This window comes from Callithrix jacchus, chromosome X (genome assembly GCF_049354715.1).
Source record: "Callithrix jacchus isolate 240 chromosome X, calJac240_pri, whole genome shotgun sequence".
Classification (NCBI taxonomy): Eukaryota; Metazoa; Chordata; class Mammalia; order Primates; family Cebidae; genus Callithrix; species Callithrix jacchus.
The window spans coordinates 97997038-98141216 of NC_133524.1; positions in this window are offsets into that span (position 1 = coordinate 97997038).

Genomic DNA, 144179 nt, shown 5'->3' on the forward strand with positions numbered 1-144179 from the left:
CTGCTGGGGAGGCTGAAGCAGGAGAATTGCCTCAACCCATGAGGCGGAGGTTGCAGTGAGCCAAGATCGTGCCATTGCACTCCAGCCTGGGTAACAAGAGCGAAACTCTTGTCTCAAAAAAAAAAAGGAAAACTTCAGGCCAGTATCTCCGATGAATAGCAATGCCAAAAAATCCTCAACAAAATACTAGCAAACAAAATTTAGCAATGCATTAGAAATATCATTTGTCATAACCAAGTAGGCTCTACCCCTCAGATGCAAGGATGATTAAACATATGTGAATCAATTAATGTGATAGATCATATCCACAGGATGAAGGATTAAAAACCATATGATCATTTCTATTGATGATGAAAAAGCATTTGATAAATTTCAATATCCCTTCCTGAATGAAAAAAATCCAGAAAAACTGGGGCTAGAAGGAACATACCTCAACATAATAAAAGCCATATACAACAGACCCACAGCTAGTACCTTACTGAATGGGAAAAAATTGAAAGCCTTTTCTCTGAGATATGTAACAAGACGAGGATGCCCATTTTCTCCACTGTTATTCAATATAGTACAGAAAGTCCTTGCTAGAGCATCAGACAAGAGAAAGAAATAAAGGGCATCCAAACTGGAAAATAAATCAAATTATTCTTGTTTGCTGATGATATGGTCTTATATTTAGGAAAACCTAAAGATGCCACCAAAAAACTGTTAGAACTGATAAACAAATTCAGTGAAGTTGCAGGATACAAAAATCAACATATGAAAATAAGTAGCATTTCTATATGCCAATAGCAAATAACCTGCAAAAGAAATAAAATTAATCCCATTTACAATAGCCACACATACAATTAAATACCTAGGAATTAACATAACTAAAGAAGTGAAAAATCTCTACAAGAAAACCTATAAAACACTGGTGAAAGAAATTGAAGAAGACATAAAAAATGAAAGATATTCCATATTCATAGATTGGAAGAGTCAATATTGAAAAAAAAATCCTAAATTTTATATAGAACCACAAAAGAACCCACATAGCCAAAGCTTTCCTAAGCAAAAAGAACAAAGCTGGAGGAATCACATTACCTGCCTTCAAACTATACTGCAGAGCTACAATAACCAAAACAACATGGTACTGGCATTAAAAGATACACATAGACCAATGGAACAGAATAGAGAACACAGAAACGAATCCATATGCCTACACTGAACTCATTTTTGGCAAAAATGCTAAGGACATACACTGGGGGAAAAGACAGTCTCTTCAATAAATAGTACTGGGAAAACCGGATATTCATATGCGGAAGAAGGAAACTAGACATCTGTCTCTTGCTATATAAAAAATCAAATCAAAATGGATTGAAGACTTAAATTTAGACCTCAAAATATGAAACTACTACAAGAAAGCAGAGAAACTCTCCAGGACATTAGTCTGGGCAAAAAAATCTTGAGTAATACCCCACAAGCACTGGCAACCAAAGCAAAAATGAACAAATGGGATCACATCAAGTTAAGAAGCTTCTATACAGCAAAGGAACCAACCATCAAATTAATGAGACAACCCACAGGAGGGAAGAAAATATTTGCAAACTAACCATCTGACAAAGGATTAATAACCAGAATATGTAAGGAACTTAAACAACTCTATAAGAAAAAATCTAGTAATCTGATTAAAAAATGGGAAAAATACTTAAATAGACATTTCTCAAAAGAAGACATATAAATGGCAAACAGGCATATAAAAAGGTGGTGAACATCAGTGATCATCAGAAAAATGCAAATCAAAACTACAATGAGATAGCATCATACCCCAGTTAAATGGCTAAATGGCTTAGATCCAAAAAACAGGCAATAACAAATGCTGGCAAGTATGTGGAGGAAAGGGAATCCTCATACACTGTTGGTGGGGATATAAATTAGTATAACCAATATGGAGAATAGTTTGGAGGTTCCTCAAAAATCTAAAAATAGAGCTCCCATATGATCCAGTAATCCCATTGTGGGGTATATATCCCAAAGAAAGGAAATTAGTACATTGAAGAGATATCTGCACTCCTATGTTTGTTGCAGCACTCTTTACAATAACTAACATTTTGGAAGGAAACGAAGTGTCCAGCAACAGATGAATGGATAAAGAAAATGTGGTACATATACACAAAGGAGTACTACTCAGTGGTAAAAGTTAATGAGATCCTGTCATTTGCAACAATATGGTTGGAACTAGAAATCATTATGTTAAGCAAAATAAACCAGGGACAGAGAGACATGGCCGGGCTCAGTAACTAAACCAATCATATAAAAAAAAATCTAACTAAATGATGCTGGGCATGGTGGCTCATGCTTGTAATCCCAACACTTTGGGAGGCCAAGATGGGCAGATCACTTGAGGTCAGGAGTTTGAGACCAGCCTGGCCAAGATGGTGAAACCTTGTATCTACTAAAAATACAACAACAACAACAAAATTAGCCAGGCATGTTGGTGGGTACCTGTAATCTCAGCTACTTGGGAGGCTGAGACAGGAGAATCACTTGAACCCTAGGGGCAGAGGTTGCAGTGAGCTGAGACTGTGCCACTGCACTCCAGCCTGGGCAACAGAGCAAGATTCTGTTTCAAAAAATAAATCACATTTTCTCCCATTCTGTTCTCATTTATTTGTGGGATCTAAAAATCAAAAGAATTGAACTCATGGACATAGAGAGTAGAAGGATGGTTACCAGAGGCTGGGAAAGGTAGTTGGGAACTGACAAGGAAGTGCTGATGCTTAATGGGTACAAAACACATAGTTAGAAAGAATGAATAAGATCTACTATTTGATAGCATAACAGGGTGACTATACTCGATAATAACTTATTTTTACATTTTAAAATAACTGAAAGAGTATAATAAAATTGTACGTAACTCAAAGGATAAATGCTTGAGGGAATGGATACCCCATTCTCCATGATGTGCTTATTTCACATTGCATCCCTGTATCAAAACATCTCACATATCCTGTAAATATATATACCTACTATGAACTCACAAAAATTAAAACTAAAATTATATAAAAATAAAAGTCAGGCAATAACAAATACTGGCGAGAATGTGGAGAAAAGAAGACCCTTGTATGTTGTTGGTGGGAATGTAAATCAGTACAACCACTCTGGAGAACCATTTGAAGATTCCTCAAAAAACTAAAATAAGGGGGTGGATCCAAGATGGCTGAATAAGAAAAGCTCCGGAGTGCAGGTCCCAGTGAGAACAACACAGAGGGTGAGTGATCACCAGATTTCCAAATGAGTTAATACTATCCACAGATCAGGATTTTCCTGGGCTGAAAAGCACCATGAGTTTCCACATAGCTGTTTCTGCCAGCACAGCAGGTCTCCACACAAAAACTCACATAAATCTGGGTGTCCATTTCAACTGGCACCTGGAATACCTGGGAGACAGAGCTGCCCATTCAACTGAGAAAAGGGGGGCTGAAACAGGGAAACAGGTGATCTGGCTCAGTGGGTCCCAACTCCACGAAGGCCAGCAATCTGAAACACTCTGGATTGAGAGTTTCACAGCAAATGCAGCTGGACCTGGGATGATCCAGCTCTGTGGGGGGAAGGGTGTCTGCCATTACTGAGGCAGTCCGCCATTACAGAGGCAGTCCACCATTACTGCAGCAGACTGTCATTACAGAGGCAGTTCTAACTATACCTCTATAAACAAAACTATCAGGAAGCTCACACAGCAGCTGGGTAGAGCCCACAGCAGCTCAGCAATGCGTCTGCTGAAAGACTGTGACTAGGTAACCTCCTAGCTGGGCAGGGCATCTCTGAAAGAAAGGCAACAGCACGTCAGGAACTTATAAATAAAGCCCCACCTTCAGAGGACAGAGCACCTGGGAAAAAAAGGTGGTTATGAGTTCTGCTGCAGCAGACTTAAATGTACCTGCTCAGCAGCTTTGAACAGAACAGTGGAGCTCACAGCTCAGCACTTGAGCTCCTATAAGGGTCAGACAGTCTCCTCAAGCAGCTCCCTGATCCCCATATATCCAAAGAGACACCTCATAAAGGAGAGATCAGGCTCACATCTGGCGGATATCCTTCTGGGATAAAGATAGCAGAAGAAGAAACTGGCAGAAACCCTTACTGTTCTGCAGCCACTGCAGGTGATCCCCAGGCAAGGAGGGTCTGGAGTGGACCTCCAGCAGTCCTAAAGCAGAGGGGCCTGACTGTTAGAAGGAAAACTAAAAAACAGAAAGAACTTCATCATCACCAAAAAGGACATCCACTCAGAGTACCCATCCGAAAGTCACCAACTACAAAGACTGCGGGTAGATAAATCCACAAAGATGGGAAGAAACAAGCACAAAAAGGATGAAAACACTGAAAACCAGAACGACTCTCTTCCTCCAAGGGATCACAGCTCCTCACCAGCAAGGGAACAAAGCTGGATGGAAAATGAGTCTAATGAATTGACAGAAACAGGCTTCAGAAGGTGGGTGCTAACAAACTTCTCTGAGCTAAAAGAACATGCTCTAACCCAATGCAAAGAAACTAAGAACCTTGAAAAAAGGTTTGATGAAATGCTAATAGGAATAAATAGCTTAGAGAAGAATATAAATGACTGATAGAGTTGAAAAACACAACAGGAGAACTTTGAAAAGCATACACAAGTTTTAATAGCTGAATTGACCAAGCAGAAGAAAGCATATCAGAGTTTGAAGATCAACTCAATGAAATAAAATGAGAAGGCAAGATTAGAGAAAAAAGAGTGAAAAGAAATGAACAAAGCCTCCAGGAAATATGGGATTATGTGAAAAGACCTAATCTACGTTTGATAGGTGTACCTGAATGTGACAGAGAGAATCAATCTAAGCTGGAAAACACTCTTCAGGATATTATCCAGGAGAACTTCCCCAACCTAGCTAGGCAGGCCAACATTCAAGTCCAGGAAATACAGAGAACACCACAAAGATATTCCTCAAGAAGAGCAACCCCAAGGCACATAATCATCAGATCCACCAGCGTTGAAATGAAGGAGAAAATGCTAACGACAGCCAGAGAGAAAGGTCGGGTTACCCACAAATGGAAGCCCATCAGACTTACAGCAGATCTCTCAGCAGAAATCCTACAAGACAGAGAGAGTGGGGGCCAATATTCAACATCCTTAAAGAAAAGAATTTTCAAGCTAGAATTTTATATCCAGCCAAATTAAGCTTCATAAGCAAAGGAGAAATAAAATCCCTTATGAAAGAGCAATTGCTAAGAGATTTCGTCACCACCAGGCCTGCCTTACAAGAGCTCCTGAAGGAAGAACTAAACATAGAAAGGAAAAACCAGTGCCAGCCACTCCAAAAACATACCAAATGGTTAAGAGCATTGAAACAATGAAGAAACTACATCAACTAATGGGGAAAACAATCAGCTAGCATCAAAATGGCAGGATCAAATTCACACATAACAGTATTAACCTTAAATGTAAATGGGCTAAATGCCCCAACCAAAAGATACAGACTGGCAAATTGAATAAAAAGTCAAATCCCATTGGTGTGCTGTATCCAGGAAATGCATCTCACATGCAAGGACACACATAGGCTCAAAATAAAGGGATGGAGGAAGATTTACCAAGCAAATAGAGAGAGAGAGAAAAAAAGGAGGAGTTGCAATCATAGTCTCTGATAAAATAGACTTTAAACCAACAAAGATCAAAAGAGACAAAGAAGGGCATTACATAATGGTAAAAGAATCAATGCAACAAGAAGAGCTAATGATCCTAAATATGTATGCACCCATACAGGAGCACCCAGTTTCATAAAGCAAGTTCTCAATGACCTACAAAGAAACTTAGACTCCCACACAATAATAGTGGGAGACTTTAACACTCCACTGTCAATATTAGACAGATCGATAAGACAGAAAATTAACAAGGATATCCAGGACTTGAACTCAGATCTGGACCAAGCGGACCTAATAGACATCTACAGAACTCTCCACCACAAATCCACGGAATATACATTCTTCTCAGCACCTACACTAAAATTGACCACATAATAGGAAGCAAATCACTCCTCAGCAAATGCAAAAGAACGGAAATCATTAACAAACAGTCTCTCAGACTACAACACAATCAAATTAGAACTCAGAATTAAGAAACTAACTCAGAACCACACAACTTCATGGAAACTGAACAACTGGCTCTTGAGTGTTGGCTGCATAAACAATGAAGTGAAGGCAGAAATAAAGATGTTCTTTGAAAGCAAGGAGAAGGAAGACAAAAGGTACCAGAATCTCTGGGACACATTTAAGGCAGTGTCTAGAGGAAAATTTACAGCAATAAGTGCCCACATGAGAAGCAAGGAAAGATCTAAAATCAACACCCTATCATCAAAATTGAAAGAACTACAGGAGCAAGATCAAAAAAACTCAAAAGTTAGCAGAAGACAAGAAATAACTAAGATTAGAGCAAAACTGAAAGAGATAAAGACACAAAAAACTCTTCGAAAATCAATAAATCCAGAAGCTGGTTTTTTGAAGATATCAACAAGATAGACGGCTAGCCAGATTAATAAAAAAGAAAGAGAAAAGAATCAAATAGATGCAAGAAAAAACAATAAAGGGGACATTACCACTGATTCCACAGAAATACAAACTACCATCAGAGATTGCTACAAACAACTCTGCACATAAACCAGTAAATCTGGAAGAAATGGATAAATTCCTGGACACTTGCACCCTCCCAAGACTAAACCAGGAAGAAGCCGAAACCCTGAATAGACCAATAACAAGGGCTGAAGATGAGGAAGCAATTAATAGCCTACCAACCAAAAAAAGCCCAGGTCCACATGGGTTCACAGCCGAATTCTACCAGATATACAAATGGGAGCTGGTACTATTCCTTCTGAACCTATTCCAAACAATCCAAAAAGAGGGAATCCTTCCCAAATCATTTTATGAGACCAACATCATCCTGATACCAAAACCTGTCAGAGACTCGATAAAAAAGGAAAACTTCAGGCCAATCTCCATGATGAACATAGATGCAAAAATCTTCAATAAAATACTGGCAAACGGATTGCAGCAGCACATCAAAAAGCTTATCCATCACGATCAAGTAGGCTTCATCCTTGGGGACACAAGGCTCGTTCAACATATGCAAGTGTATAAACATAATCCACCACATAAACAGAACCAAAGACAAAAACCACATGATTATCTCAATAGATGCAGAGAAGGCCTTCAACAAAATTCAACAGCCTTTTATATTAAAAACTCTCAATAAACTAGGTATCGACAGAACATATCTCAAAATAACAAAAGCTATTTATGACAAACCCACAGCCAATATCATACTGAACTGGAAGCATTCCCGTTGAAATCTGGCACTAGACAAGGATATCCTCTCTCACCACTCCTATTCAATATAGTATTGGAAGTTCTAGCCAGAGGAATCAGGCAAGAAAAAGAAATTAAGGGTATACAATTAGGAAAGGAGGAAGTCAAATTGTCTCTATTTTCAGACGACATGATTGTACATTTAGAAGACCCCATTGTCTCAGCCCAAAAGCTCCTTAAACTGATAAGCAACTTCAGCAAAGTCTCAGGATATAAAATCAATGTGTAGAAATCACAAGCATTCATATACACCAATAACAGACTGAAAGAGAGCGAAATCAATATGAACTGCCATTCACAATTGCTACAAATAGAATAAAATACCTAGGAATACAACTAACAAAGGATGTAAAGGACCTCTTCAAAGAGAACTACAAACTACTGCTCAAGGAAATAAGAGAGAACACAAACAGATGGAAAAACATTCCATGCTCATGGTTACGAAGAATCAATATTGTGAAAATGGCCATACTGCCCAAAGTAATTTATAGATTCAATGCTTTCCCCACAAAGCTACCTATGACCATCTTCACAGAACTGGAAAAATCCAACTTAAACTTCATATTGAACCAAAGGGAGCCCACATAGCCAAGACAACCCTAAGAAAAAAGAACAAAGCTGGAGGCATCACACTACCTGACTTCCAACTCTACTACAAGGCTACAGTAATCAAAATAGCATGGCACTGGTACCAAAACAGATACAGACCAATGGAACAGAACAGAGGCCTCAGAGGCAACGCCACAGATCTACAACCTCTGAGCTTTGACAAACCTGACAAAAACATGCAACAGGGAAAGGACTCCCTGTTTAATAAATGGTGTTGGGAAAACTGGCTAGCCATGTGCAGAAAGCAGAAACTGGATCCCTTCCTGACACGTTATACTAAAATTAACTCCAGATGGATTAAAGACTTAAACATAAGACCTAACTCTGTAAAAACCGTAGAAGTAAACCTAGGCAAAACCATTCAAGACATAGGCATAGGCAAGGACTTTATGACTAAAACACCAAAAGCATTGGCAACAAAAGCCAAAGTAGACAAACGGGATCTGATTAAACTCCAGAGCTTCTGTACAGCAAAAGAGACAATCATTAGAGTGAACCAGCAACCATCAGAATGGGAAAAAATTTTTGCAATCAACCCATCAGACAAAGGGCTAATATCCAGAATCTACAAAGAACTAAAGCATATTTACAAGAAGAAACAAACAAACAAACCCATTCAAAAGTGGCAAAGGATATAAACAGACACCTTTCAAAAGAAGACATTTATGAGGCCAACAAACATATGAAAAAATGCTCATCCTCACTGGTCATTAGAGAAATGCAAATCAAAATCACATTGAGATACCATCTCATGCCAGTTAGAATGGCGATCATTAAAAAATCTGGAGACAACAGATGCTGGAGAGGATGTGGAGAAATAGGAACATTTTTACACTGTTGGCAGGAATGTAAATTAGTTCAACCATTGTGGAAGACAGTGTGGTGATTTCTCAAGTATCTAGAAATAGAAATTCCATTTGACCCAGCAATCCCATTACTGGGTATAAATTCAACGGTACACGTATGTTCATTGCAGCACTGTTTACGATAGCAAAGACCTGGAACCCACCCAAATGCCCATCGATGATAGACTGGAAAAGGAAAATGTGGCACATATACACCATGGAATACTATAAAGCCATAAAGGACGATGAGTTTCTGTCCTTTGTAGGGACATGGATGAATCTGGAAACCATCATTCCCAGCAAACTGACACAAGAACAGAAAATCAAACACCACATGTTCTCACTCATAGGCGGGTGTTGAACAATGAGAACACATGGACACAGGGAGGAGACCATCACACATTGGGGTCTTTTGGGGGAGAATAGGGGAGCGACAGCACAGCATAGGGAGGTTGGAGAGGGATAACAGGGGGAGAAATGCCAGATATAGGTGACAGGGGATGGAGGCAGCAAACCACATTGCCATATATGTACCTATGCAACAATCCTGCATGTTCTGCACATGTACCCCAGAACCTAAAGTGCAATAAAATATATATTTAAGAAAATTAAAATAAAGCTATTATATGGTGCAGCAATTCCACTCCTAGGTATATACCCAACAGAAAGAAAATCAGTATATCAAGAGATATCTGCACTCCTGGTTGTTACAGCACTGTTTACAATAGCTAAGATTTGGATGCAGCCTCAACAAATGAATGGATGCAAAAAATGTGGTACATGTAAACAATGGAATACTATTCAGCCATAAGAAAGAATGAAATCCTGTCATTTCCCAGAACATGGATGATTCTGGAGATGATTATGTTAAGTGAATTAAGTCCAGCACAGAAATGCAGACTCCACATGTTCTCACTTACTTTCAGAGCTAAAAACTGTAATAATTGAACTCATGGAGATAGAGAGTTTAGAAGGATAGTTACCAGAGGCTGGGAAGAGAAGTGAGAGGTTTAGGAGAGGAGAGTGGGGATCATTAAGAGGTACAAAAACTGTTTAGAAAGAATGAATAATAACTAGTATTTGCCAGCACAATAGGGTGATTATAGTAAAAAATAATTGAATTGTACACTTTTAATCAACTAAAAGGGTATAATTGGATTATTTGTAAGATAAAGGATAAGTGCTTAAGGTGATGGATATCTCCATTCATCCTGATGTAATTATTATTCATTGTATGCCTGTATCAAAATATCTCTTGTACTCCATAAATACATACACCTATTATGTAACCAGCAAAAAATTAAAAAAAAATTAACTAGGCAAAGATTAACTGCTTGGGGACAGACAAATACTTGCAGTTTTTTATTCATGGCCATGCTTGTCAAACTTTTCCCACTTGAAATTTTATTCTTTTAATGGCTCCCCTAATACTCTCCCCCTTCCTACATCTCATTGACCAGAAACATTCACCTGACCGACTCACAACTGGGGATGTGTGAAGGTGGACTGGCTTGAGAATAGGAAAGTAGTCAGGGAGTGGGAGACAAAACTGAGAAGTAAGACTTTCAGCTGGGCTTCATTCCCTAGATAGATAGACAAACAGAGATTAGGCATTAGGGATTGCAGAGGTACTTCAGAAGACATGATGGGATGAGTGGCACAGAAGAAGCAGTGGTTGTTCCAGTATCCCAGCTGGTTTCAGCCATCCCCATTCCACATACACATTGGGTACTAAATAAGTACCCAAGTACTCAACCAGCCCCAGGACACAAGTGTTAATATCAATATTTTCTGATTTAGGACCGGGCTTGCCAAATATTTCCCGCATTAGGATTCACCCAATGTACCCCCTACACTCACTCCAGATTCGTCTGCTACAAGCCACTTCCAGAGAACGTTTTTTAAAAAAATTCTACTAAACTCTAGAAATTATTTAAAATATTTCAATTCAAAAGTTTTTGGAAGGTAATCAGGGTATTGACTAGGAACTGAGAAGGCACAGATCCAAATTTTAGGATAAAGAAAGTATATAGCATGAACTTAACTATATACTATGTTTTTCTCTTCCCCCTCCCCAATCTATGTCTATCTGTCCCTGTCATTCTTTTTCTCACTCTTTTTCTTTCCTCCTCTGAATCTCAAGAGTTTCTTCTTGATGAATATGGCCTTGAAACATCCCTAAACCTGAAAGAAGCAGTGTCATCGATTAATTAAGGTGGATTCTGAAACAAGGGCTTTCTGGTTTCCAGAGAACCCTGATACCTTGATGCACTGAGTCACAGGATAAGGGCAGTAGCTTAAATGTCCATGCTTCCAAATGTCTTTTCTGCAGCTCACCCTCATTCAGCTTCTCTGAGGGCTGGTTGCCCATAGAAGCTTCTTAATGATGTGATTATTCTAACTCAATTAGCAGAGAATGAAAGGAACAAAGGAAACTGATTTTGCAGTTGGCTGGTTATTGAAAGTCATCCTACCTTAAAATGTCAGCTAATTAGCAGATGGTGGGAGAGAGATTTTAATGAGTACTTAGACCATATTATCAGATGTTCTGTAATTACTAATATTATATTTTAACAAATAAACCCAAACATAGGATACAAAAAATTTATTTGAAAAGTAAATTTCTATCACTCTCATCCTAGCCAGACATTAGATTCATAATGTCCAAAATCATAGAAATAACTAATTCTGAAATTAGTATTTTTATAATTAAACACTGATCATTTCTCTTTAATTACTTTGTGGATGCTGAACCTGTAATAATCTTTGGATATACTTGATTCTCAATTTAGAAAGATGGGATGCTGAGAGAGTAAAGTACATTTGAGAAAATAGCATTGGAGGAGAGCCAATGGCTACACATTCTAAAATGCAGAGAAAGTAGCTGTTCTATTCTCTGGAAGAAAAGGCATAAGCAAAGAAAAGCAACATCTAGGTTGACAACTTTGGTTAAAATTTACCCAGCATTTATTATATGTTAGGCACTGCTCTAAGCATTTTACACTCATGATATCATATATACCTCATAACCACCCTATGGGAAAGGTTGTTTGTTATCCTCTTTATGTACATACAAAGGATAACAAACAACCTTTCGGCAGGGCAGTGAAAGGTATGTATGTATATATGTATCCTAACATACATAAAGAGTTTAAGTAGCTTGCTCAAAGTCATACAAATAGCAACAGTAGCAGGATTTGTACCTATATGGTCTGACTAGAAAGGCCAAATTCATAATTGTCATGCAGTTCTTCGAAGAAATATGAGATCACAAATATTCTTGAGTATCAAAAAAGACCAGTAATGAAAAAGCACAGTAGATCATTAAAGGAATGCATAGCTCAAGATAAAGGGCTTAACGCAGTCTCTGGAAAAAATTATTAAATTTTTCTATAACCAAGTTTTTTTTTCTTTTTGAGACAGAGTCTCACTCTGTCACCAAGGCTGGAGTGCAATGGTGCAATTTAGGCTCACTGCAACCTCTGCCTCCCAGGTTCAAGCAATTCTCCTGTCTCAGTCTCCTCAGTAGTTGGGACTACAGGCATGTGCCACCACACCTGGCTAATTTTTATGTTTTTCCTGGAAATGGGGTTTCACTATGTTGGCCAGGCTGGTCTCGAACTCGTGACCTTGTGATCTGCCTGCCTCAACCTCTCAAAGTGCTGGGATTACAGGTGTGAGCCACCACGCCCAGAATCAGGTTTTTTTTTTTTTAAAAAAAGAGGGAAATACACACATATTCACACGTATGTCCAAGTTTGATGGGACAGAGATCATGCACCTGTAGTCTTTTTTTAAGAACTGAAAGTAGATGTATAGCTTTGGTAAACAGGAGTTTTAGTGAGGTACACACACACGCACACACACACACGCACACACACTTAAAGAATGTAGAAATAAGATATTCCTCTAAAAGCTAAACCAGTAAAAAAAGCCAGCCACAATGGATAAGATGATTGGATTGTAGGACACAATCAAAGGACTGCCTGTTCAGGCATGACAGCAAAACATGCACACAAGCAGCACACCAGTCAAGATTGAGTTGGGACCAGTCCGATGAAAAAGAAGAAAGATCATGTCCAGGCAGAAGCACAACATGTGCAAAAACTAGGAAGAGAGAGAGAGTGAGAGTGAGAGTGAGAGCCAGAGAGAGAGCATGAGCAAGAGTGAGAGCCAGAGGCGGGGGGAAGAGAGAGAGAGAGAGCGAGAGAGAGAGCGAGAGAGCAGTATGCATTCAGAGATGTTAGAAAAGTTCAGTAGGGTCAAAGCGGTGAAGATAGAGAGGTAGGCAGAGGCAGGGCAGTGGAAGGTCTTGTCTGCCACATTAAGGTTGATTGGACTTTGTCCCCAGTACAGTGGGAAGCCAGACATTGAGATGTTCTCAGTCAGACACGGAAGCACTCAGATTTTAGGAAGGTCTCATTGATGGCAGTGTATCAGAGCTGTCCCCACTCCCACCCCACAGCAGAGGAGACTGCTGCAGATATCCAGAAGGGAGATGGTCTGGCCAAGGTAGGCAGGAGTGGCATCTGGTAGGAGTGCACTGATGAGACATCTCAGAGGTACATGGATGGTGTCTTCATTTGCTGGGGCTGCTATAACAAAATGCCTTAGACTGGGTAATTTATAAACAACAGAAATGTATTACTCACAGTTCTAGAGGCTGGGAAGTCCAAGACCAAGGCGTCAACAAATGTAGTATCCGGTGAGGGTTCCCCTACTTCATACATGGTGCCTTGTTACCATACCCTCACACGGCAGGAGCGGGTAGGGGAGCTTGCTCCAGCCTCTCTTCTAAGGGCACTCATCCCATTCATGAGGGCGGACCTTAACCACTTCTCAATGGCCTCATCTCTTAATACAGTCACGCTGGTTATTAGGTGACTCATCAGTCCACCAGCATATGAATTTGGGGGCAGCACCAACCTTGACCATAGCAGATAGAATGTGGGGGTGACACAGAGAAGAGAGTCTGGCTTAGGCAGTGAGGTGCACTGATGGTGTCTTTCATGGAGAGTGAGAACTCTTTGAGGAGGAGCAGGAAGAAGAATAGGAGGAGGAAGAGAAACATGTATTGAGAGAAAGTGGAGGAGTTCAGGTTGAGAAAAGTTGAGCTGTGGGAGGCTGTGAGCTACCCAAAGGGCGCTCTTCAGTGACCAGCTGCTCATATGGATCTGGAGTTTGGGTGTGAGTCCTGCACTGGGAGATGAAGAGGTGAGTGTCATCAGCCTTCAGAACCCCGAGGGAGGATCAGCTGGTTAGAGAAAACCCAATCATGAAAATGGAGAAGAGAAATGAGAAACAGGGAAAACCATGATACACAGACAGCAGAGGCTTAAAGTTTATCACATGGTGGGGAAAAGATGGAGGACTTTTGTTTTCCCCCAGAGGCAATATTATTTCTTTCCTTACTATGGTGCTTTCTTGCTAACTGTGTGTCTGTGTTTCTGCAGGTGGAGTAGGCTGGGGTTGTTATTCTTTTACTACGTTTGTATTTTTTAGGCCTTCCAGAGCTCTTGGTGTTTGTCTACTTTTGAGGAAGGTAGTTTCCTTTTCGTTTACTTCCTACCTCTTTCAGGCTGTCCGTGTAGTTCTGTCTGCCTGAGCTTGCCAGTGGGGACTTTTTAAACATGTACATTATGAGGCAGCATAATGCATTGCTGAAGAGCATTTGGCGTCATAGTCCTGATGGTTGTCATGGTTACTTAGCCATTAACACAGCTAAGTATGCATTAGAAGCAGGTCATTGCCTAAGTCTTGGGAATCCTTTTCACATGGATGGCTTTGTAGATGCAATTGATTTTCTGTAACTTTATGTATTTTTTCAGGCACCAAAAATATGTCTTTTAATTATAGGAAGAAATCTCAAAGAGAGCAGAGAGTAAAATGAATTATAGGAAACAATTTCAACAGGAGATAATTTTCACAGCAAGGTAGTAGTTACATTCCCAAGGGCTCAGGGACCTTCTAATATCACCTGGCTTTTATTCCCAACTTCTTGTCCATCAGAAAATCTGTGTGCTTTGTGGCCCTATAGTATTTTATTTATTTATCTATTTATTTATTTTTTACAAAAGGAAGAGATTTGTTGGACTTACAGTTCCACATGGCTGGGTAGACCTCACAATCATGGTGGAAGGTGAAAGGCACTTCTCACATGGTGGCAGACAAGAGAAGAGAGCTTGAGCAGGAAAACTCTCATTTTTCAAACCATCAGGTCTCCTGAGACTCACTATCACGAGAAGAGTGCAGGAAAGACCTACCTACATAATTCAACCACCTCCCACCTGTTTTCTTCCATGACACGTGGGAATTGTGAGAGTCACAATTTGAGTTGAGATTTGGGTGGGGACACAGCCAAACCATATCACCTGGCTTAGGATGAGTCAAAAACATTTCCTCTAATTCATAATATCCTCTTCAAACTTTACCAGGTTGGTCAAACACCCAAACTATTCTAATCATACTTATATATTGGCCCTATACTATTTTAATATTCTGGAAACCAAAGACAACACAGACACCTAGTTGATGTGTATCTCCTAAAAAGCACAGAAACTCACCCTGCTTCAACAGGAGAGGGATGAAGATTTTGCCCCAACATAACTTCATTAGACAACACACTGTAAATTATAGAAAAAGCACTGACTGTCATACAAAATATAGATGAGAAAGGTTCTTTTCCTTTTTGCTGTTACATTTTGAGTGCTCTTTATATCATGGTTTAGCTATTTGACAGGAAAAAAAATGGCTGTTTATAAATGGGAAGAGTTCGGGATAATAGTGAAGTGTACTGACATTAGCAAAGTGCCTACTATGTGTCTGACACCGAATTGGGTATTTTTCATTGGTTTTCTTTTCAACTTCTACCAATTAAATGACCAGTGTTTATCTTTCTAATGCTCTTCTAACTATATCTGTTTAAAGAAAATTTGAATATCTCTGTACATATTATTGCTTGCTTAGAAAATAACTTTCACTGCTTCGTTTTTTTTTCTTCTACTAATGACACATATGCACTGGGAAGCAATTAGAAAATACAGATGAGTGACACTTAGGAGTCCAGAGTCAGAAATGCAGCCTGAACATCACAGAGCAGGAATCTTAGGAGGGAAGGTAGGAAGGAGATGGTAAAGCAGTGGGGAAGGGCTGCTGCTGTAACCACCAGACAGAGCTTTCCAGAAGTTTGTCTGGCATAGTAAGCACATCAATGGCAGGCAGCCTCTGCTAAGATGTTTTTTTAAATCTGTTGAGATTTCCTCCAGACAAGTCAGCTAGGCCTCTAGTTTATGCTCTTCTTCTCCCTCCTCCCACTATATCCCCTACTCTCCCTTAGCTCCCTCCTACTACTTCTAGCCTACTCCTCCTACAACATACACAAATCAGGCTGGGAAATGCCATAGTCTGTCCAGAGTAGGCAGGGTGCTGTCTCAGTCCTAGGGAATCTCCCACCTTCAGCTAAAAAGAAGCTCTGGGTGTGCATGCACATGTGTGTGTATACATATGCATGGGTTTAAAATAAAAATAGGATTATGTCTTTTGCAGTTTTTTTCTGATTATAAAAGTTATGCTTGCTTATTGAGAAAAAAGATATTCAGAATCATGAGATTCAGAAAATCATGAGATTCAGAAAAGTGTAAAGAAAATAGAAATTACCTAGAATCTTATAATTCAGATGTTCAGTTATGTTTTTGTACTTTTGTTTGTAGAGCTTAGAATTTTTCTGTGCACAAATATATATGAACATACAATTTGTAGCAACCATTTTAAATTTAGCCATATGTTGTGGATGGCTAAATTTTGATGTCAGTCACAATTTGTATCTTATTTTCTGAATTACTTTAAAACAATATTTTTATGTTTAAAACTTTAATCTCTATTTTTCTGATTTTAAAGGTAAAAAATTCTTGTAAAAATAAAATAATATGCAAACATATGACATAGATAATGAAATTTTCCTTCATTTCTTTCACCTGTCAAGGCTGTAGAAATATCTTCTGTTAATAATGTCAGAGATGGCCGGGCGCGGTGGCTCACGCCTGTAATCCCAGCACTTTGGGAGACCGAGGCGGGTGGATCACGAGGTCAAGAGATCGAGACCATCCTGGTCAACATGGTGAAACCCCGTCTCTACTAAAAATACAAAAACTTAGCTGGGCATGGTGGCGCGTGCCTGTAATCCCAGCTACTCAGGAGGCTGAGGCAGGAGAATTGCCTGAACCCAGGAGGCGGAGGTTGTGGTGAGCCGAGATCGTGCCATTGCACTCCAGCCTGGGTAACAAGAGCGAAACTCCGTCTCAAAAAAAAAAAAAAATAAATAATAGTAACGTCAGAGACGTTTGAACCAGAGCAACTCCATCTTAAATAGGGCTGAGTAAAATAAGGCTGAGACCTACTGGGCTGCATTCCCAGAAGATTAGGCATTCTAAGTCACAGGTGAGATAGGAAGTCAGCACAAGATACAGGTCATATAGACCTTGCTGATAAAACAGGTTCCTGTAAAGAAGCCAGCCAAGACCCATGAAAACCAAGATGGCAATGAGAGTGACCTTTAATTGTTCTCACTGCTACACTCCCACCATGACAGTTTATAAATGCCTAGGCACCGTCAGGAAGTTACCATATATGGTCTACAAAGGAGAAGTATGAATAATCCACCTCTTGTTTAGCACATAATCAAGAAATAACCATAAAGCTGAGCAACCAGCACTCCTCCGGGCTGCTCTGCCTATGGAGTAGCCATTCTTTATTACTTTACTTTTCTGATAAACTTGCTTTCACTTTACTGTATGGATTTGCCTTGAATTCTTTATCGTAGTAGATCCAAGAATCCTCTCTTGGGGTCTAGATTGGGATCCTTTTCTGGTAACAATAATACATTGATTTTGAAACTTTTTTGAGATATCTATCTATCTATATGTAGATAGATATTCTTTCATAAAAATGGGATCATACTGAAAGCGTATTACTCTGCATATATCTTTCCAATCCATTCCTATATTTGCAGTGTTTGCAAGCTGCTTTTTTCCACTTAGCATAAGTGACAAGCATATTTCAGGTCAATAAATATGCTCCTACATAATTTTATGAATGACTCACTATTCAGTAAGATTTTTTCCAAGTTTTAAAATTTTAAGTAACCTATTTTTCTGATTATAAGTTATATATACTTGTTGTAAAATTTTAAATGATATAAAGTTATATAAATTAGGAAGTGGCATTTACCTGTTTCTCTCCATTCCCCTGTGAAGGTTGCTACTGGTGTCTATTCTTCCATTATTTTCTTTGCAAATTACCCGCCCCCCCTTGTCTCTGTCTCTGTCTCTGTCTCTCTCTCTCTCTCACATAAACACACACACACACACACCATTTATTTTGTACAAAAATTGGATCATACGGGGTATACTGTTTAGCAACTTGCTTTTTTTTAAAAAAAAAAAAACAACATAGATATATTTTTATGACAGTACATATAGATCAATTTCATTTCCTTTAAACCTTTCAGAGGGTTCTTTTGCATAAGTGTATACTTTAAAATGTAATCAAATGAGCTCTAAATGCTCTTTAGACTTTACAAAGTGTTCACTATTATAAATTATGCTAAAATGGACATTTTTGCATACATATTTAATTATGTGTGGTTATTTTTGTATGATACATTTTTGGAAGTGTAATTGCTGTCTCAAAGAACATGCATATTTTCTGTTTTCCTAAGGACCACCAAATTTGCCTCCAAAAGACTGAGACAATTTATGGCCCAATCCAGAGTGTAAGAAAACGCCAGCTTTCTGGAGCACCATGTACCTTCAACACATTAAAAAAAATGGTCCCCTGCTATAATGTGAAATACATATTTAGTCTTCATTTCCGTTTCCTGACATACAGCTAAAATCCTTGGAATCTCCCCATCGATGAATATCTTTTGTATGCTAATGAAATGTCTGGTGGCTGGGGGCCCCTAGGTAGCTTCAGAATGGGGGACTAAAAATGGGAAAGACCACAGCAGGATTAAAAGGTTCGGATTTTCAGCCCCATCTCTTAACCTGTAGGAAGTAGAAAAGGGTTGAATGTTGAGTTGATCACCAACGGCCAATTATGTAATCAATCATGCATACTTAATGAAGCCTCATAAAAACCCAAAAGTATAGGGTTTGGTTTCTGTAAGGCAGAATGTGTGGGAGTTCTTCAAGGACTGCATTCCCAGAGGGGGCCTGGAAGCTCTGAGTTGCTTCTCCCATATCTCACCCTATGCATTGCTTTCATCTGGCTGTTTGCTTTGTACTATCCTTTATTTTAAACCAGGAAGTGTAAGTAAGTGTTTCCCTGAGTTCTGGGAGCTTCTCTAGCAAATTAATTGAACCAGGGGAAGGGATCATGGGAACAACCAATTTGTAACCTGTCAGCCAGAAGCTCAGACCACAATCTGTGCTTGTGACTGGGATTTAAAGTGAGGAGCAGTCTTGGGGAATGAACTCTCAACGTGTGAGATCTGATCCTCTCTTTAGGTAGATAGTGTCAGAACTGAATTGCTAAATTTAAAGGACATTCAGCTGATGTCTGCTACAGAGGATTCTGTAGCACTGCTTGCTGATGGGGAGAAATCCCCACACATTTTGGGGACCAGAAGTCACAGAAGTATTCCTTGTCATATTATACTAAATGATTAAGAGTAGGAGAAAACACACTTTGGTTTTTCCTCTATATCACAGACCGCTTTATCAAAATTACCCCTGTAAATCCAAGGATTGCCAGAAATAACCCTTGACAATTATTGTGGTGTGTGGTATGTTTCTGTTCATGTTTGCAACTGCCTAGAAATCCTCCTTCTTTCCTTTTGCACCTTCCTGGCTGCTTTTCACATGTGATAATGATTCTTTCTCTAAATTCAGGTCCAGGCCAAAATTAGGGATTTACAGAGAAGAGCATTCTTGCAACTTTATCCTTATGCATGTACTGAACTGTATCTTAGGAAAAATTCCTAGAAGTGGGACTGCTGGGATGAAAGGATGCATATATTTTAAAGCCAAATGCTTTATAATACATGCTTTTAACTCCCAAGTTTATCTCCCGCTTAAACTCTCCTCTTAGTTTCAGACCTGATATTAAACAACTTACTTTCTTTATGTTAAGTGAAATAAGCCAGGCACAGAAAGTCAAACATCACAATATTCTCACTTATTTGTGGGATCTAAAAATAAAAAGAATTGAACTCATGGACATAGAGAATAGAACAATGGTTACCAGAGGATGGGAAGAGTAGTGGGGGGCTAAAGGGGGAGGTGGGGATGGTTAAAGGGCACAAAACTACTTAGAATGTATAAAACCTAGCGTTTGATAGCTCAGGAGGGTGACTATAGCCAATAATAACTTAATTATCTGTTTTAAAATAACTCAAGTGGTGGCTCACGCTTGTAATGCTAGCACTTTGGGAGGCTAAGGCAGGAGGAGTGCTTGTGCCCAGGAGTTTGAGACCTGCCTGGGCAAACATGGCAAAAGCCAGTCTCTGCAAAAGACAGAAAAATTATCTGGGCTTAGTGATGGATGCCTGTAGTTTCGGCTACTAGGGAGGCTGAGGTGGAAGGATCGCTTAAGTCTGGGAGGTCAAGGCTGCAGTGGGACGTGGTCCTGCCTCTACACCCCAGCCTGGAGGACAGAGTGAGACCCTATCTCAATTAAAAAAAAAAACCAACAAAGCTTAAAGAGTATAATTGGATTGTTTGCCACTCAAAGGATAGATTCTTGAGGGGATGGGTACCCCATTCTCCATGATGTGATTATTTCACATTATATGTATGTATCAAAATATCTTATGTAAACCATAAATATATATACCTACTATGTGCCCACAAAAATTAAAAATTAAAAAAATATTTTTATACAAATAAAAAAAGAAAAAAATAATTTCTAATTCAAAATGTAAATGTGCTATCTTATTTAAATTTCTATTTGGCTAGTTACTAGGGAAGGTGCATACTTTTTGTTTATTGGTTGTTTGGGTTTTTTATTTTGTGAACTATCTATGTTATGGCAAAGCATTCAGTGTTCTTTTTTAAAAAAACTAATATTTTCTTATCACAAAAACGTACATGTCATAAAATTTCAGGCAGTGTAGGAATGTGCAACATGGCAAGTACAGGTTCCCTAGATCAAGACTAACCTTGAGGAATCACCACTGCTGACAGTGTGAGAATTATAATTCCAGAATCTTCTAGAGATTTTTGAATGCCATCCATTTGGCTTTACAGGCTCCTGAAGTTTCATTCATGGTTTTATTATCTCAAGAGGTGTTTTGCCCACTAATGTCTTTGTCAAATAAAGGCAGTAGGTTTATTTTGACAAATCTACTTTTGCTTTCACATCTCAAACTCAAGATGTCAAAAAACTAAATTCATCATCTCTGCTCTCTCCCATCCTTCATAGCCCTCCTTCGTCCTCCTTATCTCAGTTAGTGGCAGGCAACATCACCTATTTTTTTTTTTTGCTTTCTAAGGTGTATATTTTGGACAAAAGTCCTTCCACATTTATTACATTTGTAGATGTTCTCTTCTATAGAGATGCTCTATTGAGCAAAATTTAAGCATCAGTAAAAGACTTTGCTACCTGTTTTACATTTGTACAGTTTCCCTCCAGGGTAAATACTGTGGTGTTCTCTGAGGTGTATATTTTGGACAAAAGTCTTTCCAAAATTATTACATTTGTAGGGTTTCTATTCAGTACTGATTCCTTAATTTTTGGTAAGATGTGAACACCTGTTAAAAGCTTTGCCGTATTCTTTCAATTTGAAAGGTTTCTTTCCAGTATGGGTTCCCTGATGTTGTGTAAGGATTGAGTAGTAGCAGTTAATGGGTTTGCCATTCCTTACATTTTAATGACTTCTCTCCAATATACATTTTCTTATGTCTATTTAGATGTGATGATTGACTAAAAACTTTTCTACCTTTATTACATCTGTGTGATTTTTTTTCCAGTAAGAATTATCTGATGCTGAGTAAGTGCTGAGAACTGGTTAAAATTTTCCCACATTTCTTAGCTTTGAAAGGCTTTTCTTGAATATAGATACTCTGATGTATAGTAAATTTTGAGGATTGCTGAAAGACTTTCCTGTATTTGTTACATTTGTAATGATTATCTGGAAAATAATTATTCTGATGTTTTCTGAAATTTGAGCAGTGGTTAAAGTTTTTCTGAGTTTCATTACATAAGGTTTATTTCAAAAATTGATTTTGATATTTATTTATAGAAACATGTTTCTATATAGATGTAGCTGATGTAAGTTGAGTTTTCTTCTGAGATGTTCTATGCTCTTGATCTCCTGTGGCAGTTAAATTTCTGTTATGAGTAGTTGTTGCCCATCGGTTATGCACATTATAACATTCTTTTTGCCCTTCACCTCCACTCACACCTTCACAGTTTTTATTAAGTGTAAATTCTCAAGGCCACAGCTTTCATATCTTCCCAATATTACTTTTTGAAATGAAACATTTATGCCCTGCTTTGGTGAAAGGCTTTGGTTGTAATGAGATGACAAATCTGAATGTGTGGTTGTCTTATGTCTCTTCACATCCCAGCACTCTTTCTTTTGCTCCAGACAGGTGATCAGGTCTAGCTTAGAGACAGTGAGATCATTTCCCAGCTTCCAGAGGGTCCTGGCATTCCCTCTACAAATCTTCCAGTACCTGCAGTTCACAGGGAGACTGAGGCTGAGGTAGGGATACCTGGAGGCTCTTGGAGAATGGGAAATGGAGCGCTAGAGACCAGTGTCGCCTATTTTTACCAGCTAGAAAGCGTGACTCCTATCTCTCTGTCACCTTCTCATCCAGTTTATCTCAAGTCCTATTGATTGTGTCTCCCAGGTGTATCTCGAATCTGTGTGCTTCTCTCCAACTTCATTTTTACCACACCAGAGCAAGCTAACATCTTTTCTTAACCAAGCTGCTACAAAGACCTCCTAACTGGCTTTCTTATTCATTTAATTTTTTTTAAAGTAGAAGGCATATATTACATGAACTTCCAGGAATATAAAAAGCCAGGCAAATTATATCACCATCCATATTTTCACATAGAAACACTGAATTTTTCCATTTCGCATTATTCATAACATTTAGCCTTGTTTTAACTTTTTGCATATCGAAATGTGTAAAAGACACTGACTGCTATGGACTAATGTTTGTGAACCCCTTAAAGTCATATGTTGAAACTCTACCTCTACATTTGATATTATTAGAAGACGGGACCTTTGGGAGATGATTGGGATTAAATGATGTCATGAAAATGGAGCCCTTGTTAATGGGATTAGTGCACTTTAAAGTGTCATGAGAGAGATTGCTTCCCTTTTCTGCCCTCTACCATGTGAGGATACAATGAGAAGCTGACAGTCTTCAACCCAGAAGAGGCCCCTCACCATAACATGACCATGCTAGCATCTTAATCTCAGACTTTCAGCCCCCATAACTCTGAGAAATGAGAACTCTGCTGTTTGAGCTACCCGGTCTATGGCATTTTGTTATAGCAGCTGGAGCTAAGACATTGACTTTCACTTTTTGAAACTAGATGCCACTAATAAGCAAAGTGTTAGAGTAAATGAGGGATATTGTAATATCTACATTTTTGAGAGAAAAATTTTGCATTTACAAAATAACTGATTAAACAATTTGAAATTATCTTTGGGTTTTAGAAATATTAGGAGACACTTGGTCCTGTGCAAACCGTAGCTATTCTGATAATACCATGGACATGGAGGGGAGTCTGGAATCCCGAATGCATACCTTCTAGTTTAGGAAACAAACAAGCAGTAGTTTCTCTTTTTAAAATGTGTAAGATGAATGAAAAAATTTACATAGATGAAATTTTTCTTTTAATTGAGATATTGCAGAGAGCAAATGCTCACTTTTCTCTACTCCTATGTGATATTGTGAAATATATATTTGGGTTCTCATTTCCATTTCCTGGCATACAATTCCTAAAACTCTTGGAATCTCCAAAGTGATGGTTTTTTGTATGCTAATGAGATGACTGGAGGCTTGTGGCTCCTAGGTGTTTCAGGATGGAGGCTGGTCATGGGAAAGATCAAGGCAGGATTAGAAGGTTGAAACTTTCAGCCCCAACCCCCAAACTCCACGGAAAGGAGAGGGGCTCAACGTTAAGTTGATCACCAATGGCCAATGATGCAATCAATTATGCCTATGTAAGGAAGCCAACATAAAAAACAAAAAGAACTGGGTTTGAAGAGCTTTCAGGTCGCTGAACTTGTGGAAGTTCCTGAAGGATGGTGTGCCCAGGGAGGGCACTGAAACTCCACGCTCCTTCTCATACCTCATCCTATGCATCTCCTAATCTTATATTTTGTCATATTTCCAAATAATAAGCTGGTAAATATGTTTCCTTAAGTTTTGTGAGCTGCTCTAGAAAATTAATTGAACCCAAGGAGGAGGTTGTGCGAACTCCAATTTATATTCAGTTGGTCAGAAGAAGAAAAACAACCTGGGGCTTGGGATTGGCATCAGATGTTGGGGGGCAGTCTTGGGGACTAAACCTTCAACTTGTGGGATCTGACCATGTGTTCAGGTAGATATTGTCAGAATTGAATTAGAGGATGTGTAGCTGGTGTCTCCTGCAAAATTGATTACTTGCTTTGATTACATGTTTGGTTACTGAAGTCTTCTGTATTGATTGTTCAGTGACAGTATAGGAGAAACTGAGCTTCTGTTTACCCTAGTTTTAATCGAATTCGTTATCTTGCTTTCTTTTCTCTTTCCATCCTTTCTCCTTTTTTCTTTCTGTCCTCCCTCCCTCTCACTTTCCCTTCCCTCTGTTCCTTTTCATCTTTTTTCTTTGTTCTAAAATATAATTCATACACCATAAATGCACCCTATTAAATTGCACAGTGGAGTGAGTTTTAAATATTTACAAAGTTTCGCAACCATCATCACTCTCTAATTTGAGAATAATTTCATAACCCCAAAATGAAACCCCATATCCATTAGCAGTCACTCCCCACTGTTCTCTCTCCCCATCTCCTGGCAACCATTAATCTATTTTTTGCCCCTCCGAAATTGCTTATTCTGAATATTTAATATTAATGGAATCATACAATATGAAATCTTGTTCTTCTGAGTCTGTTTTTTTTTCACATAACATACTGTTATTGAGGGTCATTCACACTGTAGTATGTATCAGCATGTACTTCATTCCTTTTTAAGGCTGATATTTCATTGTATGGATGTATGATACTATGCTTACTCGTACATCAATTCATAGGCATTTGTGTTGTTTCCACTTTTGAGCTAATATAAATAATGTTTTTATGAATATTCATGTACAAGTTTTTGAGTGGAAACATGTTTTCCATTTTCTAGTACATATATACCTAGGAATAGAAGTGATGGGTCCCATGCTAACTCTTGGTTTAACGTTTTGAAGGACTTCCAAACTGTTATCTAAAGTGGTTGCAGCATTTTATATTCCCACCAGCAATATGTGAGGCTTCCAATTTATCCACATCTTTGTTAATATTTGTTATTGTTTATATTTTTATTATAGCCATTCTACTGAGTGTTGAGTGGTATTGAATTGTGGTTTTGATATGCATTTTCCTAATGACTAATAATGTTGAGCATCTTTTCATGTACTTACAGACCATTTGCATATCTCTGGAGAAATATCTATTTCAGATACTTTACCTATTTTAGATTGCATTGTCTTTTATTATTGTTGAGTTGTTATAGGCCTTTGTAGATCCTAGATACTAAATTCTTATCAGATATGACTTGAAAATATTTTCAACCCATCCTATGGGTTGTCTTCATTTTCTTGATGAAATTTTTTTTCCTAAGTTTTGAAGCACAAAAAATTAAAAGTTTTCTGAAGTAAAATTTATTTATTTTCTCTTTCATTGCCTGTGTTTTTGGTGTCATATTTAAGAAACCATTGCCTAGGTCAAGTTCATCAAAATTTCTCTCTCTGTTTTCTTCTAAGAGTTTTACAGTTTTAGTTCTTATAAGTCGTTGATATACTTTGGGTTAACTTTTGAAAATGGTGTGAAGTACCAGTGCAAATTGATTCTTTTGCATAAGAATATCCATTTATCCCAGCACCATTTGTTGAAAAGACTATTCTTTCCCCATTGAATGGTCTTGAAACCTTTGCTGAAAGTTAATTGACCATTAACGTTAGGGTTTATTTCTGTATTCTCAATTCTGATCTGTTAATCTATATGTCTACTCTTTTGTATCATTACCACACAGTCTTGATTATAGTAGTTTTGTAGTAAGTTTGAAATTGGAATGTGTGAGTCCTCTGACTTTGTTTATTTCTTTTTCAAGATTTTTCAGCTATTCCATGTACCTTGCATTTCCACATTGATTTTAGGATCAGCTCATGCATTTCTGTAAAATGTCAGCTGAAATTTTGATAGGGATTGTATTGAAAGTATTGATCAATTTGAGGAGTATTGCTGTTATCTTAAGAATATTAAGCTTTCCAATCCATGAACATCAATGCCTTTCCATTTATTTGTCTTTTAAAAATTTCTTACAACAGTGCTTTGTTATTTTTCAGTGTGCAATTCTTGCCTTCCTTAGTTAAATTTATTCCTAAGTGTTTTTGTTTTGTTTTGTTTTGAGACATAGTCTCACTCTTTCACCCAGGCTGGAGTGAAATGGTCTGAACACGGCTCACTGTAGTCTCAACCTCCTAGGATCAAGTGATCCTTCCACTTCAGCCACCCAAGTACCTGGAACTACAGGTGCCACCGCCATGCCTGGATAATATTTTGTTTTAAATTTTTTATAGAGATGGGGTCTTGGTATGTTGCCAGGCTAGTCTCAATCTCCTGGGCTCAAGCGATCCCCCTGCCTCTACCTCCCAAAGTGCTGGGATTATAGGCATGAGCCACTGCAACTGGCTCTAAGTATTTTTTTGATGCCATTGTAAATAAAACTGTTTCCTGAATTTTACTTCTGAGTTGTTTATTGCTTGTGTATTAAAATATAAATGATTTTTACATACTGATCTTTCAGCCTGCAACTTTGCTAAACTTGTCTAGCTCTAATAGTTTATTTGTGGATTCCATAGGATTTCCTATATAAGAGACCATGTCATTTTTGAAATAGGGAGTTTTACTTCTTCCTTTCTAATTTGGATGCTTTTTATTTCCTCTCCTTTCCTAAGTTTCCTGGCTAGAATATCAATACAATATTGAATGGAAGTGGTGAAAGAAAGTATCCTTGTCTTGTTCCTGCTCATAGTGTCTTCATTTAATGAATCTTGCTTTTGATTCATTCTCCATCTAGAGAGATCATTGAAAACATCAACTACACCAAGTCACTACCCATCCTAAGCATGCCAGTGAATTTCTATCCTATTTAAAATCCAAATTGCTTCTCCCAGCTTATAAGGCCCTCCGTGCCCTTCTCTCCCAACCTTATCTCATATTGCTTTTCTTTTATAAAATTAATTTATTTCTAAATTGACAATAAAAGTTTATGTATTTATTACGTATGATTTGATGTTTGAAATATGTATACATTGTGGAATGGCTAAATTAAATTAACATATGTATTACCTCTCGTACTTATCCTTTTTTTAGTAGTGAGAACATTGAAATTTTCCTTTCTTAGCAATTTTTAGGAATATAATATAGTTGTCCCTTGGTATTGTTGGGGGCTTGGTCCTAGGTTCCTGTGGCTACTAAAATCTGGATGCTCAAGTCCCTGATCTAAAATGGTGTAGTGTTTACATATAACTTAGGTACATCTTCCTATATATTTTAAATGATCTCTGGATTACTCATAATACCTAATACAATGTAAATGCTATGTAATATTTGTTACACTGTATAGTTTTTTTGAAAAAAGATTATTTTTATTGTTGTATTGCCATTTAAAAATTTTTTTCTGAATATTTTCAGTCTGCAATTGGTTGAATCCACTGGTGCAGAACTCGTGGATATGGAGGGCTGACTGTACATTGCTATTTACTATAGTCACAGTGTATCTCTTGAACTTATTCCTCCTATCTTCATATTACTTTTCTTACTCTGCATGATAGCCACATGTACCATACTCTCTCCTGCCACAAGCTCTGTATCATGCTGTCCTTCTCCTTGGACAAACCAGTTTCTTCAAGAACTTTTCCCCTTTGTTCTAATTCAGAATCACATGTGAAAACCCTATCCATGAATATGAGGAGTCCAGTTTCCTCCCTTTTGTTCCTAATATTGTTTCTGTGTGCTGCTGAGAAAAATGAGATAGCCTCAAGATTTGGTCTCAAGGTCCAGGTGTGCCCAATGTTTCTTCAGTATTTCACTGCAATAATCTCTTAGACAATTTTAGCAGTGATCACATCACATTTTTTCCATTTTTTTAAAGCCTCTGAACCTTCACCATCTTGTTATTTTTCCTATTTAGTGTTAAGCTCTTAATCTTTGTTTTGGATCCCTTTCCCTTCTGCATCTTCTGTGACCTTATTCCATTAGTTATTCTCAATTTCTTCTGTAGTTTCAACCTCTCTTCCTGCTATGTTTCCAATAGGTTTAAAATGTACCCAAATTGCTCTCAAAAAAAGGCAAAACACAACCCAACAAACAAACCTTTCCTTACCTCTATACCTCTCTTCAGCTATTCCTCTATCTCTCTCCAGCACTTCCCATCCAAACTACTAGAAATAACTGGGTACATTCTTTATTTCCACGTTCTCATCCTCCACTTTACTGTTTGGTTTGTATCACTGCCTCTCCTATGAAATTACACTTGCCAAGGTCATAGGTAACACTGTTGTTGTTAAAGAGATAATTCTCAGTCTTTATATTTAAGTTATTTCTTACTAGCATTTAGTCACTTCCCCCATTAAAAACTTATTTTTCCTGTATATAAGGGAAATCCATGATCCTTGTTTTCTTTTTATGTTTTTATCTTTTGTATGACCCTCAATTAAAAGTCTAAACCTTTTAGAAATATATAATATAGAAATGAAAGAGCTCTGTAATCTCATCCCCCCAGTCACCAGGACTGTTAGCAGATCAGTGTTTATTCTTCCAGACTTTTTTTGTATGCCAAAACGAATGTACTATATATAATAATAATTTTTGGTTAAAAAGAACTTACATTATTTAAAGTTTTTTGCAGCCTCTTTTTTTTTTCTTTTTAGAGACAGAGTCTCGCTTTGTCACCCAGGTTGGGGTGCAGTGGCCTGATCTGAGCTCACTGAAACCTCCTGGGTATTAATAGCTGGAATTACAGGTATACACCACCACACCAGGCTAACTTTTTTTTGCTACTGTTTTACAGACCGAGTTTCGCCATGTTGCCCAAGCTGTCTCCAACTCCTGAACTCAAGAGATCTGCCCACTTTGTCCTCCTAAAGTGCTAGAATTACAGGTGTGATTCACCAAGCCCAACAACAGCCTCCTTTTTACTTAATATATCTTGGACTGCTTTCCATGGCAGTCCGTATAGTTCTACCTCATTTCTTTTAAGTGCTTCATCTTTCTTCCATGGCAAAGATTTGCTGTAATTCATGAAACTCTCCTGTATTGATAGATGTTTACCAATGTTTGCTCTTACAAACAATGCTACAGTAAAATTCTTGTGACTTGTGTAAATGTTTCCTTGGGACAAATTTGTAGAACAAGAATTAAGATATGTTAATACCGTAAGAGGAAACTTTTTATTTCAGTACAAATATGTGGTTATTTAGAAGTTTGGATAATACATCAAGGTGTAAAGAAAATAAAAGTCACCACCAACTTCTCAGTCATAGATTACCAATTGTATTTGTCATTTAGTGTATGTCTACAGTATTACTGTGCTGTCATTTTATATGCATTAACTCGCTTAACCCCTGTGACAGTCCTGAAGGGTCAACATTATTATACCCAATTTTATAGGTGAAGAAACTAAGTCTTGAAGGGAATGAAGAAATGTATTAATGATTGCATGACTAATAGGAAATGGAGTTAGCATTCTGGCCAAAGTGCTGTGCTAGCATCTCTACATGTGCAAAACATGGAACTATTATCTCTATTCTTTATGTCAGGAAATTGAGACTAAGAGAGACTTTAGACGTTTTGCTGTGGGTCGAGAGTGAGTAATTAGCAAAGTTAAGTTTCCAACCTGGGTATGACTTCAAAGCCTTTTCTTTTTCCTCTAGATCACATTTTCTACCTCTTCTTACTGTGAATATTTTTATAATTTTTTACAATTATGAAAGTAATGCACATATATAAAATGGTAGAAACCATGTTCAAATTCAGAGAAGAAAACGTACATACCAAATAGTCCCAGTCCCCTACTAATAATTACTTTTGTGGTGTATTTCCTCCCATTATGAATGTATTTATGAATTTTTATAATTATTAAAGTAATGCACATCTATGTAACTGTAGAAACCATGTTCTACATTTTTATGAATTTTTGCAATTATGAAATTGTAATGCACATCTATGAAACTGTGGAAACCATGTTCAAGTTTAGCGAAGAAAATGAACATACCAAATAGGCCCAGCCCCCTACTAATAACGACTTTTGTGGTGTATTTCCATCCATTATTTTCTATAGACCTTCAGGCCTTCTTTAATCTCCTGTCTTATACTTGATCCTTCTATTTGCCCTCTTCTTCCAGATATTCACCTGGCCGGTTCTTTGTCATTCAGGGTTTAGTTTAAATATTACCCTCTCAGAGAGTGCTTTGCTGATCATCTAACCTAAAGTAGCCCAAAGTTACTTCTAGCTCTTACTGTGTTTCATATTCTGCATAGTATTTTTTGTTTTTTATTTTGAAGTTTTTGTTTCACTTTATGTCTCTACCCCAGAAGCTACACAATGCCATATGGCAAGTTAAGAACCATGTATAAGTTGATCCCTTCTGTATATCTTCTGTGCCTAAAACATGGACATGATAGGCACTCAGTAAATGTTTTTGAGTCCCATCAATGGATGAATATTTCTAGAACAGCGCTAGAAGTAAGAGAAGTTTGCAGGTATTTCTTTAGTAAGTTTAGTTGTCCAGACACTGTTACCACACAACTCTCCATTTGCTTATTGAATCACGTTTTTTTTTTGGGGGGGGCAATGCTTATCCCTCTGAAAAGTTTGAACAATTAAACCATAATTTGCTTTCTTAATGGCTATGTTAATGTGCCTTGCTCTCTAACATATTATTAAATAGCTACTTGTTTACTGTATATTTTACTTGATTAGAATGTAGGCAGTAAAAGGACAGATCGCCTTCCTTTTTTTTTTTTTTCAGTGCTGTATCTCTAGCACTTGGGATGGTGCCTAGAACATAGAAGATGCTCCATAAGTATCTGTTAAATGAATAAATATCTCCTGATATCAATGTTGGATTTACAATTCTGCCTCTTGGGCTAATAAAACCGGATCTGTGGGCCACATGGATTACATGGTTTCCAGGTCAGTCTTCAGATATCTTAATTGCCTTACGAAGGAGAGAAGATGTCATGGAGGAAAAGAAGTTAATATTTATCAAGTTCCACACATGCATGAGACACCTAAATTTTATCTCTTCTACTTACAACTTGTTGAAGTAGGTATTATTCCCACTATGTAGATGAGGACACTCAAGCTTAGAAAAGTTGAGTAACTTGATCTAGGTAACCCAGCTAGGAGGTGACAGGGCAAGAAATTAATATCAAATAATATTCTGAAGTCCAATGGGCTGATATTCACCCACAGACTCAGAAAGTTACTGCAGTCTCCATTCTGGTCACTAGTGGCTTTGAATCCTGTTGCACTTTTATATAGGTTACTACAAAATCTCTAGATGGATAATATTGTTTTTGAATGCATCTCAGTGTATTGGTTAATATTGTTCAATGAGATCGATTTTTTTTAGCCAGAAAATAAATAAAAAATGCTTTCTGTAATGCCTAAACCACCATTTACATATGAAAAACAATAATAAAACATTTACATCACATGTTATAGACAGAGAGGTAATATATTCGCTATGTGAAGATCTTTTACATCTTCCACCAAAGAGAGGTCAGAGGATATGAACAAGAGATTTAGAAAAAAAAAACTAATATAAAGAGATGCTCAGTAGCATTAACATTTCAAAAACTGTAATAGAATAAAATTACTTTTCAGGCCTATTAGGCTGACAAAGATGAAAAATGTAATTGAGAGTCAGCACTATGCAAGATGTGACAAAGAGGTATTTTCATACTATGTAGAAAGCATGTAAATTGTTGCATTTTTCTAGAAGAGAATTTGGAATTATCTACTATAAGAAAATGTATTCATATCATTTGATTCCAAAATTCTACTTCTGAATATTCCTACAAAATTCTTCTTTTAAATATACAAACATGCCAACCAGGTTAGTGGCTCATTCTTGTAATCCCAGCACTTTGGCTGGGGTGGGAGGATCACTTGAGGCCAGGGGTTAGAGACCAGCCCGGGACCAAAGCAAGGCCTATCTTTACAAAAAATAAAAAAATAGCCCAGCTAGTGGTGTGTGCCTGTAGTCCTGGCTTCTTGGGAGGTTGAGGCAAGAGGATAGCTTGAGGCCAGAAACCTGAGATTACAATGAGCTATGATTACACCACTGCCCTCCATCCTGGGTGACAGAGTGAAATCCTGTCTCCAAACAAACAATAATATATGTACAAAAATTAATTGCAGTAGTATTTGTAACGTTGAAAATTATAAGTGAATCAACAGAAAAAACAGAGAAAAACCAAAAGTGACTAAATCTCTACGAATGGGAGAAATGAGAGCTATATTTCAGTATAGTACTTTCAAACAATAAAATATTCCACAGATCTAAAGAGAAATGAAGAAGCATTCTTCACTGGAAAGTTTCATTTAAAAGTTTTATTGACAGTAATATGTCTAAGATATATTAAATGGAGAAAATCTTGCAACAAAGTTATGATCATTTTGTAAAAAATATATTTTTAAATCAGTATATGCACTTTCAAATTAATGAAAGATATACACAAAATATTAATAAATAATATCATCAGTTTTTTTCAAAGAAGACCAATAATTGGGGAAGTGCAAATGAATGATTTTTCTCTTTTTGCTTTCATGTTTTCTAAGCATTTCATAATGAACACATTTGTGTAATAATAAAGAATAATGATGTACTTTCATCAGAAATTACCAGGGTATATTAATATTAGCCTAGGTGATGTAATATCTAATAAATTTAACATGGTGTAAATTCCTTTCTGGCCCCATGCAATATAGATGAAGATATAATTTCAGAGAAATTTTATGTAAGATGTTAAAAGAGTGAGGACACATATTGATGACAATGAAAGATGTACCTATAGCCATTTTCATGAATTGGTATTACTTCAAAAAAGAAAACAAAAAATGGGAAAGTATAAAACCCTAGACTATGTAAATCAAACGCAGGAACTATGCCAGTGGTCTCATCAAGATGCGAATAATGGGGGAAATATCACATAAGACTTTCCACTGAGAAGCTGACTGGATAGAGTGTTGGAAAGATAGCCCCAGATCCCAAAGAGTCTTACCATAGACACTGAAAGTGGAAAGCGTTAAGAGAAAAACCAGTCTGTTCTCTGGAAAAAAGTGTCACGGGTAGGGTGAGGGTCAGTGATGGCTGTTGCATGCATAGCTTGGTAATAAAAAACAACCTTTTACATTCAACACTGACATTCTGAAGTAGCCTTTGCATAACAGCTGCATTAAATCAGCCTGGTCAAAATGTCCTGCTTTTCTCTGAGAGAAAGAGCCTCTGCAAGAGAAAATAGCATACAGGATGACAACAAGCATGCTATGAGGGACTTGGGGTTAACAGAGACTTGCAATAAGAATACCTACCAGGTAAACAGAGAAATACTTTCCCAAATTCTGCCTCTAGTGATTAGAATACAATTGTTTTCTAAACCACTTTGATAGAACTGGTCATATTGTTGTAATCAATTGTTTTTTAAAGAAGACCAACAATAAGGGAAATAATATAAATACCTAGGCGCTACAGCGAGGTGAGTTTCCAAACCCTTAAAATAATTTGGAAGTAAGCATACAACTTGAGAATCAAAGAATAACAATCTACTGGCAATGTTTATTGTTATCCAACTCTGGGTCTAAAGATGAAGATAAACACTACATATATTACTGAAGAATTTGAGTACCATTCCTCCAACCAAGGTAATTCTACAGTGTCAGGGATGAAAGGCACTTGCATTTATTGAGCAAAGTCTAAACTGTGTCCAGGAGACACATTAGGAGGCCTGGGATAAAAGCAGATGTCAGAAGTCCTAGGAAAAATGGGGAAATATATTTTTGGAAGAAAACTGAGGAATAGATGGCGTAAGTGTGACTCATGAGGTGGCAGAATTTAGGAAAGGCACAAGAAGAATGAAATGAGTTGTAAAATGACCCGAAAACATCTAGACAAACTGGATCTCTGACCTCTAGGAAAGGGTATCTTCTGTAAGGGGTAATGGCTACCGTGAAGCACCAGATTGCACAGCATTCTTGTAGATAAGTATGGGCTGGTAATGAGAAAGAAGACTAGGTAATCAAAAAGAGCCTGGCACAAAGACTGTAGGTCCAACTTTGTTGCAAAGGACTGTGTATTACTGATGATTAATTCTAGTACCTATGGAATACTATGCAATGGTATAAACAGATGATCAAGCAACATATGGGATGTCTCAGCAGATTCCTTCTTGGACAAGAGAATTAGATACCAGAATGCTCCCTCTAACAACATTCTCATATTATATAAGACACTGCACTGCAGACCTTATGTCCAACTCCAGAAAATGAGGGCAAAATATCTAAGAGAACTGTGTATCCATCTGTCCCACCACAGGCAATGTATCAGGCTGAAAATTAATCAGTGGATACTCGAGACCAAAACAAGATCTGGATAAGCAGAAAATGTAAGCTGATAACATTCCTGTCGTGATTGTTAAAGCAAACCCTCTCCCTTTAATTTTGAAGTAAAAAGGCAAACAAATAAAATCTACACAATATGTATGTAAGTAGTGGCCAGTGTGTTTATAAGTCAAAGGTAGGATTCCTTAAGAGCAAAAATTATCGTATTATGTTTAGGTAAATTTAGAATTAATTTAGGAAGAAAACAAAATAAAATTTTATTATTATTATATCTTAGTTTTACTTCATTCTTTATATGACATTCAAAATTTGAGGTTTTATTCTAATACTAACATAATATTAGCCACTTTTAAAATTATTTCTAAAAAATTCTTAACCTTTATAGGTTAAAAATGTCAACTAGAAAATGAATCCTAGGGTTATTTTTGTCTGTATTTTGAAGTAGCGGTAAAAATAGGTGGCTGGTCTGTACTAATACTTTTGAATGTTGTTTACTATGCTAGTTATTTGTAATAGTGGTGCCAAGAGATAATAAATAAAAACTTTTTTCTCTGTTACCTTTTAGGGTCCTGAACCCTTTCCCCTTGTGAAGAGATAATCAGTCCAACTTCCAGGAGATGTTGCAGTGATTTAGAGGTACCCATGGAACCTCAGCATCAAATCCAATAAAAAATGCTGAGCCCTAACTAATGGTAAAGGTCCATGTCTAACATGAATTGATGAGTGAGAGGTGCTGAATTAAGGAATAAAATCTCATATTTCAACCAACACTTAGGGTTTGAATATTGATTGCTTGGATATACAGGTACATGTGCTTTCAAGTCCTTCCCTTAATCATGGTTCAATCTTTTGTATGGACCATACCATCTACTAGATCAAGGATTTGTAATATGGCCTGTGAGCCAAATCCAATCTATCCTCTGATTTTGTACATAAAGCTTTATTGCAATATACCCATACTCACTCACTTATATATGGTCTCTGGCTGTTTTTGAACTACAACAACAGAGTTGAGTAGTTGAGGCAAAGACTGTGTGATCCCAAAAGACCAAAATATTTATAGTATGGTCCTTTACTAAGAAAATTTTGACAACTTCTGGGCTAGATGGTCAAAACGGATATGGAACAACCAATATAATTATTTCAGAAGGCCCACTCCCTGGTTAGCCTGACAAATTCTATGTTGGGTCTTCTGTTCTTTCTGTCCACTGTATATTTTCCTAGAACTATTAACACAAAGCTGAGGAATGGGTGGAATGTTCATTTTCAATGAGTTACAGTTTTCTTAGGGACAATGGTATAAGAGATTCATATAATCCTTCTTTCTTTCTTTTTGAGATGGAGTTGCCCAGGCTGGAGTGCAGTGGCATGATCTCTGCTCACTGCAACCTCCACCTCCCAGGTTTAAGTGATTCTCCTGCCTCAGCCTCTCGAGTAGCTGGGATTACAGGCATACACCACCACACCTGGCTTGTTTTTTGTATTTTTAGTAGAGACTGGGTTTCATCATGTTGGCCAGGCTGGTCTTGAACTCCTGACCTCAGGTGATCCACCCGTCTTGGCCTCCCAAACTGCTGGGATTACAGATGTGAGCCACTGTGCCTGGGCTTTTTCTAAAAAATATTTTAAAAGCCAGAAAACAGAAATACACAGTACCAAATCTGGGAAAGAGGCCACTGAATCTGAACATTTTGTGATTTTTGTCAAGCAGCACTTAATTCACAGATGTGGATGGCTGAGGTTGGAGAACTACTCAACAGAATCCAGATGTCTAGGAGACAGAAAAGCTTGACCAGATGAGGGTTAGGAGAAGAGGTGGGATCTCTGTGGAAGAAACGAAATAGATGATGGGGTAAGTGACTCTGTAGTGATCCAGGAAAGATGGTGCTTCAGATTGTACTAATACATTTGGAGAAAGATAAGTTTATGAAGGCTCTCAAGATTAAAAACCATGCAAAGCTCTGCTAGACCATGGGCTCTTTGGCCTACCTCATGAAAGAGCCTCTCAGAAGGGAAGACACCAGCTGTGGATTATGTTTTCAAATTCTAGGAAACAAGCTGCACAGAGGGCCAATGTTTATATTATGAGTCACAGCAGGGACAGGTGGTGGGTCTAGACTTGAACGTCTGCGTACGATGTCTCTGACTGCCAGGATTGTTCTGAGGAGTTGTTTGTGGGAGTGAGTTTGAAAAAGAAACAAGGGAATGAAAAGGACTCTTTCTTTCAGTGATCATTTTATACTTTGGACTTTTTTCTTCCATTTGTCAAGGACAAATGATAGCAATGTACGAGGGATGTTGTAGCAACTTAAACTAATCAGCAAAATTTCAGCAGGACCTTTGATAAAAAGTACTGCACCACTAGATACTACTAGGACTAGGAATACTATGAGAATGAACAAAGAGAGAAATGAATGCATGACAGGGAATATCCTGGATAACGGATAATGAACAAGTAATAAAAAATAACCACCCCCTTTTTAAATGGAGAGTCAGAATTCAAAAATATTGACTGCTTGGAAACTCCAGTATCTTAGGTTTAAAGCTCTCCCTTTTATTCCTGAACTTTTATCTCTAGAATTTTATGTGCCATCTGCCAAATGTCCTAGCTTTTCACTATAACAGCTGCTAACGTTCCATGGGTCCACTCCTTAGTTGGTAAAGATTGACATCATGACCATATTATTACAGGACTGCCAAGGAAGCCAGGCCAAGTATGATTTTTCATAACCACTTCAATTGTTGCCTTACTTTCTTTGACAAAGACCTGAATTAAAGAACAAGAGAGAAACCTGTAGAGCATGACAACGAGAAAGAAATAGACATGGAACTGCTTTAGGCAGAAACACACACACACACACACACACACACACACACATTCCCAAGTGCACACTTACAGACAAGCGGAAGGACTTGTTCTGGACAGCTGAAGCAATATGCACTCCTGCAAGAATGAGGCTTTCATTTCATAGCTCATTATTAATGCAGGGGAGCTCGAGGAGGAACAAGGATGTGTTCTACAATTCTATGAGAAAATTCAATCTGCAATTTGAGCTAGAGGACAGCAGCAAAGATAAGCACTCAGTGGAGCATCTGACCCATACCTAGTTATATTTCTACTAAAATGTCCTTTTTCAATTGGAACTAATTATGAGTGTGTAACTGATAGTGAGGAACAGCAAGCATCAAATAATTTTTCAACTCATTTGCCTTCTCGTTGTGCTATATTGTTTCATGTGATAGATAGATGGGTTTTTGAATGGTGGGATCACCTTGGACCAAAGTTATTTCTGCATTGTGTTCAGCCCCAGTAGCCCTGTTTCAGTTCTCAAGCAGGCGAAGCATCCCCTGGAATTCTATTTCTTTGCTCAAATTGTTCCCTCTGATCATGCTGTGTCATATACCTACAAGCACTAACTCAGTGTTTCTTGGTGGTGGTGATAACAGACATGCCATGCTTCTAGGACTGGACACTCCATGAACTTGATTAGGCACATGCCAAAGCCCTGAGAGCACAGATTGGGAAAATAACAAGGATGGATGTGAATTCTCTTCCACTTACATCCTGGGAGAGTCAACTAATAAAGTGTAAGAATTTTCATCTGAAACATTGAAATAATAAATGTGGCCTCATAGGCTTACTTTAAATATTAAAGGAGATAGCATGCAGAAAGCTCATCAACACTGGCAGGCACAATTCACATGAGTTTCCATAGTTCTGTAGAGGGCAAGACCCTTGTCTATCTGGGTGTCATTTGTGTTTCACAAGTGCTTTTTGACATTTCATAAATAATTGACATGTGTGTGCCTAATGTGTAGTGTTCTATTATTCCTGCAAATTAATTTCTGTCAAAATAATTCATTGGCTTTAACAGATGTCCCCAGCCGAGAACCCAGAATGTTTGCTCCGCTGGGTCTCATGGGTCTTTACAACATTCCAGGACGGGTGGAAAGGCTCCCTAATTTAATCCCGGTTATCAGTTGGCAAGCAAAAGGGAAATGACTTGTTCAAGGTCATGTCATCAATGATGTCTACATTCTTGGGACCCAGAAAGTAACCCTGACTTTCACTCCAGCATCCTGGAGTGATTTGCTTTGTAGCTTTGTGATTGTATAGACCTTCTGTGGCAAACAGGGTAGCATAGACACCCATATTATGTGCTTGCCTGATGCTTACTTTGAGATTCAAAAGGAGGAGAAGGGAAAAAAGTAAATAGAAAAAAGGTGAAGTCTGTCCTCCTCTTTGAACTCACCGGGCAAATCATTCTATTAGATTGAAACATACCAAATTCCTGTTTTTGTAAGTAAAAAAGAGCAAATATCAGCAATTTCATGTGGTTTGGCTAAATATAATAAAGAATGCACTGTATTTCTGGCATAATGTAAATGCATATTGTTTTTTCTTCTCTGTAGCAGTTCCAAATGCTTTTTATCACATAATTTCACAATTGCATTATAGTAATACCACCTCTGCTACAGAAGGGAAGGGACAGGATGGGAAGAAAACTTTTGCTGAGTGTCTAGTACAGGCTAGAAACTCTGTTAGGCATGTAACCAACTTTTTACTTTAAATGCCCCAAAATCCTGCAAGTAGGTATCAGGGTCTCTTTTATTCTCATATTTTCACTAAGTGTGCTCTGTGAGGCTCAGAGGAGTTAATTACATTTTCCAAGATTACAGTTAATAAGAGGCAGAGTAGGAGTTCTAAAATAGTTGTGTCTGACTTAAAAGTCCAAACTCTTGCCAATTGCCATGTGGTGCCCCTTTTACATGATAAGCTGTGAGGATTCAAGGCCATGTTGGTCTAAATGTGTTGGGTATAGTCTGAATGAGATCATAGACATTCAGCTGGTTAGTTATATTTATCTTCCTCAAATGAGCATGTGTAGGTAGGCAGTTTTCTATGTGAGTCTGGAATTTAAGAGAAATATGTTTTGGGATGAAGCCATGGAATTGGAATTCCAGTGTCTGGTACCTAATAAAGCATGATAAATATTTCTTGAAGTAATGAATTATTAGATGAATTAGTTTTTGAGAGTCACCAGCAAGTAAAATTGCGTGTATATCCTCCAAATCATTTTCTATATATATATATACGTTTTTCAGAGTATTTGAAATCATGCAGTACAAACTGTTTCATAATCTTTTAAAAGTAACTTTTATTGATTTTGTAGTGGGTATAAATTTTCAGGATATAAAATTCAGTGGGTAAACAAATGTATCTCTTTGTTTTTATATAACTGATCTTAGTATACATTATGAGCCTCATTCTTTCTCTTGTGGAAAACTTAATCTTGCTAATCAAGGGTACATTCAGTTACCTTAGGGTTTGTTCAGTTAATCCAGTATGAGCTAAATCAATTTATGCTGGAATCTGAGCCTCAGGAGTGAGGGAGTTAGATTATATCATAGAATCCTAGGTGGGAGGAGTAAATAAGAATGATTTGTCTTGGCTGGGCGAGGTGGCTCACGCCTGAAATTCCAGCACTTTGGGAGGCAGACGTGGATCATGAGGTAGGGAGTTCAAGATCAGCCTGGCCAACATGGTGAAACCCTGTCTCTACTACAAATACAAAAAAATTACCCAGGTGTGGTGGCACACGTCTGTAGTCCCATCTACTCAGGAGGTTGAGGTAGGAGAATCGCTTGAACCAGGGAGGCAGAGGTTGCAGTGAGCCAAGATCATGCCACTGTACTCCGACCTGGGTGACAGAGCAAGACTCTGTTAAAAAAAAAAAAAAGAATGGTTTGTCTTATAGCAGTTAGGCCTGGAAGAACAAGTAACTACACTTAAATGAGAGAAGTGAAAAATCTACCCAGTAACTAGCCTTTTCACCTGACAAAAGCAAATCCTGGGGAAGATAGCACCAATTTTCTAATTTGAGTATGGACAAATTTCTAGACAAATTTTGGAAAATAATTATAGTCTTACTTTCTTTGACAGGGTGACACCTAAGATGAGAAATATGTTTTCTTTGTGAAGGAATGAGGCTTTTTTAGGGGTAGGAAATGTGGCAAGATGAAATATTACTTGATATATTCCCTTCCCTCTCACATATGAGTTTTACCCTCTTTTTGTCTCCATACCTGGGACACCATAGCTTCACAAGAATTCTTTCTTTCTTTCTTTTTTTTGGAAGAAAAGGGTGATTTATTTGGCTGGGAATGAGTTGGCATAGTTGCCTAGCCAAGCTCCTCTAACAAAGAAAACCTCTTCCTTTATATAGGCTTACACCTCTAGATATTACATGGCTTCACAAGGATTCTATGTGTCATCATAATGTGGGTAGAGTATAACAGAGATGGCTTCATTTCATATGATGGCAGGAGAAGGCCTATGGTAGTCCGACTGAGTTTTCCAAATTATTCTGAGGTGTCAGAAAACAGTCCAGTTTTTCTCTGTTTCCAAGAGGACACAAAAGTTAGCTCAGCAAGACTGTCTACAGTCCTGAATCAGTTTTATGGTCAGGATAGTAGGTTGCAGCATGACAACATGAACAGCATGTTTGAGGTTTAAATGGGAATTAAAATATTTTGGAGGATATCACCAAATACAGGTAAAGATCAAGACACTATATAAGCCCTGACAATCTAGATGTCATATGGGGAGAAAAAGAGGGTGAAAGAGAAACACAAACTGATTGAATTTATCATAAATTGACCAAGCGATCCAAGAAGGTACTGAATTTACCCTGAATTGGAGACATTATACCTCCTATTTACAGCTGACCAGGGCTCAAAATGGAAATTAGGTTCAGATACAATATAGAACACTTGAGCACAGGGAAGGGAACAACACCCACTGGGGCAGGTGGAGTAGTGGAGGGGAGGGGAGGGACAGTAGGGGGCTGGGAGGTTGGGGAGGGGTAACAACAGGAAAATGCCTGATGTAGGCGACTGGGGGGGATAGAGACAGCAAACCATCATGGCATGTATGTACCTATGCAGCAATCCTGCAGGATGCAGGATGTGCACATTTGCCCCAGAGCCCAAAGTAAAGTAGCACTGAGTGCTTGACTCTGGCTTGAAAATTTATGCCTACAATATTTCTCCTTCTTTGTAAATATTGTATTTATCTATTTGGGAAATTTTATAAAACATAGCAGAATTCAGGCTTTTGATCAGAAATGGAACTTAAACATCTTAGATAAAAGACAGAAAAGGCAGTGAGGTAAAGATTATCAACTTAATCTAGTAGAGAGCTATCTGGAAGTCTGTTTAGTAAAGAAAGTATTCCCAGAACTCCCAGTTATTTTCAGAACTCTTTAAGACATATGACAGAAACACATGCTTATTGTAGATACATGTAAATAGTATAGAGATGTATAATCTGGAAGATGAATCTGTATATATTTCCTCCTTCCTCCAAAAAAATTCTTTAATTTAAAAATCCTTTGATAATTTCCTTGCACTTATTATACTAACACCTATGTATATATATACAGTCACATAAAGTGTTCAGACCCTTTGCCTATTCCACTGTTGATTTGTAAGGGCTCTTTATATATTATGAATACTGACCATTTTTATAATACATCTTGCAAATATTTTCTCATGGATGAGGGTGAGGAGAAGAGTTAGAATCTTTGTGGCAGAAGCTTGAAGTAGGGTAGGGACTTGGTAGGGATCTGGGAGAGATGGTGCTTCTGATTGGTGCCTATAGTAGATCATGTTCCCCAATATGGCTGCATAAATAGCTCTCATTTCATATGCTCTTTTGGACTGTGACTTTGCCTCTATCCCATCAAGGAGATAAGTCTGTTTCCCCTTTCCTGGAATCTCGGTTGGCCTTGTGTTTGTTTTTGACCAATAAAACACAGCAGAAATAATGTCTGGCATTTTCTTGGCTATGCCTTAAGGAGTCTTCAGCTTTTACTTTTGTCTCGTGGAGTGTTCTTGCTTGGAATCTAGCCACCATGCTGTAAGGAGCCCAAGAAGTCATGTGGAGAAGCCGTGTGGAGAAACGAATCTTTCTGCTGCCAGATCCAGCTGAGCTCCTGTCAGTAGCCTGCATCAACCTTCAGTCATGTGATTGAGGCTGTTTTCGACTTTTTGACCATCCCAGCACCCTAGCTGACACCGCTTGAGCAAAAGAACCACTCAGTAAGCCAATAGAATTATGACAAGTCAGGACCGGGCGCGGTGGCTCACGCCTGTAATCCTAGCACTTTGGGAGGCCAAGATGGGTGGATCACCTGAGTTCAGGAGTTCAAGAATTATGACAAGTAGTAATAAAAAAAATTCATGTTTTAAGTATCTATGTTTGGGGTGGTTTGTTATGCAGCAGAAGATAACCAAACACTGTCTATGTTTGGGTTGGTAGAATATGGGAAAGATTGTGAAGACTCTCAAGATCTGATGAAACATGACTCTCTGGCCCATCTCTCCTATACAGGGGTCTCTGAGAAAACAGAGTCACCAGCTGTGGATTATATTTCAAAATTCTAAAAAAAAGAGAGAGGTTTGCCTGGAGATGTTTCTATGTAATGAGTTTAGAGCCTAAAGTCTGCATATGATGCCTCTGAGTTTTCTTTTTGTTGTTTTTTGTTTTTTAAGGAGGAGAACGGTCCCTTAAGTTTTGAAACAGAAAGCAAGTAATGAAACGGCCTCTTTCTCTCTGCATATTTTATAGTCTGGACTGACTTCTTTCATTTCAGAGGGGAAAATTTGATCAACATCCAAGAGGTGCTGCAGTATTTCACAATCACCAATAGACCCCACTACCAAATGCAATGAAAAAGGTTATACATGAGCTACTTCCACAATTCAATTTGTTACAGACAGGAGGAAGGAAAGAGGGAAGGAAAAAAATCTTAGAATAAGAAAAATATGCCATATCATTTTAATAAAGGGTAAGGATTCTGAATATCGGTTGTCTGGGCACCTTGTTGACATGATTACATTTCTGGAATGGAATGTACAGTTGTTCCAGACGGTCACAATAACATCCATTAACATTCAGCAGATCTACTCCTCTGTTAGCAAAGACCTTGGCATCAGGGTCAGCACAGCCAGAACTGCCAGAAAAACCCAGTCAGGTATGATTTTTTACATTTACCTAAAAGCCCATCTTAAATCCTTGGATAAGGGCCTGAATTCATAGATCAAAAGAGAATCCCCAGTAAGAGAACAGCAATAAAACAACAGACATACAGAAACTTTTAGTAGACAGAAGCAGAGATACAAACAATACTTGTATGATTGTGTCTATGTATTTATAGAGCACTACTATCTTAGAGCAATCTCTCTTTCAGAACGATATCTCAGAGGCTTGCTGACATAATTAAATTAGTTGACAACGTAAAGAAGTTGTCACACTGAGAGTTCCCTTAGCTTGTCCCTTATTGCGCAGGTGCCATGTGTTTTTGAATGGTCTCCGAATTCTACCAGACACCTTGCCCAACTGCACCATAAGCGGTTAAAATAGAAAATTAATAGCAGACATTTATTGGGTAATTACTTTCTAGAAGCCTAATTTTCTTACAGATAATTCACACTAAATTTGTTTCCCTGCACACAACAGCTTCTTCCTTTCCTTCTGAGAACTCAGAATGCTTACAGAAGTGGAGGTGTCATTTATCTTTCAAATATTTTGAATGTTTGGGATTGCTTTATCCTATCACCAGGGATTACTTAGAAACTGGGACCCAGACAGAGCTCCTGACTCTTGCTCTTGTGTCCCTCCTGCAGACTCATCATTACGTGCTAGGTTTCTATTATGTATTTTAACACTCTGAGACTTGAAGAACACTAGAATCTTCCAAGTCATACACATGCATCATGTTAAACTAGAAGGTCAAAATGAATGAGAAAAAGTACAATGACTAAATTGTTCTATTATACAGAAATTGTATTGGATTATATTCATAATGTAAATAAACATGTATTTAATTTTCTTTTTGCTCTTATATTTCTAGGTGTTCTTGATGATAAAGTTGTGCTATTGAGTTTATGGCTGAGTCATTTCTGCTAAGGAAGGGAAGAGATGGAGTGGGAAAAAGTGAATATGTGTTGAATTTTCTGACTGAATGGTTGAGTGCACTACATTTCATATCCTTTCTTTTCAAACACAGATAACAGTCTCCCTGTACAGATCAGGAAATTAAGTCTTAGAGAATTTAAGCAAACTTTCCAAGTTTAAACACCTTAAATAAATGGCAGAACATGAATTTTAACCCATATTTGTTTGATTCCAAACTCAATGTTCTCTCTCTGCCCTATCACACTACCTTCTATTTGTATGATAAGCTTTTAGAGCTCAAGGACTGTATAATTTGAATTGGCTTGATAAAGTGTCCATGCCTGGTCATAAATAATATTCATTATGCTGTAGTTGTATAACAGGGTCTGGAGCTCAGATAAAAAGGCCTGGGGTGGAGTAGCCAGGTGTCGTGGCTCACGCCTCTAAACCCAGCACTATGGAAGGCTGACGTGGGTAGATCACCTGAGGTCAGGAGTTCAAGACCAGCCTGGCCAACATGGTGAGACTCCGTCTCTACTAAAAACACAAAATTAGCCGGGCATAGTGGCACATGCCTGTAATCCCAGTTGCTCAAGAGGCTGAGGCTGGAGAATTGCTTGAACTCAGGAGGTGGAGGTTACAGTGAGCCAAGATTGTGTCCTTGCATTCCAGCCTGGGCGACGAGAGCAAAACTTTGTCAAAAAAAAAAAAGAAAAAAAAAAAAAAAAAGAAAGAAAGAAAAAGAAAAGGCCTGTGGTGAAGATATAATTTGGTCTGAGAGTTCTTTGCACTTATTTGGTATACCATAAGTATTTGTTGAATGAATAAAATAAAGAGAGAAAGAAAAAAATGAGTATCTGTTAGTTATCATTAAATCAACAAATAAAACTGGATAAATATATCCCCTAGAATGGGGATAATTCTGTACACGCTGTTTCATAAAATGCATTTTGTAAATAAAGCAAAGTATATTTCTTTTATCTTGTTAAATCATATTTTTAGCAGCTATGATAGAATGTACATTATAGATCTATTATAGGGTGAAAATGGTAACATTTTTAGTATTATCTAGCACATAGTAGACTAAACAAGTATTACTCTTGCCTCCCTGCCTTCTCTCACCCATAAAATATATGATTTTAATGTAATTTAAATAGCAAAATTATTATAGAAAACATTAGAAATGTAGCAGCAACAAGTAAAATGTAAATATATTTTATTAATCTGTGAGCTTCAGTATCATTTCTGTGTTGTAGGATGAATTACTTGGTGAATATAGGAAAAGGGGAAAATAATCATTATGCCATTTTATTTATGTGCATGTGCTTTCCTGTCTCTGACCTTTTAGTGGATCATCAGAGAAGTAGTTTTTCTTTTGAGTCCTAGAAATAAATGACAGTATGATCCTGCTTGTTCGAAGAGTGAAGATAGAAGATCTAGAATCCAGATACCAGACCCATTACCAATTACTGGACCATGGGTGCCTGTCTTTCTCTGAGATTGCCTCATTTCTAAAATACAAAGTACTGTACAATAGACTGAAGAGTAAGAAATTGACATTTTTCTTGGTCAAAATGCTCCAATAGTGACTATTTTATACAGTTAATTTTAATATAACAGTGGTTAAGAGTATGAGCTTATTATGGTAAGACTTGGGTTTGAAATTAGATTCCACATGAAACCAGTTATGCTTTTTATGCTTTCTTTACCTGTAGTTTCTCATCTTTTCAATGTAGAACAGAATAGTACCTGCACCATCATATGTAATTGAAGATTAAATGTGATACTACAAGTAAAGTGTTATTGATAGATGCATACCAAATGCTCTTTAAATGTTAGCTACCTTTATTGTTGTTGTTAATTACTATTCTTGACTTTTTAAGAGCAAATAATAGAAGAAAATGTCATATTTTTAGTTATTAAGATGTTTTATGAAGGAATGATATTAAAACAAGATAAGACTGGTAGAAAATCTGAGATATAGTTTAATGGAACAGAATAAAATCTCCGTCCCAAGGTTTTAAATGTGATAAACTTGATATTTCTAATCAGCAAATAATACGGATTATTCTGGAAATGGCATTGGGTCAGCTGGTATATTTTTTCATTTAAAAACATAAATTTTAATCCTTCTCTTACTTTATGAAATATGAAGGAAAAAAATCCACCATGGCATTGGTATAAAAATGAATACACAGTTTAGTGGTAAATAACAAAAAGACTAGAAATATTACCGAATTACACAACATGCATTTTAAGTATTTACTACTCAAGGTTATTAGTAGTTTCCAATTAAACAACAGTGAAACACCACTTACCTTATTAGCAGACAAAAGTTAAAATGGTAGATGATGGATGCCAAGAGTTGTTGGGGATTATGGGGCCCTCCATACACTGCTGGTAGAAGTACATCCTGGAAAGCAACACAGAAGTGTTTAGTCATGGCTGTGTGTGGTGGCTCATGCCTATAATCACAGCACTTTGGGAGGCCGAGGCAAGTGGATCACCTGAGGTCAGGAGTTCAAGACCAGCCTGGCCAACATGGCGAAACCCCATCTCTAGTGAGCCAAGATGGAGCCACTGCACTCCAGCCTGGGAGACAAGAGTGAGACTCCATGTCAAAAAAAAAAAAAAGGCATTTAGTTGTATAGAAGGTACACATTCTCAGTGACCCAACAGGTCTGCTCCAGGATGAATATCTCAGAGCCATTTTAATATAGCTAAATAAAATAATATGTATAAAGATATATTTGTGGTAGCAAGAAGTTGAAGGCAACTTGGATATCTACCACAAGGACAGTGAAAAATGCCTGTTTGTTTTTGAGAATCATTAGACATACTATTGTGCATTTCTGATACCTAGTCCTTTCTTATCCACAAATCAACTCTATTATCAGCCAGTTAGTGAATTTCTCCTAGCTCCGGTTTCCTCAACCACAAAAATAAGGGAACTGCATGAATCCTCACGGTGACTTTATTCTTTTTTATACCCTCTGATGTACAGTTCAGTGAACTCTCATATACCTTTATGCTTTTTGTCTCTACCTTTTTCATGTTAGAATAATGGGCAATGACTTTGAAGTAGTTTAAATATTAGGTGTTTGACTCTCTTTAAAAGGAAACTTTGTTGTTATGATCTTTAAGTAATAAGGATAACCAGGCCGTAATTCATGTATCCAGAATGCTGTAAGTGAAGCTATCTGGAAAAAACAGAAAATGAGAGCTTAGAAAATAACATTTTCTTAAGCACTGAAATTTTACTTGAGAAAAGATTAGAAAGATGTGATATGATATAAAAAGGCTAGAGAGACCTGATCATGGTGCTTTTTCTTATTTTCTCTCTTGATCATTTTAAAACTTTATCTTAAATTCCAAATTACAAAAAATAATACATAGTAAGGTATAATAAAATGTTGATTGTAATAGTAAAAAATTTCAATTACTCAAGGAGTATCTGAAGTAAAATGGAAAGTCTAGCCATCAAGACCAAACAACATTATGTAATGCCTGTGTCTATCTCTTGCAAATTCTCATGTAATTTAATGGAACAAACCTGCTTTTTCAGGCCTCTTTCTGTGGCATCTGGCTGAGTCATACTGTTTTCAGAGGGACTCTGCTGTGTCAAACTACATCTGCTGAAACAAAGAAAGAAGAGCTTACCTTTAAGTAGGAAAATAAATGGCTTTCTTTTTCCAGGGTCTAAGGCAGACAGAATGTTTGGAATCATTTAATTACTTTCTGCATTAGTCACCCAGCCCTGATATAAAACTTTTGCTGCTAAGAAGTTTCTCTCAGGGAGCAAGCCAGGCCAAAGTCTAGCATCAAAACCAGCAATTTTTGCCTAGTCATTTGTTTGAAACTTCCTTTCTCTTGGACACCAAAACCTGAGAGTAACAACCTTAAGGGGTCCAGAAAGGTGCAAAGAATTCATAATAATGAAGGTACCTGTAACATTTTGCAAAGTCTAAGCATCTTTCTGTGTATCAAAAAATCTTTGAATGTTCCAATAATGAGAGTAGAGACCCTTCATTCCGAAGACACTTGTGATCAGTGGACAGAATAGCCATCTACTCAGGAGATGGGAAAGAGAGAAGCTGGTATCTCTCAGGATAAGATCCACTTATAGGTTAGATTTTGGCTAAATGTAGTGCTGGTTGGGAGGTATGGGTTGTGTCATAATAATGATTATACAAGATTTCTAAAACAATGTTAGATATTCTTTCTCCAGGGATACTGACTCCAAGTCCTATGTGCTTGCCATTAATTGTCCACACACTGCTTCACTATGTGCTTATGTTTAACATTGCCATTTACTACTGGCCACTCTGAGGTATATTTACTGTTATTATGGCTTCAAAGCTTCTTTCTGCTCGGTGGAATCTAAGGTCTGCACTTTCTAACAGGACATCACTACATCCACACTCCTCACTTCCCTGAGGCTTTTTTCACTTAATTCCAGTTTATGGACTTTAAATTGGTACAACTTTTCTTGTTGGCAGGTAGGGAATTAAATTAAGCATGTGTATACCATTTGAGGCAGCAATTCCATGCCTTGAAATATACCCTACAGAAATAGTTAAGGATGTGCACAAGTGTACGGAAACAATAAAATTCATTGACCTAAATTCCTGGTTTTGGTCTTTTCCACAAACATAAATTTGTCTAAGGGAAAAGAGAACACAAAGACTATCTATCAGGGAATGTGGGATATGAAAACAGGTAAGTGTTTAAGGACACACAAGCACACACATTCATAAGCCCTCATGTGCACACATCAAACTGGTCATCAAGTCTATTTATAAAAGCCTAGAAAGTATGCAAATGTGACTCAGAGGTACAAAGAAGACAAACTATTATTAAACATTATTAAAAGTAATGGCAAAAACTGCAGTTACTTTTGCATCAACTTAATAGTAGATGAGCTATTAAAATAAATCTATTTTAAATGCAAATGTAAAATACATCCTTTAGCAACAGAAAGTGATTAAATATCATTTGTCTCATCACTGTTTATTACAGAAAAAAATTGTTACTTCCAAGGTAGGATTATGAATGTTTTATTTGTTTAATTTTTTTGTATTAATTTTTTCTTTCACAAATAGATGTTACTTATGAGATACATAAAATTAAAGAAGAATGCAGATCTGTCAATCAAAAATTGTGAGGTTATCATTCATATAAGAATGTAAGTCCCTGTAATTTTAATAGCATGTGGAAACTCATTTGGTTTTACCTAAATCAAGTTAAGTGGTAATGAAATTGTAAAAGGGCAAAACCACTCTTTGGTATACCAAAAATTATTCTTAAGAATTGACAACACTTTTCAACTTCAATAAAAACATAGATGAGAAGCCTTAGAGGTGTAACACATCACAGCAGTAAACAAAATACAGACGTGGTCCCTGTCTTTCTGGAGCTTGCAAACTAAAGGGAAAGATAGTGAAGCCAGCAATAATAAAGTTTTGTAGTTGCTATAATAGGAGAAGTCAGTGTGCTATGAAGCAGAGCAGATAGCCCAAGTACCCACTTGGTCTTGGGTGTTTTGGGGAGGCTTCCAATAGGAAGTGATGTTTAAACTGAGACCTGAGGGCTAAGGAGGCATTACCCAAGTAAAGAGCAGAGAGTGGAGCTAGTGTGGGACCCTAGCCAAATATAACAGGCAGGAAATACTCTATAACCTGGTTCATCCCTGGGGATATCCTGTGTGGAAATCCACTACCTGGCAGTTGGGCATGTGCAGAAACCGCATGAAACATAACAGGTCAATTGTGGAAAGTGTCTGAACTCTGTAGTTCATGTCCATGACAGAACCCAAGGTTGAGAGCTCCTAAGAGGTTGTCTTATCCTTAACTCTTTCTATGCCATCTTGACAGTGAGCTTCAATCAGGAGAATAAAACAAATCATTAATATGCAAAAAAAAAACAGTTTAAGTGATATGGCAGAAATGCTGATACTTTGAGTATCAGGATGTCTCTACTCTCCACCCCTTTTCCCTTCCTTTTAGAGGGTGGCCCTCCAGGACTCCTAAACTTCTCCAGTTTATGTTAGTGGTCTACGATTTCTGAGCCTGGTTATGTTTGTACAGGTGAACACTAACACTAGGCATGTCTAGTAGAGCATAAACCATGTAGTTTTAGAACTCAGGAAAGAGGAGGCCAGGTGGTAGTGATAGATTCAGGCTGGCAGTGGCTAGCACACAGAAGATACTCAAACACTATATGGTCAATGGAAGGATGAATGAGTGAATGAATGAATGGTGTATTAGTCTGTTCTCATGCTGCTAATAAAGACATACTTGAGACTGGGTAAATTGTAAAGGAAAGAAGTTTAAATGACTTAAATGACTCACAGTTCCACAGGGCTGGGGAGGCCTCATAATCACAGTGGAAAGCAAATGAGGAGCAAAGTCACGACTTACATGGCAGCAGGCAAGAGAGCTTGTGCAGGGTAACTCTCATTTCTAAAATCATCAGATCTTGTGAGACTTATTATCTCCACCTGGCCCTGCCCTTGACACGTGGGAATTATAATTCAAGGTGAGATTTAAGTGGGGACACAGCCAAACCATATCAAAGGAAGTGAATGGATGAAAGAATGGCAAATTTTTGAAGACAGCAGAAAATAAAACTGTGTGTTTACCTCTTCAGGCTGTTTCTATCCATATTTGTCTTTTGAAAATAGTTTTGACAAATGGGACCTAATTAAACTAAAGAGCTTCTACATAGGAAAATAAACTATCAACAGAGCAAATAGGCAATCTACAGAAATGGAGAAAATTTTTCCAAACTGTGCATCTCACAAAGGTCTAATATTCAGCATCTATAAGGAACCTAAACCAATTTACAAGAAAAAAACCAAACAACCTCATTAAAAAGTGGGCAAAGGACGTGAACAGACATTTCTCAAAACAAGACATACATGTAGCCAACAATCATATCAAAAAAGCTCAACATCACTGATCATTAGAGAAATGCACAACAAAACCACAATGAGATACCATCTAACACCAGTCAGAATGGCTGTTATTTAAGTCAAAACATAACAGATGCTGGAGAGGTTGTGGAAAAAAAGGAACATTTATACCCGGTTGATAGGAGTGTAAATTAGTTTAGCCATTGTGGAAGGCAGTATGGTGAATCCTGAAAGACCCGAAGACAGAAATACCTGCAATCCCATGACTGTATATATATCCAAAGGAATATAAATCATTCTGTTATAAAGACACATGCACCCGTATGTTTACTGCAGCACTATTCACAATAACAAAGACATGGAATCAACCTAAATGCCCATCAATGGTAGACTGGATAAAGAAAATGTGGTACCTATACATCATGGAATACCATGCAGCCATAATAAAGAATGAGACCATGTCCTTTAGAGGACATAGATGGAGCTGGAGGCTATTATCCTTAGTAAATTAAGGCAGGAACAGAAAACCAAATACCCCATGTTCTCACTTATAAGTGGGAGTTAAATGATGAGAACACATGGACACATAGAGGGGAACAACACACACTGGGACCTTTTGGCAGGTGGAGGGTAGGAAGAGGGAGAGGATTCAGAAAAATAACTAATGGGTACTAGGCTTAATACCTGGTTGATGAAATAATCTGTACAACAAACCCCCATGACCCAAATTTGCTTGTGTAACAAACCTGCGCTAGTACCCCGCACTCAAAAGTTAAAGAATGAAAATAATTGAGATTGTATTATATATCTGCTTTCTAATCTGATATTTAAAATATTGTGGATCTTCATCGTTGATGTTTTTCCTTTCAATATAACTTAAAAAATGCCCATTGATATTAATGAGAGTTGCAGTTTAAAAATTATAGAGCAAGAAGCTTAGGAATGAGAGGGCTCTTCATGTTGCATCTTGCCAATCAGCTTTATGGAGGTCTCCTGTAACAAAAATATTGCTAGAAAATACAGTAACTGCCTCAAACTTTAGAGAAGAGAAACACACATTCCTCAGCCTGATTGCAGGAGGAGGAAGTGTGTGTGTGTGTGTGTGTGTGTTTGAATTTGTGTGTAAATATTTTGGGTTATATATTTTAACATACTTTACAGATACATTGATTTATTCTGAAATAATAAGAACTTACTGTATATTTTCTAATTAGATTTTTCTCCATTTAAGAGTGTACTTTGGGTTGGGCATGATGGCTCACGCCTGTAATCCCAGCAGTTTTGGAGGCTGAGGCAGGTGGATCACGAGGTCAAGAGTTCAAGACCAGCCTGGTCAAGATGGTGAAACCCCGTCTCTATTAAAAATACAAAAATTAGCTGGACATGGTGGCAGGTGCCTGTAATCCCAACTACTCAGGAGTCTGAGGCAGAGAATTCCTTGAACCCGGGAGGCATAGGTTGCAGTGAGCCGAGATCGCACCAGTGCACTCCAGCGTGGGCTACAGAGCGAGACTCCATCACAAAACAAAACAAAACAAAACAAAACAAAACAAAACAAAACAAAACAAAACAAAACAAAATGTACTTTGAAGACCTTTTCACGTCCATACGTATACATGATTTGTTTTATAATTCAGTTTAAAACCAGCTATTTTCTGTGTGTTGAAAGTGTCAGTAATTTTTTATGACTATAAAATAGATACATACTTATTTAAACAAAGTGAAACAATATAGTAGTACATTACTAGAAGGTAAAATTTAGCCTCCTTTATCTCACAACTCCTTTTTTTTTAACAGACTTTTTTTCTTCCCATAATATATGCAGAAAATAATTCTCTCTCATCAGTCTCACAAAACCTGCTCATTGTGCTTTCAGCTCTATGATGACCTTTTCTTATTGCTTGAGTAATGCCTGCCTAACCAATTTTTTGTTTTATTATTATTATTTTTTTAATTTAAGGCCACGGATGAATCTGGAAACCATCATTCTCAGCAAACTGACACAAGAACAGAAAACCAAACACTGCATGTTCTCACTCATAGGCGGGTGTCGAACAATGAGAACATGTGGGTACAGGGAGGGGAACAACACACACTGGGGTAGGTTCGGGGTTGGGGCTAGGGGAAGGACAGTGGGGGCGGGTGGGGAGGCTGGGGAGGAAAAACACTGGGAGAAATGCCTGATGTAGGTGACGAGGAGACAGAGACTGCAAAGCACCACGGCGTGTTTGTATCTATGCAACAACCCTGTGGGATGTGCACATGTATCACAGAGCTTAAAGTACAATTAAAAAATTTTTTAGATATTTGGAAAAAAAAAGAAAAGAATGAGATATTCTCTGCCCATTCTAAATTTTACAGAAATAACTCAGGGTGTCTTGTTCTTATAGATAATTTTTTAAAAATCTCACAACTCTTTACTCCAATGATACCACTGGTGCTAGTAGGCTATGTGCTCTTTCAAATGTTTTCTCTTGCCAATTAGATATTAACTTAGATATACCAATAGACTATACAAATACACATATAATTTTATATTCTTTTGCAGAAATGAGATCATATATTCATAATACTCTGAATTTTTGAAAATTTATTTATTATACGCTAAATTTTTAGGTACATGTGCAGATCGTGCAGGTTTGTTGCATAGGTATACACGTACCATGGTGGTGGTTTGCTGCAACCAATGCCCCGTCATCTACGTTAGATATTTCTTCTAATGTTATCCCTCCCCAATCATCCCATCCCCTGCTATCCCTCCCCTAGTCCCCCACCCCCGACAAGCCTCAGTGTGTGATGTTTCCCTCTCTGTGTCCGTGTGTTCTCATTGTTCAACACTCATTTATGAGTGAGAACATGTGGTGTTTGGTAATCTGTTCTTGTGTCAGTTTTCTGAGAATGATAGTTTTCATTTTTAACTTAATATTTTATCTCTTTGTTTTATTTTCATTTCTATAATTATTACCTGTGGTTGAATTTTTTTCATTTTTTATTGCCAGGGCATTACTCTGACGTTTCTGCCTTTTAAGAAGTATTTATAAATCTCCATTTATATTTCCTGATTTAGAAGACAATACAGAAGATATTTTAAAATGCCACTGGAATGCATTCTTCACTGTCCTGACCATCTCTAGGGAAATTCCTGCCTTCTGAACAATTAGATTCAAAGCCCAGGAGACTGCAGGTCAACTGGGAGAGAACTAGGACCTTAGAGACAGTGCAGATTTTGAATCCTCTCTCCACCACTTTCAAGCCGTTGTTAGACTTGAGGCAAGTTACTTATGAGTCTTATATTGTTCATCTGTTTAATGGAGATAATACTAGTTGCTTTGAATGGTGGTTACTAAGAATAAAGGAGGTAAAGTGTAATGTTTACCCTACATCGGATAAATTATAGAAATGTTATGTTCATTCTCCCCATCTTACCTTCCCAAACTGCAACACCAACTTTTCTGCCTGGACCCTACACCATCTCAGGTACCAGTCAATCCGTGTCTTAGCACAAGGGGCATATTTCAGTACTACAGTTGTCAGTACAAACGAATGAAATTATCATTGCATTAGTTACCATACATGCATGATACAGGTGACACAATAAGAAAATTATCAGACTATTTCCCTTTGTTTCACTTTCTCGGTTAATTCTAGTGAAGTTTCCTATTGAATCTAGAAAGACAAGATGCCACAAAAGAACAAAGCATAACAATGAATTTGTTTGAGGGATAGTTTTTGCATTGAGATTCAGATGATTCAGGATCCGACAACTGGCTAATTGTTGAGCTTATCTTGGGTAAGTCACTTCTGTTCTTTCAACCTCATTTCTATAACAGAATGATGCTGTCTGTAAGTGTTTAATAACATGGATTTTGGAGACACACAGTCCATTATTACAACTTTCCCAATAACTGTGTGATCTTGCACGTTACTTAATCTTCTAAGCTTCTGTTGTTACTTAATCTTCTAAACTTCTGTTGTTCTTTCTCTTTCTTTCTTTCTTTCTTTCTATCTTTCTTTCTTTCTTTCTTTCATCTTTCTTCCTTTCTTTCTTTCTTTCTTCCTTTCTTTCTTTTCTTTCTATCTTTCCTTCTTTCTTCTTTTACATCTAACCAAGGGATAATAATACTACCTATTCTACATGGTGGTAGGGAAGAACTAAAGAGCTAACATATGAAACATTCTTAGCAGGATGACTAGCACATAGTGAGTGTTCAGTAAATTTTAGCCATTATTGGAATTATTAGTCCTCTCAACCAGGGCCAAAAACAGAGTGAAACGAATGAAGTACATAGAACTAACAATTTAAGGAGGCATCCCCCTTTGGAGTTATGCAAATGCTAATGCTGCACCTGTACAATCCTGAGTACCTCCATGAGAGAAAGTACCCCTTTTAGACTTGCCTCATCTTAGTCTATAATAGGATTTCAGCTTGGTATTTTGGTTTTGCTCGCTAGAGAACTCAAGGAACTCTGAACATCTGCAGTGTGCTTGGCACTGTAATTCCTTTTTTATATATTTTACCACATCTATTAATCACTTGTGACTCTGGTGTGGGGAATTGTCACCTCTTTTTCACAGATTAGGAGACTAAGGCACAGAGAGATGAAGTAACTTGTTTTGGGCCACATGTTCACTAAATGGATAAGAGGTAGGAACAAGTGTCCTTTTGGTTGCCAGTTTAATGTTTCTCCCAGGATATCACAAAATCTCAACTGTAAATCCTGTATTTCTAAATCAGGTAATGTTTTCTTACTGTGTTGATGTGTGAAAAAAAGGGAAAAGCATGCATTTATTTCTAGAAAGATCCTAGTCCTTCTTCTCTTATTCATTACCTGTCTGATCTTGAGTAAGTAATTGAATATTTCTGGACTCAATTTTGTCTCCAGAAAAAAAAGAGAGGTGATTGTCATTGTTAAGAGCTCTCTAAATATTTTGCACCTGTAATTCATAATTTAATTCTGCCCTTTTCTGTTTTGTCTCTTCTCTCTTGTTAAGTGAATAGAAATGTACAAAGATGCCCTTAAACACTTTGAGGTTGAACTCTTTTTGAAAGTAATGTCTAAAAATAAAAGAATTCATTAAAAGTAAGATGATAAACCATCTATTCTATATAACAGAATGTTACCTATGGAGATAGTATAATAATACAGGGAATATTTATCAAGAAATGTTCAAGAAATAGGAAATATTGTTTGAGGTTACGCCTGATACAAAGTTAAGGAGGTAATCAAACAAAACCTGAGTTTATTAGCTGTAACTATACAATAATAACTTTGGTGTTCTTGTGAGGGTTCATAAACTGGTTGCGAAGCCAGTTACTACTGTCTTGATCAATGACAATCTCTTTGCACAGGGATGTGGCTTTATAAGAATGGGCATCTCTTTTGAAAAGCAATCCTGGTCTTTGTTTAAAAGTCTGATGTTGGTGAGGAAGGATAGAAGTATACCCTATAGCCAGGTGCAGTGGTGGGTGCCTATTGTCCCAGCTCCTCAAGAGGCTGTGATGGGAGGATCACTTGAGCCCAGAGTTTGAGGCCAGTCTGGGCAACACAGCAAGACTCCATGTCTTTTATAAAATAAAGTATATCTTATGATTCCATTGTCATTTGAGTATAGAAAAGTGGCCTTTGGTTGACAGTGGGAGGACATTATAGATAAGATTGGGAGGGCAGCTTGATAGTGTCTCTTAAGGGAATGGATATACTTTGTTTTTATTGGGACTTGAGTGAACTCTGGTTGAATACGATGCTTCTGTGGATTTATTTTGTGGCAAAATAATAACTAAAAACTTTAATTCATGGAGCTTTAAAGTACTTTACATCTTTCTCATAAAACTGACATTGGTACCCTGGGGCTAATTAGTTTGAGGCTGTGCCATTGGCAGTAATTAGCTCTAAGTTGCCTTGTGATTTCACCATACATTGATTTGCTACAGTCTTAAACACTTGATTATAATATATAGCTCGTTTCTTCTCTTGCACAGTCCTGAGTGGTTGAGGGCAGGACAGGTGAAATTTAGATTGGTGAGATCAGAAAGATGTGAAGGTATTTACCTGAAGTTGTTATAGAATTACTGAGTTAGGACTTTCAGTGGGATGCAGACAAACCTCCTGATGTAAGTGGCCTCTCCAGAAACCAAAGTACTTGCATTGTTCCTATGAGTACCTTGCTTTTTAAGAAAACAAAGGAACAAGGATTCTCTGACATTGACATATAGAAGTAAAATAAGAAGACAAGAAAGCACATTGTACATAAGAAGTGCATGCATAATATTATTATTTTAAAAAATCTCCCTCCACCTGCCTAGAAGTTCCTGTGCTCTTAGGAAAACTCTGACTTGAGGCATAAAAATGGTTCCCTTTTCAGAGAGGGCGTTGATCATAAAGGGCCACAGGGATTCTCTTGTAAGCTCGAAACTGTCCCAGAAATCTATCACTCTGTTCTGGCAGAAAGTTTTCAATGGAAAACTTATTTTTTAATGAGCATTCATTATGCATGGATCATAATTAGATCTCAATAAATATTGGTCAAATTTATTTGCATTGAACAGAATCTTCAGTAAGGTCTTGAGGGTCCTGATCAGCTATATCCAACGACAGTTATTTTAATAAAGGTGACCACAGAGATTAGCAAAACCATGAATCAGAAAAAAACGTGAATCAGAAAACAGCTTGACAAGAGGAGACAGACAAAAAGCAGAGGGAGGAGCTCAACATACAGATTAGCCAGATACTTCACCATGTCACTACTTCATCCCTGAGGAAGCCTTGTGGAGAAAAGTAACATAGCTCAGAGGGAAGTGTCTGTTCCTCAGAATAAGTATTATTGAATGAATGAATTAATGCATGAACAAGGGAGATGCAGACTTGTGAGTCATCACCAGCAAATAAAAGCAAATGTACCCTTTCTATATTTTCTCAGACACAGACATTTTCAAATACGTTTTGGATCATATTATACATATTGTTTCATAATCTGTTATTAATAAGTCACAATGATTGCTAGTGTTTCTTCTTGCAGAAATTGATACTTTTCTATTGCAGCAAAGGTAGAATATTGAGATAATTGCCACCTGTTGGTCAAATGCAGAACTACATCTCTGACTATTTCGGAGGAGGCACTGTAAGGATTTGAGGAGGGAGGGGCCTCTGGCCTGACCCACCAAACAGGGCTTGCTGGAGGCTTGAATGGCACAGGCAGCCCTTCCTGCAGAATCGGTTGCTGCCTGGCTCTCTGAGCTTCTGGCAGGAAGTTCCACCCTTGTCTCAGATGAAGAAAAAGCTGCCAGTGTGAGTGTCTCTGAGGGAGTGTGTATCAGTTGTGTGTATGTGTTTGTGCAGATATTTTGTATTTGCATCATAACATTTTAGACACATTTGCTTTATACATGTACATATAACAGTATTAACAACAACAAATGGGACTGATTATATTACATATATAGTATGCAATCTGTTTTTTATGCTTAATAGGGAATACCTTTCGAAGTGAGCGTTTCTGTAACATCAGTTGTGTGAATCAGATCGTAACAAAATTTTTCCTGTGCTTTAAAAATTTTATCTTGATTACTTTTCTGAATTACAAAACTAACACATATTTGTCTTTTAATGATATCAAACCATGCAGAAATGTGTAAATGTAAAATGAAATTGTGCTTTATTTATCCTCCCAAGACAAACATTTTTAATGGTGTGCTAATATATTCTACAAATGTTTCTATCCCAGTATAATGCACCAGCATATGTAAGTACTTTTATACAAAAGCCCTAAATACATATATACACAATATAGATGTACACCACTGTATACCTATTCAATAAAGACCATGAGACAACATGTTGATCTGTCCCTCTTCTTTTTCCACTTTTGAAATCTTAAACTTTTTATTTGTATTTATTTGTTATTGTGTTTGGATTGTTTTCCAAAGGTTTGTTGGGGATTTACTTTGCTCAGTACCTGTCACCCAGGTACTGAGTATAGTACCCAACAGTTAGTATTTCAACCCTTGTGTCCTTCCCTAACTTCTGCCTTTAGCAGTCTCCAGCATCTATTGTTGCCATCTTTATGTCAATGAGTACTCACTGTTTAGTTCCTGCTTGTAAGTGAGAACGTGGTATTTGGTTTTCTGTTTCTGCATTAATTCGTAGAAAATGGCCTCCACCTTCATCCATGTTGCTGCAAAGGACATGATTTCATTCTTTTTTATGACCATGTAGTAATCCATGGTGTATATGTACCACATTTTCTTTATCCAATACACTGTTGATGGACACTTAGGTTGATTCCATGTCTTTGCTATTGTGAACAGTGCTGTGATCAACATATGAGTGCATGTGTCGTTTTGGTAGAATGATTTATTTTCCTTTGGATGTATACCAAGTAATGGAATTGCTGGGTTGAATGGCAGCTCTGTTTTAAGTTTGTGGAGAAACCTCCAAACTGCTTTTTACTGTGGCTGACCTAACTTACATTCCCACCAGCAGTGTATAAGCATTCCCCTTTCTTTTTTTTTTTTTAATTTTTTATTGGATTATAGGTTTTGGGGTACATGAGCAGAGCATGCAAGACAGTTGCGTAGGTACACACATGGCAGTGTGCTTTGCTTTTCTTCTCCCCTTCACCCACATTTGGCATTTCTCCCCAGGCTATCCCTCCCCACCTCCCCCTCCCACTGGCCCTCCCCTTTTCCCCCCAATAGACCCCAGTGTTTAGTACTCCCCTTTCTGTGTCCATGTGTTCTCATTTTTCATCACCCACCTATGAGTGAGAATAAGCATTCCCCTTTCTTCACAACCTCACCAGCATCTGCTATTTTTTGACTTTTTAATAATAGCCATTCTGATTGGTCTCATTGTGCTTTTGATTTGCATTTCTCTAATGTTGGGCATGTTTTTCATATGCTTGTTGGCCACGTGCATATCTTCTTTTTAGAATGTCTATTCATGTCTTTTGCTTTTTGCTTCTTGATTTAAGTTCTTTATTGTTACTGGATATTAGGCCTTGTTGAATTCATAGTTTGCAAATATTTTCTCCCATTCTGTAGGTTTTCTCTTTACTCTGTTGACAGCTTCCGTTGCTGTGTAGAAACTCTTTAGCTTAATCAGGTTCCATTTGACAATTTTTGTTTTTGTTGCAATTGGTTTTGAGGACTCAATCATAAACACTTTCACAAGGCTGATGTCCAGAATGGTATTTCCTAGGTTGTCTTCCTAGGATTCTTTTATTTGAGGTCTTACATTTAAACCTTTAATCTATTTTGAGTCAATGTTTGTATTAATATATAGTGAGAGGTAGGTGGTCCAGTTTCTTCTGCATGTGGCTAGCCAGCTATCTCAGCACAATTTATTAAATAGGAAGCCTCTCTCCATTGCAACTTTGTCAAAGATCAGATAACTGTGGGTATGTGGTCTTATTTCTGGGTTCTCTATTCAGTTCCATTGATCTATGCGTCTGTTTTTGTACCAGTACCATGCTGTTTTGGTTATTGTAGCCTTATAGTATAGTTTAAAGTCAGGTAATATGATGCCTCCAGCTTTGTTCCTTTTGCTTAAGATTACTTTGGCTATTTGGGCACTTCGTTGCTTCCATATGACTTTCAGAATTTTTTTTTTAGCTCTGTGAAAAATGACATTGGTATGTTGGTAGGAATAGTGTTAAATCTGTAGATTGCTTTGGGCATTATGGCCATTTTAATGATATTGATTCTTTTTATCTGTGAACAAGGGATGTTTTTCTATTTGTTTGCAAACTGACACTTTTGGGAGTGAAAGATGGTCTGTGAAACAACAGACTTAAATTGGAACCACATCAAGCCATATGCTCATGAACATTAACTCAATGTTTGTAATATACATGTATATTTTTTCACATTTCATATTTCTTTTTATCAGTTTTTGTAATGTGTTTTAAATTTTCATTCATTTTTATATTAAAAGACAATGTGGTTAATTATAAATGTTTGAAGAATACACTAGAGTGTAGTAATTGCCAGTCTACTGGGAGATTAGACATAGAGACCATTCAAAGCCCATAAGGCCACAAGATGCAGTGAGAAAAGCTTGGGTTTTAGAAAAATTCCAGGTCTGTAATTTAGGATATTAATGACCTGGGTATACTGGTTTGAACTCTAGGTAAAAGTAAAGATAGTAATCTCTACTTTGAATGTTTGGTTTTGAGATTAAAGGAGATGAAATATAAAGTTACTATGATGTAGGATGATTTTCTTGTTCATTTCCATCCAGCAGATCACCTCTCCAGTCTTTTAAAGCCTGAGCTTCTGCCTGAGTCCACACACCACTTCAGGGATCTGCCAAATCATGTGGCCCTACACCCAGGTCTCTTTGCACAAAGGGCAGGATTTCATTTCCTCTATCTTCTTCATCACCCAAAGGGGTTGTTGAGTGGGGATCTGTGGGTCCACAATAGCAGGGGAGTGGAATCTGACCACTTCTCAAGCTCTGGAAGCCCATCTTCTAGAAGGGAGGCTACTCTGGGTTTTCTAGGGAGGGTGAAGGATGGAACAATATTCCTGCCTCTTACCAGATGTATGACTCCGAAAAATTGATTTATATTCTGTGAGCCTGAATTTGTCCACTGCAAAATGGGCAAAAATGGGAACTTTTCCCACAGAACTGTGTAGGGAAAATAAGAGAGCTTAATGAAATGTTTGGTGCATAATATAACTTCAGCAAATGTTTGTTCTGCTCACTGTGACTCCTCACCACCATAAAAGAGACTTCAACATAAAAGAAAGAGCAGAACTGTCAGAGCATTTGGAAATGTAACAACAAGAAAGAAAATGTGTAGGTATTTACATAATGTATGAATTTGGGTGCCATCTCAGTTGTAGGATGTTATCAGAGGAATTTGGAAAAAGTGAAGACAATATTGTACTATTCCCTTTTACGCTGTGTGAGTTTCTGTTCCTGTTACTTCACCTTCTACTTGAACATCTGAAGAAATAGTTTTCCAGAAAGTCCTGGAAAAAGGAGACAGTACAGGGGAACTAAATATAATAAAGGCCATAGGATTTTGGATGAGTCACTACCTCTGTGCTGGCCTCACCTCTAATACCAAGTCACATGCAATATAACTGGTTAGGGGGTTTGGGCTTTGGGTACTACTATTTTCTGGTTGCATGACTTTTGGCAAATTTTTTAGCCACTCTGAGACTCATTAAAAAGTATTTCAAATGGTTGTTATAATGGCAAAACCTCATTAGGCTGTACTGAAAATTAAGTGAGAACATGCATATAAGCATTTAGTAAAATGTCTGGCACTAAGTAATCAATAAATGATCTCTTCATGTTCCTTTATCAATGACAGCCTTTTCAAGATAATCAGAAGAATAATAAAGGGATTGGGGCTGGGAAGAATGTAGTGTATCACCTTAGATGATAGGTTCTATTAAGCTGCAGTATGAAAAGAGTTCAATGGTGTAGGAAGAACTGACATACATGTTAATGGCACAGAATAGAAACCTAACAAGCAGAACCAAGTGTACACAGACCTGGAGAATTTCATAAATGTGGCATTTCCTATTACTTAAGAATTCATAGACACTAAGAAATCGGTGGTGGGTCATTGGTAAACTGTTTACTAACAAAAGAATGGGAAATCTTATTCTCATGCCATATGATATAATGTGAAACATTAGTATACAACACCATATATTTATCCAGTATGGTTGCAGTTCTGTAAAATGGGTATGCAGCCGTAAACATACTTGCATATATGTGGATATTTCTAGTTTCAATGAGATGCAAGAAACCATGAATACTGTTTATCAATGACAGTGTGATTGGAAGTTACTTGTATCTTTTTATACATGTCTGTACTTTTGATAATATCCTAAATGGAGATGAATTATCTTTACAAACAGAAACAAAGTCCATAAAAGCTTTTAGGGAACACAAGGCAGTGAGATAGGTTGCAAAGAGAAAAAGTTTTGGAACTATACATACCTTGTATTCTGCTCTGGCTTTGCTTATTGCTAGGGAGTGACCCAAGGCTAAGGTACTTACCCTTTCTGATTTCCCATTTTCTTGTTCTAAAGAGGAGGAAAGTAATTCTTTCAGTGCAGTGTTCTTGAAGTTATTTGATGGAATTATCAAAATATAGATAAATATGCTGTGCTTTATATTCAAGTATACCGGATACTCCACTCCAGCTCTTAACCCTATAAGATTCTTCACCCTCTGAACTTCAGTTTCCTTATCTTTAAGTTTGTGATAATATTGATCTTGAAATATTATGTATATTAGCTGTCCAACACAGTGTCATAATAGGCACAACTTCCCCCCATTCCAGGTAACTATTTCCGAGAATATTATATATACTAGTAATATAAAAAAGAGGTGATTTTTTTTTTCTGACTGGTGGCCAAATAATTGTTGGCAATTCTTATGTTCTTCAAATAATCTTATTTTTTTTCCATTTAATTAAATATTTTATATCACGAGGAAACTTGATCCAGCCATTCTGTTTTGAGGAATTTGTCTTACAACAAAACATGTTTCAAGAATTTCCTATTTGAAACAATGGTACAACCATGATGATTGTGCATACATTTTTGGAATTTTTGTAAAATTTTCCATAGGATGAATTCCTGAAAGTAAAAAAATTTAACCAAAGCATATGGCATTGCCAAATGAAGTTTTAAAATGTTCAATGCCAATTTCTAGTCCCCTAAACGATAGTGGGAGTTCCTCTTTCCCTGAATGCATCTCATCAGTTGAAAAGTTGCTTAGGTACTTTGATACTGCAATTTCTGTTGCAGGAGTTTGTCCTGCAGGACAATCTGTACAGAGCAATATATTGCAAGGATTGGAGTTTACCCTGTGGTTGAAGCACAGGGACCAAGTAAAAAAAGTGTTGAGGATCACCAAAGTGAAACAGTTCAAGTGACTAGTCATATACTCTAGGCTGGATTGGGAAGGAGAGTGCAGATTTTAGGGGACTGACGCACTGAAAGGCTCAGGGGTTGGGTTCCATGGTACTTTCCTCCCTTGCTCTCCCCTCCTCCCACCAGACTCTGCAGACTCCTCTGTGCCAGGCCCTGGGATTGCTGCTATATACAGTTAGTTGTACCTCCCTTAATCCTCACAACATTTTCAGCTCCATTCTCTCGAGGAGAAAACTGGGATTCTGACAGGTATTCATCAAATCCTTTCCCCATTGCTTGTTTTTGTCAGGTTTGTCAAAGATCAGATGGTTGTAGATGTGTGGCATTGCCTCTGAGGCCTCTGTTCAGTTCCATTGGTCTATATCTCTGTTCTGGTATCAGTACCATACTGTTTTGATTACTGTAGCCTTGTAGTATAGTTTGAAGTCAGGTAGCATGATGCCTCCAGCTTTGTTCTTTTTGCTTAGAATTCACTTGGCTGTGCAGGCTCTCTTTTGATTCCATATGAATTTTAAGGTGTTTTTTTCCAGTTTTGTGAAGAAGGTCATTAGTAGCTTGATGGGGATAGAGTTGAATCTATAAATTACTTTGGGCAGTATGGCCATTTTAACAATATTGATTCTTCCTAACCATGAGTATGGAATGTTTCTCCATCTGTTTGTGTCTTCTCCTATTTCCTTGATCAGTGGTTTGTAGTTCTCCTTGAAGAGGTCCTTTACATCCTTTGTTAGTTGTATTCCTAGCATTTTATTTTCTTTGTAGCAATTGTGAATGGCAGTTTGTTCTTGGTTTGGCTCTCTTTAAGTCTGTTATTGGTGTATATGAATGCTTGTGATTTTTGCACACTGATTTTATATACTGAGACTTTGCTGAAGTTGCTTATCAGTTTCAGGAGATTTGGGCTGAGACAGTAGGGTCTTCCAAATATACAATCATGTCATTTGCAAATAGGGACAATTTGACTTCCTCCTTTCCTAATTGAATACCCTTGGTTTCTTTTTCTTGCCTGATTGCTCTGGCTAGAACTTCCAATACTACATTGGATAGGAGTGGTGAGAGAGGATATCCTTGTTTAGTGCAAGATTTCAAAGGGGGTGCTTCCAGTTTTTGCCCATTGCATATGACATTGGCTGTGGGTTTGTCATAAATAGCTTTTATTATTTTGGGATACGTTCCTAGTTTATTGAGAGTTTTTAGCATAAAGGGCTGTTGAATTTTGTCAAAGGCCTTCTCTGCATTTATTGAGATAATCATGTGTTTTTTGTCTTTGGTTCTGTTTATGTGGTGGATTACGTTTACAGACTTGCATATGTTAAGCCAGCCTTGCATCCCCAGGATGAAGCCTACTTGATTGTGATGGATAAGCCTTTTGATGTGCTGTTGCAATCAGTTTGCCAGTATTTTATTGAAGATTTTTGCATCTATGTTCATCATGGAGATTGGCCTGAAGTTTTTTTGTTGTTGTTGTGTCTCTGCCGGGTTTTGGTATCAGGATGATTTTGGTCTCATAAAGCGATTTGGGAAGGAGTCCCTCTTGGATTGTTTGGAATAGTTTCAGAAGGAGTGGTGTCAGCTCCTCTTTGTATGTCTGGTAGAATTCAGCTCTGAACTCGTGTGGACCTGGGCTTTTTTTGGTTGGTAGGCTATTAATTGCTGCCTCAACTTCAGCCCTTTTTATTGGTCTATTCAGAGTTTAGACTTCTTCCTGGTTTAGGCTTGGGAGGGTGCAAGCGTCCAGGAATTTATCCATTTCTTCCAGGTTTACTGGTTTGTGTGCATAGAGTTGTTCGTAGTAATCTCTGATGGTAGTTTGTATTTCTGTAGAATAGGTGGTGATATCACCTTTATCATTTTTCTTGCGTCTATCTGATTCTTCTCTCTTTTTTTTTTTATTCATCTGGCTAGTGGTGAGACCAAATTTTGATAGGTCTGAGGTACAGATGCAATTTTATTTTATTTACACACACACAAGATTACAGTTATCCCAATACCACATATTGAATAGCCTGTTTATTTCCCACTGACCTGATCTTTCCTCTCTCACATGTTGAGGTTTCACATGTTTGTGGTTCTGTTTCTAGGCTCTCTCTTAGGTTCTATTGATTTATTTGTAAGGTTGCCAGACTTGGCGCATAAAATACATGCCCATTGTTTATCTGAAATTCTAATTTAACTGTGCTGCCTGTATTTTGCCTGGTAAATCTATTTGTTCCTGGGCATATTTCACACTGTCTTGATTACTACAGCTTTGAATAAGTCTTTATGTCCAATAAAGCATATCTCCCTACTCAGTTTTGGACTTCAGAATTATCTTGGCTATTCCTGGCGTTTTTGCTGTTCCTAATACACTTTAATATCAGCTTGTAAATTTTTAAGGACTCTTTTATGGACCAGCATAATACCAATTTTTATAAATGAGCCATTTACAGAATGCTTGAGAATAATTTGATTTTTCTAATTTTTTATTTTTAAGATTTTATTTTTATTTTTAATTTTGGTGAGTACATAGTAGGTGTATATATTTATGTTATACATGAGATATTTTGACACAGGCATATAATATGAAATAAGCACATCATGGAGAATGGGGTATCCATTCCCTCAAGCATTTCTCCTTTGTGTTACAAACAATACAGTTAGATGCTTTTAATTAGTTTAAAATGGACAGTTAAATTATTTACTATAGTCACCCTGCTGTGCTATCAAATAGTGGGTCTTATTCGCTCTTTCTATTTTGTTGTACCCATTAATCATCCCTATTCCCCTCCAGCCCCCACTACCCTTCCCAGACTCTGGTATCCATCCTTCTATTCTCTATGTCCATGAGTTCACTTGAACAGATTTTTAGATTCCACAAATAAGTGAGAACATGCGATGTTTGTCTTTCTGTGCCTGGCTTACTTCACTTAACATAATGATCTCCAGTTCCATCCATGTTTTTGAAAATGACTGACTCTCATTTATTTTATGGTTGAATAGTACTTCATTGTATATGTACCACTTTATTTATTTATTTTTAGATAGAGTCTTGCTCTATCACCCAGGCTGGAGTGCAGTGGTGCAATCTTGGCTCACTGCAACCACTGCTTCCTCAGTTCAAGCAATTCTCTGTACCTCAGCCTCCTGAATACCTGGGATTACAGGCACCTGCCACCATGTCTGGCTAATTTTTGTATTTTTTTAAAAGTAGAGACAGGGTTTTACCCTCTTAGCCAGGCTGGTCTCCAACTCCTGACCTCAGGTGATCTGCCCACCTGGGCCTCCCTAAGTGCTGGAATTGCAGGTGTGAGCCACCGCTCCCAGCCACCACTTTTTTTTTTAATCCATTCATCTGTTGATGGATATTAAGTTGCTTCCAAATCTTAGCTATTGTAAACAGTGCTGCAACAAACAGGAGTGCAAATATCTCTTTAATATACTGATTTCTTTCCTTTTGGATATATACCCAGCAGTGGGATTGCTGAATCATATGGTAGCTCAATTTTTAGTTTTTTGAGGAACTTCCAGACTGTTCTCCATTATAGTTGTGCTAATTTACATTCCCAAGAACAGTGTATGAGGATTCCTTTTGCTCCACTTCCTCGTCAGCATTTGTCACTGCCTGTCCTTTGGATTTAAGTCATTTTAACTGTGATGAAATGTTATCTCATTATAGTTTTGATTTGCATTTCTCTGATGATCAATGATGTTCAGCACATTTTCATATGCATGTCTGCCATTGTATATCTTCTGTTGTGTACTGTCTATTCAAATCTTTTGCTTATTTTTTATAGGATTGTTAGATTTTTTCCTATAGAGTTTGAGTTCCTTATATATTCTGGTAATTAATCCTTTGTCAGATGGGTAACTTTCACGCATTTTTCTCCCATTCTGTGGGCTGTTTCTTAACTTCGCTGATTGTATCTCTTGCTGTGCAGAAGCTTTTTAACATTTGTCCATTTTTGCTTTAGTTATCTGTGCTTGTGGGGTATTGCTCAAGAAAGTTTTGCCCAGAACAATGTCCTGAAGGTTTTCCCCATTTTTGTAGTAGTTTCGCAGTGTGATTAAAGACTTAGATTTAAGTTTTTAATCCATTTTGATTTGATTTTTGCATATGGCAAGAGATAAAGATCTAGTTTCATTTTTCTGCACATGGATATCTAGTTTCCTCAGCACTATTTATTGAAGAGATGGTCTTTTCTACAGTGTAAGTTCTTGGCACTTTTTGTTGAAAATGAATTCACTGTAAGTGTATGGATTTGTTTCTGGATTCTCTATTCTGGTCCCTTGGTCTATGTGTCTGTTTTTATGGCTGTACCATGCTGTTTTGGTTACCATAGCTCTGTAGTATAATGTAAAGTCTAGTAATGTGATTTCCCCAGATTTGTTCTTTTTGCTTAGGATAGCTTTGGCTATTCTGGATCTTTTGTGGTTCTATATAAATTTGAGGATTTTTTAAGTTTTTGAGAAGAATGCCATTGGTATTTTGATAGAGATTGCATTGGATCATAGATTGCTTTGGCTAGTGACATGGTTTGGATCTTCGTTCCCACCCAAATCTCATGTTGAATTGTGATCCCTAATGTTGGAGGTGGTACCTGGTGGGAGATGACTGGATCATAGGGTGGTTTCTCATGAATGGTTTAGCACTATCCTCTTGATACTGTTCTGAGGTTCTCACGTGATCTGGTCATTTAAGAGTGTTTGGCACCTTCCCACTCTCTCTTCCTCCTGCTTTGGCCAAATAAAGTGCCTGCTCCCACTTCATCTTCTGCAATGATGGTATGTTTCCTGAGGTTTCCCTAAAAGTTGAGCAGATGTCATGCTTCCTGTACAGCCTGTGGAGTCATGAACCAATTAAGATTCTTTTCTTTATAAGTTACCAAGTCTCAGATATTTCTTTATAGCAAGGAGAGAACAGACTAACACAGGTAGTATGAACATTTTAACCTTATGAATTCTTTCAGTCCATAAATGTGGAATATATTCCCATTTTTTAGTGTCCTGTTCAATTTCTTTTATTAGTGTTTTAGAGTTTCATTATAGAGGTCTTTTACTTATTTGGTTAATTCCTAGGTATTTAATTTTACCTGTGGCTACTGTGAGTAGGATTACTTTTTAAATTTCTTTTTCAGATTGTTCATTGTTGGCATATAGAAATGGTACTTACTTTTGTATGCTGATTTTGTGTTCTGCAACTTTAGTGAGTTTATCAGTTCTGATAGTTTTCTTGTGTAATCTTTAGGTTTTTCCAAATATAAGACCATATCATCAGCAAACAAGCATAATTTGTTTTATTTCTTTCCAATTTGGATGCCCTTTATATCGTTCACTTGTATGATTGCTCTAACTAGGACTTCCAGCACTATGTTGAATAACAGTGGTGTCAGTCAGCATCCTTGTCATGTTCCAGATCTTAAAGGAATGGCTGTCACGTTTTCCCCATTCAGTATACCAGCTGTAAGTCTGTCATATATAATAATAAAAGCCTATTATGTTGAAGTATGTTCCTTCCATCCCCAGTTTTTTGAGTACTTTTTTTTATTATTATGAAGGGATGTTAAATTTTATCAAACGGTTTTCAGCATAAATTGAAATAATCATATGGCTTTTGTCCTTCCTTCTCTTAATATGATGTATCACATTGATTTATTTGTGTATCTTGAACCATGCCTACATCCCAGGGATAAATCCTACTTGGTTGTGATGAACGATCTTTCTAACATATTTTTGAATTTGGTTTGCTAGTATTTTGTTGAGGAGCATTTTTTTCATCCATTTCTATCAGAGATGTTGGCCTGTAGTTTTCTTTTTTTTGTTGTTGTGTCTTTGTCTGGTTTTGGTATCAGGATAATACTGGCCTCATAGAATGAATTTCAAAGTACTTCTTCCTCCTCTATTTCTTGGAATAGCTTGAGTCAGATTGGTATTAGTTCTTCTTTAAATGTTTTTAAAGTTCAGCAGTGAAGACATCAGACCCTACACTTTTCTTCACTGGGAGACCTTTTATTACTGCTTTGATCTCATTACTTGCTATTGGTATGTTCAGGGTTTGAATTTCTTCCTGTTTCAATTTTGGTAGATGGTATATCTAGGAATTTGTTGATTTCTTCTAGATTTTCAAATTTATTGGTATATTGTTGCTCATAGTAGCCACTAATGAGCCTTTGAATTTCTGTGGTATCAGTTGTAATGTCTCCTTTTTAATCTCTGTTTTTATTTATTTAGATTTTCTCTCTTTTTTTTCTGAGTTAATCTGGCTAAAATTTATCAATTTTAACTTTTCAAAAGCCTGACTTTTAATTTCACACTTATTTGTGTTTTCTTTATTTCAAACTCATTTATTTTTGCTCTGATTTTTATTATTTTCTTTTTCCCACTAATTTTGGGTTTGGTTTGTTATTGCTTCTCTAGTTCTTTAAGCTGTATCATTAGATTGTTTCTTTGAAGTTTTTCCTCTTTTTTTGATGTAAGCACTTAGAGCTATACATTTCCCTCTTAGTACTGCTTTTGCTATGTCCCATAGGATATGGTATGTTGTGTTTCCATTATCATTTGTCTCAAGAAGTTTTCCAATTTCCTTCTTTATTTCTTCCCTGACCCAATTACTATAATTCAGGAAAATATTGTTCAATTTCCATGTATTTGTATAGTTTTCCAAATTCCTTGTTATTAATTTCTAGTTTTATTCCACTGTGGTCAGAGAAGATGCTTGATACAATTTCAGGTTTTTGGAATGTTTTAAGACTTGTTTTGTGACCCAGATATGGTCCATCTTTGAGAATGATCCATGTGCTGAGTAAAAGAATGTGTATTCTGCAGCTACTGGATGAAAAGTTCTGTAAATATGTATTACATCTATTTGGTCAATAGTGCAGATTAAGTCTATGTTTCTTTGTTGATTTTATGTCTGGAAGATCTGTATAATGCTGAAAGTGGGGTGTTGAAGTCTCTAGCTATTATTGTATTAGGGCCTTTCTCTCTCTTCAGTTCTAATAATATTTGCTTTACATATCTGTGTGCTCTAGTATTGGGTGCATATACATTTAAAACTGTTATATCCTCTTGCTGAATTGAACATTTTATCATTATATAGTGACCTTCTTTGTCCATTCTTATAGTTTTTTCTGGAAATATATTTTGTCTGACATAAGTATAGCAACTCCTGTGTTTTTTTCTTTCCATTGGCATATATTTTTCCATCTCCTTATTTTCATTTTATGCGTGTCTTTTTAAGTGAAGTGTGTTTCATGTATGCAACAGATCAATGGGTCTTTTATTTTCATCCTTTCAGCCAATCTATGTCTTTTGATTGAAGAGTTTAGGCCATTTACATTCAATGTTATTATTGGTAAGTAAGAACTTACTCCTGCCATTTTGTTACTGGTTTTCTGGATTTTTATGGTCCTCTCTTCCTACTTTCTTTCCTTCATGTCTTCCTCTAGTGAAGGTAATTTTCTCTGGTGAAGTGATTTTGTTTCTTGCTTTTTATTTTTTGTGTATCCATTGTGTGTTTTTTGATTTGAGGTTCCAATAAAGCTTGCAAATACCTTCTTATAACCCATTATTTTAACCTGATAACTAACAACTTAATGCTATTTGCATAAACAAACAAACCAAAAGAAAACTAATAAAAATTCCACACTTTAACTTCCTCCTCCCTTTGCTTTTAATCTTTTTGTTATATTTATTTATATCTTATTTTACTGACTATGTCTTGAAAAGTTGTTGTAGTTATTATTTTTTGATTGGTTCATCATTCACTTTTTCTACTTAGGATAAAAGTAGTTTACACATCACAGTTACAGTGTTATAATATTCGGTGTTTTTTTGTGTCTACCTACTATTACCAGTGAGTTTTACACCTTCAGGTGATTATTACTCATTAATGTCATTTTCTTTCTGATTGAAGTACTTCCTTTAGCATTTTTTGTAGGACAAATCTGGTGCTAATGAAATCCCTCAATTTTAGTTTGTCTGGAAAAGTCTTTATTTCTCTTTCATATTTAAAGGATATTTTTGTCAGATATACTATTCTAGGGTAAAAGTCTTTGGTTTCTCTTTCAGCACTATAAATATGTCATGCCACTCTCTTGTTCTGTAAGATTTCCTCTGAAAAGTCTGTTGCTAGATGTATTGGAGCTCCCTTGTATGTTATTTGTTTCTTTTTTCTTGCTGCTTTTATAACCCTTTGTTTATCCTTGACCTTTGGGAACTTGATTATTAAATGCATTGGGTTAGTCTTCTTTGGGTTAAATCTGCTTGGTGCTCTACAAACTTCTTGTGGCTGAATGTTGATATTTTTATCTCGATTTGGGAAGTGGTCTGTTATTATTCCTTTTGAATAAATTTTCTACCTCTACCTCTTTCTCTGCCTCCTTTTTAAGGCCAATAACTCTGAGGTTTGCCCTTTTGAGGATATTTTCTAGATTGTGTAGGTGTGCTTCATTGTTTTTTATTCTTTTCTCTTTCATCTCCTCTGACTTTATATTTTCTAATAGGTTGTTTTTGAGTTTGCTTGTTCTTAATTCTGCTTGATCCATTTTGCTATTAAAGGATTCTGATGCATTCTTCGGTATGTCAATTGCATTTTTCAGCTTCAGAATTTTTGCTTGATTCCTTTTAATTATTTTAACCTCTTTGTTAAATTTATCTGATAGAATTTTGATTGATTCTCTGTGTTATCTTGAATTTCTTTGAGTTTCTTCAACATAGCTATTGTGAATTCTCTTAAAGGTCACATATCTGTGTTTCTCCAGGATTGGTTCCTGGTATACATTTAGTTTACTTGCTGAGGTCATGTTTTCCTGGATGGTACTGATGCTCATAGATGTTCTTCAGTGTCTGGGCATTGAAAAGTTAGGCATTCATTGTAGTCTTCACTGTCTGGGCTATTTGTAGCTGTCCTTCTTGGGAAGTCTTTCCAGATACTTTAAAACACTTGGGTGTTGTTATCTAAGTTGTATCTGCTTTAGGGGGCACCCCAAGCCCAGTAATGCTGTGGTTTTTGCAGACTCTTCAAGGTATCACCATGATGGTCTTGGACAAGATCCAGGAAAATTCTCTGGATTATCAGGCAGAGAGTAGTGTTTTTGTCCCTTATTTTTCCCAAGCCTATAGAATCTCTCTCTCTCTCTCTCTCTCTCTCTCTTTTTATTTTGAGCTGCCTAAAGCTTGGAGTGGAGTGACACAAACACCCCTGTGGCCACCACTGCTATGACTGTGCTGGATAAGACTTGAAACCAGTATAGTTCCTGCTATAAACCCTCCCTGACTAGTGCCCATGTTCATTCACTGCCCTGGGGCTCCACAATTAGCAGGTGACAATGCCAGCCAAGCCTAGGTTCTTCCATTCAGAGTAGCAAAGTTCCCCAGGCCCTGGGTGGGTCTGTAGGTACCATCTGAGAATCAGGGACTAGGGTGAAAAACCTTTGAAGTCTACCTGATGTTCTATTTTATTGTGCCTGAGATGGCACTCAAACCACAAGGTGCAGTTCTTCTCACTCTTTCCTTCCTTTTCCAAAGGCAGAGAAGCCTTACCCCATAGCTGCTGCCTTTTCTGGTCATGAGGAGTACTTCTAGACTATGAGTGTTATTCTCTTAAGACCCCAAAGCTCTTAAGTCTGCTTGTGGTGAATGCTGCCTAACCTAGGACTCATCCTTTAGGGCAGTGGGCTCCCCTATCTCCCAGAAAGGGTCCAAAAATACCTTCCCAGAGTCAATTCCTAGAATTGGATGCTTTACTCCCCTGTGGCCATGCTGGTACCTAAGGTACAAGACAAAGTTCCCTTGACTTTTTCCCCTGCTTTTCTCAAGCCAAAAGAGTTTTGCTCCATATGCACCACAGCTGATAATGTGCTCAGTCTCACCTGAAGCCAGCTAGTCTCAGAGGCTCACCCAGGGGCCTCAATTTAGTACCTGGGTATCACTGCTGGTTATTCAGGCCCCAAGGGCTCTTCAGTTAGCAGGTGATGAATGCTGTGAGGACTGGGTCCTTTCCTTCAAGGCAGTGGGTTCTCTTCTGGCCCACTGTGTGTCTAGAAACATCATCCAGGACCTAGGGCTTGGAATGGGGGCTTCATAACTCTGAGAGGTGCCCTATCCTATTACTATCCTAAGGTACTGAGATGGTACCTTAGATGGAAGACAGAGCCCTCTTCACTCTTCCCTCTCCTCTCCTCAAGCAGAAGGAAGGAGTCTCTTTTGAAGCCATGAGCTGTTAAGCCTGGGCTAGGGGAGAGGTGATGCCAGCACTCCCTTGGCTGCCTCAGCTGGTGTCTCCCCAGTCCACTGTCACTGGGCCTAGTTCAGCACTAGGCGTTGTCTAAGAGTTGCAGTCCTTATGACTTAGACTGCCTTTCAAGTCACTTGGAGACACAGTGCTGTAGCCCTTGGTGGTGAGGTTTGTGGGCACTCCAGTTTTGACTTCTGTGATGGGTGATTCCCACTCTAGCTAGTGTTGATTTAAATGTTCTCTTTGTCAGCTAAATTTGTTCTGGTTTTCCTTTCTGCTCCACTATGACAGCACTGAGTTGAATGCCTCATAATCAATTGCACATAATTGTGTTCTCCTTCCCCCAGCTCCCAGAGATGCTTTCTGCACCACACCACCACTGACCAGGATTGGGGAAGGGTGGAGTTGGTGATTCAGGACTGTTTTGTTTATCTCTTCAGTGCCTCTTTCAGTGATATGAATTTAAAACTATATATTGTGAGTGCTCATTTGATTTTCGGTTCTTGTGAAGGTATTTTTCCGTGTAGATTTTAACTTTGTTCCTTGCTCTGGGAATGGTCAGTGGAGCCTTGTATTCTGCCATCTTCTGTCTCATTTCTTCTGAGTTTTTAAATTGTTGGTGCAGAATCATGTGTCCATTAGATCAAGCTTGTTAATTTTGTTTTTCAAGTTTTTTGTATCCTTACTTATTTTTTTTACCTGCTTGATCTATCAATTACTGAGAGGGGAATGTTAAGAACTCTCACAAATGGTAGGTATGTCAATTTATCTTCATAATTCGTTGATTTTTGCTCTGCAATTTTGAAGCTATGTTAATAGGAGGCATAAAAGCATATAACTGTGATACTTTGCTGGAGAATTATACCTTTCGTCATTCTGTGCTGATCATCATTATCCTTAATAATGCTTTTTGCCTTAAAGACTGTTTTTTTTCCTGATAATAATACAGCTATGCTTTTTTTTTGCTCAATATTTTGCTGATGTCTATTTCTGTCCCTTTACTTTAAAAATTTCTATGCTGTCATATTTTAGCTATAAATCTTGTTAACTTACAGTGTCTAGAATTATTTTCCCCTTCCTGTGTCATTTCATTTTAGCTGTATCTCTGGTAAATTGCATATAACTGGACTTAAAAAAATCAATCAGATATTGTCTTTTTAAAAACTGGCTGAGTTAGTATGATTTCCTATACATTTAGATTTATTTGTATCACTTTATTTTTCTACCTTTTCTATGCCCTACTTTTTGTCTGTTTTCCTGGCAGTTTTTGAATTCTTTCAGGCTTTTTTCTTCTCTCAAATCCTTGGTTTAATTCTACTCTTCTGTAAATTATGCAATAAGTTATGATTATTTTAGTCATTATCATTAAGATTTTTTAGCAATATACTTATTTTATTTTAAAACTAGAAAGCTTGCACAGAGGGGAAGGGAAATAATCAAACGTGAACCGTTTCTCTCTTAGCTATTTTTAAATGTTTCCTGTTGTTTCTGACAAGTATTCTCTCAATGTTTCACCAACCTCTTCAACTCAGGACTAGTCTTAAATGTGATCCGTTTCCACCCCACTCCCCTTCTGCCCAACTTGGGTTACTGGGATCCACTTTACTTACTGTCAGTCTGACTGTTTTTAGGTATTCAGTTCTATAACTTTGAAAAATAAATGTAGTTGGCAACCATGACCATCACAGAGGCATAAACATTTCTATCACTGGTAAAGCTCAGTTGTGCTATTGTAATCAATCCCCTTCTCCCTCCCACCAGTCTCTGGAAACCTCTAATGATTTTTATCTCTACAGTTTTATGTTTTCCACAATGTTATAAAAGTAGAATTATACAGTAAATATTCATTTGTTTTTGTCTCGTTTCTTTCACTTAGCATAATATTTTTAGGTTAATCTGTATTATATCATATATCAGTCACTTAATTTCTTCTTAAGGCTGAATAATACTAATATTTCAATTGTATGAATTACAGTACCATATATTGTTTATCCAGTCATCAATTGATAGACATTTGGGTTTTTTCTACTTTCATCTATTATGAATAATGCTACTATGAACATTCATGTACACATTTTGGTGCAAACGTATGATGTTTTCAAGTCCCTTGGGTAAAATAACTTGGAGTGAGATTGTGGGTTAAGTAAAATCTTTGTCTTAAATTTATAAAAACTGCAAAATTGTTTTCCAAGGTTATTTTACCATTTGAATTCCTGCCAGTGCAATGTATGACAATTAAGTTGCTCTGAGTTTTTGTCAGCCTTTTTTTAAAAAATTTTTTATTGCATTTTAGGTTTTGGGGTACATGTGCAGAACATGCAAGACAGTTGCATAGGTACACACATGGCAGTGTGTTTTGCTTCCTTTCTCCCCTTCACCCACATTTGGCATTTCTCCCCAGGCTATCCCTCCCCACCTCCCCCTCCCGCTGGCCCTCCCCTTTTCCCCCCAATAGACCCCAGTGTTTAGTACTCCCCTCTCTGTGTCCGTGTGTTCTCATTTTTCATCACCCGCCTATGAGTAAGAATATGTGGTGTTTCATTTTCTGTTCTTGTGTCAGTTTGCTGAGGATGATGTTCTCCAGATTCATCCATGTCCCTGCAAACGACACAAACTCATCATTTCTGATTGCTGCATAATATTCCATGGTGTATATGTGCCACATTTTTCCAATCCAGTCTATCATCATTGGGCATTTGGGTTGATTCCAGGTCTTTGCTATTGTAAACAGTGCTGATATGAACATTCGTGTACATGTGTCCTTATAGTAGAACGATTTATAGTCCTTTGGATATATACCCAGTAATGGTATTGCTGGGTCAAATGGAATTTCTATTTCTAAGGCCTTGAGGAATCGCCACACTGTCTTCCACAATGGTTGAACTAATTTACACTCCCACCAACAGTGTAAAAGTGTTCCTTTTTCTCCACATCCTCTCCAGCATCTGTTGTCTCCAGATTTTTTTTTTTTTTTTGAGACGGAGTTTCGCTCTTGTTACCCAGGCTGGAGTGCAATGGCACGATCTCGGCTCACTGCAACCTCCGCCTCCTGGGTTCAGGCAATTCTCCTGCCTCAGCCTCCCGAGTAGCTGGGATTACAGGCACGCACCACCGTGCCCAGTTAATTTTTTTGTATTTTTAGTAGAGACAGGGTTTCACCATGTTGACCAGGATGGTCTTGATCTCTCGACCTCGTGATCCACCCATCTAGGCCTCCCAAAGTGCTGGGATTAGAGGCTTGAGCCACCGCGCCCGGCCGTCTCCAGATTTTTTAATGATCGCCATTCTAACTGGCGTGAGATGGTATCTCAATGTGGTTTTGATTTGCATCTCTCTGATGACCAGTGACGATGAGCATTTTTTCATATGATTGTTGGCCTCATATATGTCTTCTTTCGTAAAGTATCTGTTCATATCCTTTGCCCAATTTTGAATGGGCTTGTTTGTTTTTTTCCTGTAAATCTGTTTGAGTTCTTTGTAAATTCTGGATATCAGCCCTTTGTCAGATGGGTAAACTGCAAAAATTTTTTCCCATTCTGTTGGTTGCGGATTCACTCTAGTGATGGTTTCTTTTGCCATGCAGAAGCTGTGGAGTTTGATTAGGTCCCATTTGTCTATTTTGGCTTTTGTTGCCAATGCTTTTGGTGTTTTGTTCATGAAGTCCTTGCCTACTCCTATGTCCTGGATGGTTTTGCCTAGATTTCCTTCTAGGGTTTTTATGGTGCCAGGTCTTATGTTTAAGTCTTTAATCCATCTGGAGTTAATTTTGGTGTAAGGTGTCAGGAAGGGGTCCAGTTTCTGCTTTCTGCACATGGCTAGCCAGTTTTCCCAACACCATTTGTTAAACAGGGAATCCTTTCCTCATTGCTTGTTTTTGTCAGGTTTATCAAAGATTGTATGGTTGTAGATATGTTGTGTTGCCTCTGATGCCTCTGTTTTGTTCCATTGGTCTATATCTCTGTTTTGGTACCAGTATCATGCTGTTTTGATTACTGTAGCCTTGTAGTATAGTTTGAAATCCGGTAATGTGATGCCCCCCGCTGTGTTCTTTTTGCTTAGAATTGACTTGGCTATGTGGGCTCTCTTTTGGTTCCATATGAAGTTCATGGTGGTTTTTTCCAGTACTATGAAGAAAGTCAATGGTAGCTTGATGGGGATAGCATTGATTCTGTAAATTACTTTGGGCAGTATAGCCATTTTCACGATATTAATTCTTCCTAACCATGAACATGGAATGTTTCTCCATCTGTTTGTGTCCTCTCTGATTTCGTTGAGCAGTGGTTTGTGAAGAGGTCCCTTACATTCCTTGTGAGTTGTATTCCTAGGTATTTTATTCTTTTTGTAGCAATTGTGAATGGCAGTTCGTTCTTGATTTGGCTTTCTTTAAGTCTGTTATTGGTGTATAGGAATGCTTGTGATTTTTGCACATTGATTTTATATCCTGAGACTTTGCTGAAGTTGCTTATCAGTTTCAGGAGTTTTTGGGCTGAGGCGATGGGGTCTTCTAGGTATGCTATCATGTCGTCTGCAAATAGAGACAATTTGGCTTCCACCTTTCCTATTTGAATACCCTTTATTTCTTTTTCTTGCCTGATTGCTGTGGCTAGAACTTCCAGTACTATATTGAATAGGAGTGGTGAAAGAGGGCATCCTTGTCTAGTGCTGGATTTCAAAGGGAATGCTTCCAGTTTTTGCCCATTCAGTATGATATTGGCTGTTGGTTTGTCATAGATAGCTTTTATTACTCTGAGATACGTTCCATCGATACCGAGTTTATTGAGGGTTTTTAGCATAAAGGGCTGTTGAATTTTGTCAAATGCCTTCTCTGCGTCAATTGAGATAATCATGTGGTTTTTGTTTCTGGTTCTGTTTATGTGGTGAATTACGTTGATAGACTTGCATATGTTGAACCAGCCTTGCATCCCCAGGATGAATCCTACTTGATCATGATGAATAAGTTTTTTGATTTGCTGTTGCAATCGGCTTGCCAATATTTTATTGAAGATTTTTGCATCTATGTTCATCATGGATATTGGCCTGAAGTTTTATTTTCTCGTTGGGTCTCTGCCGGGTTTTGGCATCAGAATGATATTGGTCTCATAAAACGTTTTGGGAAGGATTCCCTCTTTTTGGATTATTTGGAATAGTTTCAGAAGGAATGGTACCAGCTCCTCTTTGTGTGTCTGGTAGGATTCGGCTGTGAACCCATGTGGACCTGGGATTTTTTTGTGTGGTAGGCTCTTAATTGCTGCCTCGACTTCTGACCTTGTTATTGGTCTATTCATAGTTTCAGCTTCCTCCTGGTTTAGGCTTGGGAGGACACAGGAGTCCAGGAATTTATCCATTTCTTCCAGGTTTACTAGTTTATGTGCATAGAGTTGTTTGTAATATTCTCTGATGATGGTTTGAATTTCTGTGGAATCTGTGGTGATTTCCCCTTTATCATTTTTTATTGCATCTATTTGGTTGTTCTCTCTTTTCTTTTTAATCAATCTGGCTAGTGGTCTGTCTATTTTGTTGATCTTTTCAAAAAACCAGCTCTTGGATTTATTGATTTTTTGAAGGGTTTTTCGTGTCTCAATCTCCTTCAGTTCAGCTCTGATCTTAGTTATTTCTTGTCTTCTGCTGGGTTTTGAGTTTTTTTGATCTTGCTCCTCTAGCTCTTTCAATTTTGACGTTAGGGTGTCAGATTTGGATCTCTCCATTCTCCTCATATGGGCACTTATTGCTATATACTTTCCTCTAGAGACTGCTTTAAATGTGTCCCAGAGATTCTGGTATGTTGTGTCTTCGTTCTCATTGGTTTTGAAGAACTTCTTTATTTCTGCCTTCATTTCATTGTTTATCCAGTCAACATTCAAGAGCCAGTTGTTCAGTTTCCATGAAGCTGTGCGGTTCTGGGTTGGTTTCTGAATTGTGAGTTCTAACTTGATTGCACTATGGTCTGAGAGGCTGTTTGTTATGACTTCAATTGTTTTGCATTTGCTGAGCAGTGCTTTACTTCCAATTATGTGGTCAATTTTAGAGTAGGCGTGATGTGGTACTGAGAAGAATGTATATTCTGTGGATTTGGGGTGGAGAGTTCTGTAAATGTCTATCAGGTTTGCTTGCTCCAGGTCTGAGTTCAAGCCCTGGATATCCTTGTTAATTTTCTGTCTGGTTGATCTGTCTAATATTGACATTGGAGTGTTAAAATCTCCCACTATTATTGTGTGGGAGTCTAAGTCTTTTTGTAGGTCATTAAGAACTTGTCTTATGTATCTGGGTGCTCCTGTATTGGGTCCATATATGTTTAGGATCGTTAGCTCTTCTTGTTGTATTGATCCTTTTACCATCATATAATGGCCTTCTTTGTCTCTTTTGATCTTTGTTGCTTTAAAGTCTATTTTATCACAGATGAGAATTGCAACTCCTGCTTTTTTTTGCTCTCCATTTGCTTGGTAAATCTTCCTCCATCCCTTTATTTTGAGCCTTTGTGTATCCTTGCATGTGAGATGGGTTTCCTGGATACAGCACACCGATGGGTTTTGGATTTTTATCCAATTTGCCAGTCTGTGTCTTTTGATTGGTGCATTTAGTCCATTTACATTTAGGGTTAATATTGTTATGTGTGAATTTGATACTGCCATTTTGATGCTAGCTGGCTGTTTTGCCCGTTAGTTGTTGTAGATTCTTCATTATGTTGATGCTCTTTAGCATTTAGTGTGATTTTGGAATGGCTGGTACTGGTTGTTCCTTTCTATGTGTAGTGCCTCTTTCAGGAGCTCTTGTAAAGCAGGCCTGGTGGTGACAAAATCTCTGAGTACTTGCTTGTTCGCAAAGGATTTTATTTTTCCTTCACTTCTGAAGCTCATTTTGGCTGGATATGAAATTCTGGGTTGAAAGTTCTTTTCTTTAAGAATGTTGAATATTGGCCCCACTCTCTTCTGGCTTGTAGGGTTTCTGCCGAGAGATCTGCTGTGAGTCTGATGGGCTTCCCTTTGTGGGTGACCCGACCTTTCTCCCTGCCTGCCCTTAGTATTTTCTCCTTTATTTCAACCGTGTTGAATCTGACGATTATGTGCCTTGGGGTTGCTCTTCTTGCGGAATATCTTTGTGGTGTTCTCTGTATTTCCTGCATTTGAGTGTTGGCCAGTCTTGCTAGGTGGGGGAAATTTTCCTGGATAATATCCTGAAGAGTATTTTCCAGCTTTGATTCATTCTCTTCCTCACATTCTGGTACACCTATCAAACGTAGGTTAGGTCTTTTCACATAGTCCTACATTTCTTGGAGGCTTTGTTCATTCCTTTTTGCGCTTTTTTCTCTGATCTTGGTTTCTCATTTTATTTCATTGAGTTGATCTTCGACTTCTGATATTCTTTCTTCTGCTTGGTCAATTCGGCTATTGAAACTTGTGCATGCTTCGGGAAGTTCTCGTATTGTGTTTTTCAGCTCCTTTAATTCATTCATATTCCTTTCTAAGTTATCCATTCTTGTTATCCTTTCCTCGAATCTTTTTTCATATCTTTTTTCAAGATTCTTAGTTTCTTTGCATTGATTTAAAACATGTTCTTTTAGCTCACAAAAGTTTCTCATTATCCACCTTTTGAAGTCTAATTCCGTCGTTTCGTCACAGTCATTCTCCGTCCAGCTTTGTTTCCTTGCTTGTGAGGAGTTTTGGTCCTTTCTAGGAGGCGAGATGTTCTGGTTTTGGGTGTTTTCCTCCTTTTTGCGCTGGTTTCTTCCCATCTTTGTGGATTTATCCACCTGTCGTCTGTGTAGTTGCTGACTTTTCGATTGGGTCTCTGAATGGACACCCATATTGTTGATGATGAAGTATTTCTGTTACTTGGTTTTCCTTCTACCAGTCTAGCCCCTTCACTGTATGACTGCTGAGGTCCAATCCAGGCACTGATTGTCTGGGGTGCACCTATAGCAGCTGTGGAACAGTGAGGGATGCTACCAGTTTCTTTTTCTGCTATCTTTGTCCCAGAATGATGCCTGCCAAATGTCAGTCTTTTGGATATAGAGGGGTCAGGGAGCTGCTTGAGGAGACAGTCTGTACTTTATAGGAGCTCAATTACTGAGCTGTGAGCTCTGTTGTTCATTCAGGGCTGTTAGGCTGCCATGTTTAATTCTGCTGCAACAGAACTCATTTAAAAAACCCTTTTTTTCTCAGATAGTCTGTCTGGGAGGGTTGGCGCTTTATTTTTGAGTGTCCATTGTGCTGTCCTGCCCAGTTAGGAGGCAGTGTAGTCACTATTTGCCTGCCGAGGCTCTGCCCTGCTGGAGTGAGGTTCGCCCTGTTGCTGCAGGCTCTGCCCTTCTGCTGCGGTCTCCGCCCTGCTGCCACGGGCTACGCCCTGAGGCGGAGTCTCTCTGTTTTAGCGGGTTGCCTTGGCAATGGCAGGCTGCGTCAGCAATGGGTGTGTACCTCAGTAGGGGCGGGTTGCCTCGGTAATGGCAGACGCCCCTCCCCCACAGAGCTGTGCTCTCAGGGAACCTCTCCACCAAGAGCGTTTGGAATCGCCGTTTTGTTTGTTGCACTGCGCTACCCCAAATGCTGTGTCCCTGGAATCTCCTGGGCTGGCTCACTGTCCAAGTCCCGTTCAGTCTCAAGTTCAGCCCTCTCAAGTCTCAGGTTGCCGGTTCTGCAGGGCACCCAGACCAGTGCGCTTTGTGCAGAGTGCTGTGTAGCTCTGCTGTGCTACGGCGCGGGCCGCTGCTACACCGGCCAAAACCTCTGCCTGGCATCCCGCGTCTCTTTTATACCTGCAATTTCCCCGTCTGTGGGCAACAAAGATCCATCTGGAAATGCGGCCCCGACTCACCCTCTCCGCGCATGCACCGAGAGCTTCAATCCTGGGTTGTTCTCACAGTGCCATCTTGAGTCCTCCCTTTGTCAGTCTTTTGAATTGCCTTTTTAAAAAAATAAGTTTAGTCTGTTTTTAGATTCTCCTTCCATCAAAACAAAGCTAGATAAAAATTTATTCTGTCTCATAATTTCCACTTCAGGGAATTTATCTTATCACTTATTGTTTTTCAGCTATACTTCCATTATTAAAGGAACTAGATCAAAACAATGGACTTTGAGAAATTATTTTTCACCTCAATTTTACAAATACTGTATCACAAATATTTTACAGTACAAACTTAGGAAAGCATCTTTTCACCTTCTTAAAAGATTCTTCACCTCCTAAATAGAAATAGAAGGGAAGCAATGCTATTAAGTATTATATAAGCTAGTTGTTGCAGCGAAATAATCTATTAACATTCTCATAACACTAGTCTAGTGACATTATTATTATTGTGAGAATTTAGTAAGAATAGTAGGAAGGGGCCTAGCAAATAGTAGAAACTGATTAAAATGTCACTAACTGGTCATGCACAGTGGTTCATGCCTATAATCCCAGGACTTTGGGAGGCTGAGGCATGGGGATCACCTGAGGTGAGGAGTTCGTGACCAGCCTGGCCAACATGGCAAAACCCTGTCTCTACCCAAAATACCAAAATTGGTTGGACATGGCAGCAGGTGCCTGCAATCCCAGCTACTCAGGAGTCTGAAGCAAGAGAATCACTTGAACCTAGGAGGCAGAGGTTAGAGTGAGCTTGTTATTTGTAATTTCCCCTACATTTATGAATGTGTTTTCTCCATTGTTTAGATTGAGGGTGAATTCCTGTTACATTCAAAAACAAACTCACAAAAGTACATACCGTAATCAAGGTGTTCTTCAGTGTCTGGGCATTGAGTAGTTAATTATTAATTGTAGTCTTCACTGTTATCTGACCTAAGTTGTTCATAGGTCCTTTGTGTGAAGCCACAGACATGAGAAATTTTGAGTGCACACTCATTGGACCCTTTCCAAATGAGAAAGTGTATCTGAAAATGGTGAAGCTGGTGGAGTTACTAGGTGAGTAAAGATAATAAAACCATTAGAGGCTGGGTGCGGTGGCTCACACCTGCAATTCCAGCACTTTGAGAGGTCAAGGCTGGTGGATCACCTGAGTTCAGGAGTTCGAGACCAGCCTGACCAACATGGTGAAACCCCATTTCTACTAAAAAAACAAAAATTTGCCAGGCGTGGTGGCGTGCGCCTGTAATCCCAGCTATTCGCAAGGCTGAGGCAGAAGAATCACTTGAACCTGGGAGGCAGAGGTTGCAATGAGCTGAGATCATTCCATTGCATTATAGCCTGGGCAACAAGAGAGAAACTCCATCTAAAAAAAAAATAGGATTATAGTATTAGGATGTGCTGGGGAAGCACGTCCTAAACAAGAAATGATATTTAAACTGAGATCTGAAGGGCAAGGAGGCATTATCCAGGGAAAGAGGATAAGTAGGAGATAATCTGAGATTCTAGCCAGATATAACAGACGGGAAATGCTGTACAACCTGGTTCATCCCTGGAGAAATCCACTGTGGAAATCCACTATTCAGCAGTTGGGCACGTCCAGAAAACTGTATGAAACTTAATGAAACATTATAGAAAGTGGCTGAACACATTTTCCTCTCTTTGCTCTGACCCCAGCTCTCACAGCAGTGTTACCACTATTACTATATACTGTATGGGATTTGGAGATCTTCTCAGGATAGTGTGAAATGGTGGATTTTAGAACCAAGTTTGGAAAGTAAAGATGCTTGTGAGAGTGATAAGAAGAAGAAATATTTATATTTGTGGAACCATAGGAAAGAAAACTTCTGAGTAAAGGGATTTGATCAATATTTTGATTTACACACTCTTGCACTATTTGCTATGCAAAATGACTTTTAGTAGATGATTGTTTCATTTTCCCAAATGATATTTTTCACTGGAAAAGCCAGAAATTAGAGATTAGTACCATCTAGTGACGAGTTCCACAATGGCTACTTGTACATCATTTAGCAGAAACCCTGGGAAGGAGAGGCCCCATCAGAAGGAACTTTCTAGAATTTACTCCACAAATAAAGTGGCCCAGTCAGAGCCTACAGAAATTGAATTATATTAAATCATGTGCCAGGAAGTTTTCTTCAGCCTCCTCCATGATAAAAAGAAAGCTCTCTGTGTATGTGTGTTTGTGTTTGTGTGTGTGTGTGTGTGTGAGAGAGATGATGTTTATATATATATATATATATACACATACGCAAATGCCTGCATACAGATGTATATTACAAAATGTTTTGTAACTTCTTTTTAAAAATTATGTGTGCATATATGTATGCATATTTTATATATATTTTTTCATGTCTAGAACTATATTTCGACAGAATTATTTTTGTGATCAAATTTCTAATGAGAAATATACAATATTATAAAATTTTATCTCATTTTAATTTTTGCTGACTTCAAAATTATGTATTTATTCCAAAAATAAATGCAGTGGGTAAATAAGTATTCATTGGAGAAAAATTTTTAATCTTTTGTCCTGTTATATAACAAGATGCCCATCCTTAGTAATGTAGTTTCTGTTCTCCAGATATATTTCCATGTTCATAGTAGTACATAGGTAGGTTCAGATGACATTACATATTGTTTTCGAAAATTGTAATCACTATATGTATAGTATGGTTACTAAATTCTATTGTTTAATATGTATTTTTCACATACATTATAATTTTGTTCTTCCTTAGTCTTTATATGTTTGTGATGCATAATTCTTGCTTGAATTATTTCACTTCAGACCTATGAATAAAAGACTTTTAGGTATTCAGACTTATTTATATATTAAGAATATTAAATACCTGCCTATAAAATATGCTGGAATTGCCCCGTAATTCATATTTCTTTAAAATTATTTTTATGTTTTTGGATAGCCAAAGTCTTCTTTATCTTTCCCATATCTTTTATAATTAAATTAGTAATATAAATTGCTGTAAAGAATTTGGAACCAGTTAAAATGTATTTATAACTTTATGATCATTGTTAAAAAGAAAATTTGCGAACCTACTGATAGTGTATGAGATTTGGGGATATTGTCAGGAGAGTGTGTGAAATGGTAGATTTTAGAATCAAGTTTGAAAAGTAAAGATGTTTTTGAGAGTAGTAAGAAGTTACTGACATTAACTTTCTTCTTCATAGTAAGAATGAAATATTAAAAACTTCTGAAGGGCCAGGTGCTGTGACTAACACCTGTAATCCCAGCACTTTGGGAGGCTGAGGCAGGAGGATTGCTTGAACCCAGCAGTTCGAGATTACCCTGAGTAAAGTAGTGAAACCCTGTCTCTACAAAAAAGTACAAAAATTAGCCTGGTGTGGTGGTGTGTGCCTGCCTAGTCACAGCTACGAGGGACGCTGAAGTGGGAAGATTTCTTGATCAAGGGAGGTCGAGGTGGCAGTGAGCCATGATTGCACCACTGCACTCCAGCCTGGGTGACAGAGCAAGATCCTGTTCCCCCTCCAAAACAATCCCAAAGAAAACAAAACTAAAACAAAACTTGGAGGAACAGAATTCATCATTGAAACCTTTTTATTCTATGTGTTTTTCCGTCTTTGTCATTTCACCTTTTAGTTGAATGTTAAAGAAGCAATTTTCCATTAAGTCTGAGAAAGAAATGACAGTCATGAATCCACTAGAGAATGGTATCAACCTACGCCTCAGATACCAGGTTCATCACTGATCATAGGACTTTCAGTGAGTCACCGCCCCTGTGCTGGTCTCTGTAACACACAATAATCCTTTATATAGAAATAGGTCATTGCTCAAGTGTCATTTCCATTAGTGAGAACTGCAATGATTATACTACTTTTAAAAGTTCACACCCCTTATGCACTCCCCATCTCCCTTCCCTGCATTAATTTTTCCACAATAAAAAGACAGCATAAACATTGTTAGTTCTCTTTCTTAGCCATGCACTGTTTTCAGTGCTTTGTATGTGCTAACACATTTATTTCTCAGATCAAGTTTAATAGGGAAGTACTATTATTATTATCCCTAAGGTCACACATTTTAAGTGGGCAGAACTGCCACTGAAATCCACCATCATGGTTCCTAAATACCTTCTCTTAACTGTCAGTCACATTGTGCCTGTCTAAATTAGCTAGGCCATATCATATATTCCATATTTTACTTACTTGTTTATTATCTTTTACCAACCCCATTAAAACATTAACTTTGAAAGTGCAAGAACTTTGTTCATTTTGTTCATGGTTATATCCTGAGGCAGAGGCATAAAATGTCCTGTAGCCACCAAGTACAAAGTCTGATATTAATATCACCACTACAGCTTTCTCTTATGCTTACTGTTTGTGTGGTACATCTTTTTCTTTCCTTTTACTTTCAGCCTATTTTGCCTTTATAGTTAAACTGTATTTCCTGTAGACAACATATATTTAGATCTTGTTTTTGCATATATTCTCATAATCTTTGCCTTTTACTTGTGGGTGTTTATTAGCATTTAAAGTAACTAATAATAAAATTTGATTTAATTTTAATATTTTTCTATTTTAATGCATCCCCTTAAAAATTCCTCTATCCTTTGTTTGCTTTCTTTTTTGCCTTTTCCAACTTTTAGGTTCAGAGGGTACATATGCCAATTTGTTACATGGATGAATTACATGTCGCTGGGGTTTGTTGTACAAATCATTTCAACACCAGATAGTGTATTAGGGTTCTCTAGAGAGACAAAGCTAGTAGGATATACATATATATGAAAGGGAGTTTATTAAGGACAGTTGACTCACACAGTCACAAGGTGAAGTCGCACGATAGGCCATCTGCAAGTTGAGGAGCAAGGAAGTCAGTAGTGGCTCAGTCTGTGTCCCAAAACCTCAAAAGTAGCAAAGCCAACAGTGCAGCCTTCAATCTGTGGCTGAAAGTCTGAGAGCTCCTAGCAAACTACTGGTATAAGTCCAAGAGTCCAAAAATTGAAGAATTTGGAATCTGGTGTTTGGGAGCAAGAAGTATCCAGCACCAAAGAAAGATGAAGGCTGAAAGACTCAGCAAGTCAGCTTCTTCCACCTTCTTCTGTCTGCTTTTTCTAGCCTCATTGGAAGTTGATTAGATGGCGAACACCCAGACTGTGGATGGATCATCCTGAGGGTCGGTCTTCCTGTCCCAGTCTACTGACTTAAATGTTATCTCTTCTGGCAACCCAGAAATCCCCAGATACATCCAGAAACAATATTTTGTATCCTTTGATCCAATCAAGTTGACAATATTAACCATCACAAGTCCAACTCTTGTCAACTTGAACCCATACACATTTCTTGAAATCATACTTAATCTCCAAATAAAGTCAATCATAAAGTCATAATTAAGCCTAACATAATACAGCTATCCTCTGTTCAGTTGGAAGTGCACTAATCCTTAACCTTACTACCTGATAGGTAGATTGTCAATCCTTACCCTTCTTATTTGTTATCCCCTCAAGTAGGCCTCAGTGTCCATTGTTCCTGTCTTTGTGTCCATGTGTATTCAATATTTAGCTCCCACTTACAAGTGAGAACATGCAGTATTTGGTTTTCTGATTCTGCATTATTTTGCATGTGATAATTGCCTCCAGCTGAATCAATGTTGCTGCGAAGAACATGATTTCATTCTTTTTCTATGGTGGCATAGTAGTCCATGGTGTATATGTATGACATTATTAAATCCAATCCACCTTGATGAGCACCTAGGTTGATTCCATGTCTTTGCTATCATGAATACTGCTGTGATGAGCATACGGATTGGCACCCATTTAAAAATGGGAAGTTGAGTAAGGGGCTGATTCCTTCTTAATGTCATCCCAGCAACCCCATGACTTTTGAACTTATGACTTTTCTTTTTCCACAAGAGGAGTGATCCTCAGCACACCCTAGGATACTCATCTTTCTTTCCGTGTAAGTCCTCTACTCCTTCGCAGCCACTCCCTCTGATTTCCAGTAGGGACAACTGTACAGAATAAGAATTATGTTTCTGGGGAATTTTTGCTCAAAGTCAACAATCTACTATCTGTGAGCGTATAATTGCCTGACTTTTAAACCCATTGTGCAGATCTCTCTTAATTAGTTTATGTATCCCAAAATAGGAATAATAGTTCATGCTTTGCATACATTGTAGGATTCTTTTGTTTAAAAACCTGTGAAATTGCATTTTAAAATGTAAAGCATAATTTAATGTAAGTTGCTCTAGGGTAGTGAATGTATTTCAAGATTGTAGGTATTTGCAGTGACTAAAAAGTGTGAACTAAGGAATCTTGCTGTCTATTGGCACAAAAAAAGTGAGAGGAAAGCAAAGCAATGTGTATATCTAATTTGAACCCATTTTTCTAAATAAAGGAAAGATCAATTTCACCATTAGCATCTCTGAGGCTCTCTAACTCTGAGAATGGTAAAGGGCCTCCCATATCACCGGTTTTCGAACTAAACTCTAAGTCCCTCGAAAGCAGGGGTTATTGTATATTAGGCTTCTCTTGACCATGTTTTACTTTCTTAATAAACATCAGCTGCTTGGCCTGGTGTGCTTCCTGCATTTGAGAAGTATAACAATCTATCTAGTCAGTGGCAATTATCCCTGAATCTGCTGGCTTTACCATACCTGAATAATGAAAATAAAAACCTACATTTTATTTTATTTTACAATTTCAACTTTTATTTTAGGTTCAGGGGGTACATGTGCAGGTTTCTTACACGGATATATTACGTGATGCTGAGGTTTGGGGTACAGTTGATCCCATCTCCCAGATAGTGAGCACAGTATGTAATAGTTTTTCATCCCTTCCCTTGCAACTACCTTGCCTGCTAGTAGTCCCCGTGTCTACTGTTGCAATCCTTATGTTCATGTGTACTCAGTGTTTAGCTACCACACATAAGGGAGAACATGAGGTATTTGGTTTTCTGTCCCTGTGCTAGTTTGCTAAGGATAATGGCCTCCAGCTCCATTCATGCCCCTGCAAAAGACATAATCTCATTCTTTTTATGACTGCATAGTATTCCATGATGTATATGTACCACATTTTCTTTATTCAATTCATCATTGATGGACATCTAGGTTGACTCCATGTCTTTTCTATTGCGAATAGTGCTGCAATGAACATGCACTTGCATGTGTCTTTATGGGAGAATGATTCACCTTCCTTTGGGTTTGTATCCAGTAATGGGATTTCTGGGTCAAATAGTAGTTCTGTTTTAGTTCTTTGAGAAATTGCCAAACTGTTTTCCACAGTGGCTGAACTAATTTACGTTCCCACTAGCAGTGTATGATTGTTAACTTTTCTCTACAACCTTGTCAGCATCTGCTATTTTTTGACTTTTTGATGATAGCCATTCTGACTGGTGTGAGATGCTATTTCATCGTGATTTTGATTTGCATTTCTCTAATGATTGGTGATGTTGAGCATTTTTTCATATGCTTGTTGGCTGCACGTATGCCTTTTTATGAAAAGTGTCTGTTCATGTCCTTTGCCTATTTTTTAATCAGGCTGTTTGTTCTTGCTTATTGATTTGTTTAAGTTTCTTATAGATTGTGGATATTAGACCTTTGTCAGATGCATAGTTTACAAATATTTTCTCCCTTCTTGTAGGTTGTCTGTTTACACTGTTGATAGTTTCTTTTGCTGTGCAGAAGCTGTTTTAGTTTAATTCAGTCCCACTTGTCAATTTTTGTTTTTGCTGCTATTGCTTTTGGAGTCAGTCATAAAATCTTTGTCAGGGCCAGTGTTCATAATGATATTTTCTAGATTTCCTCCTAGAGTTTTAACAGTTTTAGGTTTTACATTTAAGTCTTTAATCAGTCTAGAATTGATTTTTGTATACAGTGAAAGGAAGGGATCCAATTACAATCTTATGCATATGTGTTTGCCTTCTTTTAAGTTAAATAAGTATGTTTTAGAATTCCATTCTGCTTTCTCTATTTACTTATGGCTATACCTTATTGCATTTTAAAGTGATTGTTTTAGGGATTACATTATAAACCACTAATCTTACTGTGTTCTCAGAGTTCATATTGTACAACTTCACATAAAATAAAAGAACATGGCTGTTAATGCATTTGCTCTTACCACTGCTCCCTTTTATACTATAGCTATCATATATATTATACCCACATACATTAAATCATAATACATTATAATTTTTGCTTTAAAGAAACTTGTATTTAAAAGAAATTAAAAGGAAAATAAAATGCAGTGGTTTATATTTACACACATATTGGCCATTTTTTATGCTTTTCATTCCTCTTTATAGATTTTATTTTGCATCTGGTATCATTTCTCTTCAGCCTAAACAACTTCCTTTATTATGTCTTGTATTGCAGATATACTGACATTGTACTTTCTTAGTTTTGCTTATGTAGCACTGTCTTTATTCACCTTACACTATCTTTGTGAATGATACCTTGTAGATTCCAAATTTTGTTCCTCTACAGCAGGTGTCCCCAGTCCCCAGGTCATGGACCAGTACTGATCACTGGCCTGTTAGGAATCAGGCCGCACCTCAGAAGGTGAGCCATGGGCCAGCAAGCATTACCACCTGACCTCCACCTCCTGTCAGATCAGTGGAGGCATTAGATTCTCATAGGAGTGTGAACCCTATTGTGAACTGAACAAGTGAGGGATCTAGGTTGCATGGTCCTTATGAAAATCTAATGCCTGATGGTCTCAGGTATAACAGTTTTATCCTGAAATCTACCCCATACCCCATCGGTGGAAAAATTGTCTTCCACAAAACCAGTCTTTGTCCCCTAGTGCCAAAAAGGTTGGGCTCCACTGCTGTACAGAGTATGAACTTGTTTGTTGGTTGGAGCAACAAACTAATCCAATCTCTTTCTCCTGCAGTTAACACCAGATGAAATATTTTAGCTAAGTCTAAAAGAACTGAAACTTACTGTTTTCCCATGTATAGTTCAGGGGTCAGCCAGATGTTGGAGCCACAGTTTTATACAGATTTTTGTGGCACTCTCTTTGTGACTTTCACCTTTCACTGTATTATTTACTTATTTTTCGGCTGCTATGGTTGTCCCAAAATGTGGCTATTGATTCCTAAACTAGTAAGACTACAGATTTATCCAAGTTTTAGCCACTGCACACGTAACCAGGCAAAAAGCCATAAAAGCTGGCATCCAGAAATATTTCTTCTTCCAAATTCTACTTTCCTCTGATCTCTGCTTGCTTTCAATATTTCTCAAGTGCTTTAAAGTAATGAACAAAAAATGTTAATTTTTCTGTTACACAGTTACATAATATAAGCACTACTAAATCTTAGCATGAAGCAACTAGAATGCAGAAGTATCATTATCAAGGTACCAAAATGTATACATCATACAGTACTCTAAGAAAAGAAAATCATGATGTGAAAATATGTACTATGATAATCTCATAAATATTCTAAGGAGACAAATAGGTACTAAAGGGAAAGTTCTTTTTTTAGGTTTTATTGACACATAATGATTATACATATTTATGGGGTACATGTGATATTTTGGTACACACATATAATGTGTAATGATCTAATTAGGGTATTTGAAATATTCATTGCCTTGAAAATTTATAATTTCTTTGTGTTGGGAATATTTCAAATCTTCTCTTCTAATTATTTTGAAATATACAATAAATTGTTAGCCATAGTCAGCCTACTGTGCTGTCAAAACAGTATGGAGGTTTCTCAAAAAATGAAACATAGAACCGCCATATGATCCAGCAATCACACTACTGGGCATTTATCCAAAGGAAAGGAAATTGATATATCGAAGGGATACCTGCACCTCTTTATGTTTATTGCAGCACTATTCACAATAGCCAAGATAGGGAATCAACTTAAGTGCCCATCAACGGATGGATGGATAAAGAAAATGTGGTATATATACAGAAAAGAATACCATTCAGCCATACAAAATAATGAAATCCTGTCATTTTCAGCAACATGGATGGAACTGGAAGTCATTATATTGAATGAAATAAGCCAGGCACGGAAAGACAAATGCCACGTGTTCTCATTTGTAGGACTTACAAAATTTGATTTCGTGGAGAGAGACAGTAGAATGTTAGTTAGCCAAGGTTGGGGAGGGTTGGGGAAATGAAGAGAGATGGTTAATGGGTACAAACATATGGTTAGATAGGCGGAATAAGTTCTCATATCCTCAAGTGCTTTTAGATACTTATTTTCATTTTTTTCCCCAGAGTTTATAGTTGCTACCTATAGGAGGTTTGGTTCAATGGAACTTACTTTGCCATTACTGGAACTAAAATATGTACTCTGCCTTTAATTATGAAAAGGATGAGCCATTGACTTTCTTGCCTGAAAAGGTTGAATGCAATTTAATTGTGAAAGTGAGGTCTGTCTACTTCAGTCGACAGAGAGAATACAATTAGGGATGAATTCTTTACCATAGGCAAAAAAGGTTTAATACATAGGTCTATATAATTAGAAAACAGAAACATTAATTTAAATAAATCATGTTCTCACCAGAATGCCTTGATTAGAAATATGTGAATGCTTATAACACATTATTGGAATTGACTTTCCTCCATAGCATTCAGTGTCTTAAACCATAACATGTTCCCTTCAGCCACATTCTCAGCTGAAATAACTTTGCTTCTATGTGTATATATACATATGTATGTATGAGGTATAAACATGTAATAAATATGGAGAGATATATTTTCAAAGGAAAATTTAATCTTGCAACATCTCTTTGCAACATGCCTTTTTCATACAACAGCATATTTTCCAAGTAATAGAATACATTTCTAACACTTGATTTTTTTGGTTTTCTTCACAAACAGGCTTATCATGTTTTTATTATTTTGTTTACTTTCCCTAATTATAAAATTAATGTATTTTTTCCAAAACAAGTAATATACATATATATATATATACACACATGCACACACACACACACACACACACACACACACACACACACATATATATATCTTATATATATGTATAAGGAAAGAAACTATTTCTAAATTTTAACTTCATTTATCAGTCGTTGTTATCAACCCTAAATAGTCACTAATCTCCTTTCTGTCTCTATGTCTATGCTTATTCTGGACATGTCATACAAATGAAATCATACAGTATGTGACCTTTTGCATCTGACTTATTTCAGTTAGCATAATGTTTTTAAGGTTCGTCCATGTTGTAGCATGGGCCAGTACTTTTTTATGGCTGAATAATATTCTATTGTATAGATGTACCACATTTCACGTGTACATTTATCAATTGATGGGCTTTGATTGTTTTCATCTTTTGGCTACTATTAATAATGTTGCAGTAAACATTCATGTAAAAGTTTTTGTTTGAACATCTGTTTTCAATTCTCTCACGCATATACCTAAGAGTGGAATTACAGGACATATGTTCATTTTTAAACAAAGCTAAAAGTATCTGTGCAAAATCGATGGAAGCAAATAGACAAAAATAAACAAACCTATTTATGGTTTTACCAAATTGCTGCTTAGAAGCAAGGACCATCAGGGAATATGGACAAATACAATACTTGAACCTTTGAGAGAGGGTATTTACCAGTTAATGGTTTTCTGTGGTTACAAATAAATATTACAAATGCAGAAGGCAGCAGGAGTTGCTTCTGCTACTGGAAATCCAAATGCATTAAATACATTCTCTAGGCTTTTAGGCACTTAAAGTTATGTTGACTATTTTTGATACAGCTCTTATAAAGGCATAAAGCATACCACTCTGAAAACAGACAAAGACTGTTCAGACAAATACCTACGTCTAATGTGAGCCGGTTCAATTGAAATGCTGTCCCCACATCACTCATTGGGTCAGTTGAAAATATCATGGCTAGAGACAACTTGGCACAGAACTGAATTTATCCAAGATGTATCATCCATGAATACCCCATTGTAACCTGCCCGCTGGAGGCCACATAAGAAAATATGACAGTACTAAATATGGCAAACAAAAATTTATTATGTCCTATCAAACATTTTTCTAATGTGGTATTTGAAAGTTTCTTCAAATATGCATTTCCTTTATTTGTTTAGAAATGGAAAAATGTGCATATTTATCGTATTCATCTCAGAAAGGCTATGTGGAACAGTGGTATGATGTAGAAAACTTTTAACTTCAGGAAACTCAAACTCAAAGGCCTATGAGGTCAACTTGATAATGTAGATAATATAAGCAGGGGTATATAAAAATAACAAGAACTTTTGCTATGACAAGTTATTACTCTCTCTCCAGTTTTACTGAAATAAACAGTATTCTTAGTGTTTTTTTTCACCAACATTTCACAATTTTTATTTTTTAGCCGGGCATGATGGGATGGGCCTATAGTCCCATCTTACTTCAGGAGGCTGAAGTGTGAGAATTCCTTGAGCTCAGCAGTTTGAGACTATGCTGAGCAAACTCACTATAATGAGACTCTGTGTCTAAAACAATAAGTACATAAGTTTTATTTTTAAAGAGAAGTAATAATTGTATTATTTGTGAGGTACAATGTGATGTTTTGAGATACATATATATACACACACACACAAACACACAGATTGTGGAATGATTAAATCAAGTGAATCAACATCTCCACTACTTAACCTAATTATCATTTATTTGTAGTTAGCATATTTAAAATCTACTCCTTTAACAAAAATATTTCACTTTTCTCTTTACTGTAATAAAAGAAACAGCAATAATAGTACAATAAAAACTAACTTTCTGTGTATGTGTGTGGATAGGAAGTGACAGGACCCATGGTGACTGGGGATGAGGAAGCTGCTACTCAGCTCCAGCCAGTTGTTTCCTTAAGGGCATGCAGGAATGTAGGCCCTGTGTGGCAAAACCTTCTCATTTTTCAAGATAAGCCAAGGAGCTGTATTTATATATTAAATCTTTCGATTTTTAGATGTTGGCAACTGTTTAAAAATGAAATGTTATGTGGATAAAATTGTATTCCCCAAATCATCAATTTTTACGCTCCGTTGTAAATTAATATTAATTGAAGGGATATGACATCTAAAACCAGGCAAGCTAAATTCAAAAGATGAAAGACAGACATGAATAATATTGTACAATTAACTTTATATAAACAAAAAGTCCACTTAAAGAATTAGAAAAAGAAAGTCAATACAATTAGGAGCAGACACACAAAGAAGCTTACATTACTTGCTTTGTCCAGACATAAGGAGTTGAGAAGAGTTTTTTTTATTGCCAGAGTTATTATGCAGGTTAATGAAAATGTTTACCCAAAAGTTGGAACTATCAAGGATGAATATAATATTCATAAGAAAAATGAGGACACTATGATCAGTTCTCAAGAGCCTTTCTAAAATTAGAACAGCTCTCATTTTCAGCCTGCCATGCTAATATCACTGCCTTGTGTTTTACAGGGATTTTCGGTTTATATGGACTCTTGTTTGGATGGCCACAGTACCCCTTTTGGCAAAGAGTAATGATCTGCATTTCATAGATCAGGAAATCAAGAGCATAAAATATGTTGCTGAAAAAAGACTAGGAATAAAAAACCTTTTATTCATGCAAATCTCAGTTGCAAATTCACATGGTGGAGGCGGAAATGTCAACCGGATATCTAGAATATAGAAGGAACTAGTCTTTGCTGAGCCTCGAATACTATTTTTAAAGTCCTATTAATGTGAAAGACTGAGGACTCCTTGCAACCTTATTTAAAAAGTTTTATCTGCTAATACATGGACAGTGTTTGCTGAGAGAAATATATTTGTCATTTGACTCTAAAAAAATCACCGATGCAAAAATCTCATTGTCAAAAGTAGGCAGACAGCACAAAAAAACCATAATTTTTCACTGAATGATTTTCCTTGAAATTAAACGTTTTTATTTGAATGCAATCATCAACATAAGACTGAATGACAATATATTTACTTATGAGTAATATAAAGTGAAACCATACAAATTGAGAACAAAATTAAGTTGCCTTGATAATTATTCAAAAAGTGTTTGACCAAAACAGACCCCTGTCCCAGTCTAAATACTCTCTATTAAATTCTCAAAATAAATATGGCTGACTACAAAGAAATCCTTACTATGCTTTTGAAATGACCCATTTTCATGCTCTGGGAAAAGAAATGATTTTGCAGAAGACATGAGAATGTTGTGTTATTTTAAGGTGAAGATGTGAATGTCTATATGGAAAGGCAAGATGAACTTGGACATTAAACAGTAGACTGAGAATTCTGATTTGGTTCCCTTTTAGCACAGTGCTGCCGAAGAACTGCCAAGTGCACCTTGCGCTCGGATGTGTAATGTATCTTTATAACTGGTCTGATCATCCTCATGGCTCCATCTACACCTGCATTTTCTGGCTCTCCTTTTGAGAATGCCCACAATCTCTCAGGTTGGCCTTGCCTTTTGCCCAGCCGTTTTCCATCATAAGGTTTTGGGCACATGGTTGGTTGTGGGATGGGGAGACAAGGGGCAGTGGTAGCTTGCTTGTCCCTGTGGTACTAACTTGCTCCCTGCACTGGTGACTGTTAAGGTGTGAGGAATCTTATTCATGACATTTCTGCTTTGTTCTCAGCCCTTTCATTAGCACTGTGTTTTTATAGATAGCCAATAAATTGATCTTTACTTTCATATATGCACATGCATATATTATCATACAAACAAATAAATGGTAAATAATTTAAAAATAAATAGATTATTGTGAAGTAGCAAAAATTCTGCCTAACAAGATTTTTAAAAGTAAAACAAGATAAACTATAGACAGTGTCTGGTGATATGATTGTATGTCTGTAAAACCCCATATAGTCTCTGGCCAAAAGGTCTTTGATCTGATATACAACTTAAGCAAAGTTTCAGGATACAAAATCAGTGCACAAAAATTAGTAACATATCTGTATACTAATAACATCCAAGCTGAGAGCCAAATCAAGGACACAATCACATTCAGAATAGCCAAGAAAAAAATAAAATACCTAGGAATACAGCTAACCAGGGAGATGAAAGATCTCTACATTAAGAATTACAAAACACTGCTCAAAGCATTCAGAGATGACACAAACAAATGGAAAAAGGTTTCATGCTCATGGATAGGGAGAATCAATATTGTTAAAATGTCCATACTGACCAAAGCAATTTACAGATTCAATATTATTCCTAACAAGCTACCAATGACATCCATCACAGAATTAGAAAAAAACTATTTTAAAATTTATATGAAACCATAAAAAAGCCTGAATAGCCAAGCAATCCTAAGCAAAAAGACCAAAACTGAAGACATCATATTACCTGACCTCAAACTATACTATGCGGCTACAGTAACCAAAACAACATGGTGCTTGTACAAAAATAGACACATAGACCAAGGGAACAGAATCAAGAGCCCAGAAATAATGCCACACACCTACAACCATCTGATCTTTAACAAAATTGACAAAAACAAGCAATGGGGAAAGAACTCCCTATTGAATAAATGGTGCTGAGATAACTGGCTAGCCATACGCAGAAGACTGAAACTGGACCCCTTTCTTACACCATACAGAAAAATCAACTCAAAATGGAATGAAGACTTAAATGTAAAACTATAAAGACCGTGGAACATCACCTAGGAAATACCATTGTGGACGTACATCCAGGAAAATATTTCATGATGAAGATGCCAAAAGCAATTTCAACAAAAACAAAAATTGACAAATTGGACCTGATGAAAGAGCTTCTGCACAGCAAAATAAACTATCAACAGAGTAAACAGAGAACTCACAGAATGGGGGAAAATATTTGCGAACTGTGCATCTCATAAAGACCTAATATCCAGAATCTATAAAGTACTTAAATCAATAAGCAAAAACCAAATAACCTCATTAAAAAATTGGCAAAGGACATATAGTAAAATGAACAAACACTTTTCCAAAGAAGACATACACACAGCCAATAAGCATATGAAAAAGCTTAACATCATGAATCATTAGAGAAATGCAAATCAAAACCACAATGAAATACCATCTCACACTAGTCAGAATGGCTATCATTAAAAAGTTGAAAAATAAAAGGTGCTGGCAAGGTTGCAAAGAAAAATGAACTCATACACTGCTAGTGATAATGTAAAATAATTCAGCAACTCTAAAAATCTTGTAGAGTTCTCAGAGAACTTAAAAGAGAATTAGCAGTTGACCCAGCAATTCCATTATTGGGTATATACCCAAAGGAATATAAATCATTTTACCATAAAGACATATACGCATGAGCAAAGCACTATTCATAGTAGCAAAGACATGGAATCAACTTAAATGCCCATCAACGGTAGACTGGATAAAGAAAATGTGATACATATACGCCATGGAATACTGCACAATCATGAAGAATGAGATCATGTCCTTTTCAGCAACATGGGTGGAGCTAGAGGTCATTATCCTAAGCAAACTACTGCAGGAACAGAAAACCAGATATCACACATTCTCACTTCTAAGTGGGAGCTATATATCTAGTACATATGAATATAAAGAAAGAAACAACAGACACTAGGGCCTCCCTGAGGGTGGAGGATGTGGAGAGGTTGAGGATCAAAAAGCTACCTATCGGTTATCATATGGTTTGGCTTTGTGTCCACACCCAAACCTCATGTTGAATTGTAATCCCCAGGTGAAGGGAGGAACATGGTGGGAGGGGATTGGATCATGGAGGTGGTTTCCCCAATGCTGTTCTCATGATAGTGAGTTCTCATGAGATCTGATGATTTTGTAAGTGTTCGGAAGTTTCTCCTTCACACTGTCTTTCCCTGTCACCTTGTGAAGAAGGTGCTTGCTTCTCCTTCACCTTCCACCATGATTGTACGTTGCTTGAGGCTCCAATCACCATGTTTAACTGTGAGGCAATTAAACCTCCTTCCCTTATAAGTTACCCAGTCTCAGGGAAATTCTTTATAATAGTGTGAAAAGGGACTAATACAGGATACTATGCTTATTACCTGGATTATGAAATAATCTGTACACCAAACCACAGTGACACACAATTTTCCTACGTAAGAAACCTAAACATGTACCCCTGAACTGAAAATAAAAGTTAAAAACAATAAAAATAAAACATCTGGAACATACCACTCCTTTAGGCGATATTATAAATGTCAATTCCAGAGTTCTTCATTCCATCAATGGGGGGATTTTGATGTAAAATGAATGGCATAACTATATTAAGGATTATTTGAAAATATACACACAAAACATGCTGTGTACATGTATTTATGTAACTTGTGACCTTTGATGTTATTTTTTGTAGCGTATGCTTTTCTTTGGAGTTTCAAAGAGAAAAAGATATTTGTGCCATTTCTTTTTATTATTTAATGAGATATCCTACCAATTCTTTACTCTTCAGTTTAACATTGGAGAAACACACACTCAACTCCACATATGCAGAAACAAATTGTAGTAGTCTTTCTCCAAATTAATATGTCCTGCAGGCAGTTGAAAATGAGAGTCTGAGACTCAGAGAAAAGAGTGGGATAGACAAATGGACTGGAGTTGGCAGTGTTTCCCCCTCCCCGCCCCCACCCCCCACCATATGTACTGAATGAAATAATAATTGTGAGATAACCAGCTTTGGAAGTCATTATCAAAAAATAAAACAGAAATACACATTCAATTATTTTTCTCTACACATGAATTTTTCAAATATATTTAGTACCGTTTATTTCACAGTGTCTTTGTCTCTCTCTGCAAAAATTGTTACTTTTCCATCTCAGCAGAGGTGGAATATTGAGATAATTGCCACCTGCTGGTCAAGGCCAGAACTACATCTATGAATGTCTGGGAGGAGGCTCTGTAAGGATTTGGAAGGCGGGGGGCCTCTGGCCTGACCCACCACACAGGTCTTGCTGGAGGCTTGAATGGCACAGGTAGCCCTTCCTACTTAATTTATTGCTGCCTGGCTTTCTGAGCTCCTGGCAGGAAGTTCCACCCCGTCTCAAATAAAGAGAAAGCCAACAGTGTGAGTGTCTCTGAGAAACTCTATGTGTGTGCGTGTGTTGGTATTTTGTATTTTAGGTTATATCCTTTTAAACACATTTTTAAAATTGTTTTTTAAGTTCTGGGGTACGTGAGCAGATCTTGCAGGATTGTTGCATAGGTATCCACATGCCATGGTGGTTTGCTGTCTCCATCTCCCCTGTCACATACATCAGGCATTTCTCCCAGTGTTATTCCTTCTCAACCTCCCCATCGTCCAATGTCCCTCCCCTAGTCCCCCACCCCCCAACAGACAGCAGTGTGTGATGTTTCCCTCTTTGTGCCCAGGTTTTCTCATTGTTCAACACCTGCCTATGAGTGAGAACATGCAGTGTTTGCTTTTCTGTTCATGTGTCAGTTTGCTGAGAATGATGGTTTCCAGATTCATCCACGTCCCTACAAAGGACATGAACTTATCCTTTTTTATGGCTGCATAGTATTCCATGGTGTATATGTATCACATTTTCCTTCTCCATTCTATCATTGATGGACATTTGGGTTGCTTCCAGGTCTCTGCTATTGTAAACAATGCCTCAATGAACCTACGAGTCCATGTGTCTTTATAATAGAACAATTTATAATCCTTTGGATATATACCCAGTAATGGGATTGCTGGGTCAAATAGTATTTCTTTTTCTAGGTCCTTGAGGAATTGCCACACTGTTTTTCCACAATGGTTGAACTAATTTACACCCCACCAACAGTGTAAAAGTGTTCCTATTTCTCCACATCCTCTCCAGCATCTGTTGTCTCCATATTTTTTAATGATTGCCATTCTAACTGGTGTGAGATGGTAGCTCAATGTGGTTTTGACTTGCATTTCTCTAATAAGCAGTGAGAATGAGCATTTTTTTTCATATGTTTGTTGGCCTCATAAATGTCTTCTTTTGAAAAATGTCTGTTCATATCCTTCACCCAATTTGAATGGGTTTGTTTGTTTTTTTTCCTGTAAATCTGCTTTAGTTCTTTGTAGATTCTGGATATTAGACCTTTGTCAGATGGGTAGATTGCAAAAATTTTTTCCCATTCTGTTGGTTGCCAGTTCACTCTTAATGATTTTTTCTTTTGCTGTATGGAAGCCCTGGAGTTTAATTGGATCTTATTTGCCTATTTTTGCTTTTGTTGCCAATGCTTTTGGCATTTTAGTCATGAAGTCATTGCCTACACTTATGTCCTGAATGGTATTGCCTAGGCTTTCTTCTAGGGTTTTTATGGTGTTAGGTCTTATATTTAACTCTCTAATCCATCTGGAGTTAATTTTAGTGTAAGATGTAAGGAAAGGGTCCAGTTTCAGCTTTTTGCACATGGCTAGCCAGTTTTCCAAACACCATTTGTTAAACAGGGAATCTTTTCCCATTGCTTGTTTTTGTCAGGTTTGTCAAAGATCAGATGGTTGTAGATGTGCAGCATTGCTTCTGAAGCCTCTGTTCTGATCCATTGGTTTTTATCTTTGTATTGGTACCAGTACCATGCTGTTTTGATTACCGTAGCCTTGTAGTATAGTTGGAAGTCAGGTAGTGTGATGCCTCCAGGTTTGTTCTCTTTTCTTAGGATTGTCTTGGCTATTTGGGCTCTCTTTTGGTTCCATATGAAGTTTAAAGTGTTTTTTTCCAGTTCAGTGAAGAAGGTCAATGGTAGCTTGATGGGGATAGCATTGAATCTATAAATTACTTTGGGCAGTATGGCTATTTTCACAATACTGATTCTTCCTAACGATGAGCATGTTTTTCCATCTATTTGTGTCCTCTCTTATTTTCTTGAGCAGTGGTTTGTAGTGCTCCTTGAAGAGGTCTTTTACATCTTTTGTTAGTTGTATTCCTAGGTATTTTATTCTCTTTGTAGCAATTGTGAATGGGAGGTCGTTCATTATTTGGCTCTCTTTAAGTCTGTTATTGGTGTATAGGAATGCTTGTGATTTTTGCACACTGATTTTTTGTATCCTGAGACTTTGCTGAAGTTGCTTATAGGCTTAAGGAGATTTTGGGCTGAGATGATGTGGTCTTCTAAATATTCAATCATGTCGTCTGCAAATAGAGACAATTTGACTTCCTCTTTTCCTAACCTAATACGCTTTATTTCTTTTTCTTACCTGATTGCTCTGGGTAGAACTTCCAATTCTATATTAAATAGGAGTGGTGAGAGAGGGCATCCTTATCTAGTGCCAGTTTTCAAAGGGAGTGCTTCCAGTTTTTGCCTGTTTAGTATGACATTGGCTGTGGGTTTGTCATAAATAGCTTTTATTATTTTGAGATACATTCCATTGATACCTAGTTTATTGAGAGATTTTAGCATAAAGGGCTGTTGAATTTTGTTGAAGGCCTTCTCTGCATCTATTGAGATAATCATGTGGTTTTTGTCTTTGGTTCTGTTTATGTGATGGATTACATTTATAGATTTGCACATGTTGAACCAGCCTTGCATCCCCAGGATGAAGCCTATTTGATCATGATGGATAAGCTTTTTGATGAGCTGTTGCATTTGGTTTGCCAGTATTTTATTGAAGATTTTTGCATCGATGTTCATCATGGATATTGGCCTGAAGTTTTCTTTTTTAATTGTGTCTCTGCCTGGTTTTGGTATCAGGATGTTACTGGTCTCATAAAATGAGTTAGGGAGGATTCCCTCTTTTTGTATTGTTTGGAATAGTTTCAGAAGGAATGGTACCAGCTCCTCTTTTTACCTTTGGTAGAATTTGACTGTGAACCTGTCTGGACCTGGCCTTTTTTTGATTGGTAGGCTATTAATTGCTGCTTCAACTTCAGACCTTGTTATTGGTCTATTCAGGGTTTCAGCTTCTTCCTGGTTTAGTCTTGAGAGGGTGCAAGTGTCTAGTAATTTATCCATTTCTTCCAGATTTACTGGTTTATGTGCATAGAATTGTTTGTAGTAATCTCTGATGGTAGTTTGTATTTCTGTGGAATAGGTGGTGATATCCCCTTTATTGTTTTTTATTGCATCTATTCGATTCTTCTCTCTTTTCTTTTTTATTAGTCTGGCTAGAGGTCTGTCTATTTTGTTAATCTTTTCAAAAAACCAGCTCCTGGATTTATTGATTTTTTGAAGGGTGTTTTGTGTCTCTATCTCCTTCAGTTCTGCTCTGATCTTAGTTATTTCTTGCCGTCTGCTAGCTTTTGAGTTTTTTTGATCTTGATTCTCTAGCTCTTTCAATTTTGATGATAGGGTTTCAGTTTTAGATCTTTCCTCACTTCTCATGTGGGCATTTATTGCTATAAATTTCTCTCTAGACACTGCTTTATACATGTCCCAGAGATTCTGGTACATTGTGTCTTTGTTCTCATTGGTTTCAAGAACATCTTTATTTTTGCCTTGTTTTCATTGTTTATCAAGTCATCATTCAGGAGCAAGTTGTTCAGTTTCCATGTAGTTGTGCGGTTTTGAGTGAGTTTCTTAATCCTGAGTTCTAATTTTATTGCACTTGTGGTCTGAGAGACTGTTATGATTTCCGTTCTTTTGCATTTGCTGAGGAGTGATTTACTTCCAATTATGTGGTCAATTTTAGAGTAAGTATGATGTGGTGCTGAGAAGAATGTATATTCTGTGGATTTTGAGTGGAGATTTCTGTAGATGTCTATTAGGTCTGCTTGGTCCAGATCTGTGTTCAAGTCCTGGATATCCTTCTTGATTTTCTGTCTCGTTGATCTGTCTAATATTGACAATGGAATGTTAAAGTCTCCCACTATTATTGTGCAAGAGTCTAAGTGTCTTTGTAGGTCATGGAGAACTTGGTTTATGTACCTGTGTACTCCTGTATTGGGTGCATATATTTTTAGGAACGTTAGCTCTTCTTGTTGCATTGATTCCTTTACCATTATGTAATGGCCTTCTTTGTCTCTTTTGATCTTTGTTGGTTTAAAGTCCATTTTATCAGAGACTAGGATTGCAACCCTTGCTTTTTTTTTTGCTCTCCATTTGCTTGGTAAATCTTCTTCCATCCCTTTATTTTGAGTCTATGTGTGTCTGCATGTTAGACTGGTCTCCTGAATAGAGCACACTGATGGGTCTTGACTCTTTTTTTTTTCCAATCAGGTAAGGAATTTGGATTTTTCTTTTTTTTTAATTACATTTTAGATTTTGGGGTACATGTGCAGAACATGCAAGACAGTTGCATAGGTACACACATGGCAGTGTGTTTTGCTTGCTTTCTCCCCTTCACCCACATTTGGCATCTCTTCCCAGGCTATCCCTCCCCACCTCCCCCTCCCACTGGGTCTTGACTCTTAATCCAATTTGCCAATCTGTGTCTTTCGATTGGGGCATTTAGGCCATTTACATTTAACGATTATATTGTCATGTGTGAATTTGATCCTGCCATTTTGTTACTGGCTGGTTGTTTTGCCCATTAGTTGATACAGTTTCTTCATTGAGTCTTTGGTCTTTACATTTGGTATGTTTTTGCAGTGGCTGGTACTGGTTGTTACTTTTCATGTTTAGTGCTTCCCTCAGGAGCTCTTGTATGGCAGGTCTGGTGGAAATGAAATCACTCAGCATTTGCTTGTTTGTAAAGGATTTTATTTCTCCTTTGCTTATGAAACTTAATTTGGCTGGATATGAAATTCTAGGTTGAAAGTTCTTTTCTTTAAGGATGTTGAATATTGGCCCCCACTCTCTTCTGGCTTGTAGGGTTTCTGCTGAGAGATCTGCTGTGAGTCTGATGGGCTTCCCTTTTTGGGTGACCCGACCTTTCTCTCTGGCTGCCCTTAGCATTTTTTCCTTTATTTCAACCCTGGTGAATCTGACAATTATGTGCCTTTGGATTGCTCTTCTTGAGATGTATCTTTGTGGTGTTCTCTGTATTTCCTGGATTTGAAAGTTGGCCTGCCTTGCTAGGTTGGGGACATTCTCCTGGATAATATCCTGAAGAGTGTTTTCCAGCTTAGATTCATTCTTCTTGTCACATTCAGGTACACCTATGAAATGTAGATTAGATCTTTTCACATAATCCCATATTTCTTGGAGGCTTTGTTCATTTCTTTTCACTCTTTTTTCTCTTGTCTTGCCTTCTCATTTTATTTAATTGAGTTGATGTTCAGTCTCTGATATCCTTTCTTCTACTTGATTGATTCAGCTATTTAAACTTGTGTATGCTTTGTGAAGTTCTCCTGCTGTGTTTTTCAGCTCCTTCAAGTCATTTATGTTCTTCTCTAAGATGGTTATTCTAGTTAGCATTTCATCTAACCTTTTTTCAAAGTTTTTAGTTTCTTTGCATTGGATTAGAACATGTTTCTTTAGGTCAGAGAAGTTTGTTATTACTCACTTTCTGAAGCCTGCTTCTGTCAATTCGTCAAACTCATTCTCCATTCATTTTTGTTCCTTTGCTTGTGAGGAGTTGTGATCCATTGGAGGAAGAGTGGTGTTGTGGTCTTTGATAATTTCATCCTTTTTGGGCTGGTTTCTTCCCATCTCCATGTATATATCTACCTTTGATCTTTGAAGTTGGTGATTTTGTATGAGATCTCTGAGTGGACTTCCTTTCTGTTGATGTTGAAGCTATTTCTTTTTGTTTTTTACTTTTCCAACCAACAGTCAGGCTCCTCTGCTGTAGGACTGCTGGAGGTCCACTCCAGGCCTTGATTGCCTGGGAATCACCCATGGGGGCTGTGGAGCAGTGAGGATTGCTGTCTGATCTTTCCTCTGGTAGCTTCATCCTAGAAAGGTACTCACCAGGTGTCACCCACAGCTCTCCTGTATGAGGCATTGTTTTGGTTATACAGGGTTCAGGGAGCCGCTTGAAGAGGCAGTCTGCCTGCAGAGGCACCACTGGGCTGCCTCAGACTCAGCCCAGCTGCTGTGTAGGTTTCCTCTGGCTTTTGTTTATGCAGGTGAGATTGGACCTGCCTTAGCCATTGTGGATACCTTTACCCACTCCGAGCTTGATTGTCCTGGGTTGAGTTCAAACTGATGTGATAGCTGCAAAACTCTCAAGTGAGAGGGCTTCAGTTTGCTTATCTTTGTGGGGGTGGGACCTGCCAAGCCATATCACCTCTCTCCCTGCTTTCAGCTCTCCCTCTTTCTGGGTGTGGGTAGATCCATCCCACAGGCATTCTTGGTGCTAGTCAAAACTTCCTCCCATATCTGTACCAATAACTTGTGGCACCTGGCTGGCCAGAGGTGTTGCTCAGGTCTGTGCTGGGAACGTGTGGAGCTTCTCAGCCTGGTGGCGTTCTCCTGGACTGTGGGTTGCAAAGCTCATGAGAGAAGTGCAGTGTCTGAACCAGAGTGCCGAAGGGGTAAAGTCCCCAATCCTCTGGTCATTTGCATTGCCTCAGTTTACCCCCCTTGGTTTGTCCCCTTTGGGCTACATCCACTGTCCAACCAGTCCCATTGAAATGAACATGGCACCTCAGTTGGAAATGTGGAGATCACTCACGGTCTGCATATCTCTCACTGGGAACTGCTCTCCAGAGCTGTTCCTATTTGGCCATCTTGGTGGGAGTCACTTTTAAGCACATTTGATTTATAACATGTACTTCTACACTCAGGAGTATTATCAACAATAAGCAGAACCAATCATATTATAAATACAATGTGTAATTTGCTCTTTTAAAAAACTCACCATTAACTATGAATTCCTTTTGAAAAACTAATTTTATTGTAAATTGTAAGGTGTACAACATGATGTTATAAGATATTTATATATAGTAAAATGGTTACTAGAGTGGAACGGATTAACATCTGTCATGTCACAGAGTTTCCTATTTTCCTCCTTGTAGCAAGAACAACTGTAATCTCATTTAGCAAAAATTCCAAATACAATACATTATTATTTACTGTAGTTCTCGTATTGGACATTAGATCTTTTGACTTGTCTGCACTACATGTTTGCTGCTTTGTATCTTTGACCTACAACTCCCCATTTCCTTCTCCAACCCTAACCCTTGTAATCTCTATTTTCTCATCTCCCTCTATATATTTGACCTTTTAAAAATATTTGACACATAAGTGGGATGCTGCAATATTGGTTTTTTCTATGTCTGGCTCATTTCATTTAGTATAATGACCTCCAGGTCCATCCATGTTGTGGCAAATGGCACGATCTCTTTGTTTTTTTTATATTGCATTATTTACATTACTAAGTGCAAATTGCTTTCTAGGCCAGTAGACTTATACAAAATAAATTACTGAGATTAGATCATAATGTTTTTAATCTTATTTTTTTGCAAATTTATAACAATTACTTTTCTAAATCATAAAACTAATGTATGTTCATAATTAAAAGAAATTGAGCAAAAGACATGTTTATGTGGAAAAAGAAATGATCCTGTATCAAAGTGAAATGATCCTCCTTCACTTTGCTGATGTATCCTTTGTTAATGGTGTGGAGCATATTCAACAGATGATTTTTTTCTTCATAGAAAGAAAATGTTCATGATAATATATTTACATGGAAACATATATATATATTTACATGGAAATATATATATATATAAAATATGTATGAACATGTGTTATGAGATGAATGTTTCTATCTTCTCAAATTTATACATTGAAGCCCTAGCTTTCTACCTGATAGTATTTGGAGGTGGGGCCTTTGGGAGATAATTAAGTTTAAATTAGATCACAAGAGTGGAATCCTCATGATAGGATTGATGCCCTTATAAGCAAAAGAAGAGAGAGAGAGAGATCTCTTACTCTCTTCACAAGTATGCACCAAGGGTCATATGAGCAAACAGCAAAAAAGTGCTTGTCTACAAGCCATGAAGAGAGCCCTCACCAGACGCTGAATCTGCTGACACTTAATCTTGGACTTCTCAGCCTCCAGAACTATCAGAGATAAATGTCTGTCACTTAAGTCACTCAGTCTGTGGCATTTGTTAGATCAGCCTGAACAGACAGCATATATATATATATATATGTATATGTATGTATTCTTCATGAAAATGGAATGACTGCAAACCTTATCAAGCAATTTACTGTTCTTAGCTGAGAATAAAGGTACCTGGACTTTTGTTTGTGTGTTCATTGCTGTTGGATATCTTCTCATTAGTTTAATTTCATTCCTCTAAGTCCCTATGAGATTTTAAATTTTCATGTTTCTCTTCTGGTTAAAGAGAGTTCCTGGCATATAAAGTGGTTTCTGAGATATATGTGGATAATTTCTCCTTCAATTTTTAATGCAACTTTACATGTTAAAATATCATGATTTTAATGATGAAGAAATGAATACTGTTCATTGTGAAAGTTTTTAAGAATCACAGGAGTGTAGAGATTGCCACTTTAAGAGAATATTTTAGATAGAAACCATTCAAAGTCCAGGAAGACATCCTAGTGAGAAAGTCTTGGGTTTTAGAGTCCCTGGCCTGTGTTGTACAGGCTTGGCACTAAGGGCAACTTGCTTAGCCTCTAGAATCTTGGATTTTCTCATTTCTTATAAGAGATCATTATTATCTACCTTGAATTTATTATCATATTTAGAAGAGGTACAATCTGAAATTCCTTATACATGACTCAAGCTTTGATAAACAAGAATTTCCTTCCTCCATGTCACTTTCTCAATGTCTAAAACCTGTACTTTCATCTGAATTATTCACCACTTCAGGAGCTGCCAATCAACATACCTCCTAGCCTAGGACAGGATTTCCTTCCCACGAACATCATCACTAAGGGGATTTGTCTAGGATGTTCCCATATAGGCATGACAAATCTCAGTTGCACTACCAGAAAAGTTTACAACTACCATTTCTTACCCCTGGAAGCCCACATGTACTATAGAAGCTGCTGGGTATACTCTGGGCAGGTCCAGTGGCTGAATTTCATTGTTGCCTCTTACCTGGATGTGTGGTTTACCCTTGGCAAGCCTGGAGCTGATCATCAGTAAAACGAAAATAATGATGCTGTCTTCTCAGAGTTGTTTCAGGTAAATGAGAAATCCATGGGAAGCTTTAGTGGTTACCATCTTAGCCACACCCTGCCTTCTCTGCAGAGGAGATGTCTGTGACAGAAACTAACTCTAAGAAAGAAGAGTTGGGACCCTAAGTGTATGGATGGAAATGTGTGCAGACTTTCTTGATGTATTAACAACCATGGTGACTGTCCAGTATTTTAGGATGAGTTACCTGAGGGGCTTTGGAAGTCAACAGAAAAATCCTCATGCCATTTTCTGCCATCATATGTGCTTTCCTGTCCTTAGTACTTTGTCTTTTATGTTGTAAGGGAAGAAAGACTGTAAGAGGTGCAAGATAAAGAGATTTCCTTTGAGTCTTGGAATGAAGAGACAGTGCAGAGGAACCAGTCCTAATAACAGATCTGCTGTAGAGAAGGCTGCAGTCAAAGGAACTGTGTCCTGATAGCAATCCCATCACTTCCACAGAAGCAGAAGTCTCTTATCCAAAAATGTTAGTATCTATTTTTGGGGGCATATAATAAAGTAGAGAAAAAATACTATAACAAAATACACCAAAATGTTAATTGTGTTCACCACGAAGGGGTTTGAGTGCTGGATATATTTTATTGTCTGTATTTGAAAGTATTTTCCACATGGTCCAAAATAAGTGTGGATTACCTTTATAATAATGCTTTATTGTTAACTAATTAAGAGCGCCATGTCTGGAGATATAGTGGAAGGAACAGGGCTTGGTAAGGTGAGATCTGGGTAGTTACTTTAGATCCGTGAGCCTCAGGGAGCCTGGAGTTTGATTCTTTGCCCACAGGGCTCCTCGGGGTGGAAGATGTGATTAAATCACCACATTGTCCACAGACAAGATCTATATTGTTATATTGATTAGTCACTGGTTCCTTCATGCTTTAGAGAGTGACATTATGGCATCTACTGCTTTACTCTGTGGTCCACTGCACACTATGACCCCATATGTTGATCCCAGAGCACCTCTACCAACATTTCAGCAGTGTGATTCTCCAGGTATTCTATAAAGGGTAAGGTGCTGTTTTGTTTAGTTTGTGTTCATCTTTATGATCTGCATTGGTGGTTTTCAATGTTTGGTTCCCAGACCAGCAGCGTCGGTATCACCTGGGAACTTGCCAGAAAGTGCTAATTCTTAGGCTCCATCCTAGACCTACTGAATCAGAAACTCTTGGAGTTGGTCCTAGCAATATTTTCTTTCTTTGTTGTTTGTACAAATTTATGGGGTATATCACTCCCCAGTTTGTCACAAACCTCCGAAGTGATTCTGATGCAAGCTGAAGTTTGAGAACCGTATTCTCTACAAAATTTAAAGTAGTAAATGAAGTGTTAATTGCTGAGTTAAAGAACAAATCTTGATTTTATTTCCATACTTTTCATAATATCCATTCAAAGTACAATTTGTTCATTTTGTGAAATGACTGTTTTTTTCATTGAAAAACAAAATTGAAATTGAAGGTCAGTCAGTGCCATCTGCTGACCCAATCCAGGACTGCAGCTTGGATATCACTGTAGCAAGAGAACTAGGAAGGAAGGAAGGAGGAAAAGGAGGGCTGTGGAAGCCCATCAGAATAAACTTTCTGGAAGTTATACAACAGATAAACCATTAAGTAGACATGGAGACTGATCCCGTGGGCGTTATTAACAGGATGTTTCCTTTGACCCCTCTCTCAAATTAAACACAGTTGAGTGAATGTTATGTGTGTGGTTATAAATATAATGTGGTATGTAAACTTTTATGTTACAGGATATTTAACATCTTTTAATGTCCAGAAATATATGTTTTTCAGCATTAGTTTTGTAATCAAACCACAGCTAGGTTTATTTTATGCTGTCATAATTGTATCTTGGTTATTCTGCTAATTAAAAATCAGTGTGCTGTATATGTTCCCCCAGCTCTTGAAAACTTTGGAGAAATATACAATTTTAAGAGTAATTATCTTGTGTTTTCCCTATTACTATGTTCTTTCTCAAGATAATAATTCAATCGATTTGTAATTATTCTCCAGATTGGTTTCCGTGGGCTCATTTATATTTCAAAATATGACACGTGGCCAGGCACAGTGGCTCACGCCTGTAATCCCAGCACTTTGGGAGGCTGAGGTGGGTGGATCACCTGAGGTCAGGAGTTCGAGACCAGCCTAACCAACATGGAGAAATCCCATCTCTATGAAAAATACAAAATTAGCCGGGTGTGGTGGTGTGTGCTTATAATTGCAGCTACTTGGGAGGCTGAGGCAGGAGAATCACTTGAACTTGGGAGACAGAGGTTGCAGTGAGCAGAGATTGTGCCATTGCATTCCAGCTTGGGCAAGAAGAATTAAACTTCATCTCAAAAAATAATATGTATGTGTGTGTGTATATATATATATATATATATATATATATATATGAAATATGTATATCCTGAAGGAACTATATATTCTACAAAAATCAGATCATGTTGTATATTACGCTCTATATCTTGCTTATACATTTATATATCTCAATGCTTTTGACCAGATTTCTTTAATTTTTGGTGTGGTTAAGCAACTTTACATATGTGGATTGCCCTTACTATTCATTTTTTTCTTTAAATTATCACTTGGTAGTCATGTACACAATTCCGTTAGCTAGTTAGATTTCCTTATTTGTCAGTTATGTTAATTATGTCTGTAAATTATAGTGCAAATGTGTTGTGTCCAATGCAGAGCCCTCCCTCTGGTGTCCTAATATGAACAGACACTTTATGGTTGCTCTCCTGGGAAGAGGAGGTATGGCATGCATGCTAGACTTAATCACTGCAGAGCTGAATGCTCTCTTCTGCTTTCAGGGAGGTGACAATACTGACACCCACTGTTAATTTGTGAAGTCCTGGTCGCTGCCCTAGGAGCTGTACATCTGTGCACACTGTGACCTCTTTGCTCTGACCCTAGGCAGTTTTGTCCATCAGCTCTCTCGGAACAAAGTTATAGCCACTTAAATATGTAACTCGTAATGTGAATTATATATTTTAAAATAAGAAAGAAGTAAGTGGCTATTTCAAGATGAGGAAAATTTTTATTTGTCAAAAAGAAGGTTTCATAACTAGCATTGAAAGTAGCACTTTTGAGGTTTACTCATTTTGCAAAATTAATATATCAGCATATTAACTGTCCAGTCTGCACTCCCACTCCAACCAGAAGATATTCATGATTAATAATTTAATGTCTATTTTGTTGATTTTTGTATATGTCTTAATAAAATCCACATTTATCCGAATGTAAAAGTATACTCTTTTACAAACTTGTGATTGTCCTCTACATCTGTGTTGATATTTATCTGTTTCACGTAGTATGAGAGCTTGTTTCACATTTCATCACTTATATAGTTGGGCATATTTTCAAATATTCACTGGGTATTTACGTTACTTTCGTGTACATTCTGTATTGTAATCTTTTGTCCATTTCTCTGTTGGTTAAGGTATCAAGGATATTAACCATATATTTGCAATACAGGTTGCAACTATTTTCTTCCAGATTTTTATACACTTTGTACTCTTAAATTTTGCAAAACAGATGGTGTTTAAATATATATAATCATGTGTCACTTAATGATGGTGATACTTCTGAGAAAGGCATGGTTACATGATTTTTGTTGTTGTATTGATGACAGCAACAGGTTGTCTGGAGTGACCACTAACATCATGCTGGCTGCAGCAGGGAGAGGTGTGGCCAAGGCTGCACCCTCCATGGAGCCAGTGGGAGCAGGGAAAAGTGGGGGTGAAACTCTTTGTGTGCCCCCACAGCCACCCAAGCCATGGCTGTGGACCTAGACATCCCTGTGCTCTTGGGTGTGGGAGCAGGTGGGAGCCCTGCCCTCTAGGGCACAGCTGTAGCCACCCAAACCACAGCTGCAGACCTGGGCCTCCCACTCCAGGGAGTGGGCAACAGCCCCACCCACCACCAACGCACCTGTGGATCTAGGCATCGCTGCACTTTTGGGAGCCCAGGAAGGCCCTCCATGCCACTGCAGGTTCAGAAGTGCCTGCTCACACTGCCTGGCTTCTCCCTGCGGTAGGCACCCACTCCAATATCAGAGAAAAGTTGGGGCCAAGCCCAGGCACTGTTGCCACCTGGCTGGGTGTGCACATGCTCAGTGCAGTGCTGGCATGAAAGCCCCTTGCCACCCCAGCCCTTTATGTTCTTTGGGCACTGACAGGAAGCTGAGGGGAGGCTGAAGGCAGCTGAGGCTGGCCTGCAGGCTCCCCTTGGCACCTACAGCCTAGATGCTATAAATGGCAGCAGGAGGCAGATAGGTTCCTGGGCAGAATTGGATAGGTCCCTGGTGAGACCCTACCCTCAGGCCAAGGAGGGCCTGAAGGCTGGGGGTTGAGCTGTCAGCCCCGTGGACCAGAGTGGGAACTTGTGGTGCCTTCTCTGGGCCTGCCCATGGCTGCCCATGGACCAATCAGCTCACACTTCCTCTCCTCTGAGTCCCAAAAAAGACTTGGGCTCAGCCAGACCTGAGCAGTCACCAGGATGACAAGCTGCAGAGGGGAGCAACCCACTTTAAGGCCTCCCCTCTGCTGACAGCTGCAGAGACGATAGGATGACCTGCCTGCAGAGACAAACCACCCACTCTAGGGTCTCCTGTATGCTTAGAGATGCACAATGGAACAACCAGCTGCAGAGAGGTGCTACACTCTGTTGATAGCTGAACATTTGTTGAGATGACTTCCCTAGCTGTTCTAGGGATTTCCTCTGAGCTGTTCTAGAACAGAGAAAGTCCACAGGGGACAGCTCCTTTCCTTTGCTCACCCTCTACTTACCTGCATACCTTATTCTTCATGGGCTCAAGACAAGAAGTCAGGACCCACCAATTGAGGCTAAAAGAGCTGTAACACAAACAGGGCTCAGACATGCTCTGTATTAGTCCATTTTCATGCTGCTGATTAAGACATGCCCGAGACTGGGAAGAAAAATAAGTTTTACAGTTCCACGTGGCTGGGGAGGACTCACAATCATGGCAGAAGGCAAGGAGGAGCAAGTCACATCTTACATGGGTGGTGGCAGACAAAGAGAGAGCTTGAGTAGGGGAACTCCCATTTTGTAAAACCATCAGATCTTGTGAAACTTATTCAGTATCACAAGAACAGCATGGGATAGACCTGCCCCCATGATTCAGTTACCACCTACCAGGTCCCTCTGACAACACATGGGAATTGAAGATGAGATCTGAGTCGGAACACAGCCAAACCATATCATTCCTCCCCTGACCCCTCTGAAATTTTATGTGTACATGTTACAAAACCAATCATGCTTTCCCAACAGTTTCCCAAAGTCTTAACTTATTTCAGCATTAACTCAAAAGTCCACAGTCCAAAGTCTGATCTAAGACAAGGCAAATCCCTTCTGCTTATGAGCTTGTAAAATCAAAAGCAAGTTAGTTACTTCCTAGATACAATGGGGGTACAGGCATTGGGTAAATATACCTATTCTAAATGGGAGAAATTGGCCAAAACAAAGGGGCTATAGGCCCCAGGCAAGTCCAAAATCCAGTAGGGGAGTAAAATCCTTTTTTGTTCGAGACGGAGTTTCACTCTTGTTACCCAGGCTGGAGTGCAATGGTGCGATCTCGGCTCACCGCAACCTCAGCCTCCTGGGTTCAAGCAATTCTCCTGCCTCAGCCTCCCGAGTAGCTGAGACTACAGGCACTCGCCACCATGCCCAGCTAATTTTTGTATTTTTAGTAGAGACGGGGTTTCAGCATGTTGACCAGGATGGTGTCGATCTCTTGACCTTGTGATCCACCCGCTTTGGCCTCCCAAAGTGCTGGGATTATAGGCGTGAGCCACTGCGCCCCCCGGGAGTAAAATCTTAAAGCTCCAAAATGATCTTCTTTGACTCCATGTCTCACATCTAGGTCAGGCTGATGCAAGAGGTGGGCTCCTATGGCCTTGTGCAGCTTCACCCCTGTGGCTTTGAAGGGTATAGACCCTCTCCTGGCAGCTTTCAAGGGCTGGTATTGAGTGTCCGGATTTTCCAGGTGCATGGTGCAGGCTGTTTGGTGGATCTACCATTCTGGAGTCTGGGGGACAGTGGCCTTTTTCTCACAGCTCCACTAGGTGGCGCCCCAGTAGGGACTCTGTGTGAGTGCTCCACCCCCACATTTCCCTTCCACACTGCCCTAGCAGAGGTTCTCCATTAGGGCCTTGATCCTGCAGCAAACTTCTGCCTGGGCATCCAGGTGTTTTCATACATCCTCTGAAATCTAGGCAGAGGTTCCGAAATCTGAATTCTTGAATTCTGTCCACCCACAGGCTCAACACCACATGGAAGGTGCCAAGGCTTGGGGATTCCACCCTCTGAAGCAGTGGCTTGAGCTGTAACTTGGCCTCTTTTAGCAATGACTGGAGCGTCTGGAATGCAAGGTACACCAAGTCTCTAGGTTGCATAGAGCAGGGGAGCCCTGGGCGCACCCCATGAAACCATCTTTTGCTCCTAGGCCTCCAGGCCTGTGATGGGAGAGGCTGCCATGAAGACCTCTGACGTGCTCTGGAGACATTTTCCTAATAGTCTTGAGGATGAACATTCAGCTCCTTGTTACTTATGCAAATTTCTGCAGCCGGCTTGAATTTCTCCTCAGAAAATGGGATTTTCTTTTCTACTGAATTATCAGACTGCAATTTTCTGAACTTTTATGCTCTGTTTCCCTTTTAAAACTGAATACTTTTAACAGCACCAAAGTCCCCTCTTGAATGCTTTGCTGCTTAGAAATTTCTTCCATCAGATACCCTAAATCATCTCTTTCAAGTTCAGAGTTCCACAAATTTCTAGGGCATGGGCAAAATGCTGCCAGTTTCTTCACTAAAACCTGTCAGGAGTCACCTTTATTCTAGTTCCCGTCAAGTTCCTCATCTCCATCTGAGACCGCCTCAGCCTGGACCTTATTGTTCATATCATTATCAACATTTTTGTCAAAGCCATTCAACAAGTCCCTAGGAAGTTCCAATTTTTCCCACATTTTTTCTGTCTTCTTCTGAGTTCTCCAAATAGTTTCAGTCTCTGACTGTTACCCAATTCTAAAGTTGCTTCCACATTTTTAGGTATCTTTTCAGCAATGCCCCACTCTAGTGGTACCAATTTACTGTATTAATCCATTTTCATCCTGCCGATAGAGACATACCCAAGACTGGGAAGATAAAGGGGTTTAATGGACTTACAGTTCCACATGGCTGGGAAGGCCTCACAATCATGGTAGAAGGCTGGGAGGAGCAAGTCACATCTTTCATGGATGGCAGCAAGCAAAGAGAGAGCTTGTTCAGGAAAACTCTTGTTTTTTAAAAATTTTACTTTAAATTCTGGGATACATGTGCAGAATGTGCAGGTTTGTTACATAGGTACACAGGTATATATGTTCCATGGTGGTTTGCTGCACCTTTCAACTCATCCTCTAGGTTCTAAGTCCCACATGCATTAGATATTTGTCCTAATGCTTTCCCTCCCCTTGCCTCCAATCCCCCAACAGGCCCGGGTGTATGGTGGTTGCCCTCCCTGTGTCCATGTGTTCTCATTGTTCAACACCCACTTATGAGTGAGAACCTGCAGTGTTTGATTTTCTGTTCCTGTGTTAGTTAGCTTCATCCATGACCCTGCAAAGGACATGAACTCATTCTTTTTTATGGCTGCATAGTATTCCACAGTGTATATGTGCCACATTTACTTTATCCAGTCTATCCTTGATAGGCATTTGGGTTGGTTCCAAGCCTTTGCTATTGCAGGTAGTGCTGCAACAATCATACGTGTGCATGTGTCTTTATAGTAGAATGATTTATACTCCTTTGGGTATATACCCTGTAATGGGATTGCTGGGTCAAATTGTATTTCTGCTTCTAGATCCTTGAGGAATCACAACACTGTCATCACACAATTTACACTCCCACCAATAGTGCAAGAGCATTCATATTTCTTCACAGACTCACCAGCATCTGTTGTTTCCTGAATTTTTAATAATCACCATTCTAACTGGTGTGAGATGGTATCTCATTGTAATTTTGATTTGTGTTTCTCTAATGACCAGTGATGATGAGCTTTTTTTTCATATTTGTTGGCACATAAATGTCTTCTTCTTGCATTGATCCATTTCCAGTTATGTAATGCCTTTCTTTGTCAGTTTTTGATCTTTGCTGGTTTAAGGTCCTTTTTATCAGAGACTAGGATTGCAACCCCTGCTTTTTTTTTTTGCTTTCCATTTACTTGGTAAATGTTCTTCCATCCCTTTATTTTGAGTCTATGTGTGTCTTTGCATGTGAGATGGTTCTCCTGCATATAGCACACTGATGGGTCTTGCTCTTTATCCAATGTGCCAGTCTGTGTCTTTTCATTGGGGCATTTGGGCCTTTTACATTTAATGTTAATATAGTTATGTTTGAATTTGATCCTGCCATTTTGTTACTGGTTGATTGTTTTGCTCATTAGTTGATGCGGTTTCTTCATTGTGTTGTTGGTCTTTAGTATTTGGTCCATTTTTGCAGTGGCTGGTACCAGTTTTTCCATTCCACATTTAGTGCTTCCTTCAGGAGCTCTTGTAAGGCAGGCCTAGTGGTGACAAAATCCCTCAGCATTTGCTTGTTGTAAAGGATTTTATTTCTTCTTTGCTTATAAAGGTTAGTTTGAGTGGATATGAAATTCTGGGTTGAAAATTCTTTTATTTAAGAATGTTGAATATTGGCCTCCAGTCTCTTCTGGCTTATAGGGTTTCTGCAGAGAGATCCACTGTCAGTCTGATGAGCTTCCCTTTGTAGGTAACTTGACCTTCCTCTCTAGCTGCCCTTAACATTTTTTCTTCATTTCAACCTTGGAGAATCTGATAGTTTTGTGACTTGGGGTTGCTCTTCTCAAGGAGTATCTTAGTGGTGTTCTCTGTCTTCCTTGAGTTTGAATGTTGGCCTGTTGGCCTGTATTGCTAGGTTGTGGAAGTACTCCCAGATAATATCCTGAAGTGTGTTTTCCAACTTGGTTCCATTCTCCCCGTCATTTTCAGGGACCTCAATCAATTGTAGGTTTGGTCTTTTCACATAGTCCCATATTTCTTGGAGGCTTTCTTCATTCCTTTTCATTCTTTTTTTCTCTAATCCTGTCTTCATGCCTTATTTCAGTAAGTTGATCTTCAGTCTCTGATATCCTTCTTCTGCTTGATCGATTTGGCTACTGATACTTGTGTATGCCTCATGAAGTTCTCGTGCTGTGTTTTTCAGCTCCATCAGTCATTTATGTTCCTCTTTAAACTGGTTATCGTAGTTAGCAGTTCCTGTAACCTTTTCTCAAGGTTCTTAGCTTCTTTTCATTGAGTTAGAACATACTTCTTTAGCTCAGAGGAATTTTTTATTACCCACCTTCTGAAGCCTACTGCTGTCAATTTGTCAATCTCTTAATCTGTTCGGTTTTGTGCACTTGCTGGAGAGGAGTTGTGATCATTTGGATGAGAAGAGGGATTCTGGTTTTTGGAATTTGCAGCATTTTTGTGCTGGTTTTTCCTCATCTTCATGGATTTATCTACCTCTGATCTCTGAGGTTGATGACTTTTGGATGGGGTTTTTGTGTGTGTGGGTCCTTTATGTTGATTTTGAGGTTTTGCTTTCTGTTTGTTAGTTTTTCTTCTAACAGTCAGGTCCTTCTTCTGCAGGTCTGCCGCAGTTTGCTGGAGGTCCACTCCAGACCCCGTTGACCTTGGTATCAACAGTGGAGACTGTAGAACAGCAAAGATTGTACTGCCTGCTCTTTTCTCTGGAAACTTCATCCCAGAGGGGCACTGGCCTGATACCAGCTGGAGCTCACCTGTATGAGGTGTCTGTCGACCCCTGTTGGGAGATTTCTCCCAGTCAGGAAGCACGGGGTCAGGAACCCACTTGAGGTAGTCTGTCCCTTAGCATAGATGGTGTGCCATGCTGGGAGAATCTCTCCTGTCAGGAACCCCTGCTCTCTTCAGAGCTGGCAGGCAGGAATAATTAAATTCACAAAAGCTGCACCCACAGCTGACCCTTCCCCCAGGTGCTCTGTCCCAGGGAGGTGGGGGTTTTGCCTATAAGCCCCTGACTGGGGCTGTTACCCTTCCTTCAGAGATGTCCTGCCCAGTGAGGAGGAATCTAGAGAAGCAGTCTGGCCACAGCTGCTTTGCTGTGCCCAGCCCAGCCCTCCTATCCTCCATAGTACTGTCAGGGGAAGACTGCCTACTCTAGCCTCAGTAATGGTGGATGCCCCTCCCTCTACAAAGCTCGGTCATCCTGGGTCAACTTTAGACTGCTGTATGACAGCAAGAATGACCAGCCAGTGCTTCTTAGCTTGGTGGGCTCCGTGGGAGTGGGAGTCACTGAGTGAGACCACTTGGTTCCCTGGCTTCAGCCCCCTTTCCAGGGGAGTGAATGGTTCTGTCTCAGTTGGGTTCCAGTTGCCACTCAGGTATAAAAAAAATACTCCTGCAGCTAGCTCAGTGTCTACCCAGACAGCATCCCAGTTTTGTGCTTGAAACCCAGGACCCTTGTGGTGTAGGCACACAAGGGAATCTACTGACCTGTAGCTTCCAAAAATTGTGGGAAAAGCGTGGTAACCCAGTCAGGTATCACAGTCTGTCATGGCTTCCCTTGGCTGGGGGAGGGAGGTCCCTGGCTCCTAGGACTTCCTGGGTGAAGTGACACCCCACCCTGCTTCTGTTCGCCCTCTATGGGTTGGACCCACTGCCTAACCAGTCCCAATAAGATGAACTAGGTACCTCAGTTGGAAATGTAGAAATCACCAGACTTCTGCATTAGTCTTGCTGGGAGCTCCAGAGCTGAGTTGTTCCTATTTGGCCAGCTCGGCCCTTCCCCCTCAAAACTCTCATTTTTAAAACCATCAGATCTCGTGAAACTTATTCACTATCTCAAGAACAGCAGAGGAAAGACCTGCCTCCATGATTCAATGACCTCCCATCAGGTCCCTCCCACAACACACGGGAATTGAAAATGAGATTTGAGTGGGGACACAGCCAAACCACATTATGCCCCTTGCTCATCATGTTGTGGGTAAAAAGAAGGAAAGAAGAGCTGTGGCCCTTCAGGGAGCCCAGACCTGGGAGCTCCCCCAGCCAGGGTTGTGAATCCCTCTTCAGAACTCTGTGGTTCCTGATGTCTCCAAGCTTCTGGATGCCACTGTGTTCCCTGGTGCCAGTTGTGGAAGCTGCTTGCAGTGTGCCTGGTGCAGCTGCAGCCTCATGGAGAGCCAGCACCCATGCTGGCACCTGGAGTTGCCCACTCTAGTGCAGAGTGGAGTGCACAGTGGCCAGACCCCGTGCTTGTTCACACCCCTTGTTGCTCTGTGCAGTCTCTCTTGTCAGGTATGGGATCCAGGCCAGTAGTGTGAGTGAGCACAGCCTGCCAAACCAAGCTGGTGGAATGAGCCCAGCAGGTCCAAGGAAACACTCAGGCAAGGGTGCCACCAGCTGCAGAGATTTCTGGCCAGAAAAGCAACACCCTGAATATCCTGTAACAGTATGAACATTATACACTGTACTTACACAAAACTAGATGGTATAGCCTACTACACACCAAGGCTATATGCTGCTATAGCCTATTCCTTCTAGGCTACAAACCTGTACAGCATGTTACTGTGCTGAATACTTTAAGCAATGGTAACACACTGGTAAGTATTTGTGTATCTAAACTTAGAAAAAGTACAATAAAATACAATATAAAAAGTAATCTGTATAGGGCAGCTCCATTAAAATCTGAGAAAAGCACTGTCATATATGTGGTCCATTGTTAACTGTGCCTGGTGCAGCTGCAGCCTCATGGAGGCTGTGGAAAGAGCGAGGTGAGAGAGAGAGAAAGAGAGAGAGAGAGAAAGAGAGAGAGAGAGAGGCACTAATGATTATTGTTAAAGAGAGAACACACGTAGGCTCATTGATTGTCTTCCCAGATAACAGAGCAGAAAAATAACGGTATTCTGTGTAATTATAGGTTTTGAGTTCCTGGACATTAATTTGCAAGTTTGGTTCTCTAGGGAAAGTTGCTTAACTTCTCATAACTCCTGTACACTGATCTGAATAATATCTACAAAGAATGCTAACTTAACTTGAATAGCTGTAAAAATTAAATTAGTTTTTCTGCCAAGATGGCTGAATACGAACAGCTCTGGAATGTAGTTCCCAGCAAGAGCAACACAGAAGGTGAGTAATCTCTGCATTTCCAACTGAGGTTCATGTCACTGGGACTGGTTAGACAAGGGGTGCAGCAAGCTGAAGCACAGTGGGGTGTTGCCTCACCCAGGAAGCACAAGGGGCCAGATAACTCCCTTTCCTAGCCAAAGGAAGCCATCAGACTCAGAGCAGATTTCTCGGCAGAGACTCTACAAGCCAGAAGAGAGTGGGGGCCATTACTGAACATCCTTAAAGAAAAGAATTTTCAAGCCAGAATTGTATATTCAGCCAAACTAAGCTTCAAAGTGAAGGAGAAATAAAATCCTTTACAGACAGGCAAATGCTGAGAGATTTCATCGCCATCAGGCCTGCCTTACAAGAGTTCCTGAAGGAAGCACTAAACATGGAAGGGGCAACCAGTACCAGCCACTGCAGAAACATACCAAATTTAAAGACCATCAACACTATGAAGAAACTGCATCAACTAATGGCAAAACAACCAGCTGGCATCAAAATGTCAGGATCAAGTTCACATATAACAATATTAACCTTCAGTGTCAATGGGTTAAAAGCCCCAATCAAAAGACACAGACTGGCAAATTGGATAAAGAGTCAAGACCCACTGGTGTACTGTATTCAGGAAACCCATCTCACATGCTAAGACACACACAGACTCTAAATAAAAGGGTAGAGAAAGATTTACCAAGCAAATGGAGAGAGAACAAAAAGCAGGGGTTGCAATCCTAGTCTCTCATAAAACAGACTTTAAACCAAAAAAGATCAAAAGAGACAAAGATGGGCATTACATAATGGTAAAGGGATCAATGCAACAAGAAAAGCTATCTATCATAAATATATATGCACCCAATACAGGAGCACACAGATACATGAAGCAAGCTCTTAATGACCTACAAAGAGACTTAGACCCCTGCACAGTAATAGTGGGAGACTTTAACACCCCACTGTCAATATTAGACAGATAAATGAAACAGAAACTTAACAATGATATCCAGGACTTGAACTCAGATCTGGACTAAGCAGACCTAATAGACATCTACAGAACTCCCCACTCAAAATCCACAGAACATACATTCTTCTCAGCACCACATCGCACTTACTCTAAAATTGACCACATAATTGGAAGTAAAATACTCCTCAGCAAATGAAAAAGAATGGAAATCATAGCAAACAATCCCTTAGACCACAGTGTAATCAAATTAGAACTCAGGATTAAGAAACTCAGTCAAAACTGCGCAACTACATGGAAACTGAGCCACCTGCTCCTGAATGACTACTGTATAAATAATGAAATGAAAGCAGAAATAAAGATGTTCTTCTAAACCAATGAGAATGAAGACACAATGTACCAGAATTTCTGGTACACAGTTAAAGCAGTGGCTAGAGGGAAATTTATAGCCCACAAGATAAATGAGTAAAGATCTAAAATCAACACTGTAAAGTCACAATTTTTAAATTTCTTTTGAACTGAAGGAGTAAGATCAAACAAATTCAATAGCTAGCAGAAGACAAGAAATAACTATCAGAGCAGAACTGAAGGAGATGGAGACACAAAAAAACCCTTCAAAAAATTAAGGAATCCAGGAGTTGTTTTTTTCTGAAAAGATCAACAAAATAGATAGATTGCTAGCCAGACTAATAAAGAAGAAAAGAGAGAAGTATGAAATAGATGCAATAAAAAATGATAAAAGGGATATCATCATCAATCCCACAGAAATACAAATCACCATCAGAGATTACTACAAACACTTCTATACAAATAAACCAGTAAATCTAGAAGAAATGGATAAATTCCTGGACACTTACACCCTCCCAAGACAAAACCAGGAAGAAGTTGAATCCCTGAATAGACCAATAACAAGGTCTGAAACTGAAGCAGCAATTAATAGCCTACCAACTAAAAAAAGTCCAGGACCAGATGGGTTCACAGCAGAATTCTACCAGAGGTACAAAGAGGAGCTGGTGCTATTCCTTCTGAAACTATTCCAAACAATAGAGGAAATCCTCCCTAACTCATTTTATGAGACCAACATCATCCTGATACCAAAACCTGGCAGAGACACAACTAAAAAATAATATTTCAGGCCAATATCCATGATAAACATTGATGTGAAAACCCTCAATAAAATACTGGCAGAGGAAATCTAACAGCACATCAAAATGCTTATTCATCATAATCAGGTCAGCTTCATCCCTGGGATGCAAGGCTAGTTCAACATATGCAAATCTATAAACATAATCCATTACATAAACAGAACCAAAGAAAAAACCACGATTATCTCAACAGATGCAAATAAGGTTTTCAACAAAATTCAACAGCCCTTCATGCTTAAAACTGTCAATAAACTAGGTATCAATGGAATGTATCTCAAAATAATAAGAGCCATTTTTGAGAAAACCACATCCAATATCACACTGAATGGGCAAAAACTAGAAGCATTCCCTTTGAAAACTGGCACAAGATAAGGATGCCCTGTCTAACAACTCCTATTCAACATAGTATTGGAAGTTCTGGCCAGGGCAATCAGGCAAGAAAAAGAAATAAAGCATATTCAGTTAGGAAAAGGGAAAGTCAAATTGTCGCTATTTGCAGATGACATGATTGTATATTTAAAATACCCCATTGTCTCAGCCCAAAATCTCCTTAAACTGATAAGCAACTTCAGCAAAGTCTCAGGATACAAAATCAATGTGCAAAAATCACAAGCATTACTATACACCAATAACAAACAGAGAGCCGAGTCATTAGTGAACTCCCATTCACAATTGCTACAAAGAGAATAAAATACCTAGGAATACAACTAACAAGGGATGTGAAGGACCTCTTCAAGGAGAACTACAAACCACTGCTCAAGGAAATAAGAGAGGAAACAAAGAGATGGAAAAGCATTCCATGCTCATGGTTAGGAAGGATCAATATCATGGAAATGGCGATACTGCCCAAAGTAATTTATAGGTTTAATGCTAACCCAATTAAGCTACCACTGACTTTTTTCACAGAATTGGAAAAAAACACCTTAAACTTCATATGGAATAAAAATAGAGCCCGCATAGCCAAGAATACTCTAAGGAAAAAAAGCTGAAGGCATCACATTACTTGACTTCAAACTATACTACATGGCTACAGTAATCAAAACAGCATGGTCCCTGTATGCAAACAGAGATATAGACCAATGGAACAGAACAGAGGTCTCAGAAATAACGCCACAGATCTACAATCATCTGATCTTTGACAAACCTGACAAATACAAGCAATGGGGAAAGGATTTCCTATTTAACAAATGGTATTGGGAAAACTGGGTAGCCAGATGCAGAAAGCTGAAACTGGATCCCTTCCTTACACCTTATACAAAAATTAACTCCAGTTGGATTAAAGATTTAAACATAAGACCTAACACAATACAAGCCCTAGAAGAAAACCTAGGCAATACCATTCAGGACATAGATATGGGCAAGGACTTCTTGACTAAAACAACCAAAGCAATGGCAACAAAAGCCAAAATTGACAAATGGGATCTAATTAAACTAAAGAGCTTCTGCATAGAAAAAGAAGCCATCATTAGAGTGAACTGGCAACCAAAAGAATAAGAAAAAAATTTTGCAATCTACCCATCTGACAAAGGGCTAATATCCAGAATCTACGAATAACTCAAACAAATTTACAAGAAAAAAAACAAACAGCCCTATCAAAAAGTGGGTGAAGGATATGAACATTTTTCAAAAGAAGTCACTTATGCATTCCACAAACATATGAACAAAAAGCTCATCTTCACTGATCATTAGAGAAATGCAAATCAAAACCACATTGAGATACCATCTAATGCCAGTTAGAATGGTGATCATTAAAAAAGCAGGAGACAAATGCTGGAGAGAATGTGGAGAAATAGGAACACTTTTACACTGTGGGTTTGAGTGTAAATTAGTTCAACCATTGTGGAAGACAGTGTGGTGATCCCTCAAGGTTATAGAACTAGAAATACCATTTGACCCAGCAATCCTGTTACTGGGTATATGCCCAAAGGATTATGGATCATTCTTTTACAGAGACAAATGCACACATATGTTTATTGTGGCACTGTTCACAATAGCAAAAACTTGGAACCAACCCAAATGCCCATGAATGATAGACTGGATAAAGAAAATGTGGGACATATACACCATGGAATACTATGCAGTGATAAGAAAGGATTATTTCATGTCCTTTGCAGGGACACAGATAAAGCTGGAAACCATCATTCTCAGCAAACTGACACAAGAATAGAAAATCGAACACCACATGTTCTCACTCACAAGTGGTGTTGAACAATGAGAACACATGCACATAGGGAGGAGAACATCACACACTGGGGCCATTTGGGTGGTAGGGGACTGCAGGAGGGATAGCATTAGGAGAAATACTTAATGTGGATGACAGGGTGATAGATGCAGCAAACAATCATGGCACGTGTATACCTATGCAAGAAACCTGCACGTTCTGCACATGTATCCCAGAACATAAAGTATAATAATAATAATAAATAAATAAATAAATAAAACGCCCTTCTTCATCTAAAACAAAAAAGAATTAAATTAGATAAGTACTTATTGATTAAAGTCCTTATGTAAATATCAATAACCTTATTGCTGGTCACTTTCCAGAGAGAGCAATAACTCTGTTTTCATATAAGCCTTGCTTAACACCTCAGGGGCCAGCTCAACCATGTGGCTCCTACACCCAGGTTTCCTGGCACAAGATTTTTATTCTTATAATCAATATCATATTGAAGGAGTATTCATGTGGACACAATTCTAGGAAAGCTTAAAGCAATCACTCCTTAAGCTTTGGAAGCTTATCATCTAAAAGCGGGGGGGGGGGGCGGCTAATGGGAGTATTGTGAGGAGAGAAAGAGAAAGAAGCCCATTCCTGCTCCTGACTTGATGTGTGACCCTGAAAAAGTATAGTATTCTGTGGATCTATCCGTTATTTTTGCAAAATGGGAATTATGTTACCTTCCTCAGAGAACTCTGATGGGGAAAAAAGGAGAAAACCTACAGAAATGTCTGACACAGTGTAAGACTTGGAAAAACATTAGTACTGCCCAGTTCACTTCCTCCCACAAGACAGATGTCTTTTAAATAAACCATAGAGCATATTTATCTTGGAGAATATCAAAATATACCCAGAAAAGAGAAATATGCAGATATTTACCTAATGTGTGAGTTTTTGGTGTCATTTCTGTGTCTTGGGGAGAGCAAGGAGTTTTAAGACAGAGAAACAATTTGCTTTTATTTCAGGTGATTTCCAATAGTCTTATTTCCCTTCTGGTTTGAGACCTGTGGAGCATTTTCCACCAAATCTTTAAAAAAGAGCATAGGCCGGACACGGTGGCTCAAGCCTGTAATCCCAGCACTTTGGGAGGCCGAGGAGGGTGGATCACGAAGTCAAGAGATCGAGACCATCCTGGTCAACATGGTGAAACCCCATCTCTACTCAAAATACAAAACATTAGCTGGGCATGGAGGCACGTGTCTGTTATCCCAGCTACTCAGGAGGCTGAGGCAGGAGAATTGCCTGAACCCAGGAGGCGGAGGTTGCAGTGAGCTGAGATCACGCCATTGCACTCCAGCCTGGGTAACAAGAGAGAAACTCCGTCTCAAAAAAAAAAAAAAAAAAAAAAAAAGAGCATAAATGAGAATAAAGCAATATTGGCATCCATGCTGAACCACAGGAACTTCGGTGAGTCCCTCCTCCTGTGCTGGCCTCAGCTCTAACAGAGAAGAAGACTCAATACAGAAACAGTGGTTGTGAGCATGGGGTTTATAGAGTGAGGTACATGTGGAATTGCCCTTTAGTTGAGAGACACTTAATCTTGAGTAGGCAATTTCTTTTATCTGAATTTCAACTTTCTTCTTGTGCTACATGGGAATTGGGATGGTACTTGCTCCTTAAAGTTGAGGTGAGGATTAAATGGATTGTTGCATTGAAAACACTCAGAACAATGATCTATTAGTCTGTTTTCACACTGCTGTAAAGAACTATCCAAGACTGGGTAATTTATAAAGAAAAGAGGTTTAATTGACTCACAGTTCTGTAGGCTGTACAAGATGCATGGCTAGGGAAGCCTCAGGAAACTTACAATCATGGCAGAAGGCAAAGGGGAAGCAAGGCATGTCTCACTTGGTGGCAGGAGTGAAAGAGAGAGAGAGGGAGGGAGAGAGAGATGAAGGGAGGGAGAGAGAGAGAGAGCGAGAGGGAGAGAGAGAGAAAGTGCCACACTTTTAAACCATCAGATCTTATGAAAACTATGTCCTTCAGTTCTGCTCTGATCTTAGTTATTTCTTGTCTTCTGCTAGCTTTTGAGTTTTTTAGATCTTGCTCCTCTAGCTCTTTCAATTTTGATGATAGGGTGTCGATTTTAGATCTTTCCTTGCTTCTCATGTGGGCATTTATTGCTATAAATTTTCCTCTAGACACTGCTTTAAATGTGTCCCAGAGATTCTGGTACATTGTGTCTTCATTCTTATTAGTTTTGAAGAACATCTTTATTTCTGCCTTCATTTCATTGTTTATCCAGTCAAAATTCAAGAGCCAGTTGTTCAGTTTCCATGAAGTTGTGAGGTTCTGAGTTAGTTTCTTAATCCTGAGTTCTAATTTGATTGCACTGTGGTCTTCTGAGAGACTGTTTGTTATGATTTCCATTCTTCTGCATTTGCTGAGGAGTGATTTACTTCCAATTATGTGGTCAATTTTGGAGGACGTGTGATGTGGTACTGAGAAGAATGTATATTCTGTGGATCTGGGGTGGAGAGTTCTGTAGATGTCTATTAGGTTTGCTTGGACCAGATCTGAGTTCGAGTCCTGGATATCCTTGTTAATTTTCTTTCTCGTTGATTTGTCTACTATTGACAGTGGAGAGTTAAAATATCCCACTATGATTGTGTGGGAGTCTAAGTCTCTTTGTAGGTAGTTAAGAACTTGCTTTATGTATCTGGGTGCTCCTGTATTGGGTATATATATATTTAGGATTATTAGCTCTTCTTGTTGCATTGATCCTTCCACCATTATGTAATGCCCTTCTTTGTCTCTTTTGATCTTTGTTGGTTTAAAGTCTATTTTATCAGACAGTAGGATTGCAACTACTGCCTTTTCTTTTTGCTCTCCATGTGCTTGGTAAATCTTCCTCCATCCATTTATTTTGAGCATATGTATGTCCCTGTATGTGAGATGGGTTTCCAGGAACACAGTTTTAAGAATGAAGAGATTCTACCCCATTCCACTTTTATTTTATTTTATTTATATTTAGATAAGTGTCAATGCCTTGTTTTGGAGAAGAAATCATGCACTGGCTGCCTGTTTTTCTATAAAGCTAGAAATTAGGGGGATATTGAGCCATGTGTGGTGCTCACACCTATAATCTCAGCACATTGGGGGTCCGAGGCAGGTGGATCACCTGAGGTCTGGAATTCAAGACCAACCTGGCCAACATGGTGAAATCCCCCACCTCTACAGAAAATACAAAAATTAACTGAGCATGGTGACAGGTGCCTGTAATCCCAGCTACTCGGGAGGCTGAGGCAGCAGAATAGCTTAAATCCAGGAAGCAGAGGTTGCAGTGAGTCGAGATCACACCATTGCACTCCAGCCTGGGTGACAGAGCAAGACTCTGTCTCAAAAAAAAAAATAATGGGATATTGAATTAAAGAAAGCTTTGACTGTCTTGTGTGTCAACTTAACATTCCATAGGCTAGATACAAGGGTAGTTTTTATTTCCTTTTATATGAAGCATAACTAAATGGTAATTTAGAATCACAATTTTGCAGTTAACATGTCATAAATATTTTAAATTACTCATTTATGTTATTTTATTAAATAGTTGCCAAGCAAGAAAGCTATCAAAGGCTATTGGGGTTGTGTCAACAGCATCCAGGAGCCAACTAGAAAAGGGTTGCAACAGTAAATTTGAGCATCATTAAAAACAATAACTGCAATGAACTGATGAGTTGAAACACATCAAATATGTTAAACTCTAAGAATTCATAATAATACCAAAAACATCTTTATTGGCCACCTTTGGAGGATGATACTAAGAGAATCCAAATTGTCCCCTCACAGTGACCAGTTTTTGAGAGGAATTTTCCATTTATAGAAGGTTTTTTGGCCAGGTGCAGTGGCTTACACCTGTAATCCCAACATTTTGGGAGGCCGAGGCTGGTGGATCATCTCAGGTCAGGAGTTCAAAAACCAGCCTGGCCAACATGGTGAAACCCCATCTTTACTAAAATACAAAAAATTAGCGGGGCATGGTGGTGTACATCCAGTAACTGGGATTACAGGGAGGTTGAGGCAGGAGAATCACCTGAACCCAGAAGGTGGAGGTTTCAGTGAGCCAAGATGGCACCACTGCATTCCAGCCTGGGCAACAGAGTAAGACTCTGTCTGAAAAAAAGGGGGTTGGGGGTTTTTGCTTGTTTGTTTCTTCGTTTTTGAGATGGGAGTCTTGCTTTGTTGCCCAGGCTGGAGTGCAATGGTGCAATCTCAGCTCACTGCAGCCTCTGTCTCCCAGGTTCAAGCTATTCTCTGCCTCAGCCTCCCAAGTAGCTGGGATTACAGGTGTGCACCACCACACCCGGCTAATTTTTGTATTTTAAGCAGAGGCAGGTTTCTCCATGTTGGCCAGGCTGGTCTCAAACTCTTGGCCTCAAAAGACCTGCCCACCTCTGCCTCCAAAAGTGTTGAGATTACAGGTGTGAGCCACCACTCCTGGCCAATTTCCTTTTTTTTTTTCTTACTAATAAATGAAGAAGGAATTATAGAAATGAAGTATCACCATCTTACAAATCCCTAATGAAATAATGAATCTAGGCTATTACCATTGATGGCCACTGACATCACAACAAAAAGAGCTTCAGTCAGATACTATGTACCTCTTGAAAGAAATACAAACAACACTTATGAAACATTCCTTCCAGAAAGTCAACCCTGAATCAGAATAAGCCTCTAGATCTACCAGTTTACAGGAAAATAGGAAACAAAATAATATGTTAGTCGATACCACATGGACGCAGTCAGCAAATTCCAGAATGTGGAAAATTTTACAGGCTAAACAACATGTTTTCTTCAACAAGGAAGTTGAAATAATTTTAAAATAAAGCTAGGTGTGGTAGCACATGCCTGTAATCCCAGCTACTTGGCAGGCTGAGGCAGAAGGATCACTTGAGTCCAGAAGTTCAAGTACAGCTTGGACAACATAGCGAAACCCCACCTCAAAATAAAATAAAATAATTTTAAAATAAAATAGGCAGAAAATTAATGAATTAAGAGAAACTTCTAAAAAGTCAATAAAATACAATATATGGACTTTGAATCCTGTTTTACAGAAATTATAAAAGAAAAATTAGGCAATTAAGAAAATTAGAACAGTAAATGAAGATTTAATAATTTTAAGGAACGTTGTCAATTATTTTATAAATAATAATACTGAAGATATGGATTTTTAAGTCCAAATTGTTTAGAAGGATTAAATGAGACTAGTTATGAGTTTATAATTGTTGAAGTTGGTTGGTGAGAATATGGCAATTCATTATTAATCTACCTTTATATCTATTTGAAAAAGCCCACAATAAAAAGAAGCACGTATAGGTAGTACTTTAAAATTCAACAATCTGGCCGGGGGTGGTGGCTCAAGCCTGTAATCCCAGCACTTTGGGAGGCTGAGGCAGGTGGGTCACGAGGTCAAGAGATGGAGACCATCCTGGTCAACATGGTAAAACCCCATCTCTACTAATATACAAAAAATTATCTGGGCATGGTGGCACGTGCCTGTAATCCCAGCTACTCAGGAGGCTGAGGCAGGAGAATTGCCTGAACCCAGGAGGCGGAGGTTGCAGTGAGCCGAGATCGCGCCATTGCACTCCATCCTGGGTAACAAGAGCGAAACTCCATCTCAAAATAAATAAAAATAAAAATAAAAATAAAAAAAATCAACAATCCAAAAACAACAGCATTAAATATGGGCAATAGACATGAACAGTACTTCTCAAAAGAAGACGCATACATGGCCAACAAATAGTTGAAGTGTTCATTATCACTAATCATCAGAGAAATTTAAATGAAAACCACAATAAAATACCATCTCATGCCAGTCAAAATGGCTTTTGTTAAAATTTATTTTTTTTTTAATTTTTTATTGAATTTTAGGTTTTGGGGTACATGAGCAGAGCGTGCAAGACCATTGCGTAGGTACGCACATGGCAGTGTGCTTTGCTTTGCTTCTCCCCTTCACCCACATTTGGCATTTCTCCCCAGGCTATCCCTCCCCACCTCCCCCTCCCACTGGCCCTCCCCTTTTCCTCCCAATAGACCCCAGTGTTTAGTACTCCCCTTTCTGTGTCCATGTGTTCTTATTTTTCATCACCCGCCTATGAGTGAGAATATGCGGTGTTTCATTTTCTGTTCTTCTGTCAGTTTGCTGAGGATGATGTTTTCCAGATTCATCCATGTCCCTACAAACGACACAAACTCATCATTTCTGATTGCTGCATAATATTCCATGGTGTATATGTGCCACATTTTTCCAATCCAGTCTATGATCAATGGGCATTTGGGTTGATTCCAGGTCTTTGCTATTGTAAACAGTGCTGCAATGAACATTCGTGTACATGTGTCCTTATAGTAGAACGATTTAAAGTCTTTTGGATATATACCCAGTAATGGGATTGCTGGGTCAAATGGAATTTCTATTTCTAAGGCCTTGAGGAATCGCCACACTGTCTTCCACAATGGTTGAACTAATTTACACTCCCACCAACAGTGTAAAAGTGTTCCTTTTTCTCCACATCCTCTCCAGCATCTGTTGTCTCCAGATTTTTTAATGATTGCCATTCTAACTGGAGTGAGATGGTATCTCAATGTGGTTTTGATTTGCATCTCTCTGATGACCAGTGACGATGAGCATTTTTTCATATGATTGTTGGCCTCATATATGTCTTCTTTCGTAAAGTGTTTGTTCATATCCTTTGCCCACTTTTGAATGGGCTTGTTTGTTTTTTTCCTGTAAATCTGTTTGAGTTCTTTGTAAATTCTGGATGTCAGCCCTTTGTCAGATGGGTAAACTGCAAAAATTTTTTCCCATTCTGTTGGTTGCCGATTCACTCTAGTGATGGTTTCTTTTGCTGTGCAGAAGCTGTGGAGTTTGATTAGGTCCCATTTGTCTATTTTGGCTTTTGTTGCCAATGCTTTTGGTGTTTTGTTCATGAAGTCCTTGCCTACTCCTATGTCCTGGATCGTTTTGCCTAGATTTCCTTCTAGGGTTTTTATGGTGCCAGGTCTTATGTTTAAGTCTTTAATCCATCTGGAGTTAATTTTAGTGTGAGGTGTCAGGAAGGGGTCCAGTTTCTGCTTTCTGCACATGGCTAGCCAGTTTTCCCAACACCATTTGTTAAACAGGGAATCCTTTCCCCATTGCTTGTTTTTGTCAGGTTTATCAAAGATTGTATAGTTGTAGATAGGTTGTGTTGCCTCCGGTGTGTCTGTTTTATTCCATTGGTCTATATCTCTGTTTTGGTACCAGTACCATGCTGTTTTGATTACTGTAGCCTTGTAGTATAGTTTGAAATCCGGTAGTGTGATGCCCCCCGCTGTGTTCTTTTTGCTTAGAATTGACTTGGCTATGCGGGCTCTCTTTTGGTTCCATATGAAGTTCATGGTGGTTTGTTCCAGTTCTGTGAAGAAAGTCAATGGTAGCTTGATGGGGATAGCGTTGATTCTGTAAATTACTTTGGGCAGTATAGCCATTTTCACAATATTAATTCTTCCTAACCAAGAACATGGAATGTTTCTCCATCTGTTTGTGTCCTCTCTGATTTCGTTGAGCAGTGGTTTGTATTTCTCCTTGAAGAGGTCCCTTACGTTCCTTGTGAGTTGTATTCCAAGGTATTTTATTCTTTTTGTAGCAATTGTGAATGGCAGTTCGTTCTTGATTTGGCTTTCTTTAAGTCTGTTATTGGTGTAGACGAATGCTTGTGATTTTTGCATTTTATATTGATTTTATATCCTGAGACTTTGCTGAAGCTGCTTATCAGTTTCAGGAGTTTTTGGGCTGAGGCGATGGGGTCTTCTAGGTATACTATCATGTCGTCTGCAAATAGAGACAATTTGGCTTCCACCTTTCCTATTTGAATACCCTTTATTTCTTTTTCTTGCCTGATTACTCTGGCTAGAACTCCCAGTACTATATTGAATAGGAGTGGTGAAAGAGGGCATCCTTGTCTAGTGCCAGATTTCAAAGGGAATGCTTCCAGTTTTTGCCCATTCAGTATGATATTGGCTGTTGGCTTGTCATAAATAGCTTTTATTACTTTGAGATACGTTCCATCGATACCGAGTTTATTGAGGGTTTTTAGCATAAAGCGCTGTTGAATTTTGTCAAATGCCTTCTCTGCATCAATTGAGATAATCATGTGGTTTTTGTTTTTGGTTCTGTTTATGTGGTGAATTACGTTGATAGACTTGCGTATGTTGAACCAGCCTTGCATCCCCGGGATGAATCCTACTTGATCATGATGAATAAGTTTTTTGATTTGCTGTTGCAATCGGCTTGCCAATATTTTATTGAAGATTTTTGCATCTATGTTCATCATGGATATTGGCCTGAAGTTTTCTTTTCTTGTTGGGTCTCTGCCGGGTTTTGGTATCAGAAAGATGTTGGTCTCGTAAAATGATTTGGGAAGGCTTCCCTCTTTTTGGATTGTTTGAAATAGTTTTAGAAGGAATGGTACCAGCTCCTCTTTGTGTCTGGTAGAATTCGGCTGTGAATCCGTCTGGACCTGAGGTTTTTTTGAGTGGTAGGCTCTTAATTGCTGCCTCGACTTCTGACCTTGTTATTGGTCTATTCATAGTTTCAGCTTCCTCCTGGTTTAGGCTTGGGAGGACACAGGAGTCCAGGAATTTATCCATTTCTTCCAGGTTTACTAGTTTATGTGCATAGGGTTGTTTGTAATATTCTCTGATGATGGTTTGAATTTCTGTGGAGTCTGTGGTGATTTCCCCTTTATCATTTTTTATTGCATCTACTTGGTTGTTCTCTCTTTTATTTTTAATCAATCTGGCTAGTGGTCTGTCTATTTTGTTGATCTTTTCAAAAAACCAGCTCTTGGATTTATTGATTTTTTGAAGTGTTTTTCGTGTCTCAATCTCCTTCAGTTCAGCTCTGATCTTAGTTATTTCTTGTCTTCTGCTGGGTTTTGAGTTTTTTTGATCTTGCTCCTCTAGCTCTTTCAATTTTGACGATAGGGTGTCAATTTTGGATCTCTCCATTCTCCTCATATGGGCACTTATTGCTATATACTTTCCTCTAGAGACTGCTTTAAATGTGTCCCAGAGGTTCTGGCATGTTGTGTCTTCGTTCTCATTGGTTTCGAAGAACTTCTTTATTTCTGTCTTCATTTCATTGTTTACCCAGTCAACATTCAAGAGCCAGTTGTTCAGTTTCCATGAAGATGTGAGGTTCTGGGTTGGTTTCTGTATTCTGAGTTCTAACTTGATTGCACTATGGTCTGAGAGGCTGTTTGTTATGATTTCAGTTTTTTTGCATTTGTTGAGCAGTGCTTTACTTCCAATTATATGGTCAATTTTAGAGTAGGTGTGATGTGGTGCTGAGAAGAATGTATATTCTTTGGATTTGGGGTGGAGAGTTCTGTAAATGTCTATCAGGTTTGCTTGCTCAAGGTCTGAGTTCAAGCCCTGGATATCCTTGTTGATTTTCTGTCTGGTTGATCTGTCTAATATTGATAGTGGAGTGTTAAAGTCTCCCACTATTATTGTGTGGGAGTCTAAGTCTCTTTGTAAGTCATTAAGAACTTGCCTTATGTATCTGGGTGCTCCTGCATTGGGTCCATATATGTTCAGGATCGTTAGCTCTTCTTTTTGTATCGATCCTTTTACCATTATGTAATGGCCTTCTTTGTCTCTTTTGATCTTTGTTGCTTTAAAGTCTATTTTATCAGAGATGAGAATTGCAACTCCTGCTTTTTTTGCTCTCCATTTGCTTGGTAAATCTTCCTCCATCCCTTTATTTTGAGCCTTTGTGTATCCTTGCATGTGAGATGGGTTTCCTGGATACAGCACACCGATGGGTTTTGGATTTTTATCCAATTTGCCAGTCTGTGTCTTTTGATTGGTGCATTTAGTCCATTTACATTTAGGGTTAATATTGTTATGTGTGAATTTGATACTGCCATTTTGATGCTAAGTGGCTGTTTTGCCTGTTAGTTGTTGTAGATTCTTCATTGTGTTGATGCTCTTTAGCATTTAGTGTGATTTTGGAATGGCTGGTACTGGTTGTTTCTTTCTATGTGTAGTGCCTCTTTTAGGAGCTCTTGTAAAGCAGGCCTGGTGGTGACAAAATCTCTGAGTACTTGCTTGATTGCAAAGGATTTTATTTTTCCTTCACTTCTGAAGCTCATTTTGGCTGGATATGAAATTCTGGGTTGAAAGTTCTTTTCTTTAAGAATGTTGAATATTGGCCCCCACTCTCTTCTGGCTTGTAGTGTTTCTGCCGAGAGATATGCTGTGAGTCTGATGGGCCTCCCTTTGTGGGTGATCCAACCTTTCTCTCTGGCTGCCTTTAGTATTTTCTCCTTTATTTCAACCTTGTTGAATCTGACGATTATGTGCCTTGGGGTTGCTCTTCTTGTGGAATATCTTTGTGGTGTTCTCTGTATTTCCTGCATTTGAGTGTTGGCCAGTCTTGCTAGGTGGGGGAAATTTTCCTGGATGATGTCCTGAAGAGTATTTTCCAGCTTGGATTCATTCTCTTCGTCCTCTTCTGGTACACCTATCAAACGAATGTTAGGTCTTTTCACATAGTCCCACATTTCTTGGAGACTTTGTTCATTCCTTTTTGCGCTTTTTTCTCTAATCTTGGTTTCTCGTTTTATTTCATTGAGTTGGTCTTCGACTTCAGATATTCTTTCTTCTGCTTGGTCAATTTGGCTATTGAAACTTGTGCATGCTTCGCGAAGTTCTCGTATTGTGTTTTTCAGCTCCTTTAATTCATTCATATTCCTCTCTAAGTTATCCATTCTTGTTATCATTTCCTCATATCTTTTTTCAAGTTCCTTAGTTTCTTTGCATTGATTTAGAATATTTTCTTTTAGCTCACAAAAGTTTCTCACTATCCAACTTCTGAAGTCTAATTCCGTCATTTCGCCACAGTCATTCTCCGTCCAGCTTTGCTCCCTTGCTGGTGAGGACTTTTGGTCCTTTTTAGGAGGCGAGGTGTTCTGGTTTCGGGTGTTTTCCTCCTTTTTTCACTGGTTTTTTTCCATCTTTGTGGATTTATCCACTTGTCGTCTGTGTAGTTGCTGACTTTTCGATTGGGTCTCTGAGTGGACACCCAGATTGTTGATGATAAAGTATTTCTGTTACTTGGTTTTCCTTCTACCAGTCTAGCCCCTTCGCTGTATGACTGCTGAGGTCTACTCCAGGCCCTACTTGTCTGGGGTGCACCTCTAGCAGCTGTGGCACAGTGAGGGTTGCTACCCATTTCTTTTTCTGCTATCTTTGTCCCAGGATGATGCCTGCCAAATGTCAGTCTTTTGGATATAGAGGGGTCAGGGAGCTGCTTGAGGAGACAGTCTGTACTTTATAGGAGCTCAGTTGCTGAGCTGTGATCTTTGTTGTTCATTCAGGGCTTTTAGGCTGCTATTTTTGATTCTGCTGCAACAGAGCTCATTAAAAAAACCCTTTTTTTCTCAAATGCTCTGTGTTGGGGGGTTCGGGCTTTATTTTTGGATGTTCGTTGAGGTGTCCTGCCCAGCTAGGAGGCAAACAAGCCACTGTTTGCCTGCTGAGGCTCCGCCCTGCTGTTGTGAGGCTCGCCCTGTTGGGGCAGGTTCTGCTGTTCTGCTGTGGTCTCCGCCACACCCTGAGGCAGAGTCTCTCTGTTGTAGTGGGTTGCCTCGGCAACGGCAGGCTGTATCAGCAGTGGGCGTGTATCTCAGTAGGGACAGGTTGCCTCGGCAACGGCTGGCTGCCTCAGCAGTGGGCGTGTATCTCAGTTGGGGTGGGTTGCCTTGGTAATGGTGGACTCCCCTCCCCCACAGAGCGTCTCAGACCGACTGCATGGAAATCGCGGTCTTGTTTGTCCCACTGGGCTAGCCCAAATGCTCTGTCCCTGTAATCTCCTGGGCGGGCCCACTGTCCAAGTCTCGCTCAGTTTCAAGTCCAGCCCTCTCAAGTCTCATGTTGCCGGCTCAACAGGGCACCCGAACAAGCGCGCCCTGTGGGGAGCAATGGGCAGGGCTGGCCGCCACCACCCCGGCTGCCGGCTTCGCCAGGCAGAGGCACTGCCAGGCGTCCAGCTTCTCCCCTATACTTGGGAATCTCCCCGTTCCGTGGGCAACAAAGATCAGTCTGGAAATGCAGCTCCAACTCACCTCTCCGCAGACTCAAAGAGAGCTCCAATCCTGAGTTGTTCTCACAGCGCCATCTTGAGTCCTCCCCCTAAATTTTTTTTAAAAGCAAAAAAAGTATTGATGAGGTTGCAGAGAAAAGGGAATACTTATACGTTGTTGGTGGGTGTGTAAATTACTTCAGCCACTAGGGAGAACACTTTTCTCAAAGAACTAGATTCTCAAAGATGTCTCAAAGAGCTAGAGTTGAACTACCATTTAACTCAGCACCCCATTACTGAGTATATATCCAAAGGAAAATAAATTGTTCTACCAAAAAGACACGTGCACCAGTATGTCATTGCAGCACTATTCACAACAGCAGACACAGAATCAACCCAGGTACCCACCCACCAATGATGGACTGAATAAAGAAAATGTGGTATATATTCACCATGGAATACTACAGAGCCATTAAAAATAATGAGATCATGTTCTTTGCAGCAACATGGATGCAGCTAGAGGCCATAATCCAAAGCAAACTAATGCAGAAACAGCAAACCATATACCTCATTTTTCACTTATAAGTGGAAGCTAAACATTGGGTGCACGTGGACATAAAGATGGGAACAATAGACACCAGGGACAGGGGAGGCTAGAGGGGGATGAGGATTGAAAAACAACCCATCAAGTACTATGCTCACAATCTGGGTGGTGAGATGATTCATACACCAAACCTCAGCAACATACAATTTACCCATTTGACAAATCTGCACATGTACCCCTGAACCTAAAATAAAAGTTGAGAAAAGAGACATTCATATATCTCCCTTTTATACACAAAATCATAATAAACCAGAACAGAATTATCTATTTGTGCCTTTGTTAAGATGCACATTGTAATAGTTGTGTAATTCTTAAGTAGATTATAAATTATCTTTAAAACAGTTTAGTGGTGATAATCTAAATTTTTTTTGTTTTATTATTTACTATAAATATGCTCTTTGTGGAGTATCTAGTAACATACTTTGCTTAATAACTTAAAAAAATACAAATAAATGCAATTAATGGCCTAAGATTTGAGCTCATCGCAGACATAAATGCAGCATTGGTCTAGTTGATGGAAATGATTTGGCAAAAGCAGTAATGAGATCAGAAAAGAGAGTATAATTAAATGTATTCTGTAATTAAATGTTTGCCTACTTGGAGACTTAGGACTGTCTACTTCCACTCTAATTTGTAACTTATTACCAAAGCACCATGTTTCCTATCACCGTGGGCCATTTGTACCTGTCATTCCTTCCACCTGGAATCCCCTCATTTGCCCGCTACATTTGATGAGCTACCTTCTGCTTATCCTTGGAATCTCTTCTTACTCATTGGAATGGACTAAATGTGTCCCTCCTTCCCTCAAAAAATCCATATGTTGAAATCCCAATGCCCAATGTGATAATATTAGGAGGTGGGGCCTTTGGGAGGTAATTAGCTAATAAGCATGGAGCCCTCATGAATGAAATTAATGCTCTTATAAGAAGAGTCCAGACAAAAAAAGGATAAGTTCATGTCCTTTGCAGGGACATGGATGAAGCTGGAAACCATCATTCTCAGCAAACTGACACAAGAAGAGAAAACCAAACACTGCATGTTCTCACTCACAAGTGGGTGTTGAACAATGAGAACACATAGACACAGGGAGGGGGACATCACACACCAGGGCCTGTCGGGTATGGGGGGGACTAGGGGAGGGATAGCAGGGGTTGGGAGGATTGGGGAGGGACAACATTAGGAGAAATATCTAATGTAGATGACAGGGGGATGGATGCAGCAAACCACCATGACATGTGTATACCTATGTAATAAACCTGCATGATCTGCACATATAACCCAGAACTTAAAGTATAATAAAAAGGAAAAAGAGGAGGAGGAGGAGCAGGAGGAGGAGGAGGAGGAGGAGGAGGAGGAGGAGGAGGAGGAGGAGGAGGAGGAGGGGGGGAGGAGGAGGAGGAGGGGGAGGAGGGGGAGGAGAAGGGAGAGACCAGAAAGCTAGTTTGCCCTCTTTCTATCATGTGAGAGTACAGTTAAAAGTTAGCTGTCTGCAACCCTGGGAAAAGGACCCTCACCAGAGCCCAACCATGCTAGCACCCTGATCTTAGACTCAAGAAAGGTGAGAAATAAACTCCTGTTGTTTACAAACCACCCAGTTTATGGTATTTTGTTATGACAGTTCGAACTGACAAAGACATTCACTTTGGGAAGGATTCACTACCTCAATGATGTGCTAGAGTCAGTTTGGCCTGACTTAAAAGAGCCAGTTACGAACATCTCTTCCCAATTACGTGTTCAGTGACATCAAGTTAGTACCTTGAAATTCGCCGTGATGAAGTATTTACACCATGGAAGTAAAGAAACACTACACATCAGGGCTTTTATTTTTTTCGGAGAACTGATTGTTAAATATTTTTCAACACACCACAGCCCTGCTCCTTCCCCACCCCATCCCAAGTGTGGGTTAAATGGTTCTGCTCTAGGCTCTGATAATGCCCTAAACTGACACCCATCACTATGTTCTCTGGTTACTTATCAGTCTTCCCCTCCAGGCTAAAATTTTCTTGAGGTTAGAGACACTATATCTCTAAAATCCTACTCAGCTTCTGGCTTACAAACATATATAGGGATTTTTGTTTTGTTTTGTTTTTTGAGACGGAGTTTCGCTCCTGTTACCCAGGCTGGAGTGCAATGGCGCAATCTCGGCTCACCACAACCTCCGCCTCCTGGGTTCAGGCAAGTCTCCTGCCTCAGCCTCCTGAGTAGCTGGGATTACAGGCACGCGCCACCATGCCCAGCTAATTTTTTGTATTTTAGTAGAGACGGGGTTTCACCATGTTGACCAGGACGGTCTCGATCTCTTGACCTCGTGATCCACCCGCCTCAGCCTCGCAAAGTGCTGGGATTACAGGCATGAGCCACCGCGCCCGGCCAGGGGATGTTTAAACGTTCTAAAACTCTTCAGGGTCCAGGCTCCCTCTCTCTCCTCCCTATCAAGCAGCAGATGGCTACTGTGCTTGCCTTTCTGATTCACCCTCTTCTAGGCTGCCATTGTACATCATCCTCTTATTATTAACATCAAGGGACTGCAATAGCATGCAGATCCAGTAATACCTGGCATAGCAAATTTTCAAATCCACTCATATACAGGAGATAGAAGTGGTACCACAAGTAGAGTTCTGGTGTAGAGGAGAACCCCTGTAAAACGGCTGTCACCAGAAGCCTCAGAGTTCTAGCTCAGCTGGCCATCCTTGTCCGAAACTACAAATTCTTAGACCGCTGGAAGCAACCCAGACATTCCAAGAGTATTTAAGTCTTGCTACTCCACAGGCTTGTTACTCAAACTGTGATCTCAAGACAAGCATCATCAGCACCACGTGAAAGCCTGTTAGACATTAGACAGGCAGAAGCTTAGGCCCCACCCCAAGACCTATTGGATAAGAGCCTGCATTTTAACCACATATCCCAGGTGATTTGTTTACACATTTCAGTTTGAGAAGCATGGGTCTATAGAACATTGAATTTACTGAAACTGAGCAATTAGGAACTTAGAGCCACGGAGTTTAGGGTATTAATGTTAGTGGCCCTTCATAATAACAAATACTATTTTTGTGTCACGAAAGTATGGTAAAGATTTATATTCATTTTGGCATTGAATCAAAAAAGAACTCTATAATTTAGCGAGTTCAAATCGACCTAACCCTGAATCTTGAAAGCACACCATCTCAAAATGAAGCACCGTAATAAACACCACAGTTAAACAAAGCCTGGACTTGAGTCCTTCCTGTTCCACTCACTAGTTGAGTGATCCTAAAAAAACTAACCTTTCTAACTGGTCATCTCCTCATCTGTAAAATGGTGATAATAGTACTTTATTTTCAGGATGGTAGTAAGAATTAAATAAGAAAACTGTCTAAAGTAACTGGTGTGTTGTAGTTGCTCATTCAATGTGAGTTCCCTCCCTCCCTACTGCCTCCTTTCTGGGAAAAAAAATCGTAATTAAAAAAAAAAAACAGCTTGGCTGGGCACAGTGGCTCACACCTGTAATCCCAGCACTTTGGGAGGCCGAGGAGGGTGGATCACCTGAGGTCAGGAGTTCGAGTCCAGGCTGGCCAACATAGCGAAACTCCATCTCTACCAAACATACAAAAATTAGCTGGGTGTGGTGGTGCATGCCTGTAATCCCAGCTACTTGGGACACTGAGGCAGGAGAATCACTTGAACTCGGGAAGCAGAGATTGCAGTGAGCTGAGATTGTAGCAGTGCACTCAAGCCTAGGTAACAGAGTGAAACTCCATCTCAAAAAACAAAAAACAACAACAACAAAAACCAGCCAACCATGTCATGGAGAACCTTTGGAAATTTAACAGGAAAAAAGAAAATAAACAGTATTTTGTACATTATATGATAACTTTACATTTAGATAAGTGTCAATGCCTTGTTTTGGAGAAGAAATCAAGAGATTACAGATTAACTCTCTTCTTCGTTGTTCTTGCTCTGTAAATAACTAGGAAAGACCAGAGACTAGACTTCCCCCTTCCAATCACTGATCTTTGTTATAGACTGCCTCCTTTATTGTCCTGCATCTAACTCAGATCAGATAACACCCCCAAACAGGTACTCCATGCAGTTAGGTCTTCACTGTGGATTGTTAAATATACCTTTCTCGCAAGAAGAAGACCACCTCGACGATTGGTATCATTGCAACCATACGTTAAGCCTTCCATAGAAAGACACTGAAATTCTGCTAAACTTCCCTGAACCTTATCTATATAAATGATCTTGAACTTCTACTCTTTGGAACACTGACTTGCATTCTTTGGAATCTGTGCTTCCTGGGCAGGCCGTCCCCAACCTTTTCACTTGCATAAACTCCCAAACTAGATTGTGATCTTTTTGCTTATTTTAGGTTGACATAGGGTTGAAGGAAAAAACATTACGTTCCTTTTAAATGATTTGGTAGGATTTCCTTTCATTCTTTGGACTTTCTAGATTAGCGTCAGGAGTAAATGTTGTATTCATTTATGCTCTCTGGGAAGCTCATTTTGTCCTTATGTCTTCATCTGTCAAAATACATACATAGAGCAGGACAGGGCAAGATGGCTGAATAGAAGGCTCCACTGATCGTCTCCCAAACACAAACACCAAATTTGTCAACTATCTACACGAAAAAAGCACCTTCAAAAGAACCAAAAATCAGGTGAGCACTCCCAGTACCTGGTTTTAACTTTATATCACTGAAAGAGGCACTGAAGAGGGTAGGAAAGACCATCATGAATT